The sequence below is a fragment of the Capra hircus genome, chromosome 28 (assembly GCF_001704415.2).
Source record: "Capra hircus breed San Clemente chromosome 28, ASM170441v1, whole genome shotgun sequence".
In the NCBI taxonomy this organism is placed as follows: Eukaryota; Metazoa; Chordata; class Mammalia; order Artiodactyla; family Bovidae; genus Capra; species Capra hircus.
In genome coordinates this window covers 43513668-43657846 of record NC_030835.1, presented here as the reverse complement: position 1 = coordinate 43657846, position 144179 = coordinate 43513668, and the positions used below count along the sequence as shown (strand labels likewise).

The 144179-nt window shown below is 43.8% G+C and overlaps 2 protein-coding genes and 1 long non-coding RNA gene across 4 annotated transcripts; 2 read left to right on the top strand and 1 right to left on the bottom strand.

Moving 5' to 3' along the window:
* LOC106503685 lies at window positions 14530–17314 on the top strand. Its single transcript, XR_001917416.1, has 3 exons — window positions 14530–14825; window positions 15475–15628; window positions 16608–17314. It is a non-coding gene; the product is annotated as an uncharacterized LOC106503685 (long non-coding RNA).
* On the bottom strand, window positions 24305–56534 carry TAF5L (TATA-box binding protein associated factor 5 like). 2 transcript variants are annotated; one of them, XM_018042525.1, is made up of 6 exons: window positions 56353–56534; window positions 54787–54940; window positions 44501–44645; window positions 41276–41380; window positions 34071–34795; window positions 24305–28238 (listed from the first exon to the last, which is right to left on the bottom strand). In XM_018042525.1, exons 3-6 carry the CDS (start codon window positions 44640–44642, stop codon window positions 27441–27443), a joined length of 1770 nt encoding a protein of 589 aa, XP_017898014.1. In that variant the 5' UTR covers window positions 44643–44645; window positions 54787–54940; window positions 56353–56534; the 3' UTR covers window positions 24305–27440. The 2 variants fall into 2 exon arrangements, with proteins under 2 accessions (XP_017898014.1, XP_017898013.1); XM_018042524.1 differs by lacking the exon at window positions 54787–54940.
* On the top strand, window positions 56683–83001 carry URB2 (URB2 ribosome biogenesis 2 homolog (S. cerevisiae)). The gene is made up of 10 exons (XM_018042545.1): window positions 56683–56953; window positions 58662–58800; window positions 61043–61219; window positions 63043–66364; window positions 69027–69187; window positions 71778–71888; window positions 72347–72589; window positions 76176–76263; window positions 78771–78910; window positions 82542–83001. Exons 2-10 carry the CDS (start codon window positions 58675–58677, stop codon window positions 82737–82739), a joined length of 4566 nt encoding a protein of 1521 aa, XP_017898034.1. The 5' UTR covers window positions 56683–56953; window positions 58662–58674; the 3' UTR covers window positions 82740–83001.

The following is a 144179-nucleotide window of genomic DNA, read 5'->3' as shown; positions in this document are numbered from 1 at the left end:
CCACTTTGTCTTCTTGTGTTTGTTTTTCTTGGGGATGGTTTTGGTCACTACCTCTTGTACAATGTTACAAACCTCTGTCTATAGTTCTTCAGGCACTCTGTCATTCAATGGATCTAGTCTGTTGATCTATTGAACATTCAAAAAGCAAAGGTCATGGCATCCTGTCCTATCACTTCATGGCAAATAGATGGAGAAAAAGTGGAAATAGTATCAGATTTCATTTTCTTAGTTTCCAAAATCACTACAGATGGTGACTGCAGCCATGAAATTAAAAGATGCTTGCTGCTTAGAAGAAAAGCTATGACCAACCTAGACAGTTTATTAAAAATCAGAGATATCACTTTGCCAACAAAGATCTGTATAGTCAAAGCTGTGGTTTTAGTAATGATGGATGTGAGAGTTGGACCATAAAGAAGGTAAAACACTGAAGAATTGATACTTTCAAACTGTGGTATTCGAGAACACTCTTGAGAGTCCCCTGGACTGCAAGGGGATCCAACCAGTCAATCCTAAAGGAAATCAGTCCTGAGTACTCATTGGAAGGACTGATGCTGAAGCTGAAGCTCCAATACTTTGGCCACCTGATGCAAAGAGCCAACTCACTGGGAAAGACCCTGATGCTGGGAAGGACTAAGGGCAAAAGGAGAAGGGGGTGGCAGAGGATGAGATGGTTAGATGACATCGCTGACCCAGTGGACATGAGTTTGAGCAGACTCAGGGAGAGAGTAGAGGACAAGGAAGCCTGATGTGCTGCAGTTCACAGGGTCAAAGAATTGGACGTGACTCAGTGACGAAACAACAACATTGATATCAAACCATCAGCTTCAGCTATGCTTAGCAGTGAACTGCTAGAGGCACTTCTTATCGAAAACAGAAGGAAGACGAAGATGCTGGTCATTCCTGCTACTGTTACATGTGTGCTGGAGGGCCCAGCCATTGGAAGAGACGACAGTCAATGAGGTGTCATTATCAGCAAGAAAATGATAAAATACCATTACATGCAAATGATAGTTGTGTCTCCTTCAAAAACTAAGGGAGTCAAGTGAAAAAATAGTAAGAGAATTCTACAAGGTAGTTGAATCCAAAATTGACAAAAACAATAGTGTTCCTTTATGAAGGTAAAAAATACACTGCAAAAAATATCATTAAGAATTGCAAGAAAAATATAAAATACCTAGGAGTCAAAAGCAACAGGGAAGATAATTGTGAAGATAATAAAATTTTACTGAGAGGAAAACACGAAGATGCAAATGAAATAGGAAATAAAAATTTTCCTGAAGTAAAGGCTGAATGATGATGTGATTATAATGTAATTAGTCTCTTGATAAGTACCAGATCCTGCGGTGAGTCCACCTTCCAGTGCGGGGAACTGGGGTTCAGTCCCTGGTTGGGGAACTAAGACCGCACATGCCACGGGGCAACTAAACCCATGCATTGCAACAGTGATCCAGAACAACGAAAGATGAAAGTAAACAAGTGGAAAAAAATTCTGGTCACCAACTATCTTTTTTTTAAAAAAAGTCAACCTAAGATCAGAAGAGAAAGGAGAACCTAAGTATGAAACTTAAGTTTTTAAAAAAGAGACAGTGTTCTAGTGGATCAAACACTGACTACAAAGCAAGAAACTAAAAGTGAGCTGGACCAAGGTAATTGCCTCAAAAAGGGAAAAGGAGAAGAGGGGAAGGAAGTTTAAAAGGAAAGAAAACGTGTTCTTTGAAGATTTGGTGGTACAGAGAGAAAAAAAGAAAGAGGAGGAAATTTGGTACTATAAGAACTGAAATCAAAGGTCATACAATTTTTTTCTCTTCTTTTCCAAAAGAAAGTCATTCATTAAAGAAATTGAACTTTATTATACTGACAAGAGAGGACAGTCCTGAGCTATGATCTTGTGATATAACCCTAAACCACCATTCATGGAATGGAGAATTTTCATCAACACAAAATTATTGTAAGTAGGAAACAGATAAGGAAAATAAAAGCATTTCAACTGATAAAAATTGAAAGTGAAATTGTTAGTTGCTCAGTCATGTCTGATTCTGCGAACCTGTGAACTATAGCCTGCCAGGCTCTTCTATCCATGGAATTCTCTAGGCAAGAATACTGGAGTGGGTTGCCATTCTCTTCTCCAGGGGATCTTCTGGACCCAGGGATCAAACATGGGTCTCCCACATTGCAGGCAGATTCTTTACTGTCTGAGCCACCAGGAAAGCCCTCCTCCCCCTCTAAATGAGCACAAAACATATGAAAATTATAATATAGTAAACAAAAGCAAATGAATTATCTCCAAATAAGCATTTGGGATATGAAGAACATCTTGAATAAGAAATTAATGAACTAAGAACAAAATACACAAAAAGTAGGAAATGAGTTGATTGAACTCAAAGCTCATGTCAAATTAAAGAAAAAATAGTGCCCAAGCCCAAGGGAGAACAGTTTAAATTTTAAAAATCTATTAAAAGTATTAAAAGTCCAAAAAGCCTCAAAGAATAAAAATGAGAAAAAGAAGTATAAAGGGCCAGAGAATAAATGGCTGAAATGGAAGGTAGGTAATAAAGGTCCAAAATTTCTATAATTAGAGAAGCAAATCAAAACAATAGACCAGAACTAATATTTCAACCTATAATCCAAGAAAAATTCCAAAATAAAAATAACTTGAATCTACTATATAAAGAAGCCACATAGAAGTTCCCTGATGACCTTTCAGTTAGGTTTCTGGGCCTTCACTGTTGCGGCTCATGTTCAGTCCCTAGTTGGGTAATGGAGATCCTGCAGACCATGATGCAGCCAAAAAAAGAAACAAATGAAATGCTAATCTCCATCAGTCTTTATAAGAAAGAACCCACAACTATTTGAGAAAATTGACACAGAATGGTCAGTTCTGAGACCTAGTCTAGTAAATTATACCTTAAAGAAAAAATTCTCAGAGCCTCCAGGCAAAAATGTTAAAGAGCTTGCAAGGGCAGGAGAATTAGCCATCAGACTTCAGACTTCTCCCGAGTAACATACAAGGCAGGCCATCGTGGAACAGCACTGAAAAAAAGGTGAAGATTTCAGTCTGTGTTAGTCGCCTATAGCTATCATAGTCAATTACAAACTGGATGGCTTAAAACACTGGACACTTATTCCCTCAGAGTGCTGGAGGCCAGAAATCTGAGATCAAGGTGGTGACCGCATCGGCTTCTTCCGGTGGCCCTGAGGGACGGTCTGCTCCCGCTCCCTTCCTGGTTTCCAGCAGGTGCCGGCAGCTCTCCACGTTCCTGGCTTGTAGCTGCGTGACTGCAATGTCTGTCTCTGGCTTCACTTCGTCTTTCCCTCTGTGTCTCTGTGTTTAAAATCTCACTCTCTTTTTTCTAGAAGGACATCAGTCATTGCATTTCAGGTTCATACTAAACCCAGGATACTCTGATCCCAAGACTGCAGGTATTTATTTATTTATTTCAAAAGGGCTTCCCAGGTGGCGCTAGTGGTAAAGAACCCACGTGCCAGTGCAGGAGACAGAAGATCATGCGTTTGATCCCTGGGCTGGGAAGATCCCCTGAAGGAGGGCATGGCAACCCATTCTGGTATTCTTGTGTGGAGAATCCCATGGACAGAGGACCCTGGTGGGCTACAGTCCATAGGGTGGCAAAGAGTCAGACATGACTGAAGTGACTTAGTATGCACACATGCATATTTGCAAAAATCCATTTTCCAAATAAGGTGACGTATGGGTATCAGAGGTTAGTACTTGAACATCTTTTTTTGTGGGACACCATTCAAGCCACTATGTTGTCCTCCAAGTCTTAAAACTATAGAAAACTTGTTTTCAGTATACAAAAGCTTGGGAAATGAGTTCCTTTTGAAGAGACTATTAGAGGATTAACTTCAACAAAGAGATGTTGCGGAAATCCTTTTGTAAAGCCAGTATAGCATTTATACTGGTTTCTGCTTAAAATAATAGCAAAAATAATTACAGATTGATGTCACTTATGATTATCAAGGCTAAGATACTTTATTATTTGCTAGGGATCCTGAACAAAATACTACAGACTTGGTGGCTTAAACAACAGAAATTTATTTTCTTACAGTCCTGCAGGACAGCAAGTCTGATTTCTTCTGAGGCCTCTTCCTTGCCTTGCAGACAGCCACCTTCTCCTTTCGTCCATACACGGCCTGGCCTTTCTTCCATATGTATGCCTGTCTGGGTCCAAATCTCCTCTTCTTGTATGAAAACCAGGCACATTGGATTAGGACCCACCCTAAAGACCTCATTTTAATTTGTCACCTCTTTAAAAACTCTGTCTCCAAACATTCTGAGGTACTGTGGCGTAGGACTCAACATGTTCAGTTCAGTTCAGTCACTCAGTCGTGTCCGACTCTTTGCGACCCCATGAACTGCAGCACGCCAGGCCTCCCTGTCCATCACCAACTCCCAGAGTCCACTCAAACCCATGTCCATTGAGTCAGTGATGCCATCCAACAATGTCATCCTCTGTTGTACCCTTCTCCTCCTGCCCTCAATCTTTCCCAGTCAGTTCCTCACATCAGGTGGCCAAAGTACTGGAGTTTCAGCTTCAACATCAGTCCTTCCAATGAACACCCAGGACTGATCTCCTTTAGGATGGACTGGTTGGATCTCCTTGCTGTCCAAGGGACTCTCAAGAGTCTTCTCCAACACCACAGTTCAAAAGCATCAATTCTTTGGCGCTCAGCTTTCTTTATAGTCCAACTCTCATATCCATACATGACCACTGGAAAAACCATAGCCTTGACTAGGTGGACCTTTGTTGGCAAAGTAGTGCCTTTGCTTTTTAATATGCTGTCCAGGTTGGTCATAACTTTCCTTCCAAGGAGCAAGTGTCTTTTAATTTCATGGCTACAATCACCATCTGCAGTGATTTTGGAGCCCCCAAAAATAAAGTCAGCCCCTGTTTCCACTGTTTCCCCATCTATTTCCCATGAAGTGATGGGACCAGATGCCATGATCTTAGTTTTCTGAATGTTGAGCTTTAAGCCAACTTTTTCACTCTCCTCTTTCACTTTCATCAAGAGCCTCTTTAGTTCTTTTGGTGGAATTCTTGATTGTACAATCTTTTTGAACAATTTGGCAACACGTTAAAAAAATTTTTGACAAATACACTTCATTTTAACATTCTACTTCCAGGAAAGCAGCCTAAAGAAATTGTTAGGAATCTGCAGCAACCTGAGTAGTCCATAATTCAATGGTCCGTAGTTCGCCAAATAAATTTTGGTACCTCCCTAGAATGGGTAACTTTGAGGCCATTAAAAATCATGCGAACAATATTTGATGACAAGGGAAAATATTTATGACAAATTGTTAAATGAAGTAAGGAGATCACATTAATAGCATCTTAGATTTGATCCCGATTCTGCAAGGTGGACACTGCTCAGTTCTCTCTGAGTGGTGCAGTTACCTGTAATTCCAATATATGGTTTTGTGATTATTGGTCTTCTCCAAGTAGCCATCAATAAAATAAGAACCTTCTTTTAATTAAAAAGCAATCTCATATGTTCCTACATGTATCTATGCCAAAATTCAAATACCTAACAAAATGTTTGACATGAGGATGTTTTAGTTCCATCTTCCCAAACAGTAGTACCTCACCTCTTCAACCCCGCCCAGGGTTGACTGGGGGATGAAAGGAGTGTGTGAATTGGGATACTGTCTTGATTTTTAGTCTTTTTGGACTGCCTGAAATCTTCCTTTTGCTTAATCAATTCGGATCATCATTGTTCATTGTTGTTGAGTTGGTAAGTTGTGTCCGACTCTTTGTGACCCCATGGCTCCTCTGTCCTCCAGTGTCTCCCAGAGTTTGCTCAAATTCATGTACAGTATCAGTGATGCTATCTAACCATCTCATCCTCTGCCACCTCTTTCTCCTCCTGCCCTTAATCTTTTCCAGCATCATGGTCTTTTCCAGTGAGTCAGCTCTTTGCATTAGGGGGCCAAAGTACTGGAGCTTCAGCTTCAGCATCAGTCCTTCCAATGAATATTCAGGACCGATTTCCTTTAGGATGGACTGGTTTGATCTCCTTGCTGTTCAAGGGACTCTCAAGGGTCTTCATGCCTATTTACAAGCCACACACTGCCTTTGTTCTCCTAATAGACTGCCTTGGCAGCGGTTTCCAAAGTAAATTCCTTGAAATATGGTTCCCAGGGACATCAGTGGGCTTAACGAGATTAGGAAAAAAAGCTTATAGGGTTTTGACAGCTAAGTAAGTTTTGGAAACAGTTGTAAAGTTTAATTTTCAAAAAGTTACAAAGCATGACTATTTCATACAAATATAAAATCACAATATGTCAGGGATTGATTAAGTCATTAAAGAGGGGACCAGCAGGGTGGTAATGCTTCAAGGAGCATTTGAGGAACAAGAGTCCATATGTTAATCGGGAAAGACTTTTTTTTTAATGTAGAATGAGATTGCTCCATTACTACAAGCATGGGTAATTTCCCACAGAGCGATAAATGATGGTTTTGGATGTTGTCTGTACTCTTAAGACAAATATCATTTGCTGTATTATCACTTTTCTTCACATTAATCTCCTGTAGAATTGTAAAACAGCCTGATCGATACTAAGAAGATTTTTCTAGGAAGCTTGTTAGAAACTTTGAGCTGGACACAGAAACAGCAGCTAGTAATCCCCTTTGCCTCTTTTCAAATTTTGGATTACTTTTCTTTTCTTTCAGTTTTATTTATTTATTTACTTTACAATATTGTCTTGGTTTTGCCATACATTGACATGAATCAGCCATGGGTGTACTAGTGTTCCCCATCCTGAACCCCCTCCCACCTCCCTCCCCATCCCGTCCCTCTGGGTCATCCCAGTGCACCAGCCCCAAGCACCCTGTATCATGCGTCAAACCTGGACTGGTGATTCATTTCACATATGATAATTTACATGTTTCAATGCCATTCTCCTATATCATTCCACCCTCGCCCTCTCCCACAGAGTCCAAAAGACTGTTCTATACATCTGTGTCTCTTTTGCTGTCTCACATACAAGGTTATCGTTACCATCTTTCTAAATTCCATATATATGTGTTAGTATACTGTATTGGTGTTTTTCTTTCTGGCTTACTTCACTCTGTATAATCGGCTCCAGTTTCATCCTCATTAGAACTGATTCCAATGCATTGTTTTTAATGTCTGAGTAATACTCCATTGTGTATATGTACCACAGCTTTCTTATCCATTTGTCTGCTGATGGACATCTAGGTTGCTTCCATGTCCTGGCTATTATCAACAGTGCTGCCTGAACATTGGGGTACACGTGTCTCTTTCAATTCTGGTTTCCTCTGTGTGTATGCCCAGGAGGGGGATTGCTGGGTCGTATGGCAGTTCTATTTCCAGTTTTTTTTAAGGAATCTCCGCACTGTTCTCCATAGTGGCTGTACTAGTTTGCATTCCTACCAACAGTGTAAGAGGGTTCCCTTTTCTTCACACCCTCTTCAACACTTATTTCTTGTAAACTTTTGGATAGCAACCATTCTGACTGGCATGAAATGGTACCTCATTGTGGTTCTGACTTGCATTTCTCTGATAATGAGTGATGTTGAGCATCTTTTCATGTGTTTGTTAGCCATCTGTATGTCTTCTTTGGAGAAATGTCTGTTTAGTTCTTTGGCCCACTTTCTGATTGGGTCTTTTATTTTTCTGGAATTGAGCTGCAGGAGTTGCTTGTATATTTTTGAGATGAATTCTTTGTCCATTGCTTTGTTTGCTATTATTTTCTCCCAATCAGAAGGCTGTCTTTTCACCTTGCTTATAGTTTCCTTTGTTGTGCAGAAGCTTTTAACAAAGGAGGCAAGAATATGCAATGGAGAAAAGACAATCTCTTTAACAAGTGGTGCTGGGAAAACTGGTCAACCACTTGTAAAAGAATGAAACTAGAACACTTTCTAACACCATACACAAAAATAAACTCAAAATGGATTAAAGATCTAAACATGTATAATATCATATAAGAAACGAATCTCCAGTCTAGATTTGATGCAGGATGCAGGATGCTTGGGGCTGGGGCACTGGGATGACCCAGAGGGATGGTACGGGGAGGGAGGTGGGAAGGGGGTTCAGGATTGGGAACATGTGTACACCCGTGGTGGATTCATGTTGATGTATGGCAAGACCAATACAATATTGTAAAGTAAAAATAATAATAATTAAAAAAAAAAACTAGAGGAAAACACAGGCAAAACACTCTCCAACATAAACCACAGCAGTATCCTCTATGAGCCACCTCCCAGAATATTGGAAATAAAAGCAAAAATAAACAAATGGAACCTAATTAAAATTAAAAGCTTCTGCACAACAATGGATTACTTTTCTTAGTAAGCACCTTAAGCCAAAGCTAAACAGGTTTCCTTCTTACTGGGTATTGATATGCATATAACTGGTATGTGAAACAAGCACTGTTTGTAACATGAACTTGAAATTCAATTTTATTTTCATCTTCCACAGCCCTTATAAAGTTTATTGAGCAGAGGTAAACTTCCCTTGTTCTTAGAAGAAAAGGCAGGCAGGCACAAGGATTTCCAGCTATTCAGAGGTAACAGTACACTCTAAGCACCAAACCTCCTTACCTTCCCCTCTGTGGATCAGGGCAGGTCCCTGTGGATCAGGACAAGGCTTTGTCCTTTTCCCCTGTCTTGCAGTCAGCCTCTTCTCTCCCAGTCTTCCTGCACCCGCATCCTATCCAGTTTCTTGGTGCCCCCTCCAGTGTTGGAAAAGGATGTGTGGGGTGGAGGGGCATATGGAGTGGGAAAGCCCCTCTTTGAACTGGCACAGTCTTCAGGCTGCCTTCTGCTGTCTGGGCAGGGTAGATGTTTCAGTGATTAATGAGTCAGTTGCCTCTTACAGGTGGTACCACGGGATCCCAGGAGAGTCTACTGGGGATCTTTGTTCCCGTGATCCAGGCTGATGCATCACTACTGGAAGTACTCACTTGGTCCTCCTTCCTCAGCCCTTAGGAACTGAGCCTTGGGTCCCCTCTGGCCTCGCAGAGTATCTGTAGGGCACACGATGACCGCATGAGGGCACTCTCTGGCATGATCCACGTCTGGTCCACAGGACGCACTTGTGATCCCGTCCTGACAAACGCTGGGAGTGGAGGCTAATCTCAGCACAGTTTTGCTCATCTTGTGCACACACCCCATTTGAGCATTTAGGTTGAATCAAGCACTGGTCTTCCACATCTCCAAATTCAGGGTATGCTTTCCAGGCTCAATAACTGCCATACCACACACTCACAGAATGAAAGGTGGTAAGGGAAAATGTTCAGTTCAGTTCAGTCGCGCAGTTGTGTCCGACTCTTTGCGACCCCATGAATCGCAGCACACCAGGCCTCCCTGTCCATCACCAACTCCCGGAGTTCACTCAACTCACGTCTATCGAGTCAGTGATGCCATCCAGCCATCTCATCCTCTGTCGTCCCCTTCTTCTCCTGCCCCCAAATCCCTCTCATCATCAGAGTCTTTTCCAATGAGTCAACTCTTCGCATGAGGTGGCCAAAGTACTGGAGTTTCAGCTTCAGCATCAGTCCTTCCAAAGAAATCCCAGGGATGATCTCCTTCAGAATGGACTGGTTGGATCTCCATGCAGTCCAAGGGACTCTCAAGAGTCTTCTCCAACACCACAGTTCAAAAGCATCAATTCTTTGGCCCTCAGCCTTCTTCACAGTCCAACTCTCACATCCATACATGACCACAGGAAAAACCATAGCCTTGACTAGACGGACCTTAGTCGGCAAAGTAATGTCTCTGCTTTTGAATATGCTATCTAGGTTGGTCATAACTTTCCTTCCAAGGAGTAAGCGTCTTTTAATTTCATGGCTGCAGTCACCATCTGCAGTGATTTTGGAGCCCCCCAAAATAAAGTCTGACACTGTTTCCACTGTTTCCCCATCTATTTCCCATGAAGTGATGGGACCGGATGCCATGATCTTCGTTTTCTGGATGTTGAGCTTTAAGTCAGCTTTTTCACTCTCCTCTTTCACTTTCATCAAGAGGCTCTTTAGCTCCTCTTCACTTTCTGCCATAAGGGTGGTGTCATCTGCATATCTGAGGTTATTGATATTTCTCCCGGCAATCTTGATTCCCCTTGTATTAAAGAAACATGAGTCAAATGTAAGACTGTATACTGTGAGACTCCTAGAGGAAAACATAGGCAGAACACTTGTCCACATAAACTGCAAGAGTATCTTTTCTGATTCATCTCCTAAAGTAATGAAAATAAAAACAAAAATGGGAGAAAATATTTGCAAATGATGCAGCTAACAAGGGATTAGTTTCTAAAATATACCAAGAGGCTCATGCAACTTTTTTATATTAAAAAACCCCAACCCAATAAAAAAATGGAGAGATCTAAATAGGCATTACTCCAAAGAAGACATATCAATGATCAACAGGCATATGAAAAATTGTTCAACACTGCTAATTATTAGAGAAATGAAGATCAAAACTATAACAAGGTATCACTTCACTCCCTTCAGAATGGCTGTAATCAAGAAGTCTAAAAATAATAAATGCTGGAGAGGGTGTAGATAAAAAGGAACTCTCCTACACTGTTGGTGGGAATGTAAATTGCAGCCACTATAGAGAATAGTACAGAAGTTCCTTAAAAAAACTAAAATTACAGTTACTATATGATCTTGCAACCCCACTCCTGGGCGTATATCTAGAGAAAACTATAATTCAAAAGGAAACACAAATCCAAACATTCAGAGCCACACTATTCACAATAGCCAAGACACGGAAGCAAACTAAAAGTCCACTGACAGATAAATAGACAAAAAAGATATGGTATAAATATGCAATGGAATATTGCTCAGCCATAAAAGAGAATTAATACCATATGCAGCAACACGAATAGACCTCAAGGTTATCATACTAAATGAAGTAAGTTAGAGAAAGACAAATATCATATGATATCACTTATATGTGGAATCCAGAAAAATGATTTTCAAAACAGAAATAGACTCACAGACATAGAAAAGTAATTTATGGTTACCAAAGTGGGGAAAGAAGTGAGGAGAGGGATAAATTAGAAGGCTGGGATTAACACACACATTAATATATATATATATAATAATCAACAAGGCCCTACTGTATAGCACAAGGAACTATACTCAATATTTTATAATAGTCTATTAATATAAGGGAAAAGAATCTCAAAAAGAATATATATATACACACACATATATATTACTGAGTCACTGTGCTGTATCCTGACACTAACAAGACATTGTAAATCAAATATATTTCAATAAAAAAAAGAATGCATATGATTTACTTTAGAGTTGGATTCACTTTAGAATCCCTGGGTTGGGAAGATACCCTGGAGAAGGGAAAGGCTGCCCACTCCAGTATTCTGGCTTGGAGAATTCCACGGACGCTATAGTCCATGGGGTTGCGAAGAGTTGGACACAAGTGAGTGACTTTCACTTTCTTTCACTTTCAGTAATTTATATTATGCTGAGATATAGAGAAATAATGGTGATATTTACTTTAGAGATTCCTGGTAGATGTCCCATTACTTTTTTTGTATGCATAATTATTAGACTCACATGTATTGGCAACATGGGTAAAACACACATGATGTAACTTTTAGGAAGAGTACCCTCTGCAGAAGTTGAGGTGTGAAGAAGTCTGGTGTAGAGACTGAAAATGTAGACTTGACTCCCAGCCATGCCAGGTGGTAGCTTAAGATTGCTTACATTCCTTTGAGACTCAGTTTTCTCATCCATAGGATGTGTAATATCACTCATAGTGAGGTTTGAATTAGGTACCAGAGCCCTTTCAAACTGCAGACAATGCATTATTCTAGCATGCAAAATCTGAATTTGAACAACTCTGTTAGTGGCCTTCTTCAATTTCCTATTATTCACCAATTTCCTAGATTTATCAGTTGAGAAAACACAATGGAAATTTGTCACCTTTGACCTTTAAGCATTTCCAGTGTCAACTTTATGGGCTCGTGGTTTTTCTGCAAGGCTGACCCACAAAAATGTGTTCTTTCAGTGTGGGATGCCCAGGGCTCCTGGGAGGAGGCATGCAGGTGCCAGAAGGTGAATTCATAGTCACAAGGAGGTCCAACATGGTGGTGAAGTACAGTGTTAACAGGTTTACAATGTGACTCAGATGAATACAAAAGGAACACTTGTCAGAGATTGTATTCAATTTGAGATTAGAGGGGAACCAGTAAGATGACCTGCTCGGTTCTGAAGGGAATTTGAGAAGTAGAGATTTGCATAGTCAGTCCAGGGACATTGAAATGAACTGGTTAATGGGTTAATGTCCTACAGGACAATAACCTCTGGGCCGACCTTTTCTATCTGATAGAAATCTATATATTGCTGCTTCACAGTATCGGGGCTTCAATGAAATGATAAATAACAGAGTCAAACATGGTACATCCTGCTAGATTGCTGAGTAATTCTTTGTGTCAACTGAATTGACATGTCACCTGCCTTTTTACCTTTTGTGTCAGTTGGGGCCTCTGGAAGCAGACACTGAATGTAAGTGAGTACCAACGGTGTGTAAGTCGAATCATGTTCTGGCTTCCAACAAAAAAGATATGTTGAAACCCTAACTCCCAGCACCTGTGAACGTGACTATTTTGAAAGCAGATATTTGTAAATATAATTAAGATGTAAACTGGGAGGTGGTCACTCTGGGGCAGGGTGGCCTTTAGTCCGATATGACTGGTGCCTTCAAGAGAAAAGAAACCACCCACACAGGACAGAGCATTGTGTTCAGGCTGGGGGCAGAGACTGGGGTGACCCAAGCTAGGAACACCAAGGCTTGCTGGCGCCCGAGCCCTGGAAGACAGGAGAGAGGCCTGGGCCATTCCTCCGTCAGCCTACCAGTGCCTCTGACGCCTCGAGTGTGGACTTCCGGCTCCAGAACTGAGGCGCCACAGACTGTTGTGGGCAGACACCCAATTTATGGCCACATGTTCACGGAAGGCGGGGAGTGAGGTGGAGCTTAGGAGAGACAGAGGAGAAGCAGCAGGAGCAAAACTGAGCAGGGAGAGCTCGTAGGTCATATTGGGGGCCTGACACAAGTGGAAGGAATGAAGGAAGCAGAACAGGCAGGGCAGGCCTTGCCTAGGATGGCCATCTGCCAAAGGCTCGCTCAGCTCGGTGGGAATGCTGGGGTCGATGCTGTCCCTTCAAGGAGTCCAATTTGAGCAAACAAGGTCATGCCCAGTCCTTGACTGGGAGCTCCTGGAAGAGCATGGCGGTAGATTGAGGGGTGGATGGAGCCCCGAGACACTGTGGCTTCAGTGTCACTGCCAGTGAGTTCTGTCTTGGAGAGAGGTTTAAGAACACAGCTCCTGGCAGCCCTGGCTGCCTCCCATGCCACAGGGCTTCACACTACCTGTGGTTTGGGGAGCCAGTGCTCCAGGGCACTTGGGTGTGTTCATCCCCAAGGGGCTCCTGACCCATGGAGGGTAGCGTGTTGCTGCTCATGGATTTGGGGCCACAGCCAGCACACACTGGCTCCTCCTCCACTGGCTGTTCTAATTTCCCCTGCCCTCACCTGTCATTTCTGCCAGTCCTGGTGACTGGCTTGCTGGTGTGACCCCAGCCCTCATTTCTGAGGGCTCATTTCAGTCTTCTTCCCAGCTTGAGGTTGTTTCACTCGAGCATTTGTGGGCACGACAGGGAAGGGGGAGTCCACAGGCCAACACAGGCTGACCACTTGAGTGACCACGGCCCTGTGGTCAGGCAGCAGCTCTGCTTCTTCCCGACACTCACAGCCAGGTACTCCTGCCAAGATGGGGGCTTGTCCTCTTACCTCTGGGTCTCTGGACACATGGGTACCAAGCACCCAGATAGCAGCCATATCCACTTGCTTCTGTACACGCTTTGTTTTGTGGTAAGGGTAGGCTCCCTTTGGGACCCCTGACTGCAGAGTGCAGAAGGGTAGGGGTGGCAGTGGGCTCTGGAGAAGGATGGTGAGCAGGCCACTCCCGCGTCCTTGGTTCTTGGATCCTTGGATCCTGTCTAGAGGAGACACAGCTGCATAGAGGCCTCAGACCCTGGAACACAAGACCTGGAAGACGGCGTTCATTCTGGCAGAATGTTGTTTCCAGCTGGCTCCTCTATTGTGCAGGGGCAGGGCCTCCCCTCAGTGCCTGGGTCCTGGCTGTGCTGGGACACATGGGATGCTGAAGTGGGTCCCTAGGGTGAGCACCAGGAGGGTCAGGTACTTCACAGCCCCCAAGTTTGGGGCTGGCGGTAGTTCTCTGGGAAGGAAGGGCAATCCTGCTTGGAATAGGGTTTATTCCTGTAGGACAAACTGTGAACCTTTCCAGGGTGATGTAAACTTGCCACTAAGTAGGTGGTTGGTTCTATCAAAAAATAGTGCCACCGTGGGGGCTCAGGGAGGTGGTAGGCTGGACATTCACAGACAGTGGTAGCTAGATCAGGCTTGGCCAGTAGAGTCCACATGATGGGCTGCATGTCAGCTGTACATCTCTGGCACTGTGGTCATTCCGTATTTGTGTCCGTCTCTCCAGGGCCGGGGTGGCTGATGACGAAGAGCGGCTGACATCCATAGGCTGAGGTGGTCATCGGTGTAGCTGATTGGTGCCTCTTCTGCGGTGGATGCTTTCTGCTGAGCATGGCTTGCTCTTCCCGGTTCTTCCCACCCTGAGCCCAGCCCTGGTGGCCATCCACGTAGGAGTCCTCCATCTCCAACCTCCTTGTCCTTGGTCTTCCACGGCACTGAAATAGCCAGCCAGGTCATTCACCACTGCCCGTGAGCCCGAATATATTCTCATTCTGGGCCGCCTTTCTTTTGCTCAGCACACATAACCAGGTACACTGTCCTCTAGGAGATTTCCCCTTTCTGCTATCTTTCAGGGTCATTCCTGAGTGTGGCTACAATGAAGCTGCAATCCATTTTCTGACTTGAATTTTCTCATTGAGCCACCCCCTCATAAATCGAGTCTGGGCACTTTCTTCCCGCTTCAACTGTCTGTAGGGGAGCCCCCTCAGGTAGCCGTCCCTGTCGGCTGAGGGAGGGGTGCCACTGCAGCCGTGGTGGGTGGGGGGTTTGGCTACTGCTCACACGGCTCACATGTACCCTCTTGTCTTGCTCGGGCTCAAACTAGATGGACCATCTTGTGACGGGCTGTATCTGGGCTCCCCGACCCTGTGAACTGATGCATCTGACAGCGTAGCACGTGTTGGGCGGTGCTGATGCAGGGCCCTTGAGCCCTCCCAGAGCCTGTGGCATGAAAAGTGGAACGTGTTAGTCACTGAGTCGTGTCCCATTCTTTGTGACCCCATGGACTGTAGACCCTCCAGGCTTCTCTTTCCGTGGGATTCTCCAGGCAAGAATACTGGAGCGGGGAGGCATTCTCTTCTCCAGGGGATCTTCCTGACCTGGGGTTTAAACCCAAGTTTCCTGCATTGTAGGCAGATTCTTTACCATCTGAGTCATGTAATCAGGAGCTATTTTTCAGGTAGCAGATAGGATAACGTTGTTCCAGAGCTGGGCTTGCATCCTGCCTTTCCCTTGAGCTGACCATCGGCTCCTCACATCCTCATCTCCACTAGCTTCACGACTGTTGGATCATGTGGCCTGAGCAGAACTGTTCTGCCTGCAGCCTGGGCCTGGTGAAGAGTTTTTCCTGTTCCATGCCCCATGCGCATTTGTGTGACGGGGTGTGTGGACTGGAGGGGTTGTCCTGAGGGTGGAATGTCTCACCAGAATTCAGAGAGGCTTCTCTCTCTGTGGGGAGGCATGCCAGGAGCTGCAATTGGCTTTTCACTTAGCATGTGTGTCCCAGCAGGCCCCTGACCTGATGGGTGAGCTCCTGAATCTTTGTGGGGATTATCTTTGCGTCTTATCACAGCTCCAGCATGCTGGCCACTGCTTGCTTGTCCAGCTGGACCAGCTTGACACCAGCACTGCATGTTGTATACGTGTAGAAGGGTTGGCTGCCTTCTCACAGGTTGGGTCAGGCACATAAAATGGTAGAAACACAGGACCTACATCTCTGTGATCTTAAAGCAGTAAATGAATGATTAAGAAAAATAGTTTGCCAATTTTCTGCTTTTGTATGGGACCAGATCATCAGGTCAGAGAACGCATAACATGAGAAAAAATGAGTTAAGTTTTAGACAAAGTGTTGAAATTTGTCATCAAATTCGATTTTGAGAATTGTTTTAAATCAGCTGACCTTCAGAAGAAATTTGTCGTTACTTAATAGGCTAGATCTAGGGCATTCAAGTTCTTTGGAACTGCTTAAATGCCTGGGTACAAAAAAACCCCCACGAAACAAGTTACTGGGAAGGCTTAGCAAATGTTGTCACTGTTCAACCTACATGCTGACATTTCAGGTATCTGAGTACCTAGTCACACATCTGACCTCTGTTAACTGGAAGATGGAGGTACCAGTTAAGCAAATCTGGAAGTGTGAAATAGTTACGCTACGTGACACTGTCTTGATAACCTCTTCTAGAAGTGGGCACCACCCACAAATATTGAAAGGGCTTAGTTGTTGTAGTTTGAAGTGTAATACATTTTTTTTTTTTTTTTACATTATCTTAAAATTCCTGGACACACTTAACATTCTTCTCTTTGAACTTGCAGGATACCACATCAGTAGACAGTGCCCTGTGCTGCATCACCCCCGCTGACCTGCTGGAAGTATTTAAGGTATTTGTTTTTGATAAGAGGTCAGATCTGCAGTGTCACGGCTCACAGGAATTTTGTGGGCTATTGTGCACACGTCTGAGAAGCAGATAGATTTTACGGTGCTGACATTCCACCCATCAGCAAACATTTAAGCTCAGTGCTGTCTGAGTGCCTGCTGACCCCATGGCCTCTCTGGTCTGGAAGATGGAAGTGCCAGTCCTGTGTCAGCTCATCTGATTTATCACAGAGTCTCTGGTATCCAGCCTGACGCCTGGCACACAGAGTATAGTCTATAAGTGGTACCTTTTATTATGATCCTGCTCCCTTCTTTGTCATCTACTCCCCTCTCCTCTCCCACCTCCAAATGTCTCAGTTACCAGAACATTGCCCCAAAGAGTTTCTTCTTATTTACCATAGCTTTGCTTTGGCTTCACATTGGTTACAACCTAACGCCCAGCCCTGCTGCTTCACTGTGGGGCTCCACAGAGAAGAACCACCTTTCATCTCCTCAAAGGGTTCACTCTTCGCATTTCACCAAGAAGATGAAAGAATGGGGGGAGTGAGGGAAGCTCTCCAGGACCTTCAAAAAGGAGCAAGCTAATTGCGCAGTGGTAAAGAATTCACCTGCCAATGCAGGAGACACAGGAGACTCAGGTTCAATCCCTGGGTTGAGAAGATCCCCTGGAGGAGGGCACAGCAACCCACTCCAGTATTCTTGCCTGGAGAATCCCCATGGGCAGAGGAGCCTGGTAGGCTACAGTCCATGGGGTTGCAAAGAATCGAACATGACTAAGCACGCCTGCAACCACTGCTTAGTTGCATCCTGCCTTTCCCTTGAGCTGACCATCGGCTCCTCACATCCTCATCTACACTAGCTTCATGACTGTTGGATCATGTGGCCTGAGCAGAACTGTTCTGCCTGCAGCCTGGGCCTGGTGAAGAGTTTTTCCTGTTCCATGCCCCATGCACATTTGTGTGACGGGGTGTGTGGACTGTGAGAATAAGTCCGAAAACAGGGGAGAGGAGAGGCAAGTGCCTGGCTTGCCTCTCGGTCATCCCAGTATAGCTCAGAGCAGAGCAGAGTGGGGTGAGGCCAGGAAGAGATGCCCTGTGGCTGCCAAGGCACCTCAGGGGTCTCAGAAGGGTGCTTCTCATGGAAGCCAGAGGGAAGCAGTGTGGCGAGGTTACAGGGGGCTCAAGTCCAGGCTGAGGGCAGCAGGGTCACTGGGGATGTCCCAGACAAGATGTCAGCATCAGGGCAACTCTAGTTCTCTTGTTTTTTCCTTTGTATTTTGAAAAAAATAGTCTCAAGTTCAGAGAGGCTAAAAGTTACTTGCTCTGGGAAACATATCGGTCATCAAAGCTGAATGATGTGAACAAAACTTAATACAGAGATAATCCCAGTGATTAAACATATGTGAGTCCTGAAGCTCATTCTTTAATCTACAGCCTGCCTCCCTTGCCCGCCCTTTTCCTTGACTCCTGCTGCCAAGCTTCTCTCTGCCAGTGACGTGCCTCTTGCTCACCTCTCTCCACTCTGGGCTTCTCTTGCCAGCATTCAGGAGGCCTAGACAGCACTGACCCATTTGCCTGTGATGGCCTCACTCAGGGGTTGTGAACTTCTTTGGTGGGGTTGCTGCACGGCTTGTGAGATCTTAGTTCCCCAGCTAGGGATCGAACTTGCAACCAGTGGACCACCAGGGAAGTCCCTTGTGGGCCATGAACTTAATGCATGCGTTGTGACCAGTATTAAAGTTAGTATCTCACAGCACATCACACATGGACATGGTTTTCTATGTGCTCTTTTGAGTCTACAATGGAATTTACAAAACACACTTTTGAACATTGCTGGAGTCAGGAGAGAATGGGCCTCACAACTGGATGGCACCTTACCTGCCCTTGGTAGCAGTTGTGACATGTGAAGTGGTCTGCTAGTCCAGGTGCCAGGCCCTCAGTGCTGCAGGCACTCGTTAGTTCTGTCAGCAAAACACTTAAGGGTGATTTAGGAGGGAATAAGAAGCCTTATTTGCTTTCGGAAAGCTTCTATTGACACCAGGATAAAGAAGGTGCCAACATCAAGCCTTGCCAGATGGGTATTGATGGCCTGGAATGAAATCCTGGGGACAAGAGTCTGCCCTCTTCTAAGATGTTCCATCCAAGGTGTATTTGAGGTCAAAGAGGGGCAAACTTAGGTACTGATGATTGACTCAGAAAGTTGGGACTCAGGGTGAGGAAGCTTTAGGAAAACCGGTACCAATGTATTTCACTTATAAGACTGTATAAGTCTGAAAGTGCTTCAAATAAACATCAGTTCAATTCAGTTCAGTTGCTCAGTCGTGTCTGACTCTTTGCGACCCCATGGACTGCAGCCCACCAGGCCTCCCTGTCCATCACCAACTCCCAGACCCTGCTCCAAACTCACATCCTTCGAGTCAGTGATATCATCCAACCATTTCATCCTTCTCCTCCTGCCTTCAATCTTTCCCACCATGAGGGTTCCACCACTGAGTCAGTTCTTCACATCAGGTGGCCAAAGTATTGGAGTTTCAGTTTCAGCATCAGTCCTTCCAGTGAATATTCAGGACTGATTTCCTTTAGGATTGATTGGTTATATCTCCTTGCAGTCCAAGGGACTCTCAAGAGTATTCTCCAATACCACAGTTCAAAAGCATCAAATAAACATAAAATAAAACTTATAAACAATAATAAAGCATTGTTCATCATTTGATGAGAGTTTAAAAATGCCTCTTATAATCAATGGAGTCTTAGGTTCAATGAAACCGTTTCTATGCGTTCTCTGTCACAGTATAAAATGTATTTTTTTTCCTGTAGGTTGAAGTCTAAAAGTTTAAAAGCCTTGCTTTTGGAACTTTCATTAAAATCAACAAAAACAAAAAAGCAGGCAGATGAATTCCGTCTGCTTCCACATGTCTGTTTCTGCCCCTTTTAAGACGTCTCCTGCACTGGCTCCACCCTCCACTCTCACCTCAACTTTTTACTCTTTTGGAAATGTTTTAAACAGAATGGAAATAAAGCTTACCTGCGCCACATAACACATAAGCGACAGTTCTCAAGTGTCCATGGGGGTCACCACTACGTAAGTCACCCCTGGCACACTGGTGGCCCCTTCTGATCTGGACTCCAGCCCTCTTACAGTTTGTCTTTGAACACAGATTAGAAAATAATATGGTTCATTCTGTGGGATTTGAACTCTGTGTAAATGGATACATTCTGTGGACTTTTCTTTCTCTTCACTCAAGACTGTGAGGGACAGCCACTTCACTGCTTGTAGCTGTCAGTTTTTCTTGTTGCAGTTTATCGCCATGTGACTACCCAATAATGAGCATTTCCTTTCTCTTCTGGAGCACTTAGTTTGCTTTTGGCTCTGGGGAATGGAGAACACTGTTGTGTGGATGTTTCAGGGTCCACTCCTGGGCAGTGTGAGCCTGCAGCCCAGACAGCGGTAGGATGATAGGTGATGGCAGAGTCTGCCTTTCTGCAGCTTCGCTGTGTAATTCCAGACCATGTCTGAAAGACATCAGGAATATCCATTCCCAACCTGTGTCAGGAGGGTCCCCAAACACCAACACTTAGCACTGTTGAGCTTTTATGCTGTTGTTAGTCTGATGTGTCTATAATAGAATCTCACTGTTTTAAATTGCATTTTCCTGAGTAATACAGGATGAATACTTTTAAATTTGTTTATCGACCAATTGAGTTTCTTTTCTGAAGTGTTTAAGACTTTGCTTTTCTTCCCCATTGACTGTAGGCTTTTTTTCTCACTGGTTTACACGATTTCTTCATCATTTAGAATTCTACAGACTAGTATGTTAGCCAGATAGTCTCAAGAAGTTAAATTCATTAAATAAAAAAAAAAATCACATCCTTAGTTATACTATCACTATTTCAAATGCTGAAATGTGCTACTAGCTACCTTACTGGACAGCAGAGAACAGGAGAACATCCCCAGCCTCACAGAATGTTCCACAGGACAGAACCAGAGCACATTCCCAGCCCCACAGCTGATTCTACTGCGAAGTACAGCTCTGGACTTTTTGTCTCTGTCCCTCCCATGTTACAGGTACCAGCTCCCATTCATACCCTGTCCATTATTTCTTTTTGTGGTTCTTTTGATGAATGGATGTTTTTGAATTTAATCAATCCTTTTCTTCTTTCCTGTCTCAAAGTCATGAGGATATTGTTTTAAATGCTTTGTATTTCTGCCTTTCACATTTAGGTTTTCATTTACCTCAAATTGATTTTCACATGTGGTGAGGTAGGGGTCTAATTTTAGTCTTTCCCCTGTAGATAGCCAGTTGTCTCAGCACTGTGGTCCAATTCCGTCCTTCTTCCCTTTTGTCTATGTCACCTTCACAGTGCTCATATTTGCTTCCTATTGCCTTTTAACTTTTCGAGCAGTTTCAATGCTCTTTCTAATTCATTATTCAATCATAACTTTTACTGCTCCACCCCCACCCCTCACATCTAATGGGTATTCTCGCATCCTTATCCCATTTGAATTCTTGGTAGTAAGCTGACCACTCTGATTTTGAAGCATTTTCTCCTCTAGGTTTCTGGAGGAAAAGCCCATGCTTGTTTTTCTTCCTTTGTTGGCTGTAATTCCTTTCTGACCTATAAATGTCAAGAACGTCAAGTGTTAAGCCCTGATTGCCTCCTCATTATCCTTGGCCACCACAGCTATTTCCGAACTTTCAATTCCAACTACACGTCAAGGATTCTTGCCTGTGTCAAGGCCTGGCTCAGTGATTAGCAGGCCTAATTCAAATTGGAGGTTTGATGTCAGATCTACAAAGTAAGGTCACATGGCCATGGGACACGGATGAGGCTGGCTGTCAGGAGCCCTCTCACAACCTTGGGGAAAGCCGGCCTGTGATGAAGGCAGCCACGAAGGGCAGTGGAATTACAGACAGAGCAGAATCCTTAGTGACAAGCACGAGATACCTGACCTCTCCACTTTGTTATATGAACTAAGACGATTCCTTATTTTAAAAGCCACTTGGAGTCTTGTTTCTGTTCCGAGTGGCAGAAAGCACTGTAATGGAGACAACCTCTGAACTAGCCTGTCAGGCTTGACCCCTCCTGAGCACGTCATCTGTCCCTCTCCAAAGGCCGGTGTGACATCTTCACTTGGTTCTCTCATAAGCACCTCAAACCTAAGAGGTGCAAAGTATCTTTTCTTTGAAACTCTTCTTCCTCTAGTAGTTTCATCAGAGTGGGTGGCAACACTAGCCACCAGAAACACAGGGATCAGCCACGTATCCTTTCTTCTTTCCTCCCATCCCATTAACACATTTGATCATAACGGACACATTAATGTGCTTTTTTTTGAACTTCTGTCACTCACTTTGAAGCACTCGGTGCATTTATCCTCTTCCCTCCATGTCTTTTGTGGCCACTCTGGCCCTAGCCGTCTGCCTCTCTCCCCTGCACGACTGCAGTGAACTTTGTTGGGCCCTCTGCTCTGTGTTCCCTATGCCTGCCAGTGATCATTTTTTAAATCAGTAATTCTGTCATTAGTACTGCACTAGTTGAGAGAGTGGACTGTGCAGTGGGACACATGGGCTGGTTATCTACTGTTACACAAGAAATCACCCCGAACTCCAGTGTGGGCTGGGAATCTGTACACTTATGCAACCCCTCTGCCTCCAGGTCAGCCAGGAGCAGTGTTATTTGAAGGTTTGGCCAGGCAGAGTCTGCACCCACGCTCGCCTGTGTGGCTGTTGGCAGAGTTAGGTCCTCACTGGCTCTTGGTTGGAGGCCGCTCTCAGTTCATTGCCCAGCCACTTGGTAGGGCACATGGCTTCCATCTCTCAGCGGTGCCCTGCAGTGCCTGGCATTTTGGGTTCAGTGAACGATGCCTAGTTATCCAGACACTGAATTCCAGTTGTAAATGTGATGTCTGTATGCTTCCTGTTGCCAGTGACATTAAGATGGAAACTCTTCTGTATCCTGCAGTAGCTCCCACCACACCAGGGATGAGAGCCAAACTCCTGCTGGTGCCCAAAGCAGTTACGTATGGGCTCGTTACACTGCCTCAGCCCTGCTGGACTCTGGTGTAGCGGATTCCCTCCTGAACTCCACCTGGCTAACTCCCAGCCACCCTCCAGGTCTGAGCTGAACTACTTCTTCAGATCCCTGGGTATACACTTCCATAGCATCCACAGTGTAGGACAGATTGAAATTACATTTCTGGTTATCATTTGAATACCTGCCCCCTTCTCTAAATTCAAGCCAGTGACTATCCATTTTATTTCCACCCATTAACACATTTGATCATAACAGACACATTAATGTAATTTTAATTTCAGTCACTCACAGGGGAGTATCCAAAGTATTGAAAAAGCAAGAGTTCCAGAAAAACATCTATTTCTGCTTCATTGACTATGCCAAAGCCTTTGACTGTGTGGATCACAATAAACTGTGGAAAATTCTGAAAGAGATGGGAATAACAGACCACCTGACCTGCCTCTTAAGAAACCTGTATGGAGGTCAGGAACCAACAGTTAGAACTGGACATGGAATAACAGACTGGTTCCAAATAGGAAAAGGAGTACGTCAAGGCTGTCTATTGTCACCCTGCTTATTTAACTTATATGCAGAGTACATCATGAGAAATGCTGGGCTGGAAGAAACACAAGATGGAATTATATCAATAACCTCAGATAGGCAGATGACACCACCCTTATGGCAAAGTGAAGAACTTAAGAGCCTCTTGATGAAAGTGAAAGAGGAGAGTGGAAAAGTTGGCTTAAAGCTCAACATTCAGAAAACGAAGATCATGGCATCCAGTCCCATCACTTCATGGCAAATAGATGGGGAAACTGGAAACAGTGGCAAACTTTAATTTTGGGGCTCCAAAATCACTGCAGATGGTGACTGTGGCCATGAAATTAAGATGCTTACTCCTTGGCAGGAAAGTTATGACCAACCTAGATAGCATATTCAAAAGCAGAGACATTACTTTGTCAACAAAGGTCCATCTAGTCAAGGATATGGTTTTTCCAGTGGTCATGTATGGATGTGAGAGTTGGACTATAAAGAAAGCTGAATGCTGAAGAATTGATGCTTTTGAACTGTGGTGCTGGAGAAGACTCTTGAGAATCCCTTGTACTGCCAGGAGATCCAACCAGGCAATCCTACGAGACCAGTCCTAGGTGTTCATTGGAAGGACTGATGCTGAAGCTGAAACTCCAATACTTTGGCCACCTGATGCGAAGAGGTGATTCATTGGAAAAGACCCTGATGCTGGGAGGGATTGGGGGCAGGAGGAGAAGGGGACGAGAGAGGATGAGATGGCTGGATGGCATCACCAACTCAATGCACAGGAGTTTGGGTGGACTTTGGGATTTGGTGATGGACAGGGAGGCCTGGCTTGCTGCAGTTCATGGGGTTGCAAAGAGTTGGACATGACTGAGCGACTGAACTGACTGATCCAAAGTGTCCTTCAGTGGATGAAACTGACAAGGAATGTCTGCATTCTTTAAGTTCCACAGTGAAGATTTTCTGTTCCCCACAAAGCAGTTTGAGTCATCTGGCTGCTATGCAGGTGACAATAATTTAGTCTTGGTGTCAGTTTGGCATAGATACAATGAACACTTTTCTAAAACATGCAACCGAAAGACAAGTTGAAGTATAGACTAATCTTTTAATTCATATACTTAATACCAATCTGGGCAATAGCAAAATCAGAAGGCTACATATGTAGGTTTTTTTTTTTTTTTAATACAACCAAGACATTTTAAATACAGGCATAAAACAAATGAATAACTAGGAATCATGGATATCCTTAGAAGCTGGATCTTGAACATAATTTTAAATTGTTTCCTGTTTTATGTCTTTCATTACTTCATCCTAATTTTTGCTCTTTTGGTCAGTCTCCGTAATTTGGCTAAATTACAGAGATTTTTCTAAGAAATTTCAGCTTTTTTTTTCCCCCACCTTACATTTACAAAATTTATCATTGTGTTTTAAAATAACTTCATATTCTCAGGTGTCTTTTATCTATATATTACGTTTTTTCCTACTGCCAGTTCTTGATCCTGCTTATTGTTGACTTGACGGAGAAAAGCATGAGTCTTTTAACTATTGCCAGGAACACTGTCACTACAGACCTGAGGCCACTCTCTACCTGGTTCTGTGGGGATGAAGGGAAACTGCACGAAGCATGGGCCCTGAGCCAGACTGCCTAGCTCGGATTCTGACCTCATCAGTTATCAGCTGTAGCCGATGACCCTTGGCACATTACTTAACCCTTCAGTGCCTCAGAGTCTTCATCTGTAAAATGAGGATAAAAATGGCACTTAACTCACAGAGATGTTATGGAGATAAATTAATTTTCATAAAGTAATTGGAGTTTCTGGCAGACAGAAGGCACTATATACATGCCTTTTAAATAATTTATATTTCCTTTTCAGAGTTCTTTAAGTTTTTCTATCTTTAGGGCTATATCCTTTATCTAGAACTTGGAAGGTCTGAAATATAGACCCTCTCTATAACCCATCTGATACGTGACTATTCCATGTTGGGTACAGATAAAACAGTTCTTCCAGGTATCTTAGTATTTCATCTACAAACTGGTAATATCTCTAGTCCTATCTGCCTCACAGGATTGCTCTGAAGATAAAACAATATAAGAAAGGAACCTGAAGAGTTGAGTGTAACCATGTTTTTAGGCACCTTGTGGACATAAGGACACATATAGACTCTTACAATATTTCTAAGATTCTGGGAAAATAAGGGCATTCTATAAAGTTAAATTACTCTACATTAAAATTAATCCAGAAAAGAAAAGGGCCCAAGATGCATATCATTAAGAGCCTGAAATGAAATCACAGTGTGTATGTGATCTGTAGTATGAAGGCTGACCAAACTAAGGCATTTTTGTGTTTAATCAAAGAAATTCTGCATTAAAAAATAAACATGAAACCTAAAATTAGTGATATTTTCACTTCTGAGAATGATTCAGCTCAATTTAGGAATTCATGGTTTCTAGCAATAAACCACACAATCTAAGAGCTCATTTATTATAGATAAGAACACATCTGAATCCCAGCCTTTACCAGCAGACCACGTGGAAGGTGATGCTGTCTGGCTAAGTTGCCAAAGATTTCTTACAATGTCTCAAATACATGAGTTTTTATGAATAAGAAACATTTCCTGTTAATTAATATTTTAGGCTCAAGTTAAAAAAAAACTTTCTGGGCAAAGAATTCTAGTGTCCTTTTCAGAAAATTATGTTTTAAAAGTACATTAAAAAAATTCACACATCATTTACATCTTTAAATAAGTCCTTTACCTGAAATGGTACAATAAATGGTTTGAGTTAGTTAAGTGACATCATTTGTAATGCCCCTTAGGGATTTTATCATGGAATCTTTACTGAAGTAGGATCTCACCAAATAACTACAGGTAGAAAAATATATGTCATCTCTGGTCAGCAACTGGCAAGCTTGGATGTGTAAAAAAGTGTTAAATGCTTTCAATAATCCCTGTGAATGCCAAGAAGAAACGCAATTTGAAGCCAGCTGAACACAATACAAGGGGAGACAGGAGGGCAGCTGGGGAGTCCAGTCTGCACAACTGGCTGTCACTCCAAAGAGAGGTGACCCGTGCCTTCCAACAGCCCACACACCCGCCTGTTAAAAGAGATGCCAACACTTTTTTGGAAACTAAACACATTTTAATAGAAAACAAAATACAAAATAACTCTTTTCAGAAAACAGAAATATTTAATCCTTTTCCCACAGATTAAAGTCGCTTCATCCTCAGAGCATAGTTTTCGATGTGTGTGTTCGTACTTAAGATTTGTTTCACAGACTGTTCATTAAACTGCTATTGCAAAGCAGGTGGGAGGGATGATCTCAGGAGGAAAAGATGCTGGAAAAGCCACACCTCGGAATCATTGGGAAATTCAACATTTTTTAATTCTTTCTTTTGACTTTTCACTTCTAATTATTTTCGTTTCTTTACCACAATCTGTCCTTTCGGGGAAGAATATTGTTAACAGAAGTGCAGCCACAAAAAGACTCTTTCTTTCCCACCATTGCTGTAAGAGCCCAAGACTTTCTCAGTCAAATCCGCCCACCCACTTCTAGAAGCATGTCAGCTGGAGTGATCCAACTGTCACCCAGGAATTTTCCCTTTCTCCCAATACACTGTGCGACCAAGTTCTCTGAATTCCCTGAACCTCAAAATTCCAAGTATCACAGCCAGTGCCAGGAGTAAAACCTGAAAGATGAGAGCAGAGAAGGCCCCCTCTGCCAGTGCTAGGTTTCCTCTTCTCAATAATAATTATAATAACAATAATAAAAAATCCTGGTTCTTTGTAATCACAGAAAAGGAAAGACGTTTGCCAGGATGACCCTGCCCCCTTTCCTAATTCTCACTCCCACTTTCCTACCTGTGTAGAGTCCCTCCCACCCAGTGACCCTGTGGCACTGCTCCCGGGGAGGGTGCCTGGCAAACATCCTCAGGTCAAGTGCAGCCCCAGCGAGGCAAGGGCACCTTGGCGCCAGAGATAGGGAGAGGCCACACGAGGACACAGTGGGATCTCCGTGATTCCTATCTCACATTTGCTCCCCATCACCACCCTTCCTGCCCCTATCCTTCCACACTTCGGGGCTAAGTGGAGAGTGGTGGTTTCAGGACATCTGCAGGGTAAGGGGGGACATGGGGAGTCTTTCACAGTCAGTCAGTGATTCCGTCTGTCCTAAGACTTGCCATATGGAGCCCTTCGCACGCCCCAGTCTGTCATATCAAAGATCCAAATCAATGTTCCTGATTTTCCTGTGTGATTCCAGTCACCAGCAGGAGGTTGCAGGCCATGAACTGCACACTCAGCACATTACTCATCTGGCCGGTGTAGACGCCCACGAGCTCGCTGGACGAGCCGTCGGCGGGTGTGCTACAGTGCGCGCTTCGGATGTCCCAGACACGCACGGAGTTGTCCATGGACGCGGATGCGACCAGACTGCTGTCTGGGCTGAAGGTGAGGCTGGTGATGTTGTCCGTGTGGCCCCGCAGCTCTTTGTAGAGGGTCCCGGACGCCAAGTCCCACAGCTTCAGCCTCTGGTCCTCACCCGCCGATGCCAGGTACTTACCGTTGGGGGAAAAAGCCAGGGAGAGCACAGGGCCGCGGTGGCCCGTGAAGAGTCTCACCGAGTTCCCCTGCTGAGTGCTCCACAGCCGCACCGTTTTGTCGGTTGAGCCCGTGGCTAAGTAGTTTGAATTGGGGTGGAACTTGACGCAGTCCACGTCTGCCAGGTGCCCGGCGTAGATTCGCAGTGGGTACGTCCGATCAAATGACCACAGCCGGGCTGTGCGGTCGTGGGACCCGCTGGCGAAGTACAGGCTCTGCGGGCTGATGTCCAGGTCCCACACGGGGTAGGCGTGGCCCTGGTACAGCACGGTGTTGGTGAAGCTGCCCAGGTCCCAGTACCTGATGGACATGTCCTCAGAGCAGGAGAGCAGCCCCGAGCTGTCCGCGAGGAACCTGGTGCTGTACACTGGCCCGCAGTGTCCCCGCAGGACCTTCATCTCCGTGCCTGCGTTGTCGTCCTCGTCATCCTGGGGGCAGTGGGGACACACACAAGAGAAGAGTGTTTAGCGGTCTGCCACAGAAAACAAAATGTCCAGAAACAAAGAGGCCTGCTTGGGAAACAGCATTTACCCAGTAAATGACTCTGTCCTTCAGGGTGACCCCAGGATAGCACCTTGTCTCCTACAACTTACAAATTTGCTTTCTTTAAATTCACCTTGCAGCTAACATTATAGCGAGGCTACTACTTCAGAGTAACGACCATGGACCTTATTCTTACGCTGAGGACAGACTTCAAAAGTCAATCACTCGAAAAAATTTATTTTTGATTTTATGTTCTTAGATTCTTTTATTCTACAGGCATGTCTTCACCTGTCAGTCTTGGCTGCTTTGTAGGCCACAGTGCTCCCTGTTTTCAGTCCATTAAGAAAAATCACCTCCACAGCTGGGGTCAATGATGGAGGCAGATGTGGTTTCATTTCAAGATGCATACAGAACCACTGTGGGAGTTTAGCCAGAAATAAAACCTGGACATATCACAGAAATAACCGTCGGCTAGGAAAGTGCAGTCATCGGTAACTTACCCCCATGCCCTGTAACCAGACATGAATGGCTGGTATCCAAAAAGAACGAACAGTTTTGAAACAGTGACCTTCTGGGTCGGCTCAAATATTTCCCCAAAGTAAAACAGGAGGCAAGGATTCAGAATTCCTCTCAGAGTCAAGTTACTCTTGTGATTCCTGGAAATAAACCCCTATGTGTGGGGATAAGAAAGACAACTCCTGGTAAAAGGGGCAAGGGGTTGTGGGGGAGGCCCCCTGCTGCACGCCCAAGCATATTCTCTGGGTTCAAATCTACTTTCCTTTCATTCTCTCGCAGACAAGCTCCTTACAACTGCAACTATCTCAATCCTGGAGTTCATAAAGTCAAATGAGTTTCGGTTATACACTGGATGAATAAAGACTTAAAATGAAGCTTCCTGAACGAAATGGGCCTTGCTGGCTTAGAAATAAATACCTTTGTGAGCCTTTGTACAGAAAAAAGCCATTCTTTTAATTTCTATTTAAAAACTATTAAATTAAAAATAGAACGAATGCCTCCAACGTATACATTTTTGAGAAAAGAGAAAATAAACATTGATGTTCATGGATATTCAAAATGGCTATTCCAGATAATCAACACTGAAAATACATAAGCATTTGGGAGCTTAAGGTTCTACTGAGCATTACCAAAAATATTAGTAATTTTTCTTTCCAAAGAGGTTACAATAATACTTTAAAATTTCAGGAATGACTCACTGCTCTACACCAGAGTTTATCTCTGAGGCTTAAGACATCTTCGTTTGGAGAAGGAAGTCCTGGCAGTGGGTCCTGCCTCTGAGTGCTCAGGGACAGAGAGAGGAGGACGCACTGGGAGGCAGCTGGACTTCTCAGGGGCCCCATGACTGTCCTGAGCCTGTGGAAAGTGCCTGTTGACTCTATAAACCAAGAAATAGGGAAACTAGAATAGCCCTGCAGGCTGGCCCTATCAACTCCCTGCCAGGACTACAGCTTAAAATAGTTTGGCCACATTTTCTTCTGTGGGTCAGCCAGCCCCACAACGGCCTCAGTGCAGTTGAGCTGAAACCCTGAACAAGCAATGGGTCACCCAAGCCTGACCACGCAGACCCCTCCCATCCCTCCCATGCTAACAGGACAACATCCCAAATGTTCTACAACTGTCTAACCCTGCCCCCCACCACAGTAAATTCTACCCCAGATGCATCCCAAATATGAATTAATTTGTAAAGTACATTCATGTAATAATAAACTGTATTATATACATTTAAGATATGCTTAAAATAGAAATTTTAAAAGAGTAAGAAAAAAACAGCTCTTTGAATACTACAGTCTGCTGACCCTGCCTTAGACCAAGGAGCCCCGAGTCTGCTTCTGGACTTGTGTGTCCCCAGTGCCCTAGTTACAGCACAGTGAGTCCTGGGACAGGGTGCTTTGGGATCTGAACAAGCCTTGGGTTGTTCTCTAATCAGCTACCAATGGAGCCGAAAGAGATTAAATATGGCTGGGCTTGGGACTGGGTATGACCTGGAAGCAGGTGAGACACTGCTACTGTGTGAGCAGACAGCAGCCTGATCGAGGAGAGAAAAGGTGGCTGCTGCCCAGTGTAAATGGACATGTGCTATACGGTTTCTAAGGCTTAGGACAAAAAGGCAGAATGTAACGGATTTCACTAACATTTTGAAAATATTGCTTACATGCAGAATGATAATATTTTGGCTACAATGAGTTGAAAATACATTATTAAAATTAATACCAACTACTTCTTACCTTTTTAATATGATGATGAGAAAAACAAATTACACATATGGCTCACACTATATTCCTATTGGCTAGCATACATCTATGACAGTCTGGTACACAAACTACAGAACTGACTATTATTGACAACACTGACTTTACTTTTCAAACTTAAAGATGACCAGGTTGGGGCAGAATGACCAAACGTTAAATGAACTGAACACAGGAGCTGCATTGCTGGGCTGAGGTTGCAGGGAGGCTGGTGTCCTATCCACATAACTGGAAAGGAGGACACGTCCTCCTTTCTGGTACCTGTGGTTTTATCATGCTGCATAAATATTAAAAACATGCAACTGCCAATTGACAAGCTCTCTCCGTCGTCCAGTATGTCACAAAGTGTGAGGGAATGGAAACTGTAATCAGAAATCTTCCAGCAAACAAAAGCCCAGGACCAGACGGCTTCACAACTGAATTCTACCAAAAATTTAGAGAAGAGCTAACACCTATCCTACTCAAACTCTTCCAGAAAACTGCAGAGGAAGGTAAACTTGCAAACTCATTCAGTGAGGCCACCATCACTCTAATACCAAAACCTGACAAAGATGCCACAAAAAAAGAAAACTACAGGCCAGTATCACTGATGAACATAGATGCAAAAATCCTTAACAAAATTCTAGCAAACAGAATCCAACAACATATTAAAAAGATCACACATCATGACCAAGTGGGCTTTATCCCAGGGATACAAGGATTCTTCAGTATCCACAAATCAATCAATGTAATTCATCACATTAACAAATTGAAAACTAAAAATCATATGATTATCTCAATAGATGCAGAGAAAGTTTTTGACAAAATTCAACATCCATTTATGGAAAAAACCCTCCAGAAAGCAGGAACAGAAGGAACATACCTCAACGCAATAAAAGCTATATATGACAAACCCTCAGCAAACATTATCCTCAATGGTGAAAAACTGAAAGCATTTCCCCTAAAGTCAGGAACAAGGCAAGGATGCCCACTCTCACCACTACTATTCAACATAGTTTTGGAAGTTTTGGCCACAGCAATCAGAGCAGAAAAAGAAATGTCCACCAGAAAACTACTAGAGCTAATCAATGAATATGGTAAAGTTGCAGGATATAAAATCAACACACAGAAATCCCTTGCATTCCTATACACTAATAATGAGAAATTAAGGAATTTCCATTCACCATTGCAACAAAAAGAATAAAATAATTAGGAATAATTAGGAATATATTTCTATATATAGGTATCTATATATAGAAAACTATAAAACACTGGTGAAAGAAATCAAAGAGGACACTAATAGATGGAGAAATATACCATGTTCATGGAGCAGAAGAATCAATATAGTGAAAATAAGTATACTACCCAAAGCAATCGATATACTCAATGCAATCCCGATCAAGCTACCAATGGTATTTTTCACAGAGCTAGAACTATATATATAGAAAACTATAAAACATATATATTTCTATATATATAGAAAACTATAAAACACTGGTGAAAGAAATCAAAGAGGACACTAACAGATGGAGAAATATACCATGTTCATGGAGCAGAAGAATCAATATAGTGAAAATAAGTATACTACCCAAAGCAATCGATATACTCAATGCAATCCCGATCAAGCTACCAATGGTATTTTTCACAGAGCTAGAACAAGTAATTTCACAATTTGTATGGAAATACAAAAAACCTCGAATAGCCAAAGCCATCTTGAGAAAGAAGAATGGAACTGGAGGATTCAACCTGCCTGACTTCAGGCTCTACTACAAAGCCACAGCCATCAAGACAGTATGGTACTGGCACAAAGACAGAAATATAGATCAATGGAACAAAACAGAAAGCCCAGAGATAAATCCACACACCTATGGACACCTTATCTTTGACAAAGGAGGCAAGAATATACAGTGGATTAAAGACAATCTCTTTAAAATAAAGTGAAAAAAAAATTAAGGGAAAAATATATTACTGATAAAATGACAAAAAAAAAAAAAAAAAAAGTGGGAGGGCAGTCCCGCTCTCCACTCCGCGTGTTTCTACCATGAGGCGGCTGCCAGCACTGGGGTGACTGAAGCAGCAGTGCTGGGCCATCAAACAGATTCCCGAGGCTAATCAAGATTACCTTCCAGTGCAAACGGCAGAAGCTGAGGGCAGTGCTGTAAATCTAGTTGAATTGGGGGTAATTTTATGCTTACACAGAAGATTTTGGTTATTGCTCTTGATTTTTTAAAAAATGAGATAAAACTCACATATTACAAAATTCAGTGGTAGCCAGGGGAGGAATCTTAAAAATTTTTATTTTAATCTAATGTTCTTTCCATCTTTGCAGCTATCTTTCTACCTTTGCTATCTTCCTTTATATTAATACCTAGACTAACCCCCAAACCAGTATCATATCATCAAAACTAGTAAGGTCAGCAGGAATAATTTTTCTAAATAGAAAATTCAGAGTAGATGAGGGCAGTATCCCTCATTGCATGTGAAGAGCCCCTAAGAAGCTAGAACTGTCTCCAATGAAAAGAAACTTAATAATTCAAATATGCAATGAAAAGTATTCTAGAAGGCACTACAGATTCTAGAAATCAAAGTTTGTGCATCAGAATTTAGATTCTTTGTTCATCATAACAAACTCCTCTAATTTTCCTCTCTCAACTTCAAGAAGCAAAGACTCAAAGGCCATGCTAACTGGAAAATGACTCAGAAAACAGGAATAGGTAAAAAAGGCCGACTTTGTACATCCAATATTCTTGACATCCTTATCAGCAACTGAAAATTAACTTGAATGACTTTAAGAAAACCCTTAACCTTTCAACTTAGTGCAAAGAATTTTCCATCCAAAGTAAGCTGAGTCTGAGCTACCTGAATTCCAATGGTGACACGACAAAGGTATTCTCCCTGCAAATTCCGAGGCACCACTCTCAGGCAAGGTGAACTCTATGAAGTTCCACCTCTATTTCCCTTTGCCTTCGCTTTTTCTGAACCAGTGCTTCTCAGTGACCTGAAACTCAGGCCACTAGGCCTGCCCTTTCCAATGACCACCCCCAATCAAAGCAAACAAGATCATTACACTGACTGCCGGATGAAAACAGGGCACCCTGGAGAAGTCAGAGGACTGCACTGCTGTGAAAGTCCAAGGGCACCCAAGGTCGGCGGGGAGGGGAAAGAGAAACAGCATCCTAGTTTACTCTTGGGAAACAGCAGTAATCCTACTTCTGGTTGCTTATGTATGTACACATGCACACTCACACACATAGCTAAAGGTCTTTAGGCTCAGCAATGATATCCACATTTCAGGTAGTAATACATACTGACCATTCGTTAATGATGTTCAGCTCACATTAACATTTTCCTCTTGGCCAAGGCTGGCCATTAGCAGGAATTCACCGGTTACAGGTTACCAGGCATTAGTCTGGCATTAGTTATATGGTGAGGAATATAATGAAGTCCATTTGCTGTAACATCTGTCATGTTTGGTAAGAATACTCGAAGCACATTAGTAAGGCAGGTACAGGGAAGAAACACCAATATGCCTACCTCCTCCTCTAGGAAATCACAAGCCAAGTGGATGCGGGACACATTTACGTGATGGGGTTCGGACTTTAACTTCTTAGAACGCAGACTCCACAGTTTTATACAGGAGTTGTCAAAGCCTGCTGCGAGCAGCTTGCTATCTGGGGAGACCTCTGCAGTGTTCAGCAGCTGCTCTGTGTTGTAGAAGGCGTAGAAGTAGATGGTGGTGAGGGAAGGGGGACCGTCCTTGACGCGCTTGATGCTCTCCTGCAGGAGCTCCAGTGCAGCCTCATTCTGCAGGATGGGCGCTGGCATGTCGGCGGGCTCCAGGCCACCACCCTCGCCGCGGGAGGAGCCACCACTGGCGTAGAGCTGGTAGTCCGTCCTCTTGGCGGGCTGCACATCCAGATGGATGTGCCAGGCGAGGATCCTGCACAGCGCGGCGTTGTTGTCACTCTGGAGGTAGCGGAGAAGGTAGTTGTAGCTGTCTTCCTGCAGACGAACCACGTACTTGTTGTCCAGGAAGGCTCGCAGCCGGAAGTTAGACAGGATGTCCTGTATGGTCTGAGTGGTCTGGAGCTGCTCGATGACATCCTTCTGGCTGGCGTTCTGCAGAAACATTCCATGGAAGCGGCTGTAAAAGCTTTCCACTGTGCTCTTCGGACTATTCTGGATCAGGTTGAGGTGGAGGTAGACAAAGAGAGGGTAGAGGAGAGGCATCACTTCATGGCTGTGCTGGGAGTCAGAATCTGTAAGGAAAAAGAAGTGATGCCTTTATAACCAGCATGGTCTCCTGTGGAGTGCACAGTCCCCTTCTGGCCAGGACCCTCCTTTCTGAGGCTATGGATTGAAGTATAAGCCCAACACAAAATTTTGGAAACTTGAAGCCAAAGCCTTTGGACCAAGGAAGGAAGATCACAGACCCAGAAGGCCAGGAAACCTGGAATTTGATGCCCAGAGGCTAAACAGTGTGCCTCTTCTCACACACATTCAAAGGAGCTTGTATCCAGGGCTTTGGGTTAGTATTTTCCCCAATGCATTAGCGTTGCTCAAATTGGGATCTCAGACCTTGCAGAGACCCTACATGGATTCTGGGGAGACTGAGTTCTTCACAGAAACTTTAACTTGATACTTTAAAAAGTAAACACAGATAAATTCAGAATTATCTGGGTGGTCTTTAGCAAGTACTGGCATACAGTCTCAGTGCTCTCATCTCCTGCAGTAACATCAAAGTTCTTAGTTCAGTGGGTTCACTTACATGTACAGACCCCTGGTCGACATGTCCCAGTGCTAAGACGACATTGTTCATCCCTAAGTGTCTCACACCTGTCAGTGTAGTCATTTAGATTTTGTTGGTTAAAAAGGACAACTTCTCTTTGCAGCGGTAATTTATAAGAGGAACATTTTCACGTCATTAAAATTAAACAATTTGCCAATGTGAGACTTAAACACCATGAAACCACATGGCAAAGAATGTTCACATTAGTGTCCAGTTTTGTCACAGGCTGATGAGAACAGCACCGAGGTGTGTGTGTGACACCTGAGTGAGGGAAGGCAGAAAGCTGTGACAGAGCAAAGGCTCCACGGCCACGTGGACAGAGGCCAGTGGCCAGCAAGGAGGCGTGCCTGTGCGCCGGCACCTCGGTCCATGTGGAGCAGTGAGCTATTTATGGCAAAATCCATCTGTTACATTCACTGGCTAATCTGAACTTTATTTTTTGTGATTTTGCTTGTACTTTATTTGTAAATGAGTTCAGGTTCAAACAAAATAAAGGAAGCATAAAAGTTTCATATCTAGTGTAATGTCTGTATGTACCTAAGTAAATAATACAAAAATGCTTTAATTCAGCACTTGTATAACATTCTGATAGCATTTTCTTTTTTATCCCATGGAAAGGAATCCACACCTGTCTCAAGACTCAGGAACACTGAATTAGGGCACTCACCTCTCTAATCAGAAGGGGGTGATCCCAGCATGCTGCCTCTGCTTAGCGCTCTACTGCATCTCGCCATAGGCGAATTGCCTGCGTAGTATGTGCATTTAAGGATAAACACGCCCCCACTCAAACGCTTTCTTACAAGATGAACTTCAATTACAGCGATCCCACACTGAATTAGGGCTGCTGCCCAGCTGCTGCAGGCTCCTGCCTCTGAGCCAACAGGAGCAGGGTGCTCTGGTGCTGGCCCTGGGTGACTGAGCCTGACTGCCGCGGGGAGGCTGCACTGCTGCTCCACAGGGGGGAAGGAGAGCGTGTCTGCAACAGAGGAGGTCACTTACAGCATCTTAGTGCTACCGTCCCTGAGGTGAAGGTGAATAAACAAATGCAGCAATCCAACCAAGGCAGGACTAGTAGTGGTCCAGACCCTTCAGGAACGAAGGCTTGTGTCATCCCACCATGTAAAGAACCAGGACCAGCTGAGGTGCTAACTAAAGGTAAAAGCAATGCTGGAGAGGGAGTAGAAGAAGGGAGCTGAAGACCAGCTCTGACCATGCGACCAGTTTCAGACCCCAGAACTGTAACTATTATGAGTACTCCTCCTTATTTTATTATGAACATGTTGGTGTGAGTATCTGTACGTAAGCAAATACCTTTGTTTTCTTTCTTTTCTTATCCCCTTACCACAGAATGTAAGTTACACTGACTTTGCATCACAGTATTTACTCCTTTTTTTGGCTGTGCCACATGGCATGCAGGGTCTTAACATGTTGGTGTGAGTATCTGTACATAAGCAAATATCTTTGTTTTCTCTCTTTTCTTATCCCCTTACCACAGAATGTAAGTTACACTGACTTTGCGTCACAGTATTTACTCTTTTTTTTGGCTGTGCCACATGGCATGCAGGGTCTTAGTTCCCTGACGAGGGACTGAACCCATGCCCCCTGCAGTGGAAGCACAGAGTCCTGACCACTGGGCCACTAGGAAGTCCCTATATCATAGCATTCAAATCACAGAGTTTCAAGAAGAGTAAACATTACCTGCGGACTTTGTTTCTTCTTCTGAGAAAGTGATTAGGGAATTCTTGGTGGTTGTTCAGTTGCTAAGTCTCGTCTGACTCTATGTGACCCCCACGGACTGCCAAACTTCCCTGTCCTTCACTATCTCCCACAGTTGGCTGCAATTCATGTCCATTGAGTCAACAATGCAATCTAATCATCTCATCCTCTGCTGCCCCCTTCTCCTATTGCCTTCAATCTTTCCCAGCATCAGGGTCTTTTCCAGTTAGTCAGCTATTCGCACCCAGTGGCCAAATATAGCTGTATTAGTGTTAGGCAGAATTATGACCTTGTTAATCATCTTTATTTGGAGATTAATTATCTTTTAGGAAGATGGGTATGGGTGCCAAGTTCATAGTGGGTAGACTTATGATGGTTAATTTTATGTGTCAATGAGGCTAGGACACAGCACTTAGATATTGGGTCAAACATTCTAGATGTTTCTGTGAAGGAAATTTTTTAGATGAGATGAACATTTAAATCAGTAGACTAAGCAGAGTGGGTTCCCCTCCATATGTGGGTGGGACTCATCCAATCAGCTGAAGGTTTTAGGAGCACAAAGAGAAGAGGGAATTCTCCCAGCAGACTGCTTTTGGACATGAACTGTGGCTCTCCTGGGTCCCAGTCTGCAGGCCTGCCCTGAAGATTTTGGACTTGTCAGTCTTTGCAATCATGTTAGCCAACTCAAGATAAATCTCTTTCTTTATATATACATTCCATTCTATTGGTTCTGTTTCTCTAGAGAACCCTGACTAATATAGATTTTGGTATTTCTTTGAATACTATAATTCTTTAGAAGACCTCTGGAAAATTTCAATCTCAAAATACTAACAAGAAGATGCAATTTTATCAATCAGACATTCAATATGTTCTACTGGGGTGAAGGGCTGTTTTCAACTCCTTACAATCTTAAGTTTCAGGCTTATTTTTGAAAATGAGAGGTATTTTAATTTACTAAGCTCAGAATAAAAAAACACAAAACACTAGCCGTCTAGAAACAGGGATGCAGTACTTTAAAAATTCCCATCAACATATCTGGAACAAGGTGAGATTAACTTGAAGTTTTAGCTCAATTTTAATCTTGTTCCCTTGTAATCATAATATACACCTTATGTTTTACTGAAAGGACACTAAGCCAACAAACACCAGTCCTCATTCCCTGGCCTTTCTCCACAGGGTTGGGCCTTCAGACACAACCCAACACCTTCCTTTGTTTGTAGGCAGCACCACTGACCTGACCCTCCGCATCCATGCCTGTGAGCTCCTCTTCCTACCTTGCTCTTCAAAGGCTTACCTCGCTTTAAGGAACTAACACTGCATGTATGCCTTCTATGAGCCAGGCACTTACACCCAAACTGTATCCAAGAGTCCTAGGTATCCCCAGGTTCAGATCCAGAGTGACTGACTCCAGTCTATGCTCTGCCTACTGAGTGTCTTGGAGAAAAGGCCCCAACAGGCGAGCTCACAGAACCTCTCACCCCATGGCTTCTAGAGAAGAAACATACTGCAGGTGCTACAGCCTTAGTACTCACTTTTTCCATTATTTCCTTTCGGATTTTTCATCTTCTAGCCTTTAATTTGTACTTTCCCATAGCTGATGCTGAGTTCTGTACCTTACATGCTACGCAGCAGGATGCCACCATCCTAACCATGTAAAAAGTAAAACCTGACTTATTTCTGCCCAGTATACCTCCCCCCGCCCCCCACTCCAAGCCCGTCATTCTCAGCTCTCCCTCCTTTACTCCTGGATATCCCACCTTGACGATGGAACTATGGACTCAAGACACCGCTTTCCACTTCCGCAGCCCTGTCTCCCTCCTCAGGGCCTCTGTGCACTTGGGCTGGCCTCCATCGCCCCTTAACACACACTCTGTCCACTGCTCCCATAGCCACAGTCACACCTGGGCCTGTCTCCATCACGCAGGATGAAGGTCACACATCTAAGCCTGTGGTCAAATCCTGCCTCCATTCTGTCTTTATCTCCAATCTGAAAGCCCATTTTCAACAAAGGGCTCCTTCAAGGTCCCTGAAAGCATAATCACCACCTCTGCCACTCTGTTCATGCCTCTGCACAGAGCCCGAATCCTTCTACTTCTCTTCCACAGATGTCTGACATCCAAGTGCTAATGTAAAGCCTACCCTCCTAAAGAAGGCCGCCCCTAACTGCCACACGCCAACCTCTCTCTCCCTTCACTTCAAATGCGGACTCAATACCCCGCGACTGGTGCTATACTGGTCCATGGAAACACTTCCCCTACTGTCACATTTCATGCAAAAACTGTGACTGTTAGCTCTCTTAGGATTAATCACCAATTCAGATTAATGACTATATGTTATACTTCTATCCTGGTGCTCAGGAGATAATTATTCATTCGATTTGGCTGACTACTCTTCAGAGACCTGATGGTAGAGAAAAATGTTCCAGGAAAAAGCATTCTGTAAGGAAAAACCATATATATTTTCCCTCTCAAAATAACCTGTGACCAAGAACTGAAGAATTAAAACTTTCTCAGTTTTGAAACAAGATGAGAAATTACACAGGAAAAGGCTAATAGAGACTATCTCAGTGACAGATTTGGAGCTCCCCAAGTTGTCTGGCTCCACCATCAGAGGGCAGGCCCCCCCCAACATACTCTACTGTCACCCCAGCCCCAGTGCGATCAGCGCCTCATGTACATACAGTCTGAATGGATGCAAGAGAAGGGCTCAATGAGGCCAGGCATTTCTTTCTAAACCAACTTCCTCATCACTAGATTGATGAGAAAAATCTATAAAGGGGAAATCATAGCTGTATTTTAAAAACCAAGTGAAATAATTTTCTAAAAACAGATTTCAAAAAATTTTAAAAATTGCTTAAAGCCTCAAAACCCAATGCCAATAGTTAAAAATATCTCATCTCTAAGTTCTTGCTTACCTCTGATCGAAATTCTTTTTATAAATCCAATTTTTCTTTTTTTATCTTAGGCAACACAGAAAGCAACTGATCGCTGTTCTATTTAACATTCATATGATATAATGATCTTACTGGAGTTTCTTTCTTTACAGTTTAAACAGACTCTTTTTATTAAATTGTTAATCTTCACAATTTTAAAATTTCTGTAACAATTTAACAGACTATTCTCTACTTAATGAATCCCATCCCTCAACATCTGTGAAATTGATAAGAGAGCCCTCTCCAGGGTTTTATTTGTAACCCTTCTCTCCTGTAACACACTGGTCATTCTGCCCAACTACACAATGCAGCAGATGTGGACTCTTTGCTTTAAGACACTGGCCACTGTGAGGGTGAAGTGAAATTAGAACGCTCAGTGGTAATCAGGTATATTACTTTTGGTTTATATACTTGATTGCTTACTAAAATTATTAACTCAAGGATTGTTCAAATAAGGAAAGAAAAATAAAACAATTTCAAAGTATGTGAACTATAATTTTCTACTAACCAATACGTGGCTAATTACTCTCCAGCTGTTGAGGACAGAGAAAGTTTTTTATTTCTTGCACCTCAAGGTGTTTTGTGGAAGGAAAAGTACTCAAAAGACTTTGATTAGAACCAGAATTAACGTAGTCACATTTACTGTAATCATTGTTCCAACATTAAAATTATAATCAGTTGTCTTAGGACTAGTCAAAATCACTTGGTTTTGTCTTTGAATAGCCTTGTTCACTCTACATATGAGGAACTAAAGGCATCAGACAGGCTACATGACTTCATTTTTAAAAGTGACAAAGTCAAACAGTGAATTATGAAACCTCATTATAATTCCTATCTACTGGTTCTGTATTTCCACGGTTATTACACCACCCACAAACTGGTCTAAATTACAACTTTCAATTTTTTGTGTTGCTGATTCATGAGTATTATTACTCTCTTGCACTTTTGGAAATAAGGGGAAAAGGCCATTTTGAGATGTCTTACTGGCAGTATAGCAACGTCCATTTCACATCCGCTGCATGTAAGGAGGCATCCTTACAGGGCTGACTGAGCCTCCACTTATTCAGCACAAGTCAGTCACTGTGCTGAAGGCCATGGACCAGTGAATAGCATGCTCAGAGCCCTTTAACCTCCTGATTTAACTCTCAGGAGTTGCAACACACTGTAAGTTTGAATACAAGACTTGTGTTCAACTACCTTTGGATCCCTGGCACCTAAACCATAGCTGGAACAAAGCGGGTTCTGAGGGAAATGTGCATCACTCCCTTTTGACAAAAAAAGGTGCTGGTGCTGAGTACTTACCAGTGAGAAAATTCCGCAGCCGTCCGAACTGTACTTCATATTGCTGGGGCTCTGCCTGGCAAGGGGCTGCGGACACTATGTTAGTACAACCAGATTCGGATTGGACTGCAGAGGAAGAGACACACAAGATGCACACAGAAAGACAATCATTAGCCTAAAATGTGGCAGGATGGGTGGCAGCTGGTGTTGCGGGGCATCAGTAGCATTGGGCATCTCAGTACCTTTTCAAAGGACGTTGGGGCCTCTGGTTAAGTATGGCTGATACATCTACCTGCCCTTCCTGACACCCAGTTTCGTGACAGCAGAGGAACTAAAGGTATAAAGCACAGGATACACGAGCCGCATGAGAGGAGAGGTGCAGAGACTCATGAGAGACTCCTCTGGACGCATCTGAGCACAGGACCTGGTACTGTACCATCATGTGCCCCGGGATGGGTCTATTTTCAACCTTGGTGCTGGGCATCCAGGGGGCCCTTTCAATCTAGAAATTCACATCTTGCAATTCTGAGAAATTTTCTTGAATCATTTTGTTGACTCTCTCTTGTGTTCTCTTTCTGGGACTCCTACAATTTCCAGATAGGCCTCCAGAACTGATCCTTTAACCTCTCCCAGATTCCATTTTTTATCTTTCTGCTCTACTCTGTGGGAGGCTTTCTCAACTTTCAACTCTTCTAATGATTTTTCAGTTGTACTGTCATGTAAGTAGATGTACCTACATAAATATGTGGTTTTGAACTATGGTATTGGAGAAGACTCTTGACAGTCCCTTGGACTGCAAGGAGATCAAACCAGTCAATCCTAAAGGAAATCAAACTGAATATTCACTGGAAGGACTGATGCTGAAACTGAAGTTTCAATACTTTGGCCACCAGATGCGAAGAACCGACTCATTAAAAAAGAACCTTGATGCTGGGAATGACTGAAGGCAGGAGAAGGGGACAACAGACATGAGTTTGAGCAAGCTCCGGGAGTTGTGATGGACAGAGAAGCCTGGCGTGCTGCAGTTCGTGAGGTCACGGAGTCGGACATGACTGAGCAACTGAACATCAACAACACAAACATTGAACGTTCTTTTTTCCTCTCAAAATAGCATTCTCTTGTTTTAAGACCATCAGTGATGATATTGCTGAGGTTTCTCTTCTTTCTGCTGTTTGTTTTCTCCAAGATGCTTCTCATCATTTCTTTTCGCTTCCATTTTTCATGTGAAGTAGATCAGTTTCTTTCAAGGTCTGAACCAACAGTCTCTAGTTTTCTGAAAGTCAGCATCACAGAGCTGGTAAGAACTCTGGGCGTGGGTTTATCACCAAAAGGACGCGGATGGCATCTTCCCGGTGATGTCTTTAGGTCTCTTCTGTTCGGCAGGGCGGTTTCACCAGGACGAGCAATAGTTAATCACTTTCCTGGTCAGTAGGTGCTTGGCTGCCAAAATTCTCAGTAATGGGAGGAGGAAGAAAGCTGGAATCTCAATACTCAAGATGTAAACATACACTTCATCACTATTCTGAGTTCATGCTTTGCAAAAAGCAAAGTTCTCCTACCCTTTTTGCTGGGAGTGGGAACCTCAGGACTGGAAAAAGGTGCCTGGGGACTGAGGAGCCATCTTTAGCAACAATCTGGATGAAACACTGACACACGTGTAAGTAAGCATGGATGTAATTTATGCAGCAAGGATGCAGAGCCATGACATACAACACACAGAGATGGGGAGATGGGTGAGAAGAATCAGTGTCCCCTCCGAAACTCAAGAGACCTGATGGAAGGCTGCACATGTAGGAACAGCCTCCTTCTCCTGCTGCCCCTCTATGAGGAAGCCAGTCTCGAGTCCTCAGTCACGAGTGCTCACCTCGTCCTCCCCTCACTCTTCTGAGCCTTTCAGCTCAGGCTGTCCTCACTTCCGACTGGATCATACCGTAGCCTTCTGAGTAGCTCCCCTGGTTCTCATCTGGCCCTTCCTTGGTTAACACGGACACCAGAGTCATCTTCCAAAAATCCACATTTGGTACCTTGGATGCTCCCCTTCAACTCTCCCCGCTGATAAGCTCCTAATGGTTCTTTGGAAACTCAGCTCACTCTTTCTATGATTTACTATGGGAACCATTAGACCTTTTGGGAAGCCCTTTTGACCTGCTGATCTACCTGTAAAGAGTATGTTCTTTGTTTGCATAGAGGCTGAGTATCCTCCTCACAGGACTCACTATGTCACTCTCCCACGAATGCTGATTTACCTGCCTCATTTCCCAACTGTAATGTGAAGCACCTCAGAAGCCAGGATCAAGTCTCAGCTCTCTCTAGAACCTCTCAGCACCCGGCCACTGGCAGGCCTTCAAGATTGTCTGCTGAATGCAGACATAATTATTCAGGTTACTCAATTAAATTATTCAGGATAAAATTTTATGATAATCACATTTCATGCTTCTTACTTTTCCTGGCAGTTTTCTAGAAGTAACAGGCAGTCTCCTGATATGCCATCATATCTAAATCAAGACAACTGAGAACACAAATTTTACAGTGGTTGCCCTACTGTCTATCAGCAGCAACACAGGTTCCAAAGAAGACAAGGCAGCAGGCGCTTACCCAAGACTGTGATGCCAAGCTCAGAAGGACTTACTCATGATTGGTACACTGGCCATCTTACTAGGAACAGTAAGGCATTCAGGAATCTATTCCAAGTCCATCATCTGGCCCCGCCCTTGTCAGGGGAAGCCATCTGAGTCTGAAGGTGAGGGAGAGTGAATGAGCCTGACATGGAAGACAAGGAGGCAGATGCCTGCTGGGCTTCTTAAGAGGAGCCAGGGCTGAGCTAGAGAAAGCACTGTAATCTCAAGCTTCACCCTTGGCCATTTAAAGACGCTTATAACCAATCTAAAAGTACTGCAGGAAAAATTTCTCAAAATTTTTTCTAAAAAATCCAAATCCAATTTCAAACAACAAAAGCAAAAACACATTGTAAGTCTCAGGAATATGCGTATGATGCCAACACTTCCAACCACTTCCCAAAGGACTCATCCTGGAGAACCTGGCCTTCCATGAGTGAGGTCCAGGTGAGATGGGAGGGGCCCATGCAAGAGGGAAGAGATGACCCTGGCCCCGTTCAAGGAAGGAGAAAGTCGCACACAACATCAGGAACAGCTCAAAAGCCCTGGGATTCCAAGGGAGGACGTGTTACGATGGGCTTTCGAAGAGGCACTTGGGCCAACTGCTGCCTCTGGGAGAGGGGCAAGGTACCTGTGAGGCTGGCAGCCATCTCCTCGGTGCTCTGCGACAGCCGCAGGCCTTGCTTCAGCGGGCCGTCCGCGTCCCCGTACTGCCGGCGTTTGAGGTAGCAGGACACGGCCATCTGGATCTGCTCCGTGCGGACCCGTTTCATGACCTGTGGGGGAGTCACACGGACAGCTGGATGTCATGCATGGACAGGGGCCACCGGGCCAACTTGAGAGCCTTAATGACCAACCTCACCCTCTCTACCACCTTATCTACTGTCCCAATGACCACGTGGCCAGCTTCAATCATGGAAAATGAGAATAGCCTAGATATTAGGTTGGTACAAATGTAACTGTAGCTTTTGTCTTGTTAAATTTGCTGATACTGAAATACATTTTTAAATAAATGTGGTTATGTTATATAACATTTTAATGACATTTCTCACCTTATTTTCTTTTTGCTAATGACTTATTACTTGCTGTTTATTTTATATTCATTTCAGACTGTGGAAATGAGGTTTGACAAAATGCAAATCCGAACAATTTTCTTATTTGAGTTCAAAATGGGTCATAAAGCAGTGGAGAAAACTTGCACCATCAACAACGCATTTGGCCTAGGAACTGCTAATGATCAATTTGCTAACGTGGTGGTTCAAGAAGTTTTGCAAGGGAGACAAGAGCCTTAAAGATGAGAAGAGTAGTGGCTGGCCATCAGAAGTTGACAACGACCAGTTGAGAGCGATCACTGAAGCTGATCCTCTTACGACTCCACAAGAAGCTACTGAAGAACTCAATGTCGGCCATTCTACAGTTATTCGGCATTTGAAGCAAGTTGGAAAGGTGAAAAAACTTGGTAAGTGGGTGCCTCAGGAGCTGACCAAAAAAATATCATCATTTTGAAGTATTGTCTTCTCTTAATATACACAACAACAATATACCGTTTCTCAATCAGATTGTGATGTGGGACAAAAAGTGGATTTTATATAACAACCAGTGATGACCAGCTCAGTGACTGGACCGAGAAGCAGCTCCAAAGCACTTCCAAAAGCCAAACTTGTACCAAAAAGAGGTCACAGTTACTGTTTAGTGGTCTGCTGCCTGCCTGATCCACTACAGCTTTCTGAATCCCAGTGAAACCGTTATATCTGGGAAGTATGCTCAGGAAATCGATGAGATACACTGAAACTGCAATGCCTGCAGTCAACACTGGTCAACAGAAAGGGCCCAATTCTTCTCCATGACAACTCCTGACTACAAGTCATACAACCAATGCTTCAAAACTTGAATGAATTGGACTACGAAGTTTTGCCTCATCCACCACATTCACCGGAACCGACTATCACTTCTTCAAGCATCTTAACAACTTTTTGCAGGGAAAATGTGTCCACAACCAGCAGAAAGCAGAAAATACTTTTGAAGAGTTCGTCAAATCCCAAAGCATGCATTTTTATGCTACAGAAATAAACATTTTTCTCACTGGCAAAAATGTGTTGATTATAACAGCTCCTATTTTGATTAACAGAGATGTGTCTGAACCTAGTTATAATGATTTAAAATTCATGGTCCAAAACCGCAATTACTTTTGTACCAACCTAATAATAAAGCCCCACAGGGAGAATGGTTACATGTATATGCATGGCTGTTTGCTCGAGTCCCTTTGCTGTTCACCTAAACTATCACAACATTGTTAATTGGCTATACCCCAATACAAAATAGTTAGAAAAATAGAAGCCCCACAGATATCCCCGCCAAACTCCATTTAGATCGGTGTGTTTACATTTCAGTCATGTTGTTTACCTCTTTCACTCTTGATCTGTAACACCAGGTACAGATAAGCATCAAAATAATAAGAGGACATGTATACCTATCAGAAAGTTTCTCAGGAATTCTGTTAATCTTATTCCTGGCTGTGCTGGGTCCCCGCGGTCTTGTGTGAGCTTTCTCTAGTTGTGACAAACGGGCTGCTCGCTCTCTGGGCCGCACAGGTTCTCACGGCAGTGGCCTCTCTCATCGCGGAGCACCAGCTCTAGGGCACGTGGGCTTCAGTGGCTGTGGCTCTTGGGCTTAGGTGCTCCACAACACGTGGGCACCTCTTGAACTAGGGACTGAACCCACATTCCCTGCACTGGCATGTGGACTCTCAATGGACCACCAGTGAAATCCTCTCATGAATTCTTATAAGGGAGGAAATGCAGGGATAATATTCAAACTAATTTGAGGTGGTAATTCAAGCTGGTTTGAAAGTTCCCCTTCAAAAGGACTATCTTCCTTGACTGCTAAATTTATGATCAACAAGGACAGAAACTCATTGGCCTTCCCTAGTGGTCCAGTGGTTAAGACTATGCGCTCCCAATGCAGGGGGCCCAGGTTTAATCCCTGGTCAGGGAACTAGGGGTTTCCCTGGTGGCTCAGATGGTAAAGAATCTGCCTGCAATGCAGGAGACCCCGGCTTGATCCCTGGGTCAGGAAGATCCCCCGGAGAAGGGAATGGCAACCCACTCCAGTATTCTTGCCTGGAGAACCCCATGGACAGAGGAACCTGGAGAGCTACAGTTCATGGGGTCGCAAAGAGTTGGACATGACTAAGTGACCAACACTTTCACTTCAGGGAATGATCCCACATGCCACAACTAAGACCTGGCCCAGCCAAATACACACACACACACAGAATATCAGGAACCCCTGATGCTGCTATTGGCCTCAAGCACTCCTCTGCCTGAAGTAAAGAATACTGCAGTCCAGATGAACACTGACAGCTGGATGAATTTTCTAGGTTCACTCCAGTGATGTAAAAAATATTTTCTTCTTCAGAATCAAAACACGGTGTCCACTCTGGAATGCAAATAACATTATCTGTACACAAGCAATTGTCCCCATCAGGGTGATTTTCTCTAAATCAAGAGCTTCTAATTTTTTTGTCTGTATGTGGAAGATGTGTTTTTGATCATTTATTTGGATATGTTTAAGTTTTCAGTTTCAATTATAGGCACTGGACTTCTCTTTTGTGATTTCCTCCATTTGTTTTCCGTTCAGTTGCTCAGTCGTGTCCAACTCTTTGCGACCCCATGAATCGTAGCACGCCAGACCTCCCTGTCCATCACCAACTCCTGGAGTTCACTCAGACTCACGTCCATCGAGTCGGTGATGCCATCCAGCCATCTCCTCCTCTGTCGTCCCCTTCTCCTCCTGCCCCCAATCCCTCCCAGCATCAGAGTCTTTTCCAATGAGTCAACTCTTCGCATGAGGTGGCCAAAGTACTGGAGTTTCAGCTTTAGGATCATTCTTTCCAAAGAAATCCCAGGGCTAAAATTTCTCATATTCCAAAAATCTGTTATTCTTTAAATATTAAAAAAATTTATCCATATATAATTTTTATCCATTGAAATTTCTTTCAGTGAATAACCATATAACTGTTTTATCCAGATACAGCACCAAACAAGCTGTTCCAAAATCACTGACAAATAATCCTTGCAAACTGATTCATGTTGACTCTTTCAAAACATAATCTGAAGATTTTTTAAAACTTAATCTGAAGATTGACTTTTCAATTAGATAAAAGTCATACAACAGAACAAACAGTATAGGCTGGAGATATGCATATACAAAAATACATATATTTATATACAAATATAAAATGTTACAACATCATAAATGTTATTTTAAACCAAGTGTATAGAATGATTATATTATCTATGCATTTCATTTCTGGATTACTAGAGACAGGATCAAATGTTTGTTAAAAAGGGGAGGCAGTGGGTCTGATATGGTTGAGTCAGTGATACAATGAAACATATAGCTAACTTCAAGAATTCTTAGTCTCCAAACTCTTCCAAAGCAGCCCAATTCCTTATATTTTAGCTGAAACTAAAGCTTTTCCAGATTTCCTACTAGCCATCTCTCATTGCCATGGGAATGCAAACTATCAATGTATGTCCCTCAGTGTTTCAAATAAGATGGGAGTTAAGAGGTTACCTGTCCGACAGGAAAAACGTCTACACAGGACAGACGTGGGAAAACTGACAGAGCAGACCCTGGAACGGCAAGCAAGCCCACGGCGGGACACTGCATACGCGTGTTTAAAGAGCAGGGGAAACGAGGCAGCGGAGAGAAGGCAGCTAGAACGACAGTTAGAAAGACACAACTGGCCCTACTGGGGATCACTAGAGACCAGTCTGTAAATACAGACTCGTTTAACGGGTTTGCCCAAATTAGCTGCCCCGATGGGGTCACACAGAGTCGGACACAACTGAAGCGACTTAGCAGCAGCAGCAGCAGCTGCCCCAAACAGCAGATTCTGGCTCCAAACCACCACTTACGAGAACCTTCCCTGAGGGTAGGCAGTGAATCATCTGCAAGGCCATGGATCTCAAGGGGAGGAACACAGGCATTAAGTCTCTTTTACAGCTGCACTCAACTGAAATATCAGAAACATGAGCCAACTGACTTCCCTGGACTAGATTCCAGCGCACACATATTTTAAATGAAATAAATAGAGAGTTCTGCAAAGAAATCAGTCCCTCTCCTTTGACTGATTTCCCTAGATGCCATGTTGTTTTTCAGTAACTAAATCGTTTGACTCTCTTGCGACCCCATGGACTGTAGCCCGCCAGGCTGCTCTGTCTGTGGGATTTCCCAGGCAAGAATACTGGAGAGGGTTGCCATTTCCTTCTCCAAAGGATATTCCCTACCCGGGGATTGAACCCACGTCTGTTGCTTGGCAGGTGAATTCTTTACCACTGAGCCACCTCAATCTCCACAGTACTAACACCCATAAATGGACACATGAAGAAAATAAAAAACAAAACAAAACAAATCCTCCTTAAAATGGACCGGTCTTTTTGAGAGACTCAGGCATGAGACTAACACTGCAATTCCCTTACCTGTTTATCTTTTCTCATATTTATAAAATCTTTTAAATTTAAATTGATTTTCAATCTAATTACATCTTTTTCAAAAAATTTCAGGTTTTCTCTTAATTTTCAATTGACATAAAATATTTTAGCTTTAAAGTTAAAAATACATACATGCATACCTTTCTTTTCATATCACGTTATTAGTATTTCTGGAAACTAAAATGAGGATTCTAACCTATTGTATCTATTTCTCATGCATTAATAGTTCTCTACTATTTAATACTTCAACAAAGTTGCTACAGAAGATCAGGACAGGATCACCTTCCTGCCTCAAAGTAACACCAGGAAGGAAGAACCACAGCTGCTCTCTTAACACTCACCCTTGCAGCCTAACCCCACCCACTTATGTTCAAATGTGTGCGGTTGGAGGGCTGCTTAAAGAGATAGCCCCAGCCCAGCACTTCATGGGTTAAGGACTACCAATTCCATGAGATGCCAATAGAGCACCATGTGAATAGCATGTCTCCCCTCACCCCTAAGATACAAGGTGACAGCTTTGAGGATAAATGAGTTCAAAACAAATCCAGGCAAACTCACCACCACTATCCTCAAATCAATTCCCTAACTGAGTATATGGACAGCAGCTAGGTGTTTCTGTGTGTTTTTTTTTTTTTTTTAAGTGTATGTTTTCCAGTTGTAATGATGCTTAAAAACTGATAAAAATCATTTTATACTTTTGAAGTGAGATGTAAAGTGCCTACTAGGGACTCACATATCAGTTCTCTTCTCTTTCACTGCAGCATTCTACAGGCTTGCAAAATCCATGGACAGATCTTCTAAATAGCATCTAAAAACCTAAGTTTTTGCATTAATCATGATTAAATGCTTTGTGGAAATATAAACCATAGTTTAAAAATAAATGAACCAGACTATTCTCGGTTTCGGTCATAAATGATATAACTTTAAAACTTGCAGAATAACTGAAAGCTGTGCTCCTTCCCATGGAAATACTATGCCACAGAATAAGGCCCCCAGCTGGGGGCTTAGGAAGCAATGTAAAATCTGGGGGGCGATAGGGTGGAGCAGAAATCATACAGTCTGGCAGCCAGAGGACGCTAGAAATTGATCTTCTCTAACATCAGCTGAGACCTCCATAAAGTCCCAGAAGGCTTTTCTTGTCAACTCTTTTCCCGTAGCTTCCTACCCCCAGCCACTCCAAACCTGCAGTAGTCTCCTTACCCAGCCAGCCAACATCAGCGAGCTATTTACTTAGACTTGAGATTCCTCAGCTCTTGTCAAATCTAAGTCATTTCCCTGCATTATCTTTACATGGTCTCCAGGCTGCTGAATATGCCACCTCCCCTGCAAGCGTGTCTTCCGGCTCCCCTCTCCATCCTCCACATTCCCTGCATCACAGCATCAGTGACACAAGACTCTCTGCTGTCTGTAGTCAGATCACGTTTCTGAGCTCAAGACTGAATGACTTCTCTACCTGGATGCTGCCAACATCTGAAATGCAATGTGCTCAAATTCTCTTCCTTCCATACTTCCTCCTTCTAGTTTTCCTAACCAGCTTAATGGTGCCACCAACCACCAACAGAGACAACAACAATAAAAACCACAAACAAAACCAACCAAACAAGCAAAAACTAGTGGCCATCTTCTCTTGTCTCCCCCAGCCTCACTTCTAAACAGCCATCATGTCCTTCTATTCCAGACAGGATTCTGTCTTGGAGCCTCTGTGTTACTACATCCGCACTGCTGCTTTTTGACAGCACAAATCACTTCTCATCTGGACTAATCCAATACCCTCCCACCTGTAGGCTTACCTCAAACACCCTTTTGAAGGTGGTCAGAGAAAAAGACAAAAATCTGATTATGCTACTCCATGCTAAAAACCATCCTCCACAACCGATGCAGCTGCCCTCTTCTGCCATCATTGTTTCTTAGTTGCCCCAGATGAACAGTTCCCTAGAACAGGGCTTTTATCTTGGAAATTCACATTAAAAATAAAGTGAGCTTTGTCTAGCTCCTGCTTGGAATTCCCAACAGTTTAATTTAGGCACGTGATTTCTCTGTATTTTTATGAACCAAGAAAGCCACAAATATTTAATTCCTACTTCAACACTTGTTTTAGGGCTCAGAAAACTTATTTCTATACAAAACTTTGTTAACGTGGAAGGGTATGGCACAATCTATAGAATGGCTACCTATATCTACCATGTCTGCTTTTATAAAGAAAACTTTTCACATGTACTCCATTTACAAAGTCTGCAGACAGAAGAAACAGGATATTGTGCTCTCAGAATAAGGGGGATATGGTTTCCTATGTTTATCATTCTCTCTGAAACAGGACTCAAATGAGGTTTTGAAGATGCTTTAGTGACATTAAACCCTCATGTGTGTCTCAGTGGAAAGATCACTTTTTTATTCTAGAGTAGTACTGCCCATGGGCTTCCCGTCTGCCAGAGCAGGAGACGCAGTTTCAATTCCTGGGTCGGCAAGATCCCTTGGAGAAGGAAATGACAACCACTTCAGTATTCCTGCCTGGGAAATCCCATGGACAGAGGAGCCTGGCGGGCTACAGTCCATGCGGTCCCAAAAGACTGGGATATACCTTAACAACTAAAACAACAGTACTGCCCGTAGGACTTCCTGCAATGGTGGAAATGTTGTCCATCTGCACTGCTCAGTGTGGCAGCCACCAGCCACAAAGGGCTATTTAGCAATTAAAATGTGACTAATGCAACTGAGAAGGAAATGGCAACCCACTCCAGTATTCTTGCCTGGAGAATCCCAGAGACAGAGGAGCCTGGTGGGCTGCCGTCTATGGGTTCGCACAGAGTCAGACACGACTGAAGCGACTTAGCAGCAATGCAACTGAAGAATTTAAGTTTTCATTTTAATTAAAGCAACCACACGTGGCCAATGCTGACTGTTTTGAACACAGTTCCAGATCATGGTATTATTTTGTGAAAGTAAAGCAGCAGTATCATGACTTAAAAATGTCAATTTACAAAGTTTTGCAAAATAGTTCTGATTACTGAATTGCCAACTCTCCCAAAATACATCTTACCAGAAAGATATCTTATCTGATTGCTAAACAAAGATTTATGAATGGGAATTTTCTATAGTATTTTCTAAAGCTTGCCAATATACAATGTTCTTTAAACCATCTTCAAGTCAAAAAAAAAAATGAGAAGGGAAAAAGGAATTTGTTTCAGCAGACAAACAGAGCAGCAGTTACTGTCTGTGTGTGTGTGAAGTCGCTCAGTCGTGTCCGACTCTTTGCAACCCCATGGACTGTAGCCTAGCAGGCTCCTCCCTCCATGTACTGGAGTGGGTTGCCATTTCCTTTTCCAGGGGATCTTCCCAACCCAGGGATCGAACCCGGGTCTCCCGCATTCCAGGCAGATGCTTTAACCTCTGATCCACGAGGGAAGCCCTACTGTCTATAAAACTACATTCAAATAAAAGCAAGCTCAAACCTAAGACAACTTTACCCCTGCAATAAGAAAATTAATAAAGAAAAATATTTCGTTAACTTAAAAATAGGTTCCATTCCTGGATCAGAAAGATCCCCTGGAGGAGAGCATGGCAATCCACTCCAGTATTCCTGCCTGGAGAATCCTATGGACAGAAGAGCCTGGCGGGCTCTAGTCTATAGAGTCAGAAACCACTGACCAGCAAAGAGGCAGACACCACTGAAGCAACTTAGCATGCACGCAAGCATCCACTTCTATCTTCAACATCTATGCCTCTGTGGTCACTTTAGCCACTCTGAATCATCAATTCCATTTTCTAGAACACATCACCTTCGCATCTATCAAATCACCTATGACAGAGCACTTCTTGAACCCGCACATCACTGGAAATCTCAACAAAACCATCAATACCCATTCAGGTGGGTATACCTTTTCTACTTATCACTTATTAATACTATACTGATTGTATAAATAATCCCAAACTAGCATTGACTAAGATTGTTTCAGTCCAGTACATTTCCCAAACGGCACCTTGTTGTTGGAAAGCGTAATTACAGTGTTTGTAATAGGAGACACTTAAGCATGTGGTGACATTTTCTTTTAAGAGGGATACTTTCAAGGATACTTTGTCAACAAAGGTCCGTCTAGTCAAGGCTATGGTTTTTCCAGTGGTCATGTATGGATGTGAGAGTTGGACCATAAAGAAAGCTGAGTGCCAAAGAATTGATGCTTTTGAACTGTGGTATTGGAGAAGATTCTTGAGAGTCCCTTGGACTGCAAGGAGATCCAACCAGTCCATCCTAAAGGAGATCAGTCCTGGGTGTTCATTGGAAGGACTGATGTTGAAGCTGAAACTCCAATACTTTGGCCACCTGATGCGAAGAACTGACTCATTGGAAAAGACTTCAGTGCTGGGAAAGATTGAGGGCAGGAGGAGAAGGGGACGACAGAGGATGAGATGGTTGGATGGCATCACTGACTCAATGGACACAGGTTTGGGTGGACTCCGGGAGTTGGTGATGGACAGGGAGGCCTGGTGTGCTGCGGTTCATGGGGTTGCAAAGAGTCGGACACAACTGAGCGACTGAACTAAACTTCAGGGGAGAGGTGGGGGGAAAATCCTGCCTTGTAGTTAGGCATATACAATACATCCCTGAAGATCTTTTCAAGAGAAAAAGTTGCCTGGAATGGTCTCCAGGTTTCTTCATGCCTTCTCAAAGTGCTCTTTAAGCTTCCAGATTTGGATTAAAATGCCTGCCTCTGGTAAGCAGTCCTTTTCCTTTCAGAGTCAAAGGCAGACACAAAGCTACCAAGACAAGTGGCTGGGCCTTCCCTACTTTCAATTCCACATTACTACAAGTATAATCTTTCCAAAAAGCTAATCTGATGCCATCTGTGCTCAGCTTAAAAACTTTCTCCTTCCTCCACCAGTGGGGAAGATAAAAAAAAAAAACCCATCTCCACCTTGTCATCTCAAGGTTACTCTGATCTGTCTTTGTTTACAAAACAGGTGGGTACCACCCCGCTGTCTAGCCTTAGGGGCTTTTGGTCAAAGCCTCCTTCTTTAATTGGAGGAATTCCTCCCCCTTTCCTCTCCCCCAACTCCTACCTGGTTTAACTAAGTCTCACCCAGGCTTCCCTGGTGGTGCAGAGGTTAAAGCGTCTGCCTGCAATGTGGGAGACCTGGGTTGGGAAGATCCCCTGGAGAAGGAAATGGCAACCCACTCCAGTATTCTTGCCTGGAGAATCTCATAGACAGAGGAGATTGGTGGGATACAGTCCACCAGTCGCAAAGAGTCGGACACGACTGAGAGACTTCACTTTCACCCAGGCTTCACAGCCCAGCTTGGCCATCTCTTCCTCAGGCCTGATTCTCTCTGCCCATCAAACCCAGGAACAAACTTCTATCCTGGGAATCACCACACTATTAGTTTCCTACACCACCACTATACTAATACCTAGCACTTACTGACCTATAGGGTAGGGAACATTCCTCAGATGAGAAAGTTGAGGCTCACAGAAGTCAGACAGGTGCCGTGGGGTCCACAGTGCCAAGAGGGGTGCTTGGGTCACCTGGCTGCTGGGTCTGAGCTCTTCCCCTTTAAGTCTTGCTGCTCCAAGGGTTCTCTTGGGGAACAGAACAGTGAGAACTTACCACACGCTTGTTGAAGGCATGATCAAAATAGTTACTACCTGAGAAGCTATCTGTCACAGAGAGGCTAGGAAGGGCTTCTAGCACTGTCCTGGGCAATGCTGTTAAACAGCATCTTTGCAGCCTCCTTCCAGCTGAATCATCAAACAAACAAAAACCCTTTCTCCAAAGGTGTCCTTATAGGTATCATGGAGGATGTCTGTTTGCAAAAGTAAAACCAAAAAATTGGTTGACTGCATAGTTAACGGAGGACTTTTCCTAATTTCCCAGTGACAGAACCAAGTATAAACTTCACACATTTAGAGGCAGAAGCATCAAAATCACTCCCAAACACACTGATTTACCGTTGATGACCAAAAACAAAAAATGCTTAAGGTAAGCCCACTTTTTGGTTTTCCAGCTTAATACGGATTCGTAAGGCAGGAAATATTTATAATTCATAAAAATCAAAAGTTAGCATGCTTCACATTTAATGCAAAAAATTTACGCCCACAAGGAACCTACAAAGTACTCTACCAAAAAAGTAATTGTAATAGCCAATAATTAGTATTAACAGAACACATCCTATTTGTCAGGTATTTTCATATACGTTATTCCTCTTTTGGGTATCCTTTAAAAAGTCCACTTTTAAGTTATCAGTCAATACCCCAGAAGAAGAGACGAATGCTCATAGAGATTACAGGTAGGTACATGGCTTCCACAGAAGGCCGATGTAGACATCAAGCCCATCCACTATGAGACGCTTCCCTGAGTGTAAGGACATGGCCCGAACTCCTCTTCTGACTTCCACCCTCAAGCAGGGCTGGGACCCAGGCCGAGGTCGGCCACCGCAGTCCCCTTCCCCCCACCCCGCAACGCTGGGTCACCTAGGAGCGGACAGTCCCCGCGCGCCGCTGCCGGCGCGGCCCGGGTCCCGCAGGCCGGCTTGCAGCTCCGAGACCTCCACCTGCAAGGTCAGAGGTCAGAGCTCAGCCGGCCGCCGCCGGGGGCCGACCCGGGGCGCCCCCGCCGCAGTCTGAAGGGCCCCACTTCCGCCGAGCCCAGGACGCCGGCTCGCGCACCTTCGGCTCCCCGCCCACGCCTCGCCCAGGCGCTCCGCGGCCTCCGCGCTCCGCGGCGCACAGCCCGCAGCCGGCTGTCAGGGGTGCGGCCGCCTCGAGGGCGCCCTTGCAGGTGGGGACCGCCGCGCTCGTCAGCGTCCTCCCCGCCACCATGTGCCAAGTTTCAGCCCGACTTTGGCCTAGAGACACTCCTCTAGCTTAAACGCCCGAGAGCGCCGGCCCGCGCTCCCGGCCTCCGGGCGGGGCCGCCGCCCGCAGCCACGCCGGCCCGCCCCGCCCCCACGGCCTAGGCCGCGCCGCCACCCGCGCCCGCCGCCCGCACTCACTGAACATCCCAGGCGGCTCCCGCTTCCCCCGCCGCCGCTGCCGCCGGGGTCGCCCCGCGTCCGCCTCCGTCGCCTTCGCGGCAGGCTCGCTATCCGCGGCCGGCTCAGCCGGACCCCCGAGCCCCGAGCCCCGCCGCCCCCGCGGCGGCTCTGGGCGGCCGCCCCATGACTGACTAACGCGGAGCCGCCGCGGGCTGGGCCGGGCCGCTCGGGCCTCGACGCGCAGCTGTCTCCGCCAATGGGCGCGGCGCCTCGGCGCTCGGCTGGCGATGCCTGGCGCGCGCGCCGCCCCGCCCCCGCGCTCCTTCCGCCCCTCCCAGCGCCGCACGGCCCAAACCCGGGCGGCTGGCTTTGGGCGGAAGAAGCGAGGCCCTCACGTGGTAGCTCCGGAGTCGGTGCCGTTGTTGCTGTCAGTCCCCGCGAGGTCCGGGACTGACCGCCGGGAGAGCTCCCGACTCGGGGACTGACCTCCGACCAGTCCGCTGCCCTTCACGGCGGGGCCTGCGTGAGTTCCTCACCTGGGGTTGCCTGCAGGTGAGCCCCCTCCCGGCCGGCCTTCCGCCCCGATCGCGGCTCCTACCAGGTGACCACGTCCCTCCAGGTGAGCTCCCCACCAAGGCACGGTCCTCCCCGCTGGTCCCTCCCCCGGCGGCCTCTCGCCTGCCTCCTGGCTGTTAGCTTCCTTGAGCTCCCCAGGGTTCCGGCGTGTGAACGCGCAAGACGGACGCGGCTTTGCTGTCCTCGCGGGTTTGTGGTCCTCAACCCGACTTCCCACGCGCGTTCGCAGAGATCGTTGAGGTCACCGGGAGCCCAAGGTTGGCAGGTCTAGGAGAGTTGTCTGGGGCGTCTTTGTAGCCAATTCTTCAGACGCTTTTTAAGTACTTGGTAGCTGTCGTGATGGTCAACATTGAATTTCACAGTTAAGTTAGTAACTGTTGGATGTATATTGGATGTTTTGACACACGGCAGACTGACATATTTTGACTGTTCTGGTCTCTGTAACAGAGGAATAGTATCATTCCTTATTCCCTTGTAAAAATGCCTATAGAGAATTAATTCTGAAGGTAGGTCTGGAGAATTTCGGACCCCTTAGATTAAAAAAATCCAGTGATCCAGCTCTCAGTAGATCAAACTCTTTTCGTTTGAGAGTATTTAAAATAGAATCTTGAGGCCGCGATTTTGTCTCCATATTTCACTGGTCCTATTTGGTTGCTGTTTGCAGTGCTGTGGTCCGTCCTTCAGTCGTGTCCGACTCTTTGTGACCCTGTGGACTGTGGCCCACCAGGTTCCTCTGTCCACGGGGTTCTCCAGGCAAGAAAACTGAAGTGTGTTGCCATGCCCTTCTCCAGGGGATCTTCTGGACTCGGGGATGGACTTGCATCTCTGTGTCTCCTACATTGCAGGCATATTTTTTACCCACTGAGCCACCTGGGATCTCTATTTCAGTATTAAGTACCATGAAAAACTTTCTCCTTTGAGGAGCTGACTTGTTTACTTTAATAGAATGAGAATGATTTAATCTGATGTTTTCCATTTTTACTATGACTTTTAGGAAACTCAAAGCTACATTTATCTCAGTTTTATAGGATTATAAGTGGTTGGTTTGTTTGTATTGCTGCTTTAGTCATAATTTTTTTTTGTATTGTATTTTTCCAACATTAATTGTATAACTGTATTCTGTAGAGTCTTTAGAAGCAGTGTATTTTCGTAAATTAATGAAGTTACTGTTGCAGCTGAAATAAGTCTTTCTGTTGGGGCTGAAATAAGTCTTTCTGTTGGGACTGGGTTTATACTTTATTTCTTTTGAACTTGGAGAAATATTACCATTTCCAAATACTGCTTATCTTTTTAACTGTTTAGTGGAGTGGATCCTAATACATACTCTACAGTATGTATGTATTAGGACATTTTTGCTGTAACAACCCTTTCAATCTAAAGCCATGTGTGAAAATAAAGTAATTTGAGTGTTCTCAAGTAATTTGAACACTTTGGGTTTTGTTTCATTGAATTCCTGCACACTGACCTCGGAGGATGTCATGTTTGATCACAGCAGGAATATTTTACACGTGTGGGTAATCCATCTTCTGTCTGCTTTCATGTGAAAAGCATGAAAGTTTTCTTCTAGAAAACTCATGGACTCAAGCATCGTATATATTGACTTCTGCCCAATGATGTTTTAATTCACTGAAGAATTTTTTTTAAAGGAGTATAAGTTATGTAGACAATAAGGTACATAATGTTCATTTTTGGTGCCTATTAAGTTTGACCTTTATATAATGTATTTTTTTTTCCATTGCTTTAAATTGTAGGTAAAGTGCCGAAATGGCAGCTGTTTATTCTGGCATTTCTGTGAAACTTAAAAGCAAGACAACGTCCTGGGAAGATAAGCTAAAACTAGCTCACTTTGCTTGGATTTCTCACCAGTGTCTTCTTCCAAATAAAGAACAAGTAAGTTTAATGCAAAAGTTACGGTTTTACGACCTAAACTAATGGTCACTTATTAAATTGCGTATTGATGTTTAGTTAAAATTTTAAAAGATTAGAGAAAAGGTTGGAGAAGGAAGCATGGTTAGAAAGTTAAAAGTAGTTTCAGTGAGAAGAAGTTAATAGATATTTCACTAACAAACTTTTTCTGTTATAAAACCTCAGCATTTCTTTTATGTTTGGAAATATCTCTTATATTCCAAATTATGTGGGTGTGTGCTAAGTTACTTCAACCCTGTTCAACTCTTTGTGACCTGCCAGGCTCCTCTGTCCATGGGTTTCTCCACGTAAGAATACTGGAGTAGGTTGCCATGCCCTTCTCCAGGGGATCTTCCCAACCGAAGGACTGAACCCGTGTCTCTTACATCACCTGCATCGGCAGGCAGGTTCTTTACTACTGGTGCCACTTGGGAAGCCCTAAGTATGTGCATCAGTGAACAAGTTTGGACTTGGGTTACCTGGTGGCTCAGACGGTAAAGTGTCTGTCTACAGTGTGGGAGACCAGGGTTCAATCCCTGGTTTGGGAAGATCCCCTGGAGAAGGAAATGGCAATCCACTCCAGTACTATTGCCTGGAAAATCCCATGGACAGAGGAGCCTGGTAGGGTACAGTCCATGGGGTCGCAAAGAGTCGGACGCGGCTGAGCGACTTCACTTTCACTTCCAGGAATTAGGTTCTGAGTCTGTTGGCAGTTTCATTTATTTGTAAATCCTAAGTGATGCTCCATAAACAATTCTTATTGGTGCTTTTTGAACATCTTTGGAACTTGATGAATCAAAGGTTGGGAAGTAGAGAAGCTTTAGCATTTGTAATAACCCAAAGGGAATTAGATTATAAAGTGATAGATTAGAAACAGATTAGGAAGCAAGAAAGACATCGTTCTTTGTTAACATTTCTCAAACTTACCTGACTAAGAAAAACTGTTAATGTAATGGAGACACCAAGGTGATGAACTCATTAAAATGGGTTAACGTACAGTCATTTGGTGCCTCAGCAGTAAAGAATTCACCTGTCAATGCAGGAGACACAGGTTCGATCCCTGGGTTGGGAAGATCCCCTGAAGAAGGAAATGGCAACCCACTCCAGTATTCTTGCCTGGGAAATCCCACGGACAGAGGAGCCTGGTGGGCTACAGTACGTGGGGTTGCAAAAGACATCAGACACAACTTAGTGACCAAACAACAACAATAAAGCAGTTCAAAATTGTCAAAGATGGATTACCGCTGTTGAAACGATGAGATCCACTTTGTACAGCGCCAGCAGAACTAGTAGTTTCTGAATCTGGCTGTACGTAAGAACTGTTTTGGCTGCCTAAGTGTCACCTGACAGCTCTGGCAGGCAGTTTGATCAAGGTTTCCACTGTCCTTCTCGGGAGAGTTTTTTTCTTTTAGCATTTGCACTATTCATGCTGTTATGGACATTTCTGGTGTCTTGAGCTGAGGCCTCACCACCTTTCCTTGTGTTTATGAATAAGGAATCATGTCATAATAATGAAAACTATCCATGTTCAGCCCTCCTCCTGATACAGCATTTGTGAATCATTCATGGAAGACTCTGTCTTCTAAACGCAATAAGTAGGTTTAGAGATGAAGCTGCAGGTAACTCAGAAGCCGGGACACAAACTCTGGTCTCCTGACTCTGCATCTTTGCTTTTGTGTGTCATTCTTTTTGTGGCCATCCTGAGCAATTGTTGTTGTGCTTTTAACTTTTACAATTTAGAAGTGATTAGTTAGAAGAAACCATTTCACTTGAAACTTTTTATTGGCCCCAGGTGATGGCCAAGTTAGTTTTTTTCTTTTTTGTTTAATTTATTTATTTGGCTGTGCTGGGTCTTAGTTGGGGCACGCAATATCTTTGTTGTGGTATTCAGGATCTTTTAGTTGTGACATGTGGGATCCTGTTCCCTGATGAGGGATCGAACCCATGCCCCCTGCATTGGGAGCATGGAGTCTTAGCCACTGGACCACCAGGGAAGTCTCCAAAGTTAGTTTTTTTAAAATTGTTTAATAAACATATTTTAATGTTTATTGTTTAATAAACATATTTTAAGGTATCAAAACACAATATTACCAAAGATAAGTTGTAAAGAAAGTTCTTCCCCCTGGCAGTTGTATTTGGTTATTCATGGGATGTCCCTATCAATGTCCAGTGTTTTTCTTGATAAAGAAATTCATTTATTTTTAAGTATATTTTTTTCCAAATTCAGGTATTGCTTGATTGGGCAAGGCAGTCGTTGGTTGGATTTTATAAGAAAAAACTTGAACTGAAGGAAGACATTGTTGAAAGGCTTTGGATCTATGTAGATAACATTCTACATAGCAGAAAACTGCAGAACCTCCTCAAGAATGGAAAGACAGTTAACCTTCAGATTTCCCTCATCAAGGTAATTAACAGTTTCCTGTGTTATCCTGTATGTGTTACATGTATCTCTGTTGATTTCCTGTTAATGCCAGAGACTTAATTGTCTTATGGTTAATTATATCAAGATGCAGAAAATATCAAGGTAGGAGGGGAGATGGCTTCCCAGGTAGTGCTAGTGGTAAAGAACCCACCTGCCAGTGCAGGAGATGCATGAGGCGCAGGTTCAATCCTTGTGTCTAGAAGATCTCCTGGAGTAGGAAATGGCAACATGCTCCAGTATTCTTGCTGGAAAATTTCACGGATGGAGGAGCCTGATGAGGTACAGTCTGTGGGGTTGCAAAGAGTCGGAAACGACTGAGCGCACACACAGCACAACAGCAGGGGAGAAGAAAAAAATAGTACATTTACAGTTATAATAATAATTGATGTTTATTGAATGCATATCAAATTCGCTATACCAGGTGTCCCTAACCCCCGAGAGTTAGGAACTGGGCTGCACAGCAGGAGGTGAGCGGTGGGCAGGCCTCATCTGCCATGGCTTTCATTACTGACTGAACTAAGCACTTTATATTATTTAATATTGAATAAAAGATTAGAACGTTTTCATAAGCTGGTTAATTACCTTTTTAATTAGAAAAGGTATCCAGCAGATGATGCCACTTTATGACTTTTTCCCCCCACCTTTTTGCTGAACTAGAGGGAGATCAAAGGTCAAAATCCAGATGAGATTTTCCTCAAAGGTTTTTGACTCAGTGGGCCGGAGAAAAGCAGTAGAGGCTGGGAACAGAGGAATTAAATGGTTGATAGCCTGATGGTTCACAAGTTTTAGTGGTTCTTGAAATTATGCTCTGAATTATGTCACTTTTTAAACTAATAGTTCAGTGATCACCAAACTGGACTATTCTGAATGGTCCTTAGGGGATATGAGAAGAAAATATTTCATCTTTATATGATTTTTAAAAGGTCACCTTAATTTTTATGTATGCCGTATAATTGTATAAAATACTCGTACTTTGGTGCATGTGTGTAATTTATAACCTTATCACGTATAAAAGTAGAAAAAGTTGTATAATCAGAAATATTTGAAGATTACCATAGTAGAGTGCTGGCATTTAAGTACAAAATATTTTTGGTTCAGCTTTTCCGGAGCCAGCAGTTATATGGATGGAGATAAACACACCTGTGTCATTGGGCTACTCATAACTTGGCACCTGGGATAAATTTGATTCTCAGATGCTATGAGGCTGGAAGCAAGTTGCATAGCCCATAAGTGAATTTTGGAATCTGCCTGGCCCTTGTGATTTCTGTTTTTTGTGACTTTCAGAATTTTGAAAGCTGTAGACTGGGTTTGCTATAAGTAGTAACTGGCAATGTTTGTTTTCTTCTTTTAAGAATGCCTTTTGCTTTGGCTTTTTTAGATACAAACAGTATTACTGATTATAGAAATGTGTTTTGGACCACAGGATCATAACCGAAGGTCACTGTCCCATCTACCTGTAGCATCTAAGTTGAATTATAGGTTTAGGTTCTAAGAAAACATGAAATCTTTGGACTTTAAGCCTTATAAAACTCTGCTATTTAGAAAGGGACAGCAGATATATAAAGGCATGGAGCCCTTTTCTTAATTTATATTGGTAGGAGTTGGATGTGTGTAGGAATTAAGACAGGTCCTCTGGCTTCTTTTGATGTGCTAAGGAAAAGTCAAGTCCATTTAGATGTGCTGATCTGGGCATTTTTTTCTCATTAAGATCAGGGCAAGGAGCGAGTTTGCTCATTGTGTTGTGTTTTTTGAGTGTCTGTGGGTTTAGCGTCAGTGACGAGTTTCCTTTCTTTCTCGATACTCAGATCATCAATGAGAGGATAGCCGAGTTCTCTCTTTTGGGATCCCAGAGGAACATCTGTGTTGTGCTGAGCTGCTGCCAGGGTATCCTCTCGACACCTGCCCTTGCTGTCATCTACACGGCCAGGCAGGAGCTGATAGTTGACCTGCTGAGCCAGCTCTGCTGGTTGGCCTGTCGGCAGCCAGGAGCCGTAACACCCCAGTTGTTTGAAGTCATTCACCTGAGCCTCAGCCACTACCTCTCACTTCAGCAGCAGCAGGTCAACCCGAGACGCGCCTTTGGGGAGTTGACTGGGCACCTGCTCCAGCCCTGCCTGGTCTTGAGACACTTTCTCTCGGGGGGCACATGGACTCAGGCTGGCCAGGGCCAGCTGCGGCCAGCGCTAGGCCGGGACATTAGGAATCAGATTGAGGCTGTGCTTCGAGGTGGAGCTTTTCAGCCTGAGCTGCTTCCTTCATACAGAGAGGAGCTCTTGGATCAGCAGCAAGGCGACTCAAAGATAGGGGCCATGAAGAATCTTCTAGCTCCCCTGGGCACTATAATTGCCAGGCTGGTGGATGCTGGCTACTGTGACCCGCCCCTTCAGGCTTCAGTGGTGGCCAACTCTGTGGCCTTGCTGTACAAACTCTTTGTTGAGTCTTACCTCAAGGAGGGGAACCAGCTGCTTTGCTTCAAGGTGCTCCCTCAACTTTTTGGCTGCTTAAGAATTTCCCACCTGGAGGAGCAGAGGCAAGCCCTGTCTGTGTCCGATTGGACTGCAGAACTCCTTGTTGTGGAACAGCTTCTAAACTCAGTGGCCAGTAACACCATCTACAACATCGCTGCGGACCGAATCCGGCATGGTGAGGCTCAGTTCCACTTTTACCGTCGTCTGGCTGAGTTGCTGCTAAACCATCCACAGGCCCTCGTGCCGGCCTGGTTCCGCTGCCTCAAGGTTTTGCTCTCCCTGAATCATTTGATCCTGGAGCCAGACCTGGATGACCTGTTGGCTTCAGCATGGATCGACGCAGAAGTCACAGAGTTGCGGACCCAGAAAGCCCAGGAGGCACTGATCCACACACTCTTCCAGACATACGCCAGGCTCCGGCAGGTACCCCGGCTGTTCGAGGAGGTGCTAGGGGTGCTCTGTCGCCCCGCAGCTGAGGCACTGAGACTGCCGCTGCTGGCTGCTGGGCCTGCCGCGGTGCTCCAAGAGTGCCTCCCGGAGCTGCCCCTGAGCCAGGTCCTGGACATGTGGGCCCAGGTGCAGGAGCAGTTCCAGTCTCTGGTGTTGCCTGGCTTGCAGGGTGACGAGGACATGGCCCTGAAGTCCCTGTCGCTGAGCTCGCTGCTGTGCTGTGTCATGGTCCATGCGCGGAGCTTGGATGCTGGCTCACCCCTGCCCGTGGTCAGGCGCATGCGGCAGGCCATGGACGGAATGCTGCAGGGCCTCGTGAAGCCCCTGCTGGACCTCCTTTGCAAGCCCTGGCCCTCAACGCCTGAGCTCTGGCAGCAGAAGGTTGGCGACTCTGCGCTTCTGCTTGCCCACACCTGGGCCCAGGTGGACACCGCGCTGCGCTTGAACTGCAGCCCATACCGCTCTGAGCCCGGGGCCTTGGCGGGCACCACCCCAGAGCCCTCAGGCCCCCTTCCGCTGCTCCCGGGCGTGGAGGCCAAGCATTGGGAGGAGATAGAGGAGTTCACGCTTCAGTCCGACTCCCTTGGTCGGTACTGCTTGGAGCAGCTCCATCTGCAGAGAATGAAGAACACCTTACTGCAAGCCAGTTTCCAGTCTGAAGAAGCCCTCTGTGCTCTGAGGCGTGATGCTGCCTACATCCTGGGCTCTGGGAGAGCGAGTGTGACCCGGGGGACGTCAGCTTCCTGGGATGGCCAGGTCGGGACAGTGAGTGCGCTCACCTACCCCATTGCCCACTGGCACTTGGTCATGTCCAATCTCATGATTTTAACATCATATCTTGATCCAGATGACCTACAGTACCTGGCCAGCATCCTGCTGAGAACTTTACCAGTGAGCAAAGCCCAGGAAGGCTTAGCGGAGGAGGAACCAGATATCACACTCGGAAAGATCTCCCAGGCTGTCCTCCACAGCCCTCTCTTCCCTGAAATGCAGTCCCTCCACTCCGCGTTCTTCCTGTGCTTGACCGCGCGCTGTGGCAGCATCCTGTGTGCCGCTGCCCAGAGGGAGCCAGCTCTTCTCCGCCAGCAGCTGCCCTGGCTCTTTAAAGAGGATTACATGGTCATGGCTCACTGGGAAAGCAGATTTGCCAAAGTTGGATCTGAAGGTGTAGAGCCAAGAGAAGAAATTGCCCAAAACGTACTCTCGTTGGTCAGGGGTGACTCCCCCATTCAGCTGGAGGGGGAGCAGTTGGAGAGCATCCTGCAGCTTTGGGGGATTCTTTCTGCTCTACAGCTGGACAGCCTCCCAGCACCCCATCATGTGCATTGCTTTCTTCTGTTACTGTCTGTGGCTGTCGCCACGCCGGGCAGCTCTTGCTCCTCCTCCCTGACCCTCAGGTGTTTGAGGACGTGCTACCAGCTTCTCGGTTGCCTGCAGAGAGGAAAGAGTGCCCAGGCCGTGCTCAGGGTCATGTATGTTAGCGATATCTTTGAGATCACACTGACCTCCTTGTTCAGAGCCAGCAGGAGGCTTCTTGTGAGTGTGGATGACCCCTCTTGGCTGGAATTCCTCCAGGTGGTGGGAACGTTCTTAGAACAGCTCCTGCAGATGCTTATCCAGAGAAAGCTCAGTCTGGGGCTCAATTTTGGGAAAATCCTTGCCTTCCTCTCAGGGCACCAGCTGCACAGTGAAGTGACTTCAGGCAAACGGTCAGAAAATCAGATTCCTCTGGGCCAGCAGCTCATGCTGGTGTCCTTAACCAAGGTGTGCCAAGTGCTGGGGCCTTTAGTCAAGGAGCAGAAGCAGCAGGACGAGGCCCCAGAAGTGCTGCCCAAGCTGTTGAAGGAGGTAGTGCTGCAGGCGGGGGCCCTGCTCCAGCACTGCATGGCCCCCGGGGCCCAGGGCCGCCTCCTGCCCGCTGTCATCTCGTCCTTGGGCTCGCTCTTGGAGGCCGATGTGGCCCTGCGCTCCAGGCACGATTGGACAGATGTTTCGAAAGGGACAGACAAAGCGCTGTCCGCCTATACCACTCTCTACCAGACCACCTATGCTCAGATCCTGTTGGAGTTGCCAGCCCTAGTGGGAGATCCCCGATCTTTCCAGGCAGCTGTGCAGTTTTTAACTCTGTTCTTTTTGGTCCCAGAACTACATCCTCAGGAGGATTCTGTGTGTACCTCCGTGTTTCATTCTGTGAGAAAAGTCCTTGCAGGTGAGACGTTTTCTCTTGAGCTACTTCTGTACTGTATAGCTTTTGGTGGAAGGTCACTGAGTGGCAGCCAGGTGACTTTCTGCCCACCCCCTTTTGTGAAACAGGTGTGCATTTCAGAGGGTGCTACACCAGGAGCTGGTAGAAGCCCTCCCTGGTGTTCATGTCTAGCGTCTCCCTTCTTTGGGCATGTGAGCAGTTACTCACAATTGTTTTCCTGCTTTTTACACAAATAGCAGGCTTCTAGATATATTGTTTCATGCTTTAGTTCTTCACTTATTTTGGAGGTCATTCTAGTTTATGGTTTTGAATCACTCTTCTCTGATTGAGTCTTTCCGTCCTGGCCCCAGAAGTCAATGTAGACAGCTTCATCCCTCTTTGTAGGCTCTCCAGTATCAGATCTTCAGCATCACCAGTGGACTTAAGAAAGATTAAACCTGCCCACCTTTTAAAATTGCAGGTGACTTAATTTATAGGGAACCTCATGAAATTCTGTGAGGGCGGATATCGTCCCCTGGGTCTCAGTGGTCCTGGCCATTGTGGTGCCCTGGGACCTGATTGGATAGTGGCTCAGCCCATGATGTCATTGCAGTGTTTTAGCTGGATGTCACCCTTGCAGGGCAGCTAATCAGGACCAAAAACCCAGCCAGTGTCTTCATGCAGAATTCACTCCCTGCTGTCCCCAGGTCAGAGGTTAGCGGACCAGAGTCCATCCCTAACTTGATCTCATCAAGGTAGCACTGTTCCCAGTTGCTGTGGGCCTGTTTTCTTATTTGCTTGTTACTGAAGTGGAGGCTAGTTAAGATCCTCTGAGGTGGGACGGGGGGCCCGCCAGCCTAGCCCAGCCCTCACAGTGCACACTGACCTCGGTTCCCTGGTGGGGCGGCTGCGGTGGCGAGCTGGGGCTGTGGTATGCTCGCACCCACACATGTTCTTGGGCTTTGTAGGAAGAGAGGTCTCCTGGGCCACGGCCAGGGCAGAGGGCTGCTGCCTCCCCTCCTGGTCTGCTCTGGGTGTGGACTGACTTGGGGGCCTTGGGCACGTGTTCTGTGTTCTGTTTCACTCTGTCAGCGACTCTCATGGAATGGTGTCACCTTCTTCATGGGTTAAATTCAGTCTTCCGTTAACTCATTTAACATGTTCTGATAGAGCATTTAAGACCAGTATCCTAAGAAATGGCCGCTGGTGGTCTAAAGCTCTGGCCCCCTTCCCCTTTGTTAAATATGAATGGAGTGTCCTCCTTTATCCCTGGGACCCCTATAATTGGAGGCAGCCTTTGAGTCCTAGTTATGTGTCCCTGAACTTGTCGTACCTTTTACCCCAGACAGAGCTGGGTCGGGGGGTGAGGCCTCATACCCTACTGCACCCCCAGATCGTTGGCCTGAGTATTGCCAGTGTTGCCATGGGGGCAGGCCTCATGCACCTGAGCTGCTAGATTCACCTCTAGAAGGGACCAGGGTGGTGAGAGGTCTGGAGGAAAGGCCAAGGGGGGTGGCCTGGGGCTTTGGGCTGGGAGAGGAAGGGTTAAGGTGACCACCTTGGTCCTTCAGGGTGAGTCAAGTAGGTCTCAGCTCAGAAAAATGAGAATTTGTAAGAAATGCTGTCTGACAGGAAAATTGACTACCTCGATTCAGTTATAAAAAACCATCACTTTAAAAAATGCTTCCTATATGTGTGGAACTGTGTCCTCCTCTGGAGATGAATAAGGTATTGGTTTTGACCTAATTTAGTAAACAGACATTCACACAAATTACCAGAGTAACAGGGTGAGGAAAGGCTTTGAAGCAACCAGCACAGTGGACTCTGGCAGTCAAGGCCTCCTGCAGGAGATGGGTGAGGGGAGGGCAGTGAGGTCACGGTGCTGACGTTCAGCCATCCAGTGTTTGACCAACTCTAGGAGTTGGTGCTGTCCCACACATTTCACAGATGAGAGAGTTGAGGCTCAGGGAGGTCACGCCTCCAGAATCCTGCAGCTGTGGGACACTTGGACCTGGATGTTGTCTCTCAGAGCCTTGGGCCGGTCCACCCGCCCTCAGTGCTGCCTGTAGGAAACACAGATTGGGGCGCAGGAGGGACTTGCTCAGGGTGGCCTCATCTGCTGGCTGGAACAGTTATGCTGGGGTTGGATCGTAAAGGGCCTTGAGCCTGCTGACTGTGGGCTCTCTGATGAACCTGCGGACCCTGGGTGTACTTCGTAAGACTGTCCTGCATTAAGTGGGGGAACCGGGGTAACTGCAGCAGGCAGGCTCCATGAGCCTGGGCTTCTTTCCATCCCTTCAACATCCCCATCTATGTAAAAGTACCGCCCCACCCCTGAGCCCCTACTGAGTTCATAAAAGAATATAAGAAAAGCAGAAAAGAGCATGAAGCGATCGCCAGTCACCCGTCTCCCACGGTCTAGAGGTGAGCCCTGCTGGACGTCGCCGTCGTTGTCCTCTTGGACTCTACACTGGGTGCACAGGTGCTGTGGGCAGGGCACAAGGGCCGGGTGTGAGAGGGCGGTGTCAGGCTGTGAGTGTGCTCCGCTTTTTCACTTGCACTGTGACTCTGCCCATGTCTCCGAAATGCTGGCCTTTACTGACTGCACACCGTTTCATCTCATTGAGATGGTTTACTTAAGCTGCCCCTTGTCTCCCATATCTTAGCAGTCTTGTTTCCCTCACAGATCCTGCGATTCCGGTTCAGGTAGTTGAGGAAATTGAGCCTCACTTGGGAGCTTTGTTCACCCAAATGTTAGAGTCTGGGACGACAGAGGACTTCCGCATGTGGCTGCAGTGTATCCTCCAGGGACTGGACGTCAGTAACCTGTGGAGAGCAGATCTGCAGGTGGGTTGCCCCTTTGGCTTCAATGGGAAAAGTTAGAAATGCCCATGTCAGTGCTGAAATGACACAAATGTCAATATCAATCCAACAGCGACTGTAGGCACTGTGGGAGTTTGGGACGGAGCTGTGGACTCAGAGGAGCCCAGGTCCTCAATGCACAGAGGCTGTATTTTCCAAAGGGGAACTCTTTCAAATTACAGCTGTGTTCTTATCATATGAAATACTATTGGGCTTCCCAGGTGGTGCTAGTGGTAGAGAACCTGCCTGCCAGTGCAGAAGACGATGTTAGAGGTGTGGGTTCGATCCCTGCGTCGAGAAAATCCCCTGGAGAAGGAAATGGCAACCCACTCCAATATTCTTGCCTGGAGAATCCCATGGACAGAGGAGCCTGGCAAGCTACAGTTCATAGGGTTGCGTAAGTCAGATACGACTAAAGAGACTTAGCATGCATAGCACGCACACACTCATAATCAGTCAGTTAGTTCAGTCGCTCAGTTGTGTCCGACTCTTTGCAACCCCATGAATCGCAGCACGCCAGGCCTCCGTGTCCATCACCATCTCCCGGAGTTCACTCAGACTCACGTCCATTGAGTCCGTGATGCCATCCAGCCATCTCATCCTCTGTCATCCCCTTCTTCAGCCCCCAATCCCTCCCAGCATCAGAGTCTTTTCCAATGAGTCAACTCTTCTCATGAGGTGGCCAAAGTATTGGAGCTTCAGCTTTAGCATCATTCCTTCCAAAGAACACCCAGGGTTGATCTTCCTCAGGATGGACTGGTTGGATCTCCTTGCAGTCCAAGGGACTGTTTTCTCCAACACCTCAGTTCAAAAGCATCAATTCTTCGGCACTCAGCCTTCTTCACAGTCCAACTCTCACATCCATACATGACCACAGGAAAAACCATAGCCTTGACTAGACGGACTTTTGTCGGCAAAGTAATGTCTCTGCTTTTGAATATACTATCTAGGTTGGTCATAACTTTTCTTCCGAGGAGTAAGCGTCTACTGACACATAAAAGTTAAGTGCTACTCTCCATTGTTTGAGATCACTCACATCATACTTAGGAAAATGTTACTTGGTTTGGTCACATAGCCCAGCTCCCATTTGAGAATCTCTCAGGGTAGCAAGCTGCCCTTGGGCCCTCTGCCCCCAGCCTACTCGGTCATTGCTAACAAAGCCCTGACTTCACACTAGGTCAGTGTGTCCAGGGAGCCTCTGTGCAGAGCCAAAGTGCTCGAGTTCGGCCCCCTGACCAGCCTGAGCACCAGACCGGCTGGAGGCTGTCGCTTGCACAGGAGGAGGAAAGCTAGGGGCTCACTGGGTCCTAGGCTCCCTCTGTTTCATGAGGGTTTTCTTGACTTCTGGTTAGAAATGGCACCCAGAGGTGGGTTTTGATGTGAGTGGGAGGAGAGCTGGTTGGGGGCAGATTGGGGGCAACAGAGGGAGCTTGCTGCTTCTCCATGTGAGCCCTCTCTCCACCCCCCCAACAGCATGTGCTTGCCTCTCTGGGAGTTTTCACTGTGTGTCTGCAGCTCCGAAGGCCTAGCTTTGAGAAGGCCTCTGGGCTTTCCTTCAGCCAACCAGCGAATACAACCCATGAACTTCCATTTACCCCTGTCAGGGACTGCCCTGGCAGTTCAGTGGTTAAGACCCCGTGCTTCCACTATAGGGAGCTCAGATTTGATACCTGGTCAAGAAACAGATCTTGCATGCAGTGTTTATTTATTAAAAAGAAAGAAAGATATCATCAGCTAGTCAGAGGAACATCGTGGAAGACGTGAGACTGAGCTGAGTTCAGAGATAAAGAAGATTTGAATGGAACTGGGGGTGTTGCTGGGGAGACAGGGAGGTGGAATGGATGTGAGTAGGGAGATGGATGGCAGGGGCTGGGGCAGTGAGCAGACCCTTGATGGGGAGACACAACCTCCAGGGAGGTGGAGAGGGGAGTGGATCTCAGCAGAGAGAGTGGGGGTGTCTGGTCAGAGGGAGCAAGGACAAAGTGCAGAAGCTAGGATTTCATGGTGGGGGAGGCTACAACATTAGGAGAGAATTAAGGGGCCGCCATAAGGCTCGAGTTCACGGTGTGAGATGCCCACATGGGTCTAGTCACTTTCCTTCCCTTCTCATGGTTTAAAATCATCACCTGTCATCATGGCACTTGGTCTAATTGTTACACTTTGTCCGTGTTTCCTTCTGGCCCTGCTTTTTATCCCTAGGCACAGATGGATCTTATGGGTAAGGGATGGTGGCCTCCTCTTTTAACACCACCTTGATGAGCTGGGCCCCTGATTAACATCTCTGCAGCGTCTTCTGTTTCACTGTCCTGGCATGTTTACGTGTTTGGTTTGGTGAGGTGCTACAGAGAAGGCTCTTCCTTTGCCACAGTTCTGCCCACCTAGTTCATGTATTCCCTCAAGTGGTGTAAAGGGTGTCACCCTCAGGACTTGACCAGAGCCGAGTCTCATTCCCACCCCAGCGTGGGACTCTAACGGGCTCTGCTTTGTCACAGCAGCGTGACTGGCCTGCTTCCTGAGATGGGCCTCCTTCCGGAGCCAGCTCCTTCCACTGCTAGTGTTTTCCCTTGTCCCCTAGGCTGTGTTGTCGGCTGCGACGTTGGTTAAGTTACTCCTGAACTGTCCGTGCAGTGAAGAGAAGGCTAGTTTATTCTGGCGCGCGTGCCCGCAGATGGTCACGGCTCTGATGGTGAGTACCTCTGGGTTGTGCGTACCCCTGTCCCTGCCTTTCAGTCGCTTCTGCTTCTGTCACACTCGGGTTTTATTATGCAGAGCGTGTTTCTGGGGCCATGTCCTGAGCTGTAAGCACTGTGCTTGCAGCTTGCGCTTATGTCATTATCAGCTCTGAGTCTAACTTGTGCTACATGAGCAATGCCCTGGATGAGCACATTCTCAGGGCATAGGGTCTAAGCCTTCTCTCTGATCTTCTGTTTTCACTGGGAATCTGCATTAGTGGGCAGAGCCCATTTGTACTTAGGTATGGGTAGGGGGAGCATCAGGACGAAGAGGGTGGGGGTGTGGATGGCGATCAGGGTGGGACCTGGTCAGTGCTGGAGTCTGGACTTTCTTACCTCTGTCACTTCGGGTTTGGGGCTATTTCCCTGGAGATTTGCCTTCATTTTCTGTCCCTTGTTCCTTGCCCTGTAGCTGCAGACCCGAGAGGCTTGTCAGGAGCAGCCCTCGGCCCTGGCTCTAGTGGGGCCTGTCTTGGACGTCCTGGCTGCGCTGCTGCGGCAGGGGGAAGGGACCATCAGCAACCCGCACCACGTCAGCCTGGCCTTCAGCATCCTGCTGACCGTACCCTTGGACCACCTGAAGCCCCTTGAGTATGGGCGTATCTTCTCGAGGGCACACAACGTGCTCTTTTCAATCCTGCAGTGTCACCCGAAGGTGAGGAGGGCAGGGTGCATGTGGGCAGGGAAGTGCAACTTTCAGAACAGCAGCAGGAGGAGCGTAAGGATTGGCAAGGCAAACTTTTTGCTTCCAGTGGTTTCTAGGGCCCAGGTGGTTTCTCATGCACAGGAGGATGTGACCTTCACATCAGGCTGTGTTGAATCTGACATTTGAAACATATCTGTGTAGTATGTGTTTCTGGAAGCCCATTAGAAATTATTCTGTTTTTGCAGTTTTTATTTGGTCACTAAGGTGTGTCTGACTCTTTGTGACCCCTTAGACTGTGGCCCACCAGACTTCTTTGTCCATGGGATTTCCCAGACAAGAATACTGGAGTCGATTGCCATTTCCTTCTCCAGGGGATCTTCCCAACGCAGGGACTGAACATGCATCTTCTGCATTGCAGGCAGATTCGTTACTGCTGAGACACAGGGATCATATATTTAAATGTCACTCACTGGCTTAGATCTCATCTTGGGTTTATAATTCAGTTGATTATAGTGAGTGAGGTATCCTGATTTCTGGTTTTATAGTATGCCACTTTTTAAATAAAATGAGACTAGGAACAGATGCTTCATAGAAAAGATTTCAGTTCAGCTAACATTTACTGAACATGTGCTGTGTGTCTTGTTTCACCCCTACAGCAACTCTGTAGTCAGTGACAGTCCCATTTCATTGGCAGAGAAACTGATGCTCAGAGCTGCTGAATGATTTGATCACTGTCACCGCGCTGAGTCTGAATTTTAGCTAGAAGACTGGAATTCTTTGACCAATGTTCATTTTGCTATGCCACTGCCCTACATGATACATGGGAACTTCTAAAAAGGACAGATGCACATATACATAGGCACATTCAGATATTTTTTAATGTTTTAATGCTCTAAGTTTGGAGACCTGCCAATAGTGTACTTATTGAAAAATTTATTTTCTGGTAAACTAAGCACTCCATCCAGTGTCCTCCCCACTTAACAATCGCCTTTGGCGCTGCCCATCTGGTAAGCATCTTTGTTTGTTAGATCACTGCTGATTCTTAGATTACTGTGTGACTGTAGAATATACATGCAATAAAGTGAAAGTGAAGTTGCTCAGTCGTGTCCAACTCTTTGCAACCCCATGGACTGTAGCCTACCAGGTTCCTCCGTCCATGGGATTTTCCAGGCAAGAGTACTAGAGTGGGTTGCCATTTCCTTCTCCAGGAGATCTTCCCAACCCAGGGATTGAACCCGGGTCTCCCACATTGTAGGCAGACGCTTTACCATCTGAGCCACCAGGGAAGAGGTCAGTACCAATCAGTTATAAACTGAACTGCAGATCTTGCAAAAGCTGTGGGATTTCAAGCAGTTTTTGAAAGTAACATTGGAAAGCTGTGTGCATCTCCTGCAAAACCAACGATGAATAACCATTGAGCAGAATTAGACCGTTTAATAGTAGGAGAGAGCTGGCAAGGATAAGAACATGGCATTGCAATAAAGAAGGGCGTGACCTGTGACAGCTTGTGGGCACATTGCAGGGAGCAGGGCCCATGCGTTGGGTCATGTGTGCAGTAGGTGATACAAAAGGGTTGATAGAAAGCCCAGGCTAGAATCTGCTCAGGTGAATCTGAAGGGAACAGCACAAAGTGAGCCAGGCCAGGGTACCCAGCAGTACAGCAGCTGGTGCCATTCTGAGCTTTTGATATGTTTTACCTAATTTAACCCTCATGACAACCTGTTGTTATCCTCAGTTTGCAAATGAGGAAATAGGCGTGGAAAGACTCAGTGCTCTGTCTAGGACTGCATGTTAAGCAGGGTGTGAGCTCAGATGGTCTGACCTTGGATCTGTGTGCTTTTCATCACTGTGATGTCAGGATGAAGCGAGGGCCTCAGGAAACATGGTGACACACTGAGAGATTTGGCAAGATGACCTTTTTCTGAACATGCTGCGGAAGTTGATGATTTGACATAAAGAATGGTATATTATGCTCTCTGGACCTTGCTTGAATAAACTGTACCAAAGAAAAGAGTCCTAGCACTTGATCCACTCCTTGTTCACCCTGAGCCTTAGAGCAGTGCTGCCGAATAGAACTTCTCCGGGGCTGGGGGTGTTTGTACCTGCATCTCCCATGGGAACTGTTGGCCATGTCTTGACCATGTGAAATGTGGGCTAAAAATTGTATGACTAGGAACTGAATTTTAACTTAATTTAAATTTCAGTAGCCCTGTGTGGCTTCTGCCTGCGTTATTTGACAGTGTCTTGCTTTGATTATGATCTCAGGATCAGTTCAGTTCAGTTCGGTTGCTCAGTCGTGTCCGACTCTTTGTGACCCCATGGACTGCAGCACGCCAGGCTTCCCTGTCCATCGCCAACTCCCAGAGCTTGCTCAAACTCATGTCCATTGAGTCAGTGATGCCATCCAACCATCTCATCCTCTGTTGTCCCCTTCTCCTCCTGCCTTCAATCTTTCCCAGCATCAGGGTCTTTTCCAGTGAGTCAGGCCACATCAGGTGGCCAAAGATTTGGAGTTTCAGCTTCAGATCAGTCCTTCCAATGAATATTCAGGACTGATTTCCTTTAGGATGGACTGGTTTAATCTTGCAATCCAAGGGACTCTCAAGAGTCTTCTAAACACCACGGTTTAAAAGTATCAGTTCTTCAGCACTCAGCTCTCTTTATAATCCAACTCTCATACATGATTACTGGAAAAACCATAACTTTGACTAGATGGACCTTTTTTGGCAAAGTAATGTCTCTGCTTTTTAATATGCTGTTTAGGTTGGTCATAGCTTTTCTTCCAAGGAGCAAGTGTCTTTTAATTTCATGGCTGCAGTCACCATCTGCAGTGATTTGGGAGCCCCCCCAAATAAAGTCTGTCACTGTTTCCATTGTTTCCCCATCTATTTGCCATGAAGTAATGGGACCGGATGCCATGATCTTCGTTTTCTGAATGTTGAGCTTTAAACCAACTTTTTCACTCTCCTCTTTCACTTTCATCAAGAGGCTCTTTAGTTCTTCGCTTTCTGCCATAAGAGTGGTGTCACCTGCGTATCTGAGGTTATTGATATTTCTTCTGGCAATCTTGAGATCTCAGGATGGTTGAGTATGAAAGAATCCTGTTTATAACTTAAGATATCATTTTTCAAGATAAAGTCCCAGCCAGACCTTTTCATTGGTAAAAAATGAGAAATTTTGTTTCTCATTTTGAATGGGTTTGCTTCATGTAATCTTTTTCTCTAGTGCCCGTTATGCTTGAATACATTGGCTACTGTACTTTTTGTTATTTGTTTCTACCCATATCCAGAATGCACCAGAAACAACTTAGAGTAAAAGACAGATTCAGCAAATTCTAAACCAGGATGGCTTCATTAGATTCCTAAAGTTATGCAGTGTGGGAGCCCTACTCCAACCATGAAAACAGGATGTAAAGCAGTTAAATAAGTAGAGTGAGCATTTCCCTAGAAAGTCCTGGCTAGAAGAAGTTGCTGCAACTGTTTTGAGTATCCTGATGGGTAAAGTTAAGAAGGAAATAAATACAACTTCCTTTAAAGTAGAACTTGAAATAAACAGTTGCCTACATATTTTTATATTATTTTGTCTCTTATTGCAGGTGATGCTGAAAACCATCCCTTCTTTCCTGAGCTGTTTTCATAGATTGGTGTGTTCAGTTATACATGAAGGACGGCAGAAAGAGAAAGGTAATTCAGAGAAACGGTATTATGCACAGTTTCAAATGTGTTTGTTTTACAGGTGTCTCTGGCCACACATATTACCAAAGGTAAAAAACCACCCAGTGAAGTTTAAATAAGATACATATTCAGATCATTAAAGGAATACTCAGAACAGTTTTTTAAATGTCGCGTTTAAAAAAAAGTCACAGTTTTTACTGTATCCGCAGCAGTGAATGCATTTGACATCCCCTAACTGAAATAGTTCTTTTCTGAAGGAAAAGAAGTCTGTGGATTCAAGAACTATTTCTGGAGCTCGTAGGTCAGTGGGGAGATTAAAGGGGAGCAGGCAGTAGCCGAGCCAGTTCATCACTCATCTAATAAAAGGGTGGAGTCTCTGCAGTTCACCATTCCCACTGTATCTCTTCAGGGTCGTGTTTGTTTAACAGTGAAGCAAACTGCCATATGGCAATCGCATAAATTATGTGTACAGCTGGTTTTCCAGCCTTGAAGTTGGTTGATTCTTGCTAAACTTCTAATTTATAGGAGATTCTCATTATTTAGAAATTTGCATATAAAGTGAGACTCTCTGTACTGTGCTGTTTCAAATTTGTGTAGCATGAACATACCGTGTGATGTGCCTGGCACAAGGGTGGATGTGCTGGGTGCTCGGGACTGCAAAGGAGGGCCTGAGAGCTCAGCTTGGAGGGCATCAGGGGGGAAACCCCAAGACAATAGTTCTGGGCTAGAAATATATGGGTGGTACTCACCCAAGTGTATGGTGACAATAATCCCCACTTTGAATCAGGTTAATGGGTTTAGACTTAGAGATTTAAGCTACTTAACCAATTACCTTTTGCAGAAAGAGAAAAAGTAGAGTTATTACTGTAATTCCCAAATTATTCTGCCTAATATTGGGGTCAGCTAGTAGCACAATTAGGTATTTCGCATTCTCATGTGACTTTGTGAGTCTGTCTGGCAACAGGATTTGGAAACAGGTTCCTACCCCTGTGCTGGCTGTGGGCGTGACCCCAGCTCTTTGCTCAGGCCCCTGAGATCAGTTCTGAGCTCAAGAGCCAGAGCCTGGTTCTGGCTGTGCTGTCCACTGTGGCAGAAGACCTGGTCCTGGCCTGGCAGTCAGGGTGGATTGGGTGTGTGCAGCTTGTGGTCATCAGCATGCCCTCAAGTTTGACTTTGGGCTCTGGGTTCTGCCTCGTCATTGCTGGTGGGGCCCAGTCACCTCCTGTCAGGCCAGCCTGGGCTCTCTGATGTGTTCGTGGCTTAATTGCAGAGCATCTTAGCTGGTTATACTCTTTAATGACCACATGTTACATTTGGACTGAGATAACAGGTGCCAGGAATTCCTGTGTGAACCGCATGTGTCTTCAGAGTTTCTAGAGAGAAGATGTGGTATAGATTAGCAGCTAAAGAGGCTCACTGATAAGTATTACTTATTAAAATGTTCAGTGCAGTGATGTTAACAGTTTATCTACTTTCATAAAATAGCATTCACCTAGAAAAATTGCTTATATGTAAGATATTTGTATATGTATTCAATGTTTAAAAAAAGGCATTGTGCATTCCAAAAATTAAGCTCATTGTTGCATAATATATGTGTGAGAAACTGCATCCATTTGAAGTATATACTTCAGTGAGTTTAGACGGATAAATGCGTGCAGGAAAGCACCACGACAGTTAAAACAGCATTTGTTTCATCCCCAGAAGAGCCCTCTTGGGGTCCAGCCCCAGCCCCTGGCAGCAGCCAATGTGCTTTTTGTCATTATAGGCTTGTTTGCATTTTCTAGAATTTAATAAAAACAGTGTATTACTATGCTGAGGGAAAACCAGGGAGGTTGCTCTGCTGTGCCAGAGTACCTGGCCCACCCTGCTGTGACAGACGAGGGGGCATGTGTACCCTGGATTGTGGTACATTTCAAACTTAGAATTCTGAGGAGGAGTTTGTTAAGGCCTGGGTGATCCTGGCACTCTAGGGGAAGAGCTAGGAGCCTGAAATAAATCTGGGAAACTGGGTAGATCTAGTAATGTTAGTTGAGTCATATATATATATATATATATGTATCTCTCCAACTATGAAAGAAAAATCCTAGACGACTTTTGAAACTTAATGAGGCAAAGACACATCTTATCTTTAGAACCATTTGCTATCAAAAGCCTTTTTTTAGATGGTTTTTCTTTTTTTTCCCCCATTTAACTTTTCTTTTAGATATCCATGTCCTTTTTAAATACAATAGCAATCCTAGATTCATCCTAAAATCTTGGTTATTCTAGTTCATCTCTTAAAAAGACAATCATGGACTCTTGAGTATTGTAAATGTTCTTTTCTTTGTAATGTAGATAAATATTTGGATGCAATGTCTCCCTCTAATTCTGTCTTCAAATTGAGCCAATTAAAGAGTCTAGGGAAAAAAAAAAACAGAAGGTTTGAATAATTGGGGCTATGTTGAAAGTGTACAATTAGAAGAGTTAAAATGCATGGTTTCTGAATTAATCAGTTTGGAAACACTTTGCTTCCGCAGGAAGTGCAGAGGACCTGCCGGCGGTGCTGGCGTGTGCCCGCCTCGTGGAAAGGATGTACAGCCACATGGCAGCGCGGGCCGAGGAGTTCCGGGTGTTTGCCCCCTTCATGGTGGCCCAGTATGTGGTGGAGGCACAGAAGGTAGGCCGAGCCGCCTGCCTCCCCAGGCGCTTCTGTTCACAGCCTCGATCACAGGCCTTCTGGCAGTATGACCCGTGGGGCCTGGTGGGCCTCCCTGGCGGCAGCTGCCCTGCGAGTGCAGCCACCCTGCAGGGTCACTGAGGGCCGTACAAGGACGCAGAGGCTGGCGGCGCCAGGCTGGCGGGCTCCTGCGGCCACCGTTAGGCCTTTTCTTGCTCCAGCACAAGCCCTAGGCCTATTTTGCTTGGTCTCTTGGGTCATGAGGGAGATGAAGTATTACCCAAGTCCTAGAGCAGGAGACAGAAAGAAGTCCTAGGGTCCCTCCCAGCAGGGGGCTCAAGGGTTCGTTGTGCATGTGACTCAGCTGCTCTCACTCAAGCAGGTGACCTGGGAAAGATCCTGGTAGACTTGTTCAGTTGGATTAAAGGCTGTAGTCCCAGTTCATCTGACTTCAGGCTTCTGGATAATTCATTCATTCTTCAACAGTGATCTCACTTTGGTGTGTCAATGTGCTATTTTTTATTTCCACAAGACCCCTGTGACCTGTGTAGTAAGTTCATTATAAGACTTCATGTCTTCTTTGTTTAAATGGAAAGTCAGAGGCTTAAAGTACAGTATGTTCAGGTGTCTATCTCTCTACTTGTGTAGTATATCTTGCTCTCAACAGAATATCCTGTTGTGAATCTTGTAAGAATGGTGGTGAGTCGCCGATAAAGTGTTACATTAGAGGAGTCAGCGTTTCCTCTAAGGAGGGTCATCTGAATGGGATTCCTCAGAAAGCCTGGCGTGGTCTTGGCTTCCATCCTGACCCTGTTTCAGGGTGTTTCCACAGCCCTGACCCTGCTCCCTCAGTCAGTGGAGATGCCCATCATGTGGGCAGGTGGTTGGGCGGGTGGGAGGCAGGTGTATGGAAGCCAGAGCCACATGCAAGAGCCCCTTCAAGTCGTCCTTTGAATGAGATGTGGGCTTGGAGTTTGGTTTCCTTGCAGTTATTTAGCATCTTTATAGACTCTTGATATTTCCCAAGCAGTCATTACTGTGTGAGCTTTTGTTGGAACACGAGCTGAAGAACTGAATGAGACACCACAGTATCTCTTACCTAAGGACAAGAGGGGAGTCTGTAATTTGAAGCGTGAAGTCACTGATTATTATCCTGAGATTTACTGTATGAAAAGTCTTTCATGTCCCAGCCTCTTTATACATGTCTAATTTATGCTTATTGGTTATTTTTTAATTTTTAATCTTGAAGACCAAAAGCTTTGGTAATCATCTCAGGGAGTTGTGTCCCAGAATCCGTTGGCAGGACAGTCTATGTTTTACCTTTTATTTGTTTTTAAAATTGGTAATAAAGAAAGTATTCCATGTGCGTTAGCAGCTTCTCCTGAGAGAACCGTAAACCTTTGGAGACCAGGAAGACATGTTGTTTTAATTACAAGCCAGATGGCAAGCATAGCTTGCCTTCCCCTCAAGTGTGTGAGCTCACCTTCCCCTCAAGTTTGTTAGCTCGCCTTCCCCTTGCTTTTTGGAGGCAGGTGCCATGGGTGAAGGTGTGTCAGTGATTGGGGCTGGTGACGATGAGACAGCCTTGGTCAGGGAGAGGCAGCCACTGCTGAAGACTGTTCCTTCCATGCAGTGTTGTGTTAACCCTGGGCATGTGTCAGGGAAATTATGGTCACTTTTACCTTCTCTTTTACCCATAGATCAGATTTACAGTTTTCCCTCTTTATTGATAGCTTTGGGTAAATAATTTGCACTACTCACCTGGCCTGCTGCTGCTGCTAAGTCGCTTCAGTCGTGTCCGACTCTGTGCGACCCCATAGACGGCAGCCCACCAGGCTCCCCCGTCCCTGGGATTCTCCAGGCAAGAACATTGGAGTGGGTTGCCATTTCCTTCTCCAGTGCATGAAAGGAAAAGTGAAAGTGAAGTCGCTCAGTCGTGTCCGACTCCTAGCGACCCCATGGACTGCAGCCTACTAGGCTCCTCCGCCCATTTTCCAGGCAAGAGTACTGGAGTGGGTTGCCATTGCCTTCTCCTACTCACCTGGCCTAGGGTCCTTTTAAAAGTTACCTAGAAGTGTTTTCATTCATTGGCCAGTGTTGTAGAAACTGGCTCCCCCCTCTTGTTTTCTCAATGAGTTGTCTAAGGTAAAGGTGTGCAGTGCTTATGTTATCCTGATCTTACTGCCTTCTTGTTCCCCCACCCCACCCCACCCCACGCTCTGGGCTTTGCCTTCACCAGGAGATGCCAGGTAAAAGGACTGTGACATCTGAACTCCAGCACTTAGTTCAGTTATCTGTTCTGCCCCGGCGGAAATTACTCTGCGTCTTGCATTTGGAAGGGGGATTGTTTGTTTAGTGAGTGATGATTCAGTGAATGAGTGAGCAGGTTCTCACCCCAGCTAGTGAGGTTAAAGACTTCCGTTTTTAGTTTCTCTGTTTCATTTTTTCTTTCCTGCCCTAATACCTTAGTATGGAATCACAGACCAGTCCTTCCTCCTGCTGTCCTTGAATGTTCTTATCATCTATAAAATAGTAAAATTTAATTAAGGTGATTATCTGTCAAATGCTTTTTGAGCTATCATGTGAAACTAACCATAACTGTGAAGAATAGCATCATTAGCGGTAAAAACAAATGCCTCCCAGAGGTTACCTTGGTGAATCATGCTTCTTCTAGTTAATAAACTGTATCCTCGCTAGAAGCTGCATGTTTGCAGAGAGGCATGAGCTGCTAGGTCATCAGGACACTAATAAAGAACCGGCCACCCCCCAGGGTTGTCGTCTCGAACCTTCCTGCTGCTTTTGGTTGCTGCTGCTGTGGTGTACAGACTCTGTGCAGCCCAGGTCCAGCTGAAGCCTGCGAGGCCCTGGCAGGGTGAGCAGTGCCTGCTGTCTTGGCCTTTTTGTCCAGATACCAATCTGAATCTCTGATCTGAAAGTTTATGCCAGTAGCAGATGTGGTCACACCAGAGCTGGACTGCCTACTTCAGCTGTAGCCCAGATTTTGGTTAACCCAGATTCTTTGGAAGGATTGCCTCCTTGGACACAGGGACCGATTAAATTATTCTGGGCATTTAGGGATTTAGTGCCCATTGTGTTATTGTTGAAAGAACTAAAAACCTATTAAATGGTAATTAGAAATCACATCTGACGTTGGGCCCTGTGACAAGATCTGTCAGGGATCTGCTTGGAGAATGCTGCCCACCTGCCCTGCTCTGGAGGAAGTGGTGACTTTGCTACCCTCATCCCACAGGTAGGATAGCTTCCAGTAAGACTGGCCACATGGAAGAATGTGACCCATAAGGTGACTCTTACTATACGGTTTTAAAATCTAAAGCTTCCAGTTTTTAAATACCCCTGGTAAGCACAGAAGCATCATTTACTGAAGAGCAAAGCTACCTCTGTGATTTCATGATGTTTTACTACAAGTTTTTGTTGGCTTGAGTTGACCTCTATTTCTTCCAGATATAAACTTTTAAGATATGAATATTCAATTAAGTTACGTGCAAAATGACATTTTAAAAGGAGCATCTTTTCTCAAATTGGCGGCCAAAGTCGGACTCCGTCGTCAGGCATTCTAGGGCCTGGCATCTGCCTGTTTGCTCTCACAGACAAGTGTATTCCCTCATCCCAGGTCACTTTGTATCCAGCAGTGAAAGTCCTCCTGCAAGAGGGTATCTACCTCATCCTGGACCTGTGCATTGAGTCCGACATCCGGTTCCTGCGGGCCTCACTGCAGCTGGGGGTGAGTGACGTCTTCAAGGAGCTGCACAGCGACTATGCGAAGCACCACAAGGCCAAGCGCGAGGGAGAGAAAAGATACGCTGTCTAAGCTGCACCAGGACGCGCCCCTGGGCCTGGGCCTGGGCGAGCTGGAGGATGTCGGGCTTCAGATGCTTGAATTCACAGCATTGAAATGCGTGCAAAATCCTTTGGGGTTTATATAATATGTATTGCCTTTTACACTGATTTTTTCACACTAGATATTTTCTAACGTATTTTTTTAATGCAGTAAACGTTAACAATAGCATCCTGAAAATAGATCCTGGTGAGTTGAATAAAAATTGCCAGATCTCCCTTGTGGCTGTTCTGAATGTGGTTCTTTGTCTTAGTCCAGTGGTTTAAGGTCCCCTCTCCCCGCCAGGAACTGTGTGCTCAGTTGCTCAGTCATGTCAGACTCTTTGCAACCCTGTGGACTGTAACCCGCCAGGCTCCTCTGTCCATGGATTTTTCCAGGCGAGAATACTGAAGTGGGTTGTCATTTCCTACTCCAGGGGCTCTTCCCAGCCCAGAGATCGAACCCACATCTCCTGTGTCTCTTTCATTGGCAGGCGGATTCTTAACCACTGTACTACCTGCGAAGTCCCTAGGAATTATGTAGAACTTGTTTTTTTCACTTCAGGTACCTGGTTATATAATGAAGCCCAATTTAAATCTCTTTGCATTTACATTCTTTAAGAAACATGGGGCATGTTCTTGAAACACAGCTTTTCTGCCCTCCTTCCAAGGGGGTGCCCTCCTCCTGCACCTTTGGATGGAGCTGGGCAAATTGGAGCATTGAGACGTGGTTGGTGTCAGCCGGGTGGCTGCTCCGGGCAGGGATAGTGGCCCCTACTGTGCAAGTGGATGCTTGGTGAGAAGATTCTAGGCCCGGGGTTCCGGGTTCTTCTTGCTTCTGCACACAGAAGTTTATTTTGGAATTTTATTTTCTTCTTTTTTAAATTTTAATTTAATATTAAATATTCTTGTTTTTCTCATATTGCCTAAGCAATATGTAACAAGCTCAGAAAATAAAAATAAAGGAAAAAATGTAGAAATATCCCGTCTTAGCTGCCCAGACAGCCACAATCATCTTTCCACCCACACACATATATATATATGTAGATATGTGTTTAAGTAAATGTGTAGTTGCTGAATTGGATCATAAATGTATTTTTTTTTTTTGTACTCACCAGGCTTTTTTCCTGGGTAATATTTTAGTAACATCTTGAGGACTAGACAGATACTAGACACACTTTGTAGAGTCTGCATAGTAATCTGCTGAGCAGATGCAGCTGTTTTATTTAATAAATCCCCCATGATAGATGTCAGATTCTTTCCAAATTTTCTTTTACAGATGATGCTTGCAGCCAACTCTTTCCTTCTGTCTTTAATTATTTCTATAAGATAAATTCCCATAAGTTGTATTGTCAGAAAATACTGTTGGTTTTTAAGGATTTATGTAAATATTGGCAAATTATCCTCCAGAAAGTGTACAAATTTATTTTCCCTCCAGTGAATCAACTTTAATTATTATTGATTTTCTTTGTTTTAATGCCTCTTTGATGGTAAAGTGTTGTTTTGTTTTGAATTTCTCTAATTACTAAGAGGTTTTTCATTTTTTATATTACCATTTTATTTCTTAAATTATGCAATTATGTTTCTTATGTAATATTAGCCTATTTTTCAACTGGGATATTTGCTTTTTTCTTATACATTATCTTTGTGGAATTTATGTTGGAATTCTCTTGATACCCTTTTTTAGTCAGCCAAAATATAAACTTGAATTATTTAAAGGATCATCACTAAGCAAAAGGCTTTTTTTTTTTAGTGCTAATTTTTCAAGCACCTGTAATTGTAGCAGACAGTATAAAATATATTTTTTGGCTGCCTAACGGAAATAACCCATTTTCAGGCCTCAGATTTGATTGTATGTCTTGGGTTGGGTGACTGAGCCTGTGTAGTGCTTTACTGGAGGTGGGTCCAGGGCTTTCACATTTTTTACTTATTGTGTTGGCAGAATTCTGTCCATGTGTCTGGTTCTTTGCATCATCCTCTGAGGGGTTGATGATGTTACTTCTCTTCACACCTGGAAATGGTGTGCTAGAGCTGGTGGGGGAACTTTCAAGGATACAGATTATAAATAGAGCTGGAATTAAAACCATGTTTTTGGCTTAGCCTCCTGGTCAAATACCCCAGCAGGAGAGTCACTGATCTCCAAGACCCTCGCAGATTTGCACCTGTTTTTTCTCTGCCAGAAGTTCAGGAATCCCCCTGCTTTGGGACCGTCAAATCCCATGTACAGAGGAGCCTGGTAGGCTGCATTCCATGGGGTCGCGAAGAGTGGGACACGACTGAGCGACTTCACTTTCATGCATTGGAGAAGGAAATGGCAACCCACTCCAGTGTTCTTGCCTGGAGAAACCCAGGGACGGGAGAGCCTGGTGGGCTGCTGTCTATGGGGTCACACAAAGTCAGACACGACTGAAACGAATTAGCAGCAGCAGCAGCACCAGCAGAGGGCTCAGGCCTGGGGCAGTTCCATGGGCGTCCTGGTGGTGGCACTGCAGGGCCATGCTCCAGGCTCAGAGGTGCCTGCAGTCTGGGAGAGGGGATGAGGCGGCTGTGGATCCAGGTGTCCCTGCAGCGAATGACCCCACCCCCACCCGCCCCATCATTTCCTCAGTCATCTCTGCTTGAACTCTAAATCTTCCTTGGAGGAGGAAAAATTTTCCACTCTGTTTTGGTTATAACAGGGAAAAGGAAACCACATTCTTAGTGATAATCATGGGAGCTCAGCTGTGCTCATTTTTACCGTATTAGACTAGACTTCTGGGGTTCACTGTTGGCTCAGTGGTAAAGAATCTGCCTGCCAATGCAGGAGACTCAGGTTTGATCTCTGGGTCAGTAAGCTCTCCTGAAGTAGGAATAGCAACCCACTCCAGTATTCTTGCCTGGGAAATCCCATGGACAGAGGAACCTGGTGGGCTACAGTCCATGGGGTTGCAAAAGAGTCGGACATGACACAGCAACAGACTAGACCTTGTGGGGAGAGAGGTGGCCCCAACAAGTGGGCATCAGTCCATCTGTGCCAGGTGGTGCTGCTCTTTGTGGAGCTGGCTGCCTTCTGCGAATGCTGACTGAGCCCACCACCAGGTAAGCAGGGTCATTGCAGGGGGCATGAGTGCAGGCACTGGGTGAGGCAAGGCTGCCCTGGGCAGGTGACGTCTGAGTTGAGACCTGCCTGAATAACTAGGAGCCAATAGGGGCCTTCAGGAGGCTGCACAGACATCACTTGTCTCACTGGTTTCGCCAAAGACAGGCACCTGAAGGGTGAGACAGAGGTGTTGGGAGTTGGGTAGAGAGAATTAACATGGCGCGTCTGCCTGGGATGTGATTTTGTGGGGCTGCTCTGGCTGTCCTGGGGAGCAAAGCCCTGGCTGTACCATACCCCATGGACCAAAGCAGCTGGGCCTTCATGACCTGTCTTCTTCCTCCACTTCTCCCCAGCATTAGGTCAAGAAAGGCTCATGCTTTCCTGGGAGGGATTTGGGTTAAAAGTTTCATTTGCCTGGTTTCTCATATTATCTTCAAAATAATTCAGCTGCAACCCTGACTCTTCTGTCTAATCAGCTTTATGCTTTGAGTTACTTTAGAGGCCAGGGCTAGGTCACTTTTGATTCTTTGTTCCCTCCTGTGTGTTCCTAACACTCTTGTTTGTCTTTCTCATTTTGCTTTCCTTTCTGAGGGTTTCAAGCCTCTTTTTGTGTCTCTCCTCCTCACCCTGTGTGGAAAGTTCTCTCTCTGACGGGTGTCACTTGTGCAATCCTGGGCCCTGGGCTGGAGCACCCTGGTTGACTTGTGGACTCTGCCCCCCGTCCACTCCCTCTCCCTCCAAGGCCCCCCCTCTTGCCGGCGATGTGGCTCTGGGTCCCGTCACCCCTGTTTCCTGCCACCGTTCTTTGTAGCTGAGGATCCTCCTCAGCCCCTGGCCCCACTTCCTGCGGTCGCCACGTCTGTTCCCATTGGCCACCAGGCGCCAACAGTTTGCCCTCCCTCAGAAGCCTCCACACGTCAAGGGCTTGTCCTAGTGTCACCTGCCCTCCACACGGCCCTGTCTCAGCCTGCCTGTCGTCCTTCCACCCATGTGCCCCCCCATGCTGTCACAAACATCCTCTCCTTTGTTGTTCTCTGGTTGTCCTGTGCCCACTCCCACTCTAGGGGGCAGCAAACTGTGGCAGGAGGAAGTAACAACCACCGTGGTTCTCCACAAAATCCTATTCTCAATCCTCATCTGGGCCCACCTGTTGGGAGGAAAATGTCATCTTCCTCAGAGGGAGACGTGCGTCTGAGGCAGCACAGCTTTGCAGTGGTCTGAATTAATGGTGACTGGACTGTGGTAATGATTTTGTATGAGGTTGTGGCTGATTGTAGGACATAAATGCCATGGATGAGAGAAAGGTTTGAAAAACATTCATCCTGAACGCAGCTGAGATGAGTAGGACAGGGTTCTTGTTACAAAGGAGTGCCAAGGGTGCAACTCATCGGGATGGGCGACGGGTGTGCTGCAGGCGGCTGGGCCAGGCTCCACGGGCTTTGGTATGAGAAACATATTCAAGAAAACAGAACCATGAAGTTTCCAGCAGATCATGCCTGGTGGATGCCACAGTGGTGATGAACCCCACAGCAAGCATGAGGGCAGCCATGGCAGTCAGTGTGTAGGACACGGCCACACTGAACTAGCCACCGAGGCCCCTTTCAGGACTGGGGTGACCGCCCTTGTGTGTTCAGATGTGGGTGCCCACAGCCTGTAATGTCCTGGGTCTCTGGCTGGCACCTTCTCTGTCTTCTGTATTCTGAGCTTTTATCACAGGTTACATTAGTCACACAGGCTTCTCCAATGACCCAGTGGTAAAGAATCGACCTGCAGTGCAGGAAACATGGATTTGATCCCTGAGTCGGAAATGTCCCCTGGGGAGGAAATGACAACTGGCTCCAGTATGCCTGCCTGAAAAATCCCATGGACAGAGGAGCCTGGCGGGCTACAGTCCAAAGGGTTGCAGCAAGTCGGACATGACTGAATGAGCACACACACACAGAAATTTGAGTCAAACAAGCCTTTTCCCAATCTCACCACATCCTCTGTCTCTCTTCTCACCATTTTCCTTTCTGTTTACCGATGGACCCTGAATATACTTAATTTAATAAACTTGATTACTGATCCTATGAAAGAAAGTGATGTCGCTCAGTCGTGTCCGACTCTTTGCGACCCCATGGACTGTAGCCCTCCAGGCTCCTCCGTCCATGGGATTTTCCAGGCAAGAGTACTGGAATGGGTTGCCATTTCCTTCTCCAGGGGATCTTCTCAACCCAGGGATTGAACCTAGGTCTCCCGCCTTGTAGGCAGATGCTTTACTGTCTGAGCTACCAGGGAAGTCCAGTAATCACCCAGATCACCCCAGCCTCTTCTGACCACTAACCAGATATAAGGAGTAGTCTACACTTGTGGTTCCTATTTACCTTGACATCCTTCCTGCTGAAGCTGCTCTTGAGAAGATCCCAGGCCTCCCGGGTTGGCCCCTCTTCCTCATCTCCAGGCACCTTTGGCTTTTCTGCCTCTTTCAGCTCCAAGGCCACAGGTGCTCACTCTCCCTCAGATCCCATGTCCCCAGGGGCCACTCCCAGTCTCAGCTGCTTCCTTTCCATCCCTCCTCTATCACCAATTTGCTCTGAGCAAAGTCCCTCTCAAAATTTCCAGTTTCTACTCCTTGAGTTGCCTTTTCTCTGGAGTTGATGACCATAGAGGGCAGGGTGGCTGTTGGGTTGGCTGCCTGGACTGTTACCTAACCCTGCTGGGCCCCGAGCACCCACCACCAGCGTCCACACTACAAGCCAGCCCCTGTCTTCCCCCTGTCTCATACTCCCTCTGGTCATCCATCCCACACATTGTGTCTAAATGGTTCAGACCTTAAAAACCTCACCTTAAAAACCTTTAAGAACCCTTTTTCTTCTAAAAAATCACTGTCTTATCCTGGCACCGGAGGCTCTCTGTGATCAGCCTTTCTAGCTGTCAAGGACGGACCTTCAGCAAGGTGTCTGCTGTCCTCCAACATACCCTACTTATTAAACCTGCAGCTCGTTTCCTCCACCCCACTGCCCTCCCTAATTCATTGCCTCTCCCGGTCCCTGTAGCTGAAAACAGGCTTCTGTAGGTTAGATCTCTAGCCCAGTAGCAGCCTGATGCTGCCTTTTACCATGTCCGTGTGCACTCCCTCACCTTGCTTCCTGGCTGTGGTTCCTTGAAGGCAGGTTCCAATCTGTGCATCTCTCAAGCCCAGCCTGACTGTGGTAGAGAAGGATCAGGGAAACAGTCCTCTGAGTCCTAGTAAGTTGCAAACTCTATGCCAGGTGCTCTTTCTCCAAGCCCCCTCAACTGGGTGGGCAGAAAGGGAGGGTCAGATGTAAGTCAGAGCTCCAGGATGCTCAGGCCACAAATGACAGACCTGGGAATTGAACCCAGCACTATCTTATTGCAAAGGCTTTCATACCACATGGCTGAAGGGTGTTTTCAAACTGTTCCTCCCTTCCTTTAACAGTGAATGATTTTCCAATGCAAAATCATCTGTAATTTTAACAGATGAAAATAGGGCTACCACAATGAAATGCCTGGGTGCCTAGCACAGCTTGCTTTGCCCTCTCTTCCCTTCCCAGTTCCCTGCTTCTTCTGGCTCAGCCTCCCTCCCCCTTCCCAGGCTCTGCCCTTCCTTTCCAGTTCTGTCCTCCCCCCCACCCTTCCTCCTCTGACCTTCGTCTACCCCATAGTTTTCCTGGCTCTGCCTCCTTCTCCTCCTACTACCGTTAATGGACCACCAGGGTCTCCTTTTCTTTCAGAGCTTTACTTGAAAGTCTCTTTCTCTGGGAAGCCTTCTCTAGGAACCCAACTAGAGCTCCAGACTCCCCACTTTGAATGTCCTGTTCCCTTTGCTGCATTATCCCTTTTCCCTCTGTATTTTTTACTCCCAATTTATATGTATTTTACGGGCTAATTCTGCCGGTGTCCCTCTCCCAGTAGAAGTTGAGCTCCACTTACTGTGCTCTTTGCTGCTGTTTCAGCACCAGGGACAGCGCCAGCACATACTAGGTGCTTGGTTCATGTTTGCTAATGAAAGCCTCTTGGATATTCTGGGCTTTTAGCAGAGCAGTTTAAAATCCTGCTCTCCCCCTTCCTGCTTCCACAAATGTCATTGAAAGTGTCTTTGTAGAATAAATATTTGAGAGAATGAGCAAGTGGGCTGATGCTGTGTGGCTTGAACGTCTGAGGTTGCTATTTACCACAGGGAAGCTTTACTGCAGCCTCCTTCCACTTAAAGCCCACCCACAGCTTGCGTTTTAGTCACATCTGGAAATGTGATGCTGGCATTGTATTTTTTAGCTTCTTAATTGTTGCAATTTCCAGATCCATCATCCGTAATCTGGTACATGTCAGGAGGGTGCTTTCAGCTGCAGAAGCTGAGGTTTTCTGAACCTGTCTGCCAGGTGCCTAGTTTTTGCTGTTATTTAAATTTGAGACCAGGCAGAAGACAGCTGTGCTGAATTTGAATTCCAGTGAGGCTCCTGGCCACACATCCTGCTGCTGGCTTATCGCCTCACAGGGCTGGAAATGCAGGGGCTGGTAGCTCACTTTGCAATGGGGATGTGAAAAGCTGAGCAAGTATCCAGAGAAGCTGAAGTGGGTTAAAAGCAGCCAGCCTGTCTGTCTGTAGCAACTTTGCATAAAGTAGGTGCACTGGGCAGATCTGAGTGCTTACTTGCCCCTTGGAGGTTCTCTGGGTAGCTTTTGGATGTCGCTGCTGGTTGTCAGTTGACAAGCTCTCAAAATGATTAGCCTGCATGTCTGTTAGCTGTGTGTCCAGTGATTGCTGATGATTTCCTCCAGCTCCTTCCAAACACATCCTCATAGAGACGGGCGCCTGGCCATGGGGCTGCTTCTTCCTTCCTTAGAGAGGATGAGGGAGAACCTTCAGGTCTTCCAATGTCTCTGGTCAACTCTAGGTGACCAAACCTCAATATCTGAAAATGTCAGCCATCTAATAACAAAGCCCACCAACATCTGGGTGGTCAGGCATGGATACAGGGTGTTGGGGGAGGGGTGCAGTGGTTTAGGTGTCTGGTCATGTGGGATGGCTGGAGGAGCTATGGTCTGGGTGAGTAGCCTTTCCCATTGGTGGGCTCCTGGACCGTGAAAAGTTTTGTAATGAAATTTTCATCTTATTGAACAATGTTGATGCTTCTTGCTGATACAAAGGGCATTTTTGGGAAAAGACCATGTGAGCTGAGATTGGTCAAGGGCTGAGCAGTCGGACAGGAACACACTTTCCCATCTCAGATTCATTTCAACCCTCTCTCCCGCTCTTCGGGAGCCTCACTTCCATCTGCTTTGGGCTTCTTGTGCTGTTTTGAGGCTTCTCTGTGCTTTGTTGAGCTCCCCTCCCCATGATTAACTCTTGAGCTTTCCCGGTGTCAGAAGTCCTGGAGTGTCTTCATGAATAAGAGAAGCAAAGTATGTGTCTACTTAGAAACTGAAAGTACCACCCTCCCCCCTAAGATGGAAGGTCTTAACCTGGCCTGCAGAGGAGCCAGAAACCCACGGACACGCCATGCCTCAGTTTGCTTGCATGTGCATTTTTCTGGGGAAGGGGGCTTCTGTTGATTCTCTCTTAGTCTGGGCTCACTAGAGAGCAGAGTGTGAGACAGAGGACATGTGTGATCTTACTTTATTTCTGGACTATGATCCAGGGAGCAGGAGCTAGGGCAGGACCGCGAAGCAGAGAGAGAGATTAGAAAGGAAGTTGGGTTCTGCTCCTGTCCCTTGGGCTGCACCTGCTTTGTTAGGCTTCAGGTGGGAGATGGGGAGGAGGCCTCTGTCCAGAGAAGCTCAGGGGTAGGATGCTCAGTGAGGCCAGCTTGTGTCAGCAGAAGGTGCAGTCCACACAGAGCTGGACCAGGAGACAGGTAGTGTCCAGGGTCCAGAGGCTCTGAAAGAGATTCTCCAACTATCTGCCTACCTTCAGGGCTACCATGTACAGGTGTACAGTTGGTGCACTGCCCCAAATGTCCTGACCTGAGTTGTGTTTGCTGAGCCTGTGTCCAGGGACCTGTGCTTGCTCACAGCTAAAAGCCGTTTTCTCTCAGCTCTGAGGGGATCCTCCTCACCTGCTTTTCCAGAGTGACCAGTGGGGTCACCCAGACCGCCTTTGCCTTCTGCTCCAGCTCAGACGCCTCCTCCTGAGTGGACTCTGCACTGAGTGCCCATGGGTGTGCACCAACTGCTCCAAGTTTGGTTCTAGAACCTGCTCCTCAGAGTCAGCTGGTGTTGCCTTGGGTTTCCTGTGACTGTTTAGATGTGAGAATTTGGCTCTGGGTTCTTTCCCTTCATCCACCATGCCCTCCCAGTGTGCCCATGGTAGGGTTGTCAATACATCTAGCTTATGGAATCTGACAGCTTCTGTGTTTTTATTTTTAAATTATGAAACTATGTATTTGTGCGTTCATTCAGCAAACACTTGTTAACTTTGTGTAGCAAGAACCATTTCTTAGTGGTGAGATTCTGGGGAAGTGACTTAATTTCCCAAGTTTCATTTTCTCCTCTGTGACATGGAAATAATAATTATTCACCCTAGAGGGGTCCTGCATCTTAAGCAGGACAATGGGTATTAAAGGACTATACCCGCTATCAGCCATGGAAGGAGTTCAACAGGTGTGGGTATTCTCCCCTGCCAATCCCCTGTCTCCTCCTCAGAGAATAATATGATGCCGTGGCCACTGCCAGGGTACTCACAGCCAGCCCTGCCTTTACCCTGTTTCCATGTGACAAGCTCTCTGGGGATGGCACCTCCCACCCTGCCCTGCGTGGTGAAAAGCGTGTTCTGGAACTATGCCCCAAGGCTTTGCTAACTGCCTGTGGCTTTGGTGCCTCATTTTCCTCCCAGGACACAGCTCACAGAGTGGTTGGAGGATTAAGTTAGGTAGTATGTGAGAGTGTTCACAAGAGTGACTGGCACTCAGCAAGTGTTCAGTAAGCAGTAGCTGTTCTCAATATCGTCACTATTCTATTACCAATGAGAGAGAAATGAGCTGAAATCCAATTTAGCTTTAGAACCAGTAGTATTTGAATTAACTTGTGTCGGTTCTAGGATGGAGAAGATCATCATAGTTCTTGGAGACAATAGACCAAGCAAGTGCAAAGCCCCGTTGATGTCAGGGGACAAGGCACCTCTGGTGCTGTGAGCAGGTCGGCCCTTGGGTGCTGTCAGCATCAGGATCCTGAATCAAGGTTTGAGTTTTCTAAGTTCATATCCCACTGCTGCTGTTGGATCCTCAGAATAAATGCCTAGGGAAATGCCTTTTCTGAATGTTGATTCTTTGTTGTGAATGCTGAGGAGACAATGCATTTTTCTGGGTTAGAACACAGAGTCCAAGTCATTTGTTAAACTGAGTGAGTCTATACAAATCACCTAACTTCTCTGCTCCTTGGTTCTGTCAGGAAAAGTGGGATAATAATAGCACCTACCTTGTCTAGTTGTTCCAGGGAGTAAATGTGGCAACGGGCTTTTAGCACATTTCAGCACAGCCCCCGGAAGAGAGCAAGTGCCATCATCATCATTTCAAAACCTTGCCCTCCAGTTTTCCTTGTGAAATATTCCAGAACTATAGAAAGATCAAAGTATAGTACAATAAGCACTCATATGCTCTGCACCTGGATTGAAAAATGTTAATATTTAGACATATTTGCTTTATCTCTCTGTAAATATGTCAAATTTATCTGTCTCTACATATATAAAACTTTTGCTAATATAGTGTAAAAGGAAATTGCCAACATCATGATGTTTCACTCCTAAAAACTTTATCCTGCTCCTAATAATAAGGTGATTCTTCTACGTAGCCATAATCCCCTCATCACACCTAAGAAAAGTTACAATAATTCTATAAAATCATTTAATGTCAGTCTATATTAAAATTTTTCCTATTCTCCCAAGAATGATGTGAAGTATCCTCCCACGGACTACTTGCTGAGTACAGGAGGGAGGAAGGAATCTTTGGTAAAGAGATCTGGTAAAAAAGTGTTTGGTGAAAGAGAGATCTGGCTATGTTAACATACCACCACTAAGTAGTGACCTGCTGACGCATTATCTCTTGAGAAATATTGCTGCCAGAATCTAATCAAGTCTCCAGACCTGTACTACTTAATATGGTAGCCACCAGCCAGTCATATGTGCTTGAGATGTGCTCTAAGTTTAAAAAAACCGTGTAATGTATACCCATGGCTGATTCATTCAATATATGGCAAAAACCACTACAATATTGTAAAGTAATTAGCTTCCAATTAAAATAAATAAATAAATAAATGTTTCATGTTTTGAAGATTTAGTATGAAGAAATAATGTAAAATATTTCATTATTAATCTAAAAATACTAAGTGTTAAAATGATGTTTAGTTATGAAAAAAGTTTAGTTATGGGACTTCAGTATGTTATTAACATTAACTTCACCTGTTTTAAAAAATGTTTTGGTGGGGAAACAGGCAAATGTAGAATCATGTGTGATCCGTATTACACTTCTGTTGGTCAGACTGTTCTAGATCTAACTTTCAGGAAGTTGAGGATTAGAGGAACAACTTAAGTGACACTGCAAGGAAACAGCCTGACAAAACAAGGATTTACGACATTCTAGAAAGTTCATCAGAAAGTGAATGTCCTGAAAAAAGAAAGAGTGAGGATATTCTACATTCAGAAATTACTGAGATAAAACAAGCAATCCTTGAATCTGGATTAGGTCCCACGACAAAAGCAACCAAACAGCTCTGTGCTTCTATAACCAAACAGTCACAAGAAACATTCTTAGAAAACATTATTATTAAAGATAAACAGGTACATATACACAATGGAATATTACTCAGCTATTAAAAAGAATACATTTGATACAGTTCTAATGAGGTGGATGAAACTGGAGCCTTTATACAGAGTGAAGTAAGCCAGAAAGAAAAACACCAATACAGTATATTAACACATATATATGGAATTTGGAAAGACGGTAATGATAACCCTGTATGTGAGACAGCAGAAGAGACACAATATGTGTAGAACAGTCTTCTGGACTCTGTGATAGAAGGCAAGGGTGGGAAGATCTGAGAGAATAGCATTGAAACATGTATATTATCATATATGAAACAGATCGCCCGTCCAGGTTCAATGCATGATACAGGGTGCTCAGGGCTCGTGCACTGGGATGACCCAGAGGGATGGGATGGGTGTTCAGGATGAGGAACACATGTACACTCGTGGCTGATTCATATCACTTCAGTTCAGTTCAGTCGCTCAGTCATGTCCGACTCTTTGCGACCCCATGAATTGCAGAACGCCAGGCCTCCCTGTCCATCACCAACTCCTGGAGTTCACTCAGACCCACGTCCATCGTGTCGGTGATGCCATCCAGCCATCTCATCCTCTGTCATCCCCTTTTCCTCCTGCCCACAATCCCTCCCAGCATCAGAGTCTTTTCCAATAAGTTAACTCTTCGCATGAGGTGGCCAAAGTACTGGAGTTTCAGCTTTAGCATCATTCCTTCCAAAGAAATCCCAGGGCTGATCTCCTTTAAGAATGGACAGGTTGGATCTCCTTGCAGTCCAAGGGACTCTCAAGAGTCTTCTCCAACACCACAGTTCAAAAGCATCAATTCTTCAGCGCTCAGCTTTCTTCACAGTCCAAATCTCACATCCACACATGACTACTGGAAAAACCGTAGCCTTGACTAGATGGATGTTTGTTGGCAAAGTAATGTCTCTGCTTTTCAATATGCTATCTAGGTTGGTCATAACTTTCCTTCCAAGGAGTAAGCGTCTTTTAATTTCATGGCTGCAATCACCATCTGCAGTGATTTTGGAGCCCCCCAAAATAAAGTCTGACACTGTTTCCACTGTTTCCCCATCTATTTCCCATGAAGTGATGGAACCAGATGCCATGATCTTAGTTTTCTAAATGTTGAGCTTTAAGCCAACTTTTTCACTCTCCTCTTTCACTTTCATCAAGAGGCTTTTTAGTTCCTCTTCACTTTCTGCCATAAGGGTGGTGTCATCTGCATATCTGAGGTTATTGATATTTCTCCTGGGAATCTTGATTCCAGCTTGTGTTTCTTCCAGCCCAGCATTTCTCATCATGTACTCCGCATAGAAGCTAAATAAGCAGGATGACAATATACAGCCTTGATGCACTCCTTTCCAGATTTGGAACCAGTCTATTGTTCCATGTCCAGTTCTAACTGTTGCTTCTTGACCTGCATACACATTTCTCAAGAGACACGTCAGGTGGTCTGGTATTCCCATATCTTGAAAAATTTTCCAGTTTGTGGTTATCCACACAATCAAAATCTCTAGCATAGTCAATAAAGGAGAGGTAGTGGTGTTTTTCTGGAACTCTCTGGCATTTTAGATGATCCAGCAGATGTTTGCAATTTGACCTCTGGGTCCTGTGCCTTTTCTAAACTGAGCTTGGACATCTGGAAGTTCATGGTTCACATACTGTTGAAGCCTGGCTTGGAGAATTTTGAGCATTACTTTGGTAGCATGTGAGATGAGTGCAATTGTGCGGTAGTTTGAAGTTTCTTTGTCATTGCCTTTCTTTGGGATTGGAATGAAAACTGACCTTCCCCAGTCCTGTGGCCACTGCTGAGTTTTCCAAATTTGCTGGCATATTGAGTGCAACACTTTCACAGCATCATCTTTCAGGATTTGAACAATAGCTCAACTGGAATTCCATCACCTCCACTAACTTTGTTCATAGTGGTGCTTTCTAAGGCCCACTTGACTTCACATTCCAGGATGTCTGGCTAGGTGAGTGATCACACCATCATGATTATCTTGGTCATGAAGATCTTTTTTGTACAGTTCTTCTGTGTATTCTTGCCACCTCTTCTTAATATCTTCTGCTTCTGTTAGGTCCATACCATTTCTATCCTTTATCGAGCCCCTCTTTCCATGAAATGTTCCCTTGGTATCTCTAATTTTCTTGAAGAGATCTCTAGTCTTTCCCATTCTGTCATTGTCCTCTATTTCTTTGCATTGATCGCTGAAGAAGGCTTTCTTATCTCTCCTTGCTATTCTTTGGAACTCTGCATTCAGATGATTATATCTTTCTTTTTCTCCTTTGCTCTTCTCTTCTCTTCTTTTCACAGCTATTTGTAAGGCCTCCCCAGACAGCCATTTTGCTTTTTTGCATTTCTTTTCCATGGGGTTGGTCTTGATCCCTGTCTCCTGTACAATGTCATGAACCTCATTCCATAGTTCATCAGGCACTCTTTCTATCAGATCTAGGCCCTTAAAGCTATTTCTCACTTCCACTGTATAATCATAAGGGATTTGATTTATGTCATACCTGAATGATCTCGTAGTTTTCCCTACTTTCTTTAAGTCTGAATTTGGCAATAAGAAGCTCATGATCTGAGCCACAGTCAGCTCCTGGTCTTGTTTTTGCTGACTGTATAGAGCTTCTCCATCTTTGGCTGCAAAGAATAGAATCAATCTGATTTCAGTGTTGACCATCTGGTGATGTCGATGTGTAGAGTCTTCTCTTGTGTTGTTGGAAGAGGGTGTTTGCTCTGACCAGTGCATTCTCTTGGTAAAACTCTATTAGCCTCTGCCCTGCTTCATTCCATATTCCAAGGCCAAATTTGCCTGTTACTCCAGGTGTTTCTTGACTTTCTACTTTTGCATTCCAGTCCCATATAATGAAAAGGACATCTTTTTTGGGTGTTAGTTCTAAAAGGTCTTGTAGGTCCTCATAGAACTGTTCAACTTCAGCTTCTTCAGTGTTGGTGGTTGGGGCATAGACTTGGATTAGTGTGATATTGAATGGTTTGCCTTGGAAACGAACAGAGATCATTCTGTTGTTTTTGAGATTGCATCCAAGTACTGCATTTCGGACTCATTTGTTGACCATGATGGCTACTCCATTTCTTCTGAGGGATTCCTGCCCGCAGTAGTAGATGTAATGGTCATCTGAGTTAAATTCACCCATTCCAGTCCATTTTAGTTCTCGATTCCTAGAATGTCGATGTTCACTCTTGCCATCTCCTGTTTGATCACTTCCAATTTGTCTTGATTCATGGGACTGACATTCCAGGTTCCTATGCAATATTGCTCTTTACAGCATCGGACCTTGCTTCTATCACCAGTCACATCCACAGCTGGGTATTGTTTTTGCTTTGGCTCCATCCCTTAGTTCATTCTGCAGTTATTTCTCCACTGATCTCCAGTAGCATATTGGGCACTTACTGACCTGGGGAGTTCCTCTCTCAGTATCCTATCATTTTGCCTTTTCATACTGTTCATGGGGTTCTCAAGGCAAGAATACTGAAGTGGTTTGCCATTCCCTTCTCCAGTGGACCACATTGTGTCAGACCTCTCCACCATGACCCACCAGTCTTGGGTGGCCCCACAGGGCATGGCTTAGTTTCATTGAGTTAGACAAGGCTGTGGTCCTAGTGTGATTAGATTGACTAGTTTTCTGTGAATGGGGTTTCAGTGTGTCTGCCCTCTGATGCCCTCTTGCAACACCTACCGTCTTACTTGGGTTTCTGTTACCTTGGACGTGGGGTATCTCTTCATGGCTGCTCCAGCACAGCGCAGCCGCTGCTCCTTACCTTGGATGAGGGGTATCTCCTCACTGCCGCCCCTCCTAACCTTGAACGTGGAGTAGATCCTCTAGGCCCTCCTATGGCCGCACAGCCACCGCTCCTTGGATATGATACATTCATATCAGTGTATGGCAAAAACCACTACAATATTGTAAAGTAATTAGCCTCCAACTAAAAAAGAGAAAAAAAGAAGTTAAGAACTGGGTAGTGAAGGGCATCCTCTGTATTTGGTGAGGACAACATAGGGAGTTTAAGAGGGGCTTGTTATTAGTTGTGGCTCTTTTGAAGATTTCCACTGGAAACTGGGATGCTGACATTTTAATATATTAAGGTTTGGTCAGCTAGAGTTGACCAGACAATATCCATCCCATCCCTGGGCCAGAGAGGCACAGGGAAAGGATGTTTATGTTGAGGGATCCCCTTACATGAAGTTGGGGTTTGGTGGGTTTTCCTTTTGGACACTGAAGTTGCTCTTGGAAGTATCAAAAATTGGGGTTTAATAACAACCAGAAAAAGAAAATGCAAAGTTTATGAAAAGCCTTGACCTTCGTAGCCATTATTATCTTTGTGGTCTTTGCCCTTTAGGTCATAGACTTGAACGGATAGTCTTCACTCCAGGCAACGCAAGTATTTTAATATGTAGATAGAGGGACATTTGGGTTCCTAAAGTGTTGGACACAACTCAGTGACTTCACTTTCACTTTTCACTTTCATGCATTGGAGAAGGAAATGGCAACCCACTCCAGTTTTCTTGCCTGGAGAATCCCAGGGGCGGTGGAGCCTGGTGGGCTGCCGTCTATGGGGTCGCACAGAGTCGGACACAACTGAAGCAATTTAGCAGCAGCAGCAGCAGCAGCGAAATGGACACAATCTACTGGAATCAGAACATCCTCTGAGGTGGCTGGATGCTGGGGGTTTTGCATGTGTTTCCTTTTTATTTGCTACTTCTCTGAATCCAGTAACTTTCTGGGAGCTTTGAAATTGTTTCTGTTCTAGTTCATTTTAGAAGTAGCTAAACACCAACTGATGGAGATGAATTTTACACTAGCTCTGGGCTTTTTTCCATCAAAATTACACATTTGTTGAGAATGCTATGTCTATAATTTTCACTGAAAATGAAAAGATCGCTTGAGCAAATTGATAGGCAGGGAACTATATACCTTTGATTATATTTACAGTGTATTTCTGATTTGGATATTTTTGTAAAGTTTTGTTATTTTATTTCCATTGTAGCTGTTGGCAAGAGATCTGTCACTTTTTCCTCTCCTGAGATGTGAATCTCAAATCAGTGATGTTAAATCAGAAATATTGGAATAGTCTAATTTTTTAGTGCTGGGGAAAAGGTATTTGGGGGTTTTCTGTGTTTATTTGCCCTGAGAGTTTCTGTGATTCTTGGTGACCAGAGTTGCACCTGCGTCCCACATGGATGGCTGTATGGACAGGTGTGCCCCCTCCTGTTGCATTTTCTAGTTGGTAGGCAGTCATCCTGGTATAAACACACACATTTAAGCCATGAGGTCACATGACTGGTGTTAGGCTAATTCTGTTGCCATGAGTCATGCCAGTGATAGAAATGCTGAGGTGGTACAAGCAGGCCGCTCGTATGGGCAGGGCTTGCGGTGGGTCGGACCCCTAACCCAGGGTGCCCATGTGCTCTGGTGACATATATGCATGCTAGTTTGGGAACCTTCACTGTATCAGTGAGCCCAGTGTCAGCTAGTTTCTGAGTTAACTCACAATGTTATGATTCCCAAACTTGGAAGAGGTTTACAGGGGACAGATCTGTTGATGGTGATTCTTACTGAATGTATGAAGCCCTACCCAGTTTCAGAATCCTTGGGAAGCTTGTTCTCATCCTTTGTGGGTGATTTTTGTGTAAAGGGGTCTGCAAGGTCCTTCACATGGGTCTTTACATCATACCTCTGAGCTTCAAATGCTGACAGTCCCAACTTGCTCCTGGGCTCCCACCTGGCTGTCTAGCCCAGGCTGCTGCACTTTCCCGCACCCCCAGCATTAAAGTGTGGTCTGTGCCTTTCTCCCCCTCCCTATCCCTGCTGTCACATGCTTGTCTGATAGAGTCCATGGGCCATCAAAGCCTTACTCATTTACACAGGTGTGCCAACCACAGCTCTCTGCCTTGATCTTCATTCAGAGTCCTGTTGAAATGAAAGACAATCAAGGAGAGATATAATTGGCAAATTGCAACAACTCATTTACAAACATCAACATTTTAATTTTACTGGTGCCGGATTACCTTCCCCTGCAAAATAGCCTACAAATGGCCCCACCACACCAGTAAAGGACCGATGCTGTCCTGTGTCTGTCTTTCCTTGGCAGAGAAAGAGATTCACCAGGGATGTGGCCACAGAGCATAAAGACTATCCTTCCCAGCCTACCTGGTGTGGCCACGACCTGAAGTTGTGTGCACATCTGCCTGATCATTCTCCAGGAGAAAGTAGATTGGGTTCTTTTCCTGTTACCTGGAGTGCAGCCAGGTAGACAAGAGAAATACCTGGGGGTTGGCAGGCGACCAGGCGGAAGAACTGGGTGATGCCCATGAACATGTCTTTGCTTGCAGAGCTGGAAGGCGGGAGTCACAGTCCTCATGCTCTCATGCCCACCTTCCCCTGGCAGCGAGACGCAGCCATGCTCAGCCTCCCAGGATGTGCACCTGTCCTCTGAGGTCCCTGCAGCTGGTGGAGATGCAGGTGTGGGGAACAGATTCACAGTGAGTCTCTTCCATTTGGGTTAGTGCGGACAAGTCTTTGAAAAGTCAAAGTATTAGTCTCTCAGGTGTGTCTGACTCTGTGATATCATGGACTGTGGCCCACCAGGCTCCTCTGTCCATGGAATTCTCCAGGCAAGAATACTGGAGTGGGTAGCCATTCCCTTCTCCAGGAGATCTTCCCAACTGAGGGACTTAACCCAGGTCTCCTGCATTGCAGGAAGATTCTTCACCGTCTGAGCCACTAGGGAAACCCATACAATTCTTTACTACATGGATAAATGAATCATCTGTCCATCCCTCCATTCCTTCATCCACCCATCCATGAACCCACCCACCCGTATATCCCTTCATCCATCCATCTATCCAAACCAAAAAAAAGGTCCCTGCCCTCATGGAGCTTATTTTCTTACTATTAAGGTAGCCAGAGGAAAAAAAAATTCTTAATCATTGACACCCCCCATTTACCAGATCCCATTCTGTTACTTAATTTTTCACAGCAACATATAAAATATTACTTCTATTTTCTTGGCTGCCATCATATTATGTCATAACTCCCAAGTACATAACCCATATCTTGATTATATATAAATATTTTTTTTCTGTTGCTAAGTCATGTCCAACTCTCTTTTTGACCCCATGGACCATAACCCGCCAGGCTCCTGTGGGATTTCCCAGACAAGAATACTGGAGTGGGTTGCCATTCTCTTCCTCTTCCTGACCCAGGGATCGAACCCACATCTCCTGCACTGGTAGGCGCAGTCTTTACCACTGTGCATCTTACTGATGTCATTTTCAGAGAGTCAGTTTGTTTCCAGGTTTTTGAGGTATTTACTTCTGTGTCTAAATGACATTCATTCACTCATTCAAAAGGATTTATTCTTTTATCAAATGCTTCTTAAGCAGCAATTGTGTGCACTGTTCTAGGTGCTGGGGGTATGAGACAATCGGACAGACAAGTCTTCTCAGTGGTGCAACTGGGAGCAACATACCATTCGGTTGTGATCACAAGGGCAAATGTGAGTGAGGCCAAAAGAAAAGGAAAGTATTAACCAAGTTATTTTCATTCTAGTTAAAACTAAAACTAAAAAGCTAAAAATGGATGAGTTCATCTAAAATCTGCATCCTAACTTAAACATCAATATATAACTATGTCACAGCAGTAAAGATGTTTTTAAGTTCCACATTTTTCTTCAGTGAATTTTTTTCTGGTTTCTGTAATTTGTGTCATAAAGACATCAGCCCATTTACACTAATCATTATCCCATTTTTTCTCATTAAATATACATGCCGTTCATTTTTTGCAGAGGCCTTGGATCTTAGCCACCATTAAATTCAGTCTGTATTATGAAAACCATTTCATGAGCAAAAATTATCACAGATGATTCTAAAATGAATTTAATAGTTTTCTTTTACGTTGAAATCCAGGAATTCTTTTTGATGAACCAAATTGTGAATTCTTCACTTCATGCTAATAGGCCTACTAGGTTTTCATTTCATTCCTGACTTAAATAGAAACATCAGAATATTTTGTTTCCAATTTTAAGCTATATGCTGAATACTACCTAGCTGACATTCTAAGTCATATTTTGTTTGGCATTTTCATATATTTTGATGTACTTTCTACTAATATGTCTTCCTCACCAATTCCACTTCATTCCAAGTTCCTTTTGTTCTCATTGCTTTCTTTCAATTCTTAATAAAAACTTCATTTATAAGGCACTTTATTTCCATTATAAAGAAGAGAGGAAAATCTTTCAAACAATTCTTATTGCATGATCAAAGCTATACTTTAAAGGGAACTGCCTCATTTGCTTCCATCTATAATTCAACTGCTCACACTGGCCATTGTTTATTAGATTGTTTAAATGCTATTCTTTTCTTATTTATTATTTTTGGTTGCACTGGGTCTTTATTGCTCTACATGGGCTTTCTCTAGTTGTCACGCATGGACTGTAGAGCTCAGGCTCAGCAGCTGTGGTGTACCGGCTTAGTTGCCCCACAGTATGTGAGATCTTCCTGGACCAGGGATTGAGCCCATGTACACTGCATTGGCAGGCAGATTCTCAACCACTGGACCACGAGGGAAGTCCTAAAATACTTTTCTATTTAGAATTAAACAGTAAGAATCACTACTTTATTTTCAAGACAATTGAGAGAACACAAAATAGCATTGGCACATGAATTTGTATTTCATATATTGTTCTTAAAAGAACAATTAATAGAATTTCATATAATTAAAAAAATCATATTAATTCAAAATTCAGAGAATTTTGCTTGCTTGCTTAGTCACTTTAGTTGTGTCTAACTCTGTGCGACCCCATAAACTATAGCTGGCCAGGCTCCTCTGTCCATGGGATTTCCCAGGCAAGAATACTGGAGTGGGTTGCCATTTTCTTCTTCATGGGTTCTTCCCGACTCAGGGATTAAACCCGGGTCTCTTGCATTGCAGGTGGATTCTTTACCACTGAGCTACCGGAGAAGCCCCACTTAGGTAGGGGTGAAGGCAAAAAAGGAAAGTGATTTACTCTGAGGTATTCGAGGCTTGAAGCTGCACATGCAATAGCACCTCCCTTCTTGAAATCCCTTCATTCTTTGAGAACTTTTCTGTATTCTCAATGGAAAATGATGGATGTGGGATCGGAAGACATTCTGACAAACATTCAAGAAGTGGACTCCCGGGGTCTTTTACTGAAGTAGTAGGCAGTGACTGCTGTCTTAAATTTGGTCTCCTGTGAATGACTTTACATTGCTTATTGATATTTAAAAACAATATTTATAAAATTGTTGTTGTTTAGTTGCTAAGTTGTTTCTGACTCTTTTGTGACCCCATGGACTGTAACCCACCAGTCTCCTCTGTCCATGGGATTTCCCTGGCAAGAATACTGGAGTGGGTTGCCATTTCCTTCTCCAGGCAATCTTCCTGAGACTCCTGCACTGCAGGCAGATTCTTTACTGCTGAGCCACCAGGGAATAACAGTGATCAAAACCAAATTATTCCACGTAGACAGAGCAACCATCCACCCGGGTCCACCTTCCTTAGTGTCTTAATTTTCACAGAAATCGCAATGAGGGCTCCCTGTATAACTCCCAATCTAATACATACAGAGGATCCCTTGAAAGAAGTGCAGGCTGAACACACACACACATACACACGCACATATACACATACCCTGGCTCAGATCAGTTCCTCAGAGAGCTGAGAATTGGATTGCAGTGGTTTGGCCTCACACAGAACTTCTCAAACTCACACATTCTTTTGTTTTATCCTAACGGTGGTGAAGAGTGTGAAGTGCAAGTATAAGATGTATAAAGCTTATCACTGTATTTATTGTAAAGGTGTGGTCAGGACATTATCCATGACATCATACATTATTATTCTCTTTGTGAAGACTCATGGGTAAAATTCACAATATCAGAAAAGTTGGGCTGTCCTAAATTTGTTTCTATCTTAAGGATATTGTGACTCATAATCAGTATTCATTTTTGCTTTGTCTGCTGGGAATCTTTAGTATTTCTGGCTCATTCCTGACTTCCAATCAGGATGATATGGAATGAAATTCTAGGGTATAATCAGGCTGCAATTTCTTAATTATGTTTTTCCTTTACCTTGACTTTTCAGCTATTTAATCTAACAGTTAAGAGCTTAAGGCCTTGGACCTGACTTGAATTCTAGCTTTACTGCATACTAACTATCACATTGTGCAAATTAAAGTCTCTTTAAATCCCATTTTTTTCATCCCCCAAAATGGAGATAATAATACTGCCTACCAAAGGGCTTTTGTAGATAAAATGCAATGGTGTAGGTAAAAGCTCTAGCATGTGCCTGCTGGCATGGTAAATGCTTAATAAGCAATTTTTGAAAATTATGTATTTTTGTATGCCTCTCAAAACCCTTATAAAACCAAGTCATTATATCAGCAAACAAACCAATGAATAGCTTTGTGAGCTTTTTTTCATACTTGCTTAGACTGGCAAAATATTTTTCTACCTAAAGAGCTATCACTTCAGTTTAGTCGCTCAGTCATGTCTGACTCTTTGTGACCCCATGAATCACAGCACGCCAGGCCTCCCTGTCCATCACCAACTCCCGGAGTTCACTCAGACTCACGTCCATCAAGTCAGTGATGCCATCTAGCCATCTCATCCTCTGTCGTCCCCTTCTCCTCCTGCCCACAATCCCTCCCAGCATCAGAGTCTTTTCCAATGAGTCAACTCTTCACCTGAGGTGGCCAAAGAACTGGAGTTTCAGCTTTAGCATCATTCCTTCCAAAGAAATCCCAGGGCTGACCTCCTTTAGAATGGACTGGTTGGATCTCCTTGCAGTCCAAGGGACTCTCAAGAGTCTTCTCCAACACCTCAGTTCAAAAGCATCAATTCTTTGGCACTCAGCCTTCTTTACAGTCCAACTCTCACATCCATACATGACCACAGGAAAAAACACAGCCTTGACTAGATGGACCTTAGTCAGCAAAGTAATGTCTCTGCTTTTCAATATGCTATCTAGGTTGGTCATAACTTTTCTTCCAAGGAGTAAGCGTCTTTTAATTTCATGGCTGCAATCACCATCTGCAGTGATTTTGGAGCCCCCCAAAATAAAGTCTGACACTGTTTCCACTGTTTCCCCATCTATTTCCCATGAAGTGATGGGACCAGATGCCATGATCTTTGTTTTCTGAATGTTGAGCTTTAAGCCAACTTTTTCACTCTGCTCTTTCACTTTTATCAAGAGGCTTTTTAGTTCCTCTTCACTTTCTGCCATAAGGGTGGTGTCATCTGCATATCTGAGATTATTAATATTTTTCCCGGCAATCTTGATTCCAGCTTGTGTTTCTTCCAGCCCAGCATTTCTCATGATGTACTCTGCATAGAAGTTAACTAAGCAGGGTGACAATATACAGCCTTGATGTACTCCTTTTCCTATTTGAAACCAGTCTGTTGTTCCATGTCTGGTTCTAACTGTTGCTTCCTGAACTGCATACAGATTTCTCAAGAGGCAGCTATAGTGATGAGCAAAGGAAAGAGCATGGACTTTGAAATTGGATAGGGTTGGCCTCAGCACTCAATCTGCAGATTACCAGCTGTGTGAACTTGAACTGTGAATCTTTCTGGTTCCCTTGGACCACCTTCAGGTCCCAAGTTTCCAATCACTGCCTTGCTAGGACTGTCTTTCTTGGTTCTGGCTTTAGAGAACAAACAAATGAACCAATGAATGAATAAACAAACAAATGTATATAGCCCAAGCTTGTGTGCAGCTGCTTTATTCAAAATGGTGTGCCCCTCTCTGTCCCATTGCGTAGACGTTGGGGCCTCTCTGCATGGTCCCCTGTGCTTACCACTGACCATTAGTACAGTGTTATTGTTTATATTCTGATGCTTCCCACTCACCATAGCAGACACCTCTTTTTTTTTTCTTTCCTCTTTTGTCCCTCAAATCCACACTGTAGTGATGTTGGCCTCCTGTAGCTACCTCCAGTGTGTGATCGTGTCTCCCTTGTTACAGTCACTGGACAAGAAAAAGACAGCTAATATAGGCCAATTACTGTTCTTTACTTAGGCCATAGTTGAGGAATTGATGGGTAAATACTTGTCCTCAAATATCTCTTCCAAGGATGTGGGATTAGACTAGAGGGAGTGTGTCTAGACCAGTATGCAAATGTGGTTACTCTCCTTGCTGTGCTTCTTATCAGGTGTGTCCACCTGAGACGTGTGGGAACTGCATTTGGCTTGCAGGGGCTGAGAGGGGCTGGCTCCCTCCTATGTGTCCTGTCAGAGACTGAGGCAGGGCAGATGGAGGAGAGTCCAGACTGCACTTCCGATGGCAGTGGAGCTCTGTGCATCTGAGGGGCACAGCCCACCTAGTCTCTCTGAATCAGAAGTTTCTGAGTAATACTGGGCAGCCAGGGCTGAGAGCTCATCTAGGGCCCCTTTTTCTGCTGGGGGCAGTGCTTGTGGGAGGCAGGCCTATGTTGGCTCATGGTGGACGGTGAGATTAGAGCTGGAGGAAGAGGCAGTGGGAACCACCTCACCCAACTGGCACATACCCCAGCTCATCCTTGCCTTTGCTGATCATACTGGGGAGATGCTGTGCCAAATAACCAGCTGCAGCTGCTGGGTGTGGCCCCACAGGCTGTGAGCCTGGGATTGATTTGCAACAGGACTCTCCTGCTGGGTCAGGGCCACCTTGCCACCTGTGGCCTCCCTTCATTCCCAGCCGAACCTGTCCCTTGAGCAGTGAAGTTGGAGAGGTGTTCAGATTCAAAGAACATCTGGTCCTATGGAGTCAGAGCACTTGGTATTTTTCTGTTAAACCAAAGGCAGGCCTTTATTTCAAGATTTGGCCTGTGTCATCTGAAAGGCAGGTGATGGGAAATTGTCTCATGTTTGTGGTTGGAATTTTGGCCATTTCAAATGACAAAGGTATATAGAATTTGGCCCCTGAGAATGAATTCTGGACTCTTCTGGTAACTTCTAGAGAATGGCCTGTCCCCTGGCACCTTTCCAGCAGCATCCCTCAGGTTTCACAGGTACATTGGGGTCATCCAGGTGTGCAGCTGCCCAGCACTTCACTTTGTGCCCACAATTTTCCTCTGCCCAGACTGCTTTCATCCTTGCTGGCTGGGATAACACCAGTGCATTCTTCAAATCTCAGGTCAGGAGTCACGTTTCCTGAAACCTCTGTCTCTCCATCTGGGTAAAATTCACCATGCTGTGTGTGCCCAGGTCAACGTTGATCAGACCACATCACTGTTGACGTGAGCAAGTGCAGTGCCCTGCCAGCCCCAACTCCCTTGTGTGTAAACTGGGACTAAAGACATCCTGTGATCATGCGGCAGGGTTATGCCAGCTCATCTGTGCCAAGCATTAACACATAATCTGATGCTTAGTAAATTTTCAACAAATGACTGCCGCTGTCTCCTACTGACACATTGGGTTAGAAATCTCCAGAGAGTAGTTCAGATCCTGGCACTGAGGAGCTACTCAGTAAGGGTCTGAAAATGAATGTTTGAGGCTTGAGAATGTAACAGCCTAGTGAGGTGGGATGGGGAGGGAGGTGGAGCTGGGGGGTGTTCAGGTGGGAGGAGACATGGATGAACCTATGGCTGATTCGTGTTGATGTTTTGTAGAAAGCAATGCAATGCTGTAAGGCAATTACCCTTCAATTAAAAGTAAATAATTTTAAAAGAAGAAAGAAAAACTAGTGGCTCAGATGGTAAAGAATCTGCCTGCAATACAGGCAGAACTGGGTTCAATCCCTAGGTTGGGAAGATCCCTTGGAGAAGGAAATGGCTCCCTACTCCAGTATTCTTGCCTGGAGAATTCCATGGACAGAGGAGCCTGGTAGACTACAGTCTGTGGGGTTGCAAAGAGTTGGATAAGACTGAGCAACTAAGAACCATGTCAGTCGGTAAAATTAATGGTGATTATAACCATTTTTTGAACTAACGGTCATTTGTGCCTAATTACTAGACAGTACAGTAAAGTGCTCTACAAACTTAACAAGCACTTCCATTATATTTTCTGTGTTCTGGACCTGTTTTAGGTATAGTAACTCCTTTGAGACTCACAGTAACCCTATAAAGGGTGCTCAGTCACTCAGTCATGTCTGACTCTTTGCAGTCCCGTGGACTGGAGCCCACCATGCTCCTCTAACCATGGAATTCTCCAGGTAAAAATACTGGCATGGGTAGCCATTTCCTTTTCCAGAAGATCTTCCCAACCCAGGGATCAAACCCAGTTCTCCTGCATTGCAGGCAGATTCTTTACCACTAGAGTCACCTGGGGCCTTATTACTTTTAGTATCATAATTTGCATTTATAGACGAGGAGGCTGGGGCAGGGCAGGATTAGTACACTCATCCTAAGGGCAGGCAGCACAGCCAGAACTTTGGCCGTGTGGCCCAACATGATGCTGCAGCAACCTTGCCAGACTCCACCCCATGATAAGCCATGCATGGAACCCACCCAAGTGAAAGAGGGCCCCTGTGCTCAGACCTTTTCAGACCAGAGGCAGGTGGTCTTTGGTCTTGGATGAATTGAGCATCCTCCAGAGAAGGCACACCTTTGCGTTTATATTCCAACTATGTACATAGTCCCAGATGGAGCCCCTTAAAGCAGGCAGCTTGGGAAGACGGCAGGGGCAGGGAGATGCTGGGGTGGAGGGGCTGGGCATGGAGAATGGAGCTGAAGAAGGAGCAGCAAAGGGGTCCCCTACCCACAATAAGGAATGAGAAGGCCCCTCCAGGATCTGCTTTGGCCTCAGCTGCCAGCCCTGCCGAGGGAGCCCTTCTCTCCTACTAGGAATTGAGGCCTGCCATCCCTGTGTGCCTGTGTAGCATCTGAAAAATGGAGGGTGTCAGTGTGGCTTTACAAACAACTACTTCATTGTGGTTATGCACTTTTTATTGATGTATAATAGACATACAAGGGGGTGACCAAATTACATGTTGTATTCATCACATCTTTTTATTTTCTATATTTCTGATGTTTTGATGTCTTGAGACCTTCATGACTCTGGAGGGGCTGCCCCTCTGAAAGTTTGCTGGCTCCTAAAGACAATAAACTCCTTTCATATACAAACCAACCAATCCAGAGCCCACATCCCAACCACCACCCTATGAGACTCTCACTTGGGGCTACTGCCCCCCTGCCCTGATCACCCAGGGCCAGTTACCAGACCACTAGGGAAGACCTTCCTCCCTGGAGCCCTGAAATTATTCAAATCAGCCAGTCCTGAGCCTGCTGACCCTGCCTCACTGGTTCATTTCCATGGAAGCCATAGTCCAGTGATTCTGCTTGTGATTCTGCCTCCCTCTTGACACCCTGGTGCCTTCCCTTTACCTGCCCTCACCCCTGTGGCACATGGCACTCCTTCCTCATGGGAACTGTGACTAATAAACTATCTTTACAATAGTCATTGTCTCTGGATCTGTTCTCAAGGCAAGAATACTGAAGTGGCTTGCCATTCCCTTCTCCAGTGGACCAGGCTCTGTCAGACCTCTCCACCAAGACCCACCCGTCTTGGGTTGTCCCGCAGGCATGGCTTGGTTTTATTGAGTTAGACAAGGCTGTGGTCCTAGCGTGATTAGATTGACGAATTTTCTGTGAGTATGGTATCAGTGTGTCTGCCCTCTGATGCCCTCTTGCAACACCTACCATCTTACTTAGGTTTCTCTTACCTTGGACGAGGGGTATCTCCTTACCGCCACAGTTCCTGACCTTCAACGTGGGATAGCTCCTCTAGGCCCTCCTGCAATCGTGCAGCCACCGCTCCTCGGGATGCTCCTCGCAGCCACCGGCCCTGGCCTCAGGCTCAGGGTGGCTCCTCAGGGTCACCGCCCCTGGCCTCGGGCGCGAGGTGGCTTCTCCCGGCCGCCCCTGACCTCGGACGCGGGGTAGCTCCTCTCGGCTGCTGCTACTGACCTCGGACACACGGTAGCTCCTCTCGGCTGTTCCTGCGCCATTGCAGCCTGGGACTTTAGGCCGCTGCCCCTGAATCAGATGTGGGGTAGCTCCTCTCGCAGCCGCCTGCGCTTAAGCGCCGGCTGTTGCAGCCGCCTGCGCTTAGTGCGGCGGTCCACTGGAGAAGGGAATGGCAAACCACTTCAGTATTCTTGCCTTGAGAAACCCATGAACAGTATGAAAAGGCAAAATGATGGGATACCAAGAGAGGAACTACCCAGGTCATTAGGTGACCAATATGCTACTGGAGATCAGTGGAGAAATTACTCCAGAAAGAAAGAAGGGATGGAGCCAAAGCAAAAACAATATCCAGTTGTGGATGTGAATGGTGATAGAAGCAAGATCTGATGCTGTAAAGAGCAATATTGCATAGGAACCTGGAATGTCAGGTCCATAAATCAAGGCAAATTTGAAGTGGTCAAACAGGAGATGGCAAGGGTGAACATTGGAATCCTAGGAATCAGAGAACTAAAATGGACTGGAATGGGTGAATTTAACTCAGATGACCATTATATCTACTACTGCGGGCAGGAATCCCTCAGAAGAAATGGAGTAGCCATCATGGTCAACAAACGAGTCCGAAATGCAGTACTTGGATGCAATCTCAAAAATGACAGAATGATCACTGTTTGTCTCCAAGGCAAACCATTCAATATCACACTAATCCAAGTCTATGCCCCAACCACCAACACTGAAGAAGCTAAAGTTGAACTGTTTTATGAAGACCTAAAAGACCTTTTAGAACCAACACCCAAGAAGGATATCCTTTTCATTATAGGGGACTGGAATGCAAAACTAGGAAGTCAAGAAACACCTGGAGTAACAGGCAAATTTGGCCTTGGAATGTGGAATGAGGCAGGGCAAAGACTAATAGAGTTTTGCCAAGAAAATGCACTGGTCATAGCAAACACCCTCTTCTAACAACACAAGAGAAGACTCTACACATGGACATCACCAGATGGTCAACACCAAAATCAGATTGATTCTATTCTTTGCAGCCAAAGATGGAGAAGCTCTATACAGTCAACAAAAACAAGACCAGGAGCTGACTGTGGGTCAGATCATGAACTCCTTATTACCAAATTCTGACTTAAATTGAAGAAAGTAGGGAAAATCACTAGACCATTCAGGTATGACCTAAATCAAATCCCTTATGATTATATAGTGGACGAGAGAAATAGATTTAAGGGCTTAGATCTGATAGATAGAGTGCCTGATGAACTATGGAATGAGGTTTGTGACATTGTACAGGAGATAGGGATCAAGACCATCCCCATGGAAAAGAAATGCAAAAACCAAAATGGCTGTCTGGGGAGCCCTTACAAATAGCTGTGAAAAGAACAGAGGTGAAAAGCAAAGGAGAAGAGGAAACATATAAGTGTCTGAATGCAGAGTTCCAAAGAATAGCAAGAAGAGATAAGAAAGCCTTCTTCATGATCAATGCAAAGAAATAGAGGAAAAGAACAGAATGGGAAAGACTAGAGATCTCTTCAAGAAAATTAGAGATACCAAGGGAATATTTCATGCAAAGATGGGCTCGATAAAGGACAGAAATGGTATGGACCTAACAGAAGCAGAAGATATTAAGAAGAGGTGGCAAGAATACACGGAAGAACTGTACAAAAAAGATCTCCACGACCCAGATAATCATGATGATGTGATCACTAATATAGAGCCAGACATCTTGGAATGTGAAGTCAAGTGGGCCTTAGAAAGCATCACTACGAACAAAGCTAGTGGAGGTGATGGAATTCCAGTTGAGCTATTTCAAATCCTGAAAGATGATGCTGTGAAAGTGCTGAATCAATATGCCAGCAAATTTGGAAAGCTCAGCAGTGGCCACAGGACTGCAAAAGGTCAGTTTTCATTCCAATCCCAAAGAAAGGCAAAGCCAAACAATGCTCAAACTACCACACAATTGCCCTCATCTCACATGCTAGTAAAGTCATGCTCTAAATTCTCCAAGCCAGGCTTCAGCAATATGTGAACCGTGAACTCCCTGATATTCAAGCTGGTTTTAGAAAAGGCAGAGGAACCAGAGATCAAATTGCCAACATCCGCTGGATCATGGAAAAAACAAGAGAGTTCCAGAAAAACATCTATCACTCCTTTATTGACTATCCAAAGCCTTTGACTCTGTGGATCACAAGAAACTGTGGAAAAATCTGAAAGAGATGGGAATACCAGACCACCTAACCTGCCTCTTGAGAAATCTGTATGCAGTTCAGGAAGCAACAGTTAGAACTGGACATGGAACAACAGACTGTTTCCAAATAGGAAAAGGAGTACATCAAGGCTGTATATTGTCACCCTGCTTAGTTAACTTATATGCAGAGTACATCATGAGAAACGCTGGACTGGAAAAAACACAAGTTGGAATCAATATTGCCGGGAGAGACATTAATAACCTCAGATATGCATATGACACCACCCTTATGGCAGAAAGTGAAGAGGAGCTAAAAGGCCTCTTGATGAAAGTGAAAGAGGAGAGTGAAAAAGTTGGTTTAAAGCTCAACATTCAGAAAACGAAGATCATGGCATCTGGTCCCATCACTTCATGGGAAACAGATGGGGAAACAGTGGAAACAGTGTCAGACTTTATTTTTGGGGGCTCCAAAATCACTGCAGATGGTGATTGCAGCCATGAAATTAAAAGACGCTTACTCCTTGGAAGAAAAGTTATGACCGACCTAGATAGTATATTCAAAAGCAGAAACATTACTTTGCCAACTAAGGTCTGTCTAGTCAAGGCTATCGTTTTTCCAGTGGTCATGTATGGATGTGAGAGTTGGACTGTTAAGAAGGCTGAGCGCTGAAGAATTGATACTTTTGAACTGTGATGTTGGAGGAGACTCTTGAGAGTCCCTTGGACTGCAAGGAGATCCAACCAGTCCATTCTGAAGGAGATCAACCCTGGGATTTCTTTGGAAGAAATGATGCTAAAGCTGAAACTCCAATACTTTGGCCACCTCATGCGAAGAGTTGACTCATTGGAAAAGACTCTGATGCTGGGAGGGATTGGGGGCAGGAGGAGAAGGGGACGACCAAGGATGAGATGGCTGGATGGTATCACGGACTCGATGGATGTGAGTCTGAGTGAACTCTGGGAGATGGTGATGAACAGGGAGGCCTGGCGTGCTGCAATTCATGGGGTCGCAAAGAGTTCGGACACGACTGAGCAACTAAACTGAAACTGAACCTGATCTGTTGGACTGGCCACATGTGAACAAGAATGAAACCTACATTTTAAAAAAATTTTTATTTTATGATTATTTTTTCTCTTTATTATTTATTTATTTATTTTTTACTTTACAATACTGTATTCGTTTTGCCATATATCAACATGAATCTGCCACGGGTGTACATGAGTTCTGAACCCTGAAACCCCCTCTCACCACCCCTCCCCATATCATCTCTCTGGGTCATCCCAGTGCACCAGCCCCAAGCATCCTGTATCCTGTATCGAACCTAGGCTAGTGATTATTTCGTACATGATAGTATACATGTTTCAATGCCATTCTCCCAAATCATACCACCCTCGCCCTCTCCCACAGAGTCCAAAAGTCTATAGATCTGTTCTATACATCCTGTCTCTTTTGCTGTCTCTCATACAGGGTGATCATTACCATCTTTCTAAATTTCATATATATGTGTTAGTATACTGTATTGGTGTTTTTCTTTCTGGCTTACTTCACTCTGTATAATAGGCTCCAGTTTTATCCACCTCATTAGAACTGATTCAAATGTATTCTTTTTAATGGCTGAGTAATACTCCATTGTATATATGTACCACAGCTTTCTTATCCATTCATCTGCTGGTGGACATCTAGGTTGCTTCCATGTCCTGGCTATTATAAGCAGTGCTGTGATGAACATTGGGGTACACATGTCTCTTCAATTCTGGTTTCCTCAGTGTGTATGCCCAGCAGTGGGATTGCTGGGTCATATGGCAGTTCTGTTTCCAGTTTTTTAAGGAATCTCCACACTGTTCTCCATAGTGGCTGTACTAGTTTGCATTCCCACCAACAGTGTAAGAGGGTTCCCTTTTCTCCACACCCTCTCCAGCATGTATTGCTTGAGACTTTTGTATCACAGCCATTCTGACTGGCCTGAAATGGTACCTCATTGTGGTCTTGATTTGCATTTCTCTGATAACAAGTGATATTGAGGATGATTTCATGTGTTTGTTAGCCATCTGTATGTCTTCTTTGGAGAAATGTCTATTTAGTTCTTTTACCCATTTTTTGATTGGGTCATTTATTTTTCTGGATTGAGCTGCAGGAGTTGCTTGTATATTTTTGAGATTAGTTGTTTGTCAGTTGCTTCATTTGCTATTATTTTCTCCCATTCCGAAGGCTGTCTTTTCACCTTGTTTATAGTTTCCTTTGTTGTGCAGAAGCTTTTAATTTTAATTAGATCCCGTTTGTTTATTTACTTTTATTTCCAGTATTCTGGCAGGTGGGTTATAGAGGATCCTGCTGTGATTTATGTCGGAGAGTTTTGCCTGTGTTCTCCTCTAGGAGCTTTATAGTTCTGGTCTTACATTTAGATCTTTAATCCATTTTGAGTTTATTTTTGTGTGTGGTGTTAGAAAGTGTTCTAGTTTCATTCTTTTACAAGTGGTTGATCAGTTTTCCCAGCATCACTTGTTAAAGAGATTGTCTTTAATCCATTGTATATTCTTGCCTCCTTTGTCAAAGATAAGGTGTCCATAGGTGTGTGGATTTATCTCTGGGCTTTCTATTTTGTTCCATTGATCTATATTTCTGTCTTTGTGCCAGTACCATACTGTCTTGATGACTGTGGCTTTGTAGTAGGGCCTGAAGTCAGGCAGGCTGATTCCTCCATTTCCATTCTTCTTTCTCAAGATTGCTTTGGCTATTCAAGTTGTTTCGTATTTCCATACAAATTGTGAAATTATTTGTTCTAGCTCTGTGAAAAATACCGCTGGTAGCTTGATAGGGATTGCATTGAATGTATCGATTGCTTTGAGTAGTATCCTCATTTTCACTATATTGATTCTTCCGATCCTTGAACATGGTATATTTCTCCATCTATTAGTGTCCTCTTTGATTTCTTTCATCAGTGTTTTATAGTTTTCTATATATAGGTCTTTAGTTTCTTTAGGTAGTTATATTCCCAAGTATTTTATTCTTTTCGTTGCAATGGTGAATGGAATTGTTTCCTTAATTTCTTTTTCTGCTTTCTCTTTATTCGTGTATAGGAATGCAAGGGATTTCTGTGTGTTGATTTTATATCCCGCAACTTTACTATATTCATTGATTAGCTCTAGTAATTTTCTGGTGGAGTCTTTAGGGTTTTGTATGTAGAGGATCATGTCATCTGCACACAGTGAACATTTTCCTTCTTCTTTTCCATTTTGGATTTCTATTATTTCTTTTTCTGCTCTGATTGCTGTGGCCAAAACTTCCAGAACTATGTTGAATAGTAGCGGTGAAAGTGGGCACTCTTGTCTTGTTCCTGACTTTAGGGGAAATGCTTTCAATTTTTCACCATTGAGGATAATGTTTGCTGTTGGTTTGTCATATATAGCTTTTATTATGTTAAGGTATGTTCCTTCTATTCCTGCTTTCTGGAGAGTTTTTATCATAAATGAATGTTGAATTTTGTCAAAGGTTTCTCTGCATCTATTGAGATAATCATACAGCTTTTGTTTTTCAATTTGTTACTATGGTGAATTACACTGATTGATTTGCAGATACTGAAGAATCTTTGCATCCCTGGGATAAAGCCCACTTGGTCACGGTATATAATCTTTTTCATGTGTTGTTGGATTCTGATTGCTAGAATTTGTTAAGGATTTTTGCATCTATGTTAATCAGTGATATTGGCCTGTAGTTTTCTTTTTATGTGGCATCTTTGGCAGGTTTTGATATTAGGATGATGGTAGCCTCATAAAATGAGTTTGGAAGTTTACCTTCCTCTGCAATTTTCTGGAAGAGTTTGAGTAGGATAGGTGTTAGCTCTTCTCTCAGTTTTTGGTAGAATTCAGCTGTGAAGCCGTCTGGACCTGGGCTTTTGTTTGCTGGAAGATTTCTGATTACAGTTTCAATTTCTGTGCTTGTGATGGGTCTGTTAAGATTTTCTATTTCTTCCTGGTTCAGTTTTGGAGAGTTGTACTTTTCTAAGAATTTGTCCATTTCTTCCATGTTGTCCATTTTATTGGCATATAATTGCTGATAGTAGTCTCTTATGATCCTTTGTATTTCTGTGTTGTCTGTTGTGATCTCTCCATTTTCATTTCTAATTTTATTGATTTGATTTTTCTCCCTTTGTTTCTTGATGAGTCTGGCTAATGGTTTGTCAATTTTATTTATCCTTTCAAAGAACCAGCTTTTGGCTTTGTTGATTTTTGCTATGGTCTCTTTTGTTTCTTTTGCATTTATTTCTGCCCTAATTTTTAAGATTTCTTTCCTTCTACTAACCCTGGGGTTCTCCATTTCTTCCTTTTCTAGTTGCTTTAGGTGTAGAGTTAGGTTATTTATTTGACTTTTTTCTCGTTTCTTGAGGTATGCCTGTATTGCTATGAACTTTCCCCCTAGCACTGCTTTTATAGTGTCCCGCAGGTTTGGGGTTGTTGTGTTTTCATTTTCATTCGTTTCTATGCATATTTTGATTTCTTTTTTGATTTCTTCTGTGATTTGTTGGTTAGTCAGAAGCGTGTTGTTCAGCCTCCTTATGTTGGAATTTGTAATAGTTTTTCTCCTGTAATTGAGATCTAATCTTACTGCATTGAGGTCTGAAAAGATACTTGCAATGATGTCAATTTTTTCAAGGCTAGATTTATGGCCCAGGATGTGATCTATTCTGGAGAAGGTTCCGTGAGCACTTGAGAAAAAGGTGAACTTCATTGTTTTGGGGTGAAATGTCCTGTTGATATAAATTAGGTCTAACTGGTTTATTGTATCATTTAAAGTTTGTGTTTCTTTGTTAATTTTCTGTTTAGTTGATCTATCCATAGGTGTGAGTGGGGTATTAAAGTCTCCCACTATTATTGTGTTACTGTTAATTTCCCCTTTCATATTTGATAGCATTTGTCTTACATATTGCAGTGCTCCTATGTTGGGTGCATATATATTTATAATTGTTATATCTTCTTCTTGGATTGATCCTTTGATCATTATGTAGTGGCCTTTGTCTCTTTTCACAGCCTTTGTTTTAAAGTCTATTTTTATCTTATATGAGTATTGCTACTCCTGCTGTCTTTTGGTCTCTATTTGTGTGGAATATCTTTTTCCAGCCCTTCACTTTCAGTCTGTATGTGTCCCTTGTTTTGAGGTGGGTTTCTTGTAGACAATATATGTAGAGGTCTTGTTTTGGTATCCATTCAGCCAGTCTGTCTTTTAGTTGGGGCATTCAAGCCATTTACATTTAAGGTAATTATTGATAAGTATGATCCTGTTGCCATTTACTTTATTGTTGGGGTTCAGGTTTATACACCCTTTTTTTGTTTCCTGTCTAGAAAATATCCTTTAGCAATTGTTGGAGAGCTGGTTTGGTGGTGCTGAATTCTCTCAGCTTTTGCTTGTCTGTAAAGCTTTTGATTTCTCCTTCATATTTGAATGAGATCCTTGCTAGGTACAGTAATCTGGGCTGTAGGTTATTTTCTTTCATCACTTTAAGTATGTCTTGCCATTCCCTCCTGGCCTAAAGAGTTTCTATTGAAAGATCAGCTGTTATCCTTATGGGAATCCCCCTGTGTGTTATTTGTTGTTTTTCCCTTGCTGCTTTTAACATTTGTTCTTTGTGTTTGATCTTGGTTAATTTGATTAACATGTGTCTTGGAGTGTTTCACCTTGGGTTTATCCTGTTTGGGACTCTCTGTGTCTCTTGGACTTGGGTGATTATTTCCTTCCCCATTTTAGGGAAGTTTTCAACTATTATCTCCTCCAGCATTTTCTCATGGTCTTTCTTTATGTCTTTTTCTTCTGGGACTCCTATAATTTGAATGTTGGAGCGTTTCATATTGTCCTGGAGGTCTCTGAGGTTGTCCTCATTTCTTTCAATTAGTTTTTCTTTTTTCCTCTCTGATTCATTTATTTCTACCTTTCTGTCTTCTACTTCACTAATCCTATATTCTGCCTCTGTTATTCTACTATTTGTTGCCTCTAGAGTGTTTCTGATCTCATTTATTGCATTATTTATTATATATTGACTCTTTTTTATTTCTTCTAGGTCCTTGTTAAACCTTTCTTGCATCTTCTCAATTCTTGTCTCCAGGCTATTTATCAGTGATTCCATTTTGATTTCTAGATTTTGGATCATTTTCACTATCATTATTTGGAATTCTTTATCAGGTAGATTCCTTATCTCTTCCTCTTTTGTTTGGTTTGGTGGGCAACTCTCCTGTTCCTTTACCTCCTGGGTATTCTTCTGTCTCTTCATCTTGGTTATATTGCTTCGTTTGGGGTGGCCATTCTGTATTCTGGCAGTTTGTGGAGTTCTCTTTATTATGGAGTTTCCTCACTGTGGGTGGGGTTGTATCAGTGGCTTGTCAAGGTTTCTTGGTTAGGGAAGCTTGTGTCCGAGTTCTGGTGGGTCGAGCTGGATTTATTCTCTCTGGAGTGCAATGAAGTGTCCAGTAATGAGTTATGAGATGTCAATGATTTTGGAGCAACTTTGAGCTACCTGTATATTGAAGCTCAGGGATGTGTTCCTGTGTTGCTGGAGAATTTGCGTGGTATGTCTTGCTCTGGAACTTGTTGGCCCTTGTGTGGTACTTGGTTTCAGTGTAGGTATGGAGGCATTTGATGAGCTCCTATCGATTAATGTTCTCTGGAGTCAGGAGTTCTCTGATGTTCTCAGGATTTGGACTTAAACCTCCTGCTTTTGGTTTTCAGTCTTATTTTTACAGTAGACTCAAGACTTCTGCATCTATACAGCACCAGTGATAAAACATCTAGGTTAGAGATGAAAAGTTTCTCCACATTGAGGGACACCAGAGAGGTTCACTGAGTTACATGGAGAAGAGAAGAGGGAGGGGGGAGTTAGAGGTGACTGGAATGAGATGAGGTGGGATCAGAAGTGGAGAGAGCAAGCTAGTCAGTGATCACTTCCTTATGTGTACTCCACTGTCTGGACCACTCAGAGATGTTCACGGAGTTATACAGAGAAGAGGAGAGGGAGGAAGGAAACAGAGGTGGCCAGGAGGATAAAAGAGGGAAATGAAAAGGAGAGAGACAGATCCAGGCAGTAACCAGTTCTCTAAGTGTTCTCCACTGTCTGGAACACACAGAGATTCACAGAGTTGCGTAGAGAAGAGAAGGGGGAGGGAGGAGACCAAGGCAACCTGGTGGAGAAAAAAGGAGAGTCCAAAAGAGGAGAGAGCAGTCAAGCCAGTAATCTCGCTTTTAAGTAAAAATGGGTACTGAAGATTGGGTTTTTAAAGGTACAAAATTGATAACAAATACCAAAAAGCAACAATAAAAATCTGGAGTAGAGGTTGGATTTTCAAAAATACAATATTAAAGAAAAGAAGAAGAAAGAAAAAAAAGCCACAAGAATTATTAAAAAACAACAACCACCCATGCAAATATATATATATATATGTATGTGTATATATATATATATATGGCATTTGCTGCAAAAATAGGGTCTTTTTTTTGAAAAGTAATAGTAGCTTATAAAAATAAAAATTAAAGGAGAAATAGAAAACTTAAAAATTAAAAAATGTTAAAATTTAAAAAAAAAGGAAAAGAAAAGAAGAGAAAACAAAAAGAATGGTTGTAAAAATAGTAACGGTATATCTGGGACTTTCTCTGGTGTTGTGGGCAGTGTGGGGTCAGTTCATTTTCAGATAGTTCCTTGGTCTGGCTTATATTTCTCAAGATCTATAGGCCCCTTCCTATGTAGTCGACATAACCCTAACGACAGGGTTTTAATCTGTTGCACCTGTCACTTCCAAGGCAGTTCCCTCTGTTTTAGATTCTTCTGTTTGCTGGTCTCTTCAGTGTCTGTTTTCTGCCCTGACACAAGGGAGGCGGTGGCGGACACTTTTTTTTTATGCTCACTTGTTCAGTCGCGCTGTGGGGAGGGAGGGATGCTGCAAAGAAATATCACTGGCGCGTGCTCGCAGTGTCTCAGCCACACTGGCCTGCCCCCACTCACGGCGCACACTGCTCAGGCTCTAGGTTGCTCCTCTGGGAACCATCTGAGGCCCGCCCTGGGCTGCATGCACCTCCCTGGTCTAAGCCGCTCAGGCTCAGGCACTCAGGTAGTCCTCAGAGGTGCAGACTCGATTGGGCCTGCGTTTTGTGCCCTTCCCAGGTCTAAACAGCTTGGGTGTTTGGTGAGCGTGGTCGCTGCGACTTACTGCCTTTCCCATCTCTGCTGCTCAGTTTTCTGGGTGTACAACTGGCGCCCCTTCTTAGGCGGATGGTGACTGTCCAGAACCCCAAGAAGTCTTAGTTAGCAAAGAAGCTTGCTTGCAGTTTGGTAGTTAATGTCTCTCTGTGGCTGTGATTGCCCCCTTCTGGCCCTTCCAGCTCTGGCTGCCTGTCACCAGAGGGGGATGGTCTGCAGCTGGCTAATTCTGTTCTATCCTTTGTTCTGTGCGCGGTCCTGGTGGTATCTTATGTTAGAGCTTTTTGCGTGGTAGCTATCCCACAGTCTGGTTTGCTAGCCCAAGATAGTTAGCTCTGGTTACACTTGGGGCATTCCGGCCCGATTCTTAAAAAGCACTGCAGCCCGCACCTCCCTGCCCAGCCCCAGCTTGCTAGTGGTGGATGCAGGCATCTGTGCTGTTTCTCCGCTGGGGGAGTTACCATTGGGCTTGTAATCTGTTGGTTTTAATTAATTAATTATTTATTTATTTTTCCTCCCTGTTATGTTGCTCTCCATGCTTCCAAGGCTCACCACAGACTCGGCAGCAAGAGTGTTTCCTGGGTGTTTGGAAACTTTTCTCTTTTTAAGACTCCCTTCCTGGGATGGAGCTCCCTCCCTACCTCTTTTGTCTCTTTTTTCGCCTTTTATATTTTTTCCTACCTGTTTTGAAGACAATGATCTGCTCTTCTGGGTGCCTGATGTCCTCTGCCAGCATTCAGAAGTTGTTTTGTGAAATTTACTCAGCGTTGAAATGTTCTTTTGATGAATTTGTGAGGAAGAAAGTGGTCTCCCCATCCTATTCCTCCGCCATCTTAGGACCGCCCTCAAAACCTACATTTTGAAACTTGTATGTATGGCCGATGGATGTCACCAGCACCCAGGTCAAGAATCGATATCAGCAGCCCTTCCACACACTTTGCTCTTTTGTGATCCAACAAATACTCAGTGCCTTCCTCTCACTCAATCACATACTCACCAGCTATTTACCAGTTATGTACTGTGTGCTAGAGAGTGTACTGTGAGTCACTGAAGTGCAGAAACAGCAAAACAGAGTTTTTGGCTTCACTGTGTGTCTGTTAGTGGATAAGACAGTCCTTAATCAAGTCATCACACCCATGAATGTGCAGAAGCACATGATGACAAGTGCCAGCAGCTAACCTGCTCTGTGCAGGTCACAATCATGAGTGACCTGCTTCAGAAGGCCTGTTAGGTGGATGTCTGGGCATCAATATTCTGCACATGAAGTCACAAAAAGGAGGCCTTGCCCCAAAGTTGTGCGGCCAGAGAGGCAGAGCCAGATTCATCCTTGCTGCACCCTCCGCATGTTGCCAAGATCTCTCCAAGTCACTGACTCTGAGCTATAACAGGCTCCTCAGGCTTGAGTAGCCATGTCAAAGTGTCATTACACTGTTTGCCCCTCCTCTTATGCCTGATGTTTGGGAGCTGATATACAGTAAGTCCCTACATATGAACAAGTTCTGTTCTGAGAGTGCATTCATAAGTCCAATTTGTAAGTCCAACAAATTTAGCATAGGCACCCAGCTAAACAATTTGCTATATAGTACTGGACTGTAATAGGTTTGCAATACTTTTCACACAAATAATACATAAAATATAAACACAAAGTAAAAAAACCCCAACATTTTAAACCTTACAGTACAGTACCTTGTAAAACACAGTAGTACAATAGAACAGCTGGCATACAGGTGCTGGCATTGAGTGCACAGGCAGGAAGAGTTACTTGCTGGAGGAGGGAGAGGAGGTGGGATATAGAAGAGCTGAAGTGTCGTCAGCAATAGGAGAAGGAGGGCAAGCTGCAACTTTACTCATGCCGGATGTTGACGGAATGTTATATTCATACCTTTGAAAGTTTGCAAGGTGAAGTTTTGCATTTAGGGGACTTACTTATACTGGGTTAGATAGTATATAGAGAGAAGTGGTGAGGAGCTGGTGACCAAGGTCTGCTCTGTAGGGGCACTTAGTGAGAAACCATGGCCCCCAAACGTGTGACACTGACCTTCACCCAAGGGATGCTGTGACCATGTGACAGCCTCAGGTGACAGAGAGCTCACAGCCACCTGCCAAATGGGTGGCAGGTACCATGCGGGGGTGTACACCTGACAGGTGAAGGACTCACCCTGAGCTAGGCACTAGCCTAGCTAGTGCATGAGGACATTCAGTTCAGTTCAGTTGCTCAGTCGTGTCAGACTCTTTTGATCCCAAGAATCGCAGCATGACAGGCCTCCCTGTCCATCACCAACTTCTGGAGTTCACTCAAACTCATGTCCATTGAGTCAGTGATGCCATCTAGCGATCTCATCCTCTGTCGTCCCTTTCTCCTCCTGCCCCCAATCCCTCCCAGCATCAGGGTTTTTTCCAATAGGTCAACTCTTTGCATGAGGTGGCCAAAGTATTGGACTTTCAGCTTCAGCATCAGTCCTTCCAATGAACACTCAGGGCTGATCTCCTTTAGAATGGACTGGTTGAATCTCCTTGCAGTCCAAGGGACTCTCAAGAGTCTTCTCCAACACCACAGTTCAAAAGCATCAATTCTTTGGTGCTCAGCCTTCTTCACAGTCCAACTCTCACATCCATACATGACTACTGGAAAAACCATAGCCTTGACTAGATGGACCTTTGTTGGCAAAGTAATGTCTCTGCTTTTGAATATGCTATCTAGATTGGTCATTGCTTTCCTTCCAAGGAGTAAGCGTCTTTTAATTTCATGGTTGTAATCACCATCTGCAGTGATTTTGGAGCCCCCCCAAAATGAAGTCTGACACTGTTTCCCCAGTTTCCCCATCTATTTCCCATGAAGTGATGGGACCGGATGCCATGATCTTCGTTTTCTGAATGTTGAGCTTTAAGCCAACATTTTCACTCTCCTCTTTCACTTTCATCAAGAAGCTTTTTAGTTCCTCTTCACTTTCTGCCATAAGGGTGGTGTCATCTGCATATCTGAGGTTATTGATATTTCTCCCAGCAGTCTTGATTCCAGCTTGTGCTTCTTCCAGCCCAGCATTTCTCATGATGTACTCTGCATATAAGTTAAATGAGCAGGGTGACAATATACAGCCTTGATGTACTCCTTTTCCTATTCGGAACCAGTCTGTTGTTCCATGTCCAGTTCTAACTGTAGCTTCCTGACCTGCATATAGGTTTTCCAAGACCGGCAGGTCATGGTGGAGAGTTCTGACAGAATGTGGTCCATTGGAGAAGGGAATGGCAAACCACTTTAGTATTCTTGCCTTGAGAACCCCATGAACAGTATGAAAAGGCAAAATGATAGGATACTGAAAGAGGAACTCCCCAGGTCGGTAGGTGTCCAATATGCTACTGGAGATCAGTGGAGAAATAACTCCAGAAAGAATGAAGGGATGGAGCCAAAGCAAAAGCAATACCCAGCTGTGGATGTGACTGGTGATAGAAGCAAGGTCTGATGCTGTAAAGAGCAATATTGCATAGGAACCTGGAATGTTAGGTCCATAAATCAAGACAAATTGGAAGTGGTCAAACAGGAGATGGCAAGAGTGAATGTCGACATTCTAGGAATCAGTGAACTAAAATGGACTGGAATGGATGGATTTAACTCAGATAACCATTATATCTATTACTGCGGGCAGGAATCCCTCAGAAGAAATGGAGTAGCCATCATGGTCAACAAAAGATTTTGAAATGCAGTACTTGTATGCAATCTCAAAAATGACAGAATGATCTCTGTTTGTTTCCAAGGCAAACCATTCAATATCACACTAATCCAAGCCTATGGCCCAACCAGTAATGCTGAAGAAGCTGAAATTGAACAGTTCTATGAAGATCTATAAGACCTTTTAGAACTAACACCAAAAAAGATGTCCTTTTCATTATAGGGGGCTGGAATGCAAAAGTAGGAAGTCAAGAAACACCTGGAGTAACAGGCAAATTTGGCCTTGGAATATGGAGTGAAGTAGGGCAAAGGCTAATAGCGTTTTGCCAAGAGATTGCATCGGTCATAGCAAACGCCCTCTTCCAACAGCACAAGAGAAGACTGTACACATGGACATCACCAGATGGTCAACACTGAAATCAGATTGATTCTATTCTTTGCAGCCAAAGATGAAGAAGCTCTATACAGTCGACAAAAACAAGACCAGGAGCTGACTGTGCCTCAGATCATGAACTCCTTATTGCCAAATTCAGACTTAAGTAGAAGAAAGTAGGGAAAATCACTAGACCATTCAGGTATGACCTAAATCAAATCCCTTATGACTATAGAGTGGACGAGAGAAATAGATTTAAGGGCCTAGATCTGATAGATAGAGTGCCTGATGAACTATGGACTGAGGTTCATGACTGTACAGGAGACAGGGATCAAGATCATCCCCATGGAAAAGAAATGCACAAAAGCAAAATGGCTGCCTGGAGAGGCCTTACAAATAACTGTGAAAAGAAAAGAAGCGAAAAGCAAAGGAGAAAAAGAAAGATATAAGCATCTGAATGCAGAGTTCCAAAGAATAGCAAGGAGAGATAAGAAAGCCTTCCTCAGCGATCAATGCAACGAAATAGAAGAAAAGAACAGAATGGGAAAGACTAGAGATCTCTTCAAGAAAATTAGAGATACCAAGGTAACATTTCATGCAAAGATGGGCACAATAAAGGACAGAAATGGTATGGACCTAACAGAAGCAGAAGATATTAAGAAGAGGTGGCAAGAATACACAGAACTGTACAAAAAAGATCCTTACGACCCAGATAATCACGATGGTGTGATCACTCACCTAGAGCCAGACATCCTGGAATGTGAAGTCAAGTGGGCCTTAGGAAGCATCATGACAAACGAAGCTAGTGGAGGTGATGGAATTGCAGTTGAGCTATTTCAAATCCTGAAAGATGATGCTGTGAAAGTGCTGCACTCAATATGCCAGCAAGTTTGGAAAACTCAGCAGTGGCCACAGGACTGGGAAAGGTCAGTTTTCATTCCAATCCCAAAGAAAGGCATTGCCAAAGAATGCTCAAACTACTGCACAATTGCACACATCTCACACACTAGTAAAGTAATGCTCAAAATTCTCCAAGCCAGGCTTCAGCAATACGTGAGCTGTGAATTTCCAGATGTTCCAGCTGGTTTTAGAAAAGGCAGAGGAACCAGAGATCAAATTACCAATATCCACTGGATCATGGAAGAAACTTGAAAGTTTCAGAAAATCATCTATTTCTGCTTTATTTACTATGAGAACATTTCAGTTCAGTTCAGTTCAGTCACTCAGTCGTGTCCGACTCTTTGTGACCCCATGAATCGCAGCACGCCAGGCCTCCCTGTCCATCACCAACTCCCAGAGTTCACTCAGACTCACATCCATCAAGTCAGTGATGCCATCCATTGGAGGGGGTAAAATTTGACCTCAGCCTTGAGGGTGGGGTGCGATTCAGGTGTACTTCCCTGGTCACCCTCAGAGTTTGGTCCATGCAGTGGAGCTGGGTACAACTGACATACAAAATCCCTTCAGCCCAGGGGACACAGTCCTGAGTCAGCAGCCCTGGCTGCCTGCCAGCATCCAAGCAGCTCTGCCACTCCAGAGAACCGCAAGCAGAGACCATGCAATGACCTCAGATGGAAGGACATTGTTTTCTAACTCAGTCTGGGATGAACATCTGACATCCTTTGGGAGTCAGGCGTAAACAAGCCTCTGACTGTCCTCAGATGGGCTGCAGGTACACAGAAGGAGCTGCACTGCGGGCCAGGCATCTCACTAAGAGCAGGGTTAGCTTGGGCAAAGCCTTCACACTTCACTTCCTAACTGGGGGTTTGGACAAACTGGCATTTCACATCTTAAGAATCATTGAATCATTGGCTGACAGAGTGTCTCAAACAGGACAGATGAAGACCAGAGTTAGAGAATCCCCAAAAATAGCCCTGGCAAAGCGTAGCCGGCCCAGTGAGGCTGATCCAGGATTATAGGCTGCTGTCCTTCCTGCCAGGCAGAGCTACTTCCTGGGCTGCAAGTGGAAATGTACTTCAGGATGGAGGCAACTGGTGCCTTGAAGGAAGGTAGGGCTTTAACAGGATTGAATTCTGATTTGGTCACTTATTAGCTGTGCAACCTTGCATAAGTTACTTAGCCTCACTAAGCTGGCTTCTGCATTGATCCAGTGGGAATACAATGTAAGTCTTGCTCGGTTGAGTTAGAATAAACTTCAGACATGTCTGGACTTTGCCCAGCATGGAACAGGCAGCTCTAGTGCTCTGCTTTTACTCATCCACATGGCCACATTCTTTCACAGCCCTGGGCGACACATGCCAGTCATAGGGTCAAACAGCTAAGCCAAGTACTCTGGCAGCAGTAGGCTGACCCTCAGTGGTAGCACAGGGATACAAGCATGCTATGTTCTTTTTAGTATCTTCTTGCTTTTTCCCCCCCTCCTCTGGGACTCCCTGTGCAAAGCAACTTAAACAGGTACAACTGTGGAATCAAATTTTGGGGTTGGTCAAAATGTTCTTTGGGTTTTTCTCTAAGATTTTAGGGAAAACCTGAACGAAGCTTTGGCTCACCCAATATTACTGAACACAGACATAAGTGACCCCAAATACACCCACACTTGGCTGACCTCACTGTGTGAACACACACTGCTCAGAGGCTCATCCCTCAGAGAACCTTGCTACATAGTTTCCCCAGGAGCATAAATGCCCAGGAAATATTTCCACACCAATGAGAGACAGTTGGTCCTCGTTTGTGACTTGTAGGAGAGAAGTGTGCTTGGAAGAGGTTTAACTCTCTCTTTAGTTTTTCTACACTGTTTCTTTGTTCCTTGTCTTGACCCAACAGTGCCTCAGAAGTTCTGAAAGAAAAAAGTTTCCACTATATCGAAATGACTTGAATAATTTAAATCTTTTATATAAGTCTTAGTAATTTCCATTACATATGTCAAAAAATAACAGGAAAAGATGCCATAAAAAAGACTAGTTTTGCCCACACACATACTCATCCTATATGTATAGAAAACATTGTTCCCAGTCTTGATAAATCCACAAATCAAATTTTGTTCGCTTTGCTTGGGGCAAGGAGATATTCAGGTGCCATTCTATTTCTGTGACTGAAATATCTGCCCTTTCTAGGTTAGAGAGCTATATTTTATCTGCTTTTAGGGGCAAGAATCAGGATTCAGGGAACATACATTCTTTGGTTCCCAGACTTAGGATAGATTTTGCCAGCTGCCAGCACATTTTGTCCTTTATTGTAAATGCTGGAGTCATGTTGTCCCCCAGCTTTGAATGCAGGTGGAAGGATATGTATGTTAATCTGTGATCATATGATGCTAATTCTGATAATGAAGATCCACTAAGCTAAGGGTACTCCAGAGACCATTTATCTTGCTTACCAGATGGTATCAAATATGCCAGTCTTTGAGAGGGCATTGGGATTATTTAACCAGGAATTATATCTTTGTATATTAGCCTTAAATTTTAAAAATCAAAAGTATAAAAATCTGCTGCACGTCTAATCTTTTTTTCCTTCCTCATTTAGATGTCTTGTAACCAGCTTCTCAGTTATGTGATTAGCATTTACCCTGGCTCATCTCACAATCAATTTCATTTCTCCCCTTTCCCTTGTTTCTCTAAAAGTGTTTTTATTAAATATCTAGTTAAATATTTTGTTAACCATTAAGTAGAATTTTCACTGCTACTTATGGTGCAGAAAGCTGCAAGATCACATTGCTCCTACCTGATGAGAAAGATCTAAACAATCTGCAAAATTTTAACTTTTTAAAGGCCTACGTAGAGCTGAGTCTGTTGAGCTCCTAAGGAAGGTAAACAAAGGGAGCAGCTGTGCAATGATTTGCTAGTACCTCAGACAGATCAAATGCAAGAGTGTCAGTCACACAAAAGCACTTTGAGGAGATGAAAGTACTCAAGGTTAAGGGCCTTGTGATGGGGAGATTGATCCTGGATTATGCAGGTGAGTCCAATGTAATCACACAAGTCCTTGGAAGTGGAGAGGTTTTCCTGGCCACAGAGAAATGGCAGCATGAGAAAAACTCTGCCCTCTGTTCCTGGGTTTGAAAATGGAGGAGGGGAGGGTCAAAAGCCAAGGAACATGGGTGACCCATTTTTATTAAATAGCAAGTCATATATAAGATAAAAGTCAGTTGATGAGAACAGTAAACAAAAGAAAGCTGGAATGGTTATTACTATCAGACAAAACCAATTCTTAAGCCTAGAATCTCACTAGAGTTAAGGTAAGTCTTTTTATGACAAAGGAATCCATGCCCTAAGAAGATATAATAGCTCTAAATGTGTATGTATCTAAAAACACAGCTCCAAAATGCATAAACAAAATATGACAGAACTGAAAGGAGAGTCATATTCACAATTTCAGTTGGACATATCAGCATTCCTCTCTCAGTACCTGATAGAACCAGTCAACCACATAGCAGTAGGATACAGAAATTTGAATAACACAGTTGTGGGATATGGTATTTGCACCTCTGGGTCATCCTCTCTGCATATCACAGTGCTGATCTGTGGCATGTCATCGTGGCAGAAGTGATGGTCTGCCACATGCAAGGTGAGTTTTGAAAAGACAGTGACTTCCGTCCTGGGGCTCACACCCTATCTCGGTCTACTCACCCACTCTCGGTCTACTCACCCCATGGGGGAAGCCAGTGTGTGATCAGCCCTAAAGAGAGGACAGCGTGGCCAGGAACTGAAGCCTTGAGGCCATCTGCCAATAGCCTCATAACAGAGCTTGGCACTGAATGCTCCAGCCCCAACCAAGTTTTCAGCAACTCTGGCCAACAGATTAGCCACAACCCTACATGGGACTCTGAGTCAGAAGTGCTTACCTAAGCCACTCCCAGATTGCTGACTCTCAGAAACTTTATTATTTCGGGGTAATTTTTCATACATAATTACATAATACAACTGCCAAGATTTGATATAATTGTGATTATAGCCTCAGTCCAGTTCAGTTCAGTTTAGCCGCTCAGTCGTGTTTGACTCTTTGCGTTCCCATGAATTGCAGCACGCCAGGCCTCCCTGTCCATCACCAACTCCTGGAGTTCATTCAGACTCATGTCCATTGAGTTGGTGATGCCATCTAGCCATCTCATCCTCTGTAGTCCACTTCTCTTCCTGCTCCCAATCCCTCCCAGCATCAGAGTCTTTTCCAATGAGTCAAGTCTTCGCATCAGGTGGCCAAAGTATTGGACTTTCGGCTTTAGCATCAGTCCTTCCAATGAACACCCAGGGCTGATCTCCTTTGGAATGGACTGGTTGGATCTCCTTGCAGTCCAAGGGACTCTCAAGAGTCTTCTCCAACACCTCAGTTCAAAAGCATCAATTCTTTGGCGCTCAGCTTTTTTCACAGTCCAACTCTCATATCCATACATGACTACTGGAAAAACCATAGCCTTGACTAGATGGACCTTTGTTGGCAAAGTAATGTCTCTGCTTTTGAATATGTTATCTAGGTTGGTCATAACTTTCCTTCCAAGGAGTAAACGTCTTTTAATTTCATGGCTGCAGTCACCATCTGCAGTGATTTTGGAGCCCCCCAAAATAAAGTCTGACACTGTTTCCATTGTTTCCCCATCTATTTCCCATGAAGTGATGGGACCAGATGCCATGATCTTAGTTTTCTGACTCCACCTAAAAAGAGCAAAGTATACATTCTTTTCAATTACCCAAAGTAATTTCATTAAAATAGATAATATGCTGAACCATAAAACAAATCTCATCACATTGCTCATAATTTAATTTTTTTCAACTTTGTTTTTCATCATTTCTTTTTTTTTTCCCTTTGGTTTTTGAATTTTTGCTTGTTTGTTTGTCTTGACCGTACCACGTGATATGCAGGATCTTAGTTCCCTCACTAGGGATTGAACCGATGTTCCCTGAAGTGCAAGCATGGAGTCTTTTAACCACTAGACTGCCAGGCAAGTCCCTATTTTCTTTCTTCCTTCCTTTCTTCTTTTTTAAAATTAGACCTCCCACCATGGATATACTTCCTGGTGCTTGAAATATATTCATCAGAATTTATTTCTAAAAACCAAGGGTCTGTTTGTGCTTAATTTACAATTTTTATTTATAAGAAATAACTTTTTTACCTCTTCCATCTGTGAAAGTTATTTTGACTGATATAATCTTGGGTTGGTGGTTCTTTTCTTAGCACATTGAGGACGTTATTCCACTGTCTTCATTTTGCTATTAAGAATTTAGATTCAAATCTATTTGTCATCCCTTTGTAGACAGTTTGTCTTTTCTCTCTAATTGCTTTTAAGGTGTTTCTTCCATGTCAGGAATCAACAAACAGCCTGCATACCGAATCTGAGGCACCAGTGGTTTTTGTAAATAAGACTTTGTTGGACTACAGCCTGGCTCACTCTTTTGCATACAGTAGCTGCTTTTGTTCTTCAACAGCAGAATTGAGTAGAAGTAATGCCAGGAGTTTGGCCTGCAAAACCTAAGATCTACCAAACTGACCTTTTTCAGAAAAAGTTTGCTGACCCTCAGTCTATGGTATTTTGCAATTTGAATTGTCTTTTTAATCCTGCTTAGGATTCTTTGGGATACTTGAATCTAATGATTTTTATCTTTTATAAGTTTTAAAAGATTCTCAGCTATTGTTACTTTAAATACTGTCTCTGAAATTATTTATCTGTTTCTTCTTTTGGAATTCCAGTATTCATTTATTAGCTCCTCTCACTCTTTTACCATTTCTCTTAATCTTTCTTTAAAATTTTCTCTCTCTGTTCTTTATACCTCATTCTACATACTATCTTCAGATTTATTTTCCATTCTCTAATTTTCTCTTCATCTGTATCTCATCTGCTGTTAAACTCAACATGGAGTTTTAAATTTCAATTATCGTGTTTTTAAATTTTCTCAACCTCATATAGGGCTTCCCTGGAGGCTCAGAGGTAAAGAATCTGCCTGCCAATGCAAGAGATATGAGACCAGTCATCATTTGTCTTTCTCTTTCACTTAGCATAATGCCCTCAAGTTCCATCCACATTGTTTCAGATAGCAATATTTCCTTCTTTTTACGACTATGTTCTGTTCATATATATGTATACACATATGAACATATAAATCAAATTTTTTGTATCCATTCATCCATCCGTTGATGGACACTTATGTACTTACGTGCTTCCACATCCTGGGAATTATTAGTAATGCTGCAATGAACATGCTTTGGGAAGAGGGCACAGATCTTACAAGAGTAAGCTCTTAAAATGTACAAGACACGGGTTCAATCCCTGGGTGGGAAGATTCCCTGGAGAAGGAAATGGTTACTCATTTTAACATTCTTGTCTGGGAAATCTCATGGACAGAGGAGTCTGGTGGGCTATAGTCCATGGGACTGCAAAAAGAGACATGACTTAGCAACTACACAGTAACAACAAAAACCTCATTTAAAACTTTTATTCTTTAAATATATTATACAAATGCTTTTATATTCTATCTGAAAAGAGTTGTAATTTTTCAATTTTTTGTGGATCTGATTCTGCTGGTTTTTTTTTTTTTTTTTCCCCCCGGGTCTGTCTCATGGAGACTTTGGAGAAAGAAGGAAATGGCAACCCACTCCAGTATTCTTGCCTATAGAATTCTGTGGACAGGGGAGCATGGTGGGCTGCTGTCCATAGGGTCACACAGAGTCAAACACAACTGAAGCGACTTAGCGTGCATGCATGTATTGGAGAAGGAAATGGCAACCCACTCCAGTATTCTTGCCTAAAGAATCCATGGACAGAGGAACCTGGTGGGCTGCCGTCTATGGGACTGCACAGGGTCGGGCATGACTGAAGTGACTCAGCAGCAGCAGCAGCATGGAGACTTATTTCCTTGATATTAAATGATATTTTTATTATGACCTGATAATTATTGAAATTTTAGCTGTGGAAACTGAGTTTTCCTGTGAAAGTGGTTTTCTCTAGGGATGGTTTGTATCTGTCAGTTGCTTGGGGATACTCAGGAGTTTTTTTTTTTTTAACCAAAAACTAATTGACATATAACATTATATTAGTTTTAGGTATACAACATAATGATTTAATATTTGTATATCATGAAATGATCACCACAATAAGCCTAGTTAACATCCTTTGATACAATAATTACAATTTTTTTTTTTTTTTGCAGTATGTATATATACTGCCAATGCAGGAAACTGAAGAGATGAAAGTTCAATCCCTGGGTTGAAAAGATTCCCTGGAGGAGGAAATGGCAACCCACTCCAGTATTCTTGCCTGAATAATACCATGGAGAGAGGAGCCTAGTGGGCTAAAGCCCATGGGGTTATACAGAGTTGGACACGACTGAGCGACTGGGCATGCATGCATATATATATATACATATATATACATATTCAGCTGTGGGCTTCTCTGTAGCTCAAATGTTAAAGAATCTGCTTGCAATGTAGGAGATCCAGGTTCAACCTCTGGGTCGGGAAGATCCTCTGGAGAAGGGAATGGCAATCCACTCCAGTATTCTTGGAGAATCCCATAGACAGAGAAGCCTGGAGGACTACAATTTGTGGGGTCGCAAAGAATTGGACATGACTGATGGACTAACACTTATATATTCAGCTGTGCTGGGTCTTAGTTGCAGCACATAGGGTCTTTGGTCTTCATTCTGGGTCTTAGTTGCAGCATGCAGGATCTCTGATCTTCATTACAGCATGTGGGATCTTTAGTTGTGGCATGCAAAACTTTAGTTGTGGCATGTGAAATCTAGTTTCTCAGCCAGAGATTGAACCCAGGCTTCCTGAATTGGGAGTGTGGAGTCTTAGCCATGGGAAGTCCCAAATTTCTTTTCTCTTGTTATGCAAACTTTTTAAGACCTACTCTCTTAACTTTCAAATATACAATACAGTATTATTAACTACAGTCACTATACTGTACATCACATGCCAAGGATTTATTTATCTTATAACTGGAAATTTGCACCTTTTGACCACCTTCACCCATTTTTCCACCTCCAACTCCCTGCCTCTGGCAACCACCAATCTGTTCTTTCTGTCTATGAGTTTGTCTTATTCTTAAAGATTCCACATAAAAGTGAGACCATTCATCGTCTGTCTTTCTCTGTCTGACTTATTTCACTTAACATAATGCCCTCAAGGTCCATCCACATTGTCCCAAATGGCAAGATTTCCTTCTTTTTTGTGACTGAGTATGTTGTGTTCATATATATGGATACACACATACACATATATCTCACATTTTCTGTATCTATTCATCCATCTATTGATGGACACTTACATACTCATGTTGCTTCCATGTCCTGGGAATTATAAGTAATGCTGCAATGAACATGATATAAGAAGAAGGCATAGAGTGACTTTGTTTTCTTTGGATAGATACCCAGTAGGCGAATTGATGGATCATAGGGTAGTCCTATTTTAATTTTTGAGGAACATCCATATTGTTTTTCAGTGGCTGCAGCAATTCGCATTCCCATCAGTAGTAGACAAGTGTTCCTTTTTCTCCACATTTTGGCCAACACTTGTCTTTTTGATAGTAGTCGTTCTAACAGGTGTGAGGTGATATCTCATTGTAGTTTGAACTTGTATTTCTCTGATGATTAGCGGTGTTTCATACTCTTGATGGCTGGTCGTAGTTCTTTTTTTTTCAATTTTTATTTTTTAATATAAATTTATGTATTTTAATTGGAGGCTAATGACTTTACAATATTGTAGTGGTTTTGTCATACACTGACATGGCTCCGCCCCGGGTGTACATGTATTCCCCATCCTGAACCCCTCCTCCCATCTAGCTCCCCATCCCATCCCTCTGGGTCATCCCAATACACCAGTCCTGAGCACCCTCCCTTTGTAGTTCTTCTTGGAAAAATGTCTGTCCAGCTCCTGTGCCCATTTTTTAATTAGGTTAAGTTGTTTGAGTTTTTTTTTCTTGTATTTTGTGTGTTAACTACTTATTGAATATATAATTTGCAAGTATTTTCTTCCATTTGGTAGGTTTCCTCATTTTGTTAATGGTTTCCTCTGATGTGCAGAAGCTTTTTAGTTTGATATAGTCCCACTTGTTTATTTTTGCTTTTGTTGCCTTTTCTCTTGGCATGAAATCCAAAAAATCACTGTAAAGGAGCTTACCTACTATATTTTCTTCTAGGAGTTTTAAGTCTTCGGGTCTTACATTCAAGCCTTTAATCTATTCTGAATTAATTTTTGTGTATGGTGTTAGATAGTGAAACAGTTTCATTCATTTGCATGTGGAAGTACAGTTTTTCCAACACAATTCATTGAAGAGACTGTCCTTTCTCATTGCATATTCTTGGTGCCTTTGTTGTAAATTAATTGACAATATATACAAGGATTTATTTCTGGGCACACAATTCTGTTCCATTGATTTATGTATCTGTAAGAGTTGACTCATTGGAAAAGACTCTGATGCTGGGAGGGATTGGGGGCAGGAGGAGAAGGGGACGACAGAGAATGAGATGGCTTGATGGCATCACCAACTCGATGCACGTGAGTTTGAGTGAACTCTGGGAGTTGGTGATGGACAGGAAGGCCTGGCATGCTGTAATTCATGGGGTCGCAAAGAGTCGGCCATGACTGAGCGACTGAACTGAACTGAACTGATGCCAATACTATACTGCTTTGATTACTATAGCTTTGTAATAGTGTGAAATCAGAAAGTGTCATATTTCTAGCTTTGTTCTTCTTTCTCAAGATGATCAAGATTTGGCTATTTGGGGTCTTTTGTGATTCCATACACATTTTAGGATGTTTTTCTTCTATTTCTGTGAAAAATGTCATTGAAATTTTGAAAGGAATTGTATTGAATCTGTAGATTGCTTGGTGGTATAGATATTTTAACAATGTTAATTATTCTAATCCATGAACAAATAATATCTTTCCATTTATTTGTGTCTTTAATTTCTTTCACCAGTGTCTTATAGTTTTTATTGTACAGGTCTTTCACCTTATTGATTAAATTTATTTCTAGGTATTTATTTTTTATGCAATTGTGAGATTGTTTTCTTAACTTCTCTTTTGGATAATTCATTATTCACACATAGAAACCCAACTGATTTTTACATAGTGATTTTATATCCTGTAACTTTACTAAATTTTTTTGTTCTAACAGTTTTTTGATGGGGTCTTTGGTGTTCTTTTTTTAAATTTAATATCATGTTATCTATAAATAGAGATTTACTGCTTTCTTTCTTAGTTGGATGCCTTTTATTTCTTTTTCTTGCCTAAGTTTTCTGGCTAGGACTTCCAATATTATGTTAAATAAAAGTGTCTAGACTGGGCATCCTTTTATTGTCCCTGATCTTAAAGAAAACACTTTCAGCTTTTCACCATTGAGTATGATGTTGTTTCTGGTCTTTTCAGAAATGGCCTTTATTATGGTGATATATGTTCCTTCTATATCCACTTTGTTGAGAGTTTTTTATCATAAGTGGATATCGAATTTTGTCAAATGCTTTGTCTGTATCTACTGGGATAGTTTATATTTTTATTTTATATGATTTTTATTCTTCATTTTGTTAATGTAGTGTATCACACATATTTGTTTGCAGATATGAACCATGTTTGCTTCTCTAGAATAAATCCCACTTGATCACAATGTGTGATCCTTTTATTTATTTATTTTTTTAGTTCTGCAGACTTTTATTTATTTATTTATTTAGATACAATTAATGTTCATTTGCTGTTGTATCTTTTTTTTTTTTAAATTTTAAAATCTTTAATTCTTACATGCGTTCCCAAACATGAACCCCCCTCCCACCTCCCTCCCCACAACATCTCTCTGGGTCATCCCCATGCACCAGCCCCAAGCAAGCTGCACCCTACGTCAGACATGGACTGGCGATTCAATTCTTACATGACAGTATACATGTTAGAATTCCCATTCTCCCAAATCATCCCACCCTCTCCCTCTCCCTCTGAGTCCAAAAGTCCGTTTATGTTGTTGAATATATTTGCTAATATTTTGTTGAGAAGTTTTACATTTATGTTCATCAGGGGTATTTGTCTATGGTTTTCTTTTCTTGTAGTGTCCTTGTCTGGCTTTGCTATCGGGGTAATGCTGGCCTTGTGAAATGAATTTGGAAGTCTTTCCACCTCTTCTGCTTTTTGGAAGAGTTTGAGAAGGATTGGTATTAATTCTTCCTTGAACGTGTGGTAGAATTCACCAGGGAAGCCATCTGGTCCTGGACTTTTGTTTTGGGGAGGTTTTTGATTGCTGATTCAATTTCATTACCAATAAACAGTCTGTTCAGATTTTCTGGTTCTTCATGATTAAGTCATGTTAGGATGTGTGTTTCTAGAAATTTACTCATTATTTTAGGTTGTTCAATTTGTTGGTATATAATAGTTCATAGTGGGCTCCCAGGTGGCTGAGTGGTAAAGAATCCATCTGCAATGCAGATGTGGGTTTGATCCTTGGGTCAGGAAGATTCCCCTGGAGAAGGAAATAACAACCCACGCCAATATTCTTGCCTGAGAAACCCCATGGACAGAGGAGCCTGGGGAGCCCCAGGCTCCTGGTCCCTGGGGTTGCAAAAGACTCAGACATGACCTAGCAAGAACAAAAACAGTTCTTAGTAGTGGTCTTATAATATTTTGTGTTTCTGTAGTATCACTTGTAACATCTCCTCTTTTCTTTCTGATTGTATTTATTTGAGTCTTCTCCTTCTCTTGGTGATTCTAGTTGAAGATTTATCTATTTTATTTATCTTTAAAGAAACCAAGTCCTCTTACTTTCATTGGTAATTTCTGCTGTCTTTAGTCAATTTATTTCTGCTCTGATATTTGTTAGTTTCTTTATTCTACTACATTTGGGTTTAGTTTGTTCTTCATTTTCTAGTTCCTTGAGGTGTAAAGTTCAGTTGTTTATTTTAGATATTCCTTGTGCTTTATGTAGGCATTTATCACTATAATCTTCCCTCTTAGAACTGCTTTTGCTGCATCCCATGTTTTGGTATACTATATTTTGATTTCCATTTGTCTAGGATATTGCTTTATTTCTATGTTGTTTCTTCTTTGACCCACTGTTTAGTTAGTAAGATATTGTTTAATCACCACTAATTGTCAATTTTCCAGTTTTCTTCTTATAACTGATTTCCAGTTTAATATCATTGTGGTTGGAAAAGATGCTTGATTTGATTTCAGTGTTCTAACATTTATAAAGACTTGTTTTGTGGCCTGATGTATGATCTGTCTTGGAGAATGTATCATGTGTACCTAAGAAGAATTTGTATTGTTTCTTTTAGATGGAATATTCTATATATGTATGTTGAGTCCATGTAATCCAATGTGACATTTTTAAAACTAATGTTTCCTTACTGATTTTCCTGTCTGAATGCCCTATGCATTGATTCAAGTGGGGTATTAAATATCCACTGTTATTATATTATTCTCTGTTTCTCTCTTAAATTTGTTAATACTTGCTTCATATGTTTAGGTGCTCTTGTGTTGAGTGCATAAACACTTACAAGTACTGTATCTTCTTAATGGACTGACCCCAGGACCTATTTTTGAAGACTGAATTTGAGATTTTCAAATTATACAGATGGTGTGAATTCAGGCTGAAAATCCATTTGAGAACTACTGTGTAGTTATGAATTTCAGGGTAGTTTCTTCCTCCACTCCATCTAGGGCCAATGTGAGTCAGCAATTTTTATCATAGTTTGCTGTGAGTGAGGACAAGTTTACTTCTGATTCACCCTTGTGCTGAGAGTATAACCCCTTGGCATCCTAGCATAATGGAGGCGTCTTCTAAACATTTCTCACCTTGGGCAGGCCCTGATTTTTCACTCTTGTGTCATATGTTCCCTGAAGGTGTAAAATCTGAAAATGAAATTCACTGCTCTAGCTTTCAAGGTAGATGTTGGCTTCAGTGCTTCAGTTCTCAATTCCTTGAGTTGTTGCCCTTTAGATATTCCTTAGCTTCTCCTCAGACTTACAGTTTTTAAAAGCTGTATCACATATTTTCAAGCACCAAAGCTATTTTACAATATAATATGAAAGTAATCCTGTAGGGTTGAAATCAAAGTAGGTAAACTGCTGTAGTTTGGAAAACAAAATATTTTCCTATCTAGATATTTGTGGATTAAGCTAGTGTTTTTCAAAATGTTCTAACAACATTTTGAAATATTCTCTGCCATCTACATAAGGACTGTTTACTTAAACTACAGGGTATTAGGTCTCAATGAAACCTATTGAATCAGAGTTTTCTATGGGATGGGGCCTAAGAATCTTCACTTTTAACAAGTAACCTTGGTGAATTTGGTGTATTCTCTTTTGTGAGAATCCACTAAGTCTTTCATAAAAACTGAGTAATTATCATCTAACCTCAGTGGAGTAGTATGAACTAATTAAAGATTATGAAGTTCTTAAAGATTAAAAAAAGTACTATTGTAGGAGGGCATTGACAAAAAGTCATTAAACTAAACTAGAAATCTATTAAAGCCCTTAAATGGACTTGATTGAAGGAATTAGTCAATAAATTATAAAGTAACAGAAAATCCGCTTTAATGTATGCATTCTACAGTGGATTGTTGAACTTAAATCAGTTCATCATTGCTTGCTTGATGACACTGCAAAATATTTGAATCCTTGAGGGAAGTGCTAAACTTTCCCCAGGTAAATATGAATGGAAAAAATATAGGCATCTTCAAGTGAGGCAGAAATTGTTTACCTTTTATTAGCTAATAAAAATAAATTATTTATTATTCTTTAATAATACACATTCTGATTTTTAAGGGAAGATAAAGGAAAAGGAGTACTTTAAGACTGTTTATTGTCACCCTGCTTATTTAACTTATATGCAGAGTACATCATGAGAAACGTTGGGCTGGAAGAAGCACAAGCTGGAATCAAGATTGCTGGGAGAAATATCAATAACCTCAGATATGCAGATGACGCCACCCTTGTGGCAGAAAGTGAAGAGGAATTTAAAAACCTCTTGATGAAAGTGGAAGAGGAGAGTGAAAATGTTGGCTTAAAGCTCAACATACAGAAAAGTAAGATCATGATATCTGGTCCCATCACTTCATGGGAAATAGATGGGGAAACAGTGGAAACCGTGTCAGACTTTATTTTTTTGGGCTCCAAAATCACTGCAGATGGTGATTGCAACCATGAAATTAAAAGATGCTTACTCCTTGGAAGAAAAGTTATGACCAACCTAGATAGCATATTCAAAAGCAGAGATGTTACTTTGCCAACAAAGGTCCATCTAGTCAAGGCTAGTGGTCATGTATGGATGTGAGAGTTGGACTGTGGAGAAAGCTGAGCGCCAAAGAATTGATGCTTTTAAACTGTGGTGTTGGAGAAGACTGTTGAGAGTCCCTTGGACTGCAAGGAGATCCAACCAGTCCATCCTAAAGGAGGTCAGTCTTGGGTGTTCATTGGAGGGACTGATGCTGAAGCTGAAACTCCAATACTTTGGCCATCTCATGCGAAGAGTTGACTCATTGGAAAAGACCCTGATGCTGGGAGGGATTGGGGGCAGGAGGAGAAGGGAATGACAGAGGATGAGATGGCTGGATGGCATCACCGACTCAATGGACATGAGTTTGAGTCAACTCCGGGAGTTGGTAATGGACAGGGAGGCCTGGCGTGCTGCAATTCATGGGGTCACAAAGAGTCAGACATGACTGAGCAACTGAACTGAACTGAAGGACCCTGCTTCCATCCTACCCTACTCCTCTCCCTGATGAGAAGTGCTGATATGGATGAAAGACCAGCAGATGGTCAATTTTTTGTGTGGGCTGAATTCTTTAGGAGAAACAAAGAGATTAAAAGCTTTTATCCCTTCAAAGGGAGGCACTCTTTTGAGAACACCCCACTTTCGGTGCTCCTGGATCCCTCTTCTTCTTTGGACTGCTTCTTTTTCTTCTCTCTAAGGGAACATGGGCAATAAAGAAGGTCTATATTGTCATCCAATCAGAAAAGAAATATTTCTTCTCATCCTCTTTATTTCTTTGTTGTTGATCTGTCTAGTTGTTCTATCCATTATTGAGTGTAGGGTATTGAAATTTCCAACTGTTATTGTTAAACTGTCTATCCTTTCAGCTCTGTCATTTTTCCTTCATGTATCTTGGGACTCATTATATGCAAAAACAGGTGTATACTATATATATTTGATGGATTGTTCCTCTTATCATTATAAAATATCTTCCTTTACTCCTAGTAACAGTTTTGTCTGAATCTGTTTTGTCTGTATAGCCCCTCCAGCTCTCTGTTTGATGCTATTTGTACTAAGGTATGATATGTCTTTTTTCTGCCTTCTCACTCTCAGTCTGTTGTGTCTTAAATCTAAGCTGCCTCTTGAAAACAGCATATGTAGTTGATATGGGTGCCTGTGCTCAGTTGCGTTCAACTTTTTGCAACCCTGTGGACTGTAGCCTCCCCCTGCCCCAGATTCCTCTGTCCATGGGATTTTTCAGGCAAGAATACTGGAGTATGTTGTAATTTCCTTTTCTAGGGGATCTTCCTGACCCACAAATTGAACCCATGTTTCCTGTGGCTCCTGCATTGCAGGTGGTTTCTTTTCCACTGAGCCATGCAGTGTTTAAAACTATGCTGCCAATCATTTCTACCCTTTGGTGAAAATGTTTATTCCATTTACATTAAAATTTTTTTAATTGTGAAAATATTTACAGGAGATTTGGAAAATACAGGGCAAGGTTACATATAGTTTCACTGTATATTACAAATATAAGTAGATAAATTAAGAATTTCAGTTGAATAAATTAAGATAAATTAAGAATTTCAATATCAAGCTCTCAAAAATTGATAGAATGAATATATAGAGAAGTAGAAGGATACAGTAGACCTCAAAACCACTATGAACCAATTAAACAAATTTAAGGTTTATACAATTTTCACACAACAGTAGGATACAAATTCTATTCAATTTCCCATAGACTATAAACTAGGAGACACTAGGAGACATATACAGGGACATAAGGCCAGGTGCAAAAATTTGATGATCTAAAGGTACCGAAATCATAGAACCTCTTCTCTGGTCACTGTGGAATTATGTTAGATATCAATATTAAAAAACATTTGAAAATAACCCACATATTTTCAAGTGCAATGTAACATTTACCAAGAGAGATATTTTGACTCAGCCATTGGAAGCTTCAGTAAAGTTAAAAGACTAAGAAAACACAGAAGGTGATTGCAGAAAAGAAATCACTTAAATGAGAAATTAATATCAAAATGAGAAATTAATAGAAAACATACTTTAAAATTCCCTGTATTTGGAAATTAAACATCCACTTTTAAATGATATGTGTATCTATGGAGCCATAACAAAGAAATAGAAAATATTTGTAATAGAATAAAAATGAAAAGAGAATTTAACAGGATTTGTTGCATCAGCTGAAGCTGCTCAATACAATGTGGATTCTTGAATAAGGTATGAAAACAAATAATGGACACTAGCATAAAATTTTGTGAAATTTGAAAAAAATCTGTACTTTAGTTAATAATACTGTATCACAAGTTAATTTCCTATTTGTTTCATAGTATTTCTTTATATTCTCAGAACTGGATTAGAAGTTCCAAGCTTCATTAAAAATTTTTTTTAAAAATCACTAAGATAATAAACTTTCTAAACTTTTAGCAGTAATATTAGATGCCAAAATACATGGAAGCATATACAAGTTTTGAGCTGTAAAAATAACTCAACAACTGGAAAAAGAACTCAACAACTAAGAATATAAATTAGAAATCTAGCATTCTATTCACATGCAGTCAAACAAGTGGAATCAAAATGTCACAAAACTTTTAGCTAGGCAAAAATTCATGTTACCTAAAGTATATATATTATATTATACATTAAATATATATATATATATACACACACACATACACAAAAGCTTTTCTACTGTGCTTGATAAGGGCTTGAGAAAGAACATTAAAAAAATAGAAATGGAGAAATTAGAAAACATAAACTAAATGAAATGGGAGCGCTGAATATGAAATAGAAAAAGTGAAACAAACTAAAGTAAAAGATCATCATATATTCCAGTTATTTTTAAACATGACTTCTTATTAGAAACACATCTGGAGCTTTGGAGAAAAAAAGCAATGCTTAGCATTTGTATTCTTCAAAAAAGTCTAAGGTAATTCTGCAATGCATTCATATTTTAAAAAGTGATTGCAGGATTTTCTATTAAACAATAATTTTAGTGATATAGAACCATAACATGTTCTGTTGACCAATCATGATACAATGGTATTTAAGTGAATAATAGATACATAATCACAATAGTAAAAGATGTTTAGTAGATTTCACAATCAATAGCCAGACAAAAAAGTATAATTACAGCTGCAAGCCATAACGGAAATGTGTTTAACTCAACAGTATAGAATAATTAGATATAGTTTGGGGGATTAAGTAGAGTGATGTGGTAAGGAGACGTGCATGCATGCACATGTTTTCATCTGACCTGCCAATATGTGTCTTTTGGTTGGTGCATTTAATCCATTTACATTTAAGGTAATTATCGATATGTATGATCCTATTATCGTTTTCTTAATTTTCTTGTTTTTGGTTTATTTTGTGTATGTCTTTTCCTTTTCTTGTGCTTCCTGCCAGGAGGAGTTCCTTTAGCACTTGCTGTAAAGCTGGTTTCAGTTCAATTCAGTTCAGTCGTTCAGTTGTGTCTGACTCTTTGCGACCCCATGAATCGCAGCACACCAGGCCTCCCTGTCCATCACCAACTCCCGGAGTTGACTCAAACTCATGTCCATTGAGTCAGTGATGCCATCCAGCCATCTCATCCTCTGTTGTCCCCTTCTCTTCCTGCCCCCAATCCCTCCCAGCATCAGGGTCTTTTCCAATGAGTCAACTCTTTGCATGAGGTGGCCAAAGTATTGGAGTTTTGGCTTTAGCATCAGTCCTTCCAATGAGCACCCAGGACTGACCTCCTTTAGGATGGACTGGTTGGATCTCCTTGCAGTCCAAGGGACTCTCAAGAGTCTTCTCCAACACCACAGTTCAAAAGCATCAATTCTTTGGCGCTCAGCTTTCTTTACAGTCCAACTCACATCCATACATGACCACTGGAAAAACCATAGCCTTGACTAGACGGACCTTTGTTGGCAAAGTAGTGTCTCTGCTTTTGAATATGCTATCTAGGTTGGTCATAACTTTTCTTCCAAGGAGTAAGCATCTTTTAATTTCATGGCTGCAGTTACCATCTGCAGTGATCTGGGAGCCCCAAATAATAAAGTCTGACACTGTTTCCACTGTTTCCCCATCTGTTTCTCATGAAGTGATGGGACCAGATGCCATGATCTTTGTTTTCTGAATGTTGAGCTTTAAGCCA

Excerpts from the sequence above, each read along its gene's own strand:
- URB2 (XM_018042545.1), top strand. The coding sequence starts at position 58,675 with ATGGCAGCTGTTTATTCTGGCATTTCTGTGAAACTTAAAAGCAAGACA. Across the intron at positions 61,220-63,042 it reads TTCAGATTTCCCTCATCAAG|ATCATCAATGAGAGGATAGC; the intron begins GTAATTAACAGT and ends CTCGATACTCAG. Across the intron at positions 72,590-76,175 it reads TCCTGCAGTGTCACCCGAAG|GTGATGCTGAAAACCATCCC; the intron begins GTGAGGAGGGCA and ends CTCTTATTGCAG.
- TAF5L (XM_018042525.1), bottom strand. The coding sequence starts at position 44,642 with ATGAAACGGGTCCGCACGGAGCAGATCCAGATGGCCGTGTCCTGCTAC. Across the intron at positions 41,381-44,500 it reads GATGGCTGCCAGCCTCACAG|TCCAATCCGAATCTGGTTGT; the intron begins GTACCTTGCCCC and ends CTTCCTCTGCAG. Across the intron at positions 28,239-34,070 it reads GTGATTTCCTAGAGGAGGAG|GATGACGAGGACGACAACGC; the intron begins GTAGGCATATTG and ends CACTGCCCCCAG.